This window comes from Schistocerca americana, chromosome 7 (genome assembly GCF_021461395.2).
Source record: "Schistocerca americana isolate TAMUIC-IGC-003095 chromosome 7, iqSchAmer2.1, whole genome shotgun sequence".
NCBI classification, from domain to species: Eukaryota; Metazoa; Arthropoda; class Insecta; order Orthoptera; family Acrididae; genus Schistocerca; species Schistocerca americana.
The window spans coordinates 373426078-373570256 of record NC_060125.1 but is presented as its reverse complement, the minus strand read 5'-3'; the positions used below and the strand labels follow the sequence as shown (position 1 = coordinate 373570256).

The 144179-nt window shown below is 41.5% G+C and overlaps 1 protein-coding gene across 1 annotated transcript; it reads right to left on the bottom strand.

Annotated features, from left to right (window-relative positions):
- Positions 1–33489: 33489 nt before the first annotated feature.
- Positions 33490–111681, bottom strand: LOC124622406 (lipase 3-like). The gene is made up of 8 exons (XM_047148094.1): positions 111551–111681; positions 83564–83759; positions 71943–72057; positions 66682–66928; positions 53170–53328; positions 43773–43857; positions 41131–41273; positions 33490–33769 (listed from the first exon to the last, which is right to left on the bottom strand). Exons 1-8 carry the CDS (start codon positions 111668–111670, stop codon positions 33617–33619), a joined length of 1218 nt encoding a protein of 405 aa, XP_047004050.1. The 5' UTR covers positions 111671–111681; the 3' UTR covers positions 33490–33616.
- Positions 111682–144179: the final 32498 nt, after the last annotated feature.

Below are 144179 nucleotides of genomic sequence, written 5' to 3'. Positions count from 1 at the left end.
ATACAGGATTTGGGCTGGGCATCATTAAAAGAAAGGCGTTTTTCGTTGCGACGGAATCTTCTCATGAAATTCCAATCACCAGCTTTCTTCTCCGAATGCGAAAATATTTTGTTGACACAGACGTACATAGGGAGAAACGATCACCATGATAAAATAAGGGAAATCAGAGCTCTTACGATAAGATATAGGTGTTAGTTATTTCCGCGCGCTATACGGGATTGGAATAATAGAGAATTGTGAAGGTGGTTCGATGAACCCTCCACCAGGCACTTAAATGTGATTTGCAGAGTGTCCATGTAGATGTCAATGTATAACCCTCTTACTAAATTTTGTTTAGTTTCCAAATTAAATACACTATTGCAGGATAGTGCTGTTAATAGGAAACGTTAATCAATAGAGTTACTATTTTTACACGATTGGACCGTGTGTTGTGTCTAATGGATAAGTAAATCAGACTATTCAATTCTTTTGCTAAGATATTACTCAGCGGTTGGAAAGAAACACAGCATGAATAGTATTATATTGAAGCTAAGACAACTCAGTTCCAAGTTCATGTAGTGGTTTAAAATATATACTAACGGTGGCCAGTCTATTCAGGCAACGAAACAGCGAAGTATTGGGAAAGCAGAAGTATGAATTTTGCCTCCTTTCTTGCTACTGTTTAAGTCGCTTTTTCGAATGAATGTTACTCCACGTAAACACTATTGGTGCAGACACTAAATTATTTGACTACAAAAAAAAAAGAAAAAGAAAAAAAGCCAGGCGGGACCTTTAGAAACGCGCTTTCCATAACCAACAAACTTAAATACTAAAATACTTAGCTACTAAAGCACACACGTTTTATACTGAACATTTCACTTCAAGAAAACCTCTTTCTTACTGAAATTTACTTTCAAGAGCTATTACTCTTTGAGCTAACTCTGTACAGTCATTTAACAGATTGTAGTATCTTTGCTTCACTCTGACTGAATTTTACGTAAGCAAACTTTTACTATAACACTTTGAAATAGTTAAGAAAACTTTTAAAACAAGAATAGTCTGACTTTATTTCTCTGTAACGTACTGAAGCATGGACGTGTTATTACTCTTACTAAAATTTTCATTACACCTTTGAGTAAAACGACTAAGACAACGTTTCTTTAACTATTGCTCAAGATGAAATATTTATGAACTCTTTAACTTTATGATGCAAAACTACATTTAAATTCACTCTATTCAATTTACAATCTTCCATTACTGAGACGTAATTTCATTACTACAGGATTTAATCCCTCAAACATATATCTTATTATTTACACAAAAACAATTTAAATGGTGCCTCTTTATATTAACTTAGCTCTTCATAAGTCTGTAAAACAGATACGCGGGTTAATCAAACACCAAGAAGGAACCCTATACAGGTGTCTGATCAGGATGAAATAACACGGTGAACCAAATTCTTTAAAGCTCAAGAATGATTATTCACTAATAAAACACAGTTTAAATTAATGGTCCACGCTATACAAAAGTAAAACATCAAAGCAAAAAATCTTGTCTGGTATCTGTAGGCTTGTGTGTGGCGAACAGTTATAGCGGCTACTCTACCCACAGTACGACCTACAAGTCGTCGTTCAGTTTTACCTACAGTACCCCAACAACTCGCAGCTATGCCGCAAGCCATTTTCAGTCTTCACCCGAGCCATTTTTGTCTAAATTAGCAGGCAAAGCTTCTCCTGTTCCACAAGAGTCTTGCCTCAATCACTGCTGCCTACAGACTATGTGACTTACTTCCCGCGCCTGCTCTAGGTATCGCGCCAATTCGCCCTTGCCACCTTTTCCACTCCCCAGTGCCACTTTCGTTTCAAACAAAAGCACACTGGCTTCTGCATAACACCTATTTATTACATTGCTCCTAAGCGTGATCACTTCTTATAATTGTCAAATTTACATCGACAGTTTATACACAAATATTTTTAAATACAAAATGTCATCAGAAAATTATTTAGCGTGATAAACAATTTACATAGTATGAAACTTCCTGGCAGATTAAAACTGTGTGCCCGACCGAGTTCGAGTCTCGGTCGGGCACACAGTTTTAATCTGCCAGGAAGTTTCATATCAGCGCACACTCCGCTGCAGAGTGAAAATCTCATTCTGGAATTTACATAGTATTTTATGTTCATTACTCACATGAAATACAAAGAACTTCAGCCTGCAGTATAACACACTTTACTTTACATATACAGAAAATATAGTACCAATATGCGAAAATTTTAAAGCAAATGCTATAAAATATTTAGATCAACCATAAAGAAATAGTGTTTAAACAACGTAGTCGGAGGACGTCTTGGAAGGAGAGGATATTCGGTGAATGGACTTAACCTGCAAGTGCTCCCAATTTAAATCCCTCGAGCAAGTGTGGGTTGCGTTGAGGAGACTTCTGCAGCATGTCCGCATGCACCAAACAGAACCTGGTAGTTGTCCATCGTGCTGGTGAACGAATGGAACGCCCTGCTTCAAGATCTTAACAATGTTATGGCCAGCCTGGGAACACGTTGTAGGGCACGCACTGCCGTTTTTAGTGATGACACACCCTAGTAAGTACCATGTCCCGCCTTTTGTAATGTCGAGGGGGCTGCTATGAATCTCAATGACTTTAGCGTAACTACTGTCCTCAAATAAAAGTGTCATTTCTATTCGTCTCATTGTGTATTTATTTCAGTTTCCTTCTACACCGTACTGCAGAAGTTCTCTCTATGTGTGGTCCAAGTTTAACTGAGCCTAGTTACTTGGTAGTGAGACATAATGCGGAAGCTGTTTTCGTTCTTATGATATGCGCTCCAGCGTACGTCAGTGATCTGCCACTTAACTTGTCGGATCAGTCAAAAACTTTGTTTTCGGAGATGACACAAATGTTATTGTGTAAGACGTGGAACGTAGTACAAATGAAGAGCGTAAAATGCGTAACGGAGCAGATTACTCCGAGTCTTTATTCTTCACAGTGACGTAAGAGATCTGAGAGTGGGTGTTGCCGAGTAGCCGAGAGAGAGAGAGAGAGAGTAGTTCTTTTGTCCTACATTCGAGCAGCTGATGTTGAGCGCTGGAGCAGTGGACTGGCTTGATGTGCGATCGGTACGTTACCCTAACTCCCTGTGAAAGAAAATAAATAATATTAAAATTTTATTCGATCTTTTCTAACTCCATATACAGACATGTACTGTTATTACAACAATACCGTTAAAACCTCAGATCAATACCTTCAATACTTTCGAAGATGTAAAATTTTTACCTAAAACACATAATAACTTTTATGTTACTTTAAAACAGAGCTAGAGATTGTAATGCATTCACTTATAATCTCATTTAAAACTATAATCAAAAACATTCAGCTCATATACATTGTCTTTCTAGAATTTTGTTTGCTTGCGTTACAATAATTGGATGATGTAAAAATAATCACTTTAAAATAATTATTCAATTATGTTTTGCTGTGTGAGTGTTGTGAAGAGGCTGAGAGAGTGTATGGGCCTAAAGTGTGGATGTTTTATTTTATTAAAAACTGTGTGAAAGTATTGAAACTTATCTTAATAAAAATAATGATTGTTGTTATTCAAAAAAATGTTGCTTCCTATCAATGTAAGCTGTCTGTTCAGACATTCGTAATGGCAAGAATATTATTTGAAACTCAATGTTCCCTTTTTTATTACTTAATTTTGGCTCGCATGTTGCACAATGGAAACAACATGACCTTGCCTTTGTCTCGAAAGCGCGTCGCATTTGCTGAGCTACAACTAACTATTGAGATGCACCTGGTGCAGTGCTCTCTCTTTGAAAAAAAAAAAAAAAAAAAAAAGGGGGGGGGGGCAGAAGCATACTTAGTTCATAACAAATACGAAAAAGTAAGAACGATAGCACATATTGTGACATGGACTTTGGATGTGGACAGTGACTTGGGATAAATTATAACATCAGATGGAATTAGTTTTCCGATTAGGAAAGTTCTATATCGAAAAAAAAATTATCTCTTTCTTTGCTTCACAAACATTAAAATACGAAAAATTTCCAGCTCTTGAGTGGACAAACGTAAGTAGTCTTTAACATTACATGAGATCTTTCCAAATATGCAACTCGTAAAAAATGACATTAAAAATTCAACCGTTAATCTTACCTCGAATTCAAATTGAAAATTATGCATCACTCTTTATCTTTCCATATACTCAAGTCTCTGGATGTCTGAACCAAGAATGCGTAACTACAAGCTGCCACAATAAAGTACAAAATTTAAAATCGATTACCTTAATCCTCTTCTATTATTCATTAAAATAATCATAATAAAATATTATTTTCAAAATTTTTCATTGTCTTTCCTCATCTCAAATAATAAATCAGTAAATCAACATGTTCCACATCCTCAGAATATAACAGCAACCGCACCATTCGGTCTATTGCCCTGCTACTACCCATGACACACCACTGCAACTACTGATCTCCTCATCTCGCGATTAACGGTGCGCCTCGTCTCCCTCGCATCTTGCAAAGCAGAGAAGATCCAAGCAAGACTCTAGGAAACACAGCATATTCGATTACACTGGTCGCTTATAATTTCAAACAGTACAAAGGTGCTCACGCGTTCATGATATCCAAATACTAGAGAAATTCCCATGAAACTACGTAGTTTGGAACTTAAATAGTGGCAAGACTGCTGTGGAGACACTACGCAATGGAATCTACTATTGTCGCTGATAGCACACGTTGTTGACATACCTACCTTACCTCCGAGCAAATGGACTCGCCCGTCCCACGTCACCGGCGTGCGCACAGTCGAGGGAAATGCAGTCACTTGTGAGCGATCCGCCTAACGTAAGGGTGTCACTATGTTTTCAAAACAGGAACAACGGAGTTGGATCAAGATGGAATGTGCCAGAGGTCGTACAGCGCGACAGTGTCATCAAGGTCTTCAAGAGGCGTGCGGAGAATCAGCATTACCGTACAGAACAGTGGCACGTTGGGTAAAAGCCTTCAACGAAGGTCGGCAAACTGTGGCAGGAACGCCTGGGCATGCGTAAAATTGCATACAAAGGGTTCCGCATGACTTGACGGAAATGCAGAAATGGATGCAGACGCACTTGAGCGCTATGAGCGCGAAGGAGAGACTTTCTTACGCTGTATTGTAACACATGGGCCACATCGTAAGAGCCAAAACTGAAACGCCAATCCAACGAATGGCATCTTTATGGGTCGCCGCGAAAGTCGAAAGTGCGTCAGAGCCCCAGTATGCTCAGGTTATGGTGATTCTCGTGTACGACTGTGATGGTGTTATCCTAACGCATTACGTTCCTCCACGGCAGACCGTCAATGGACAGTGTTACTATTCGTTTTTGGAGCATCACCTGCGACCAGCTTTGCGAAAGGAGCGGCGAAACTTTCTGCGCAACCCACCCATCATTTTGTACGATAATCCGCTGGCGCATACAGCGCAAGCTGTGGCTGCTCTGTTTTGTCGATGGGATTGGAAAATACTGTACCATCACCATACTCCCCGGACTTAAGTCCTTGTGACTTTGAATTGATTCCGAAGACGAAGGAAACACTTCACGGCAATCGCTTCAGAACTGTTCCAAAGATACGACAGGGCGTAGACCGCTCCATTCGTACCATCATCAGAACAAGCTCTGCTGACAGTATGCTACGTCTTCCACATCGCTGGCAAGGGTTCTACACAACGCTGGTGACTACTTTGAAGGACAGAAACAGGTGCAAACATGTAACACTTTTGTATCGGTTGTGAATAAAAAGTTGCCACTGTTTAAGTTCCAACCCTCGTATCTACAGTATATGCGACAATGTCGTTGTGAGATCATGAGTCATGCAACATATGTCCAGTGTGCATGTTTTTGTATAAAAGCAGCCAGAAGAAAATTTAGTTGTAAAAGTAATTAATGTTTCATTTCTAGGGATAGCTTGCAGTTTAGTTTGTTTCATTTAAATTTTGTTTCAAAAATTCAGAAATTCTTACATAATTTGCTTTCTGTAATCCTGTTGGATGATAGAGAAATTACCAGGAGTATTTGAGGCAGGAGCTGTTCTGATTGGCCCCTCGGATCATCAGCCGATAGGAATTAAGCTTTCCGGCACATCGTGTAGCGCTTTGTAATGCGCTTCTGTGACTCGAGCAGCTGCTCGGGAACCGTCTTATTGTGGAAACGCGCCACACAAATTTCAGTTAAAACGAATTCGTTCTACCGGTTCGTTTACGGTAAATATGAAGCGCCTACAGTTTTAAACATTTTCTTGAAAGTTCGGAGAATTGAAGGGAATTCGATTGGAAGTTATTTGCTTGTGAACTTCCTTGTGGTATAACAACTCCGGGTGAGATGTTTCGTGATCATTCTCGGGTCATTATGGCGAGCACTTTTTTTTTAATAAGACCACCGAACGACTTTATGTAGTAACTCGTGAATAGCTGCGGGTCAGTGACTCTGTTGAACGAAGAAATTATTCGTGTCAGACTTATAAAATTCTGGTTGCTTTCGTGTGAAGTAGTAAAAGAGAAACCAATTTGCAATGACAATAGTTTCGTCAGTAAACACGTACTTGATAGCCATTTTAAACTTGCTTCAGAGGCAATAAAACCTAATTAATTAAACTTTAAATCTTTTACGGTGGTTATTGATATCCCGAACCCCTGATATTTTCTTACGATCTTATAGAATATGTCTGCAGGCTTGAGTTATGTGACCTTTGTTTGGTAAGTACTTAGTCGACGTTTCTTCAACGATGTTTCTTCGTTGGTTGAACCAGTTCTTATCAATGCAGAGCATAGCCTGTCGAGGTAGATGGACTGAAACTTCTGCACTGAAATGCCAAATGGGGACTTATAGGTCGAGCTGTGATCTGAAGTGGGTGCAGAAAGGTGTCAGAGCTTAGAATCTGTCGCGCTGCAAGAGAAAGGGTTCTAAGTGCCAAATCTATCATTTATCAGGACAATGAAAAAAATCATGATATTTGCCAGGAATTATTTAACCACCCCCTTACATATATTACATCATGCTATTTGTTGTTGACGGTACTGGCTCATTCAGAAGAATCTCCAACATTCATTCAAGGAAAACGAGACACAAAAAACATTTCCATTTACATTAGATTAGATTTACTTTCATTCCAATTGATCCGTAGTGAGGAGGTCCTCCAGGATGTGGAACATGTCAGAAAAACAACAATACGTGACAAATATTTACAACTAAAACAAATAAGCTAATGTACCATTCCACAGGTCACAAGTGGAATGAACGTCATTTTTTAATGAACACTATATGAAAGTCATTTTACAAGTACTAATGCACTGAATTTAAAATAAAAAGTTTTTTATTTATTTATAAGGTAATAAACATGTAATCCAACTACTATAATACTTATTTACAACGAACACATTACTGCACTGGAATGGTGCAGAAGTTAGATTGTACTTACACACACACACACACACACACACACACACACATTTACAATGAGCACATTACTACACTGAAATTGCGCAGAAGTTATATTGTACTTATATATATATATATACACAAATCAGTTAGTTTTACTGAGAAATTCATCAATGGAGTAGAAGGAGTTGGCCACCAATAAATCCTTTAGGCTTCTCTTAAACTGAATTTCATTAGTTGTTAAGCTTTTTATGGCTGCTGGCAAGTTATTGAAAATGTGTGTTCCTGAATAATGCACACCTTTTTGTACAAGACTAAGTTACTTTAAATCCTTGTGAAGATTATTCTTATTTCTAGTATTGATTCCATGAATTGAGCTGTTGGCTTGAAAAAGTGATATATGTTTAATGACAAATTTCATTACATAACACTTCCTTAAGCATTCTACAGAAAGGTGTACACTACTCAGTGTGTTTAATTTTCGACAGGCTTCCAGAACATCTGAAAAAAATTGAGTGATAAAACCCCAAGTATTCAAACCTATGTTGAGAGATTTCGTTGTGGCACACTCCTAATCTGTACATGAATTCCTCACTGTAGATGAGAAGTTTTTCTGTAATGTGTTATCTGTTCGTAAACTCCGCCGCCATTTCTTCATATTTTATTAAACTGTTTTATAGACTACGTACTCATTCGTTCCTTGAACAAGTAGCTTTTGTTTGCATGGTCGCGGGGAACCTGATAAATAATAAAGTAAAAATACATAAAAATAAGATAACTAAAAGAGCCATTCGTTTTCTGTACTTTTACTTCCAATCCTAATTTTTAGGACCTCTTCCGCAACAGTAATCTGACCGTCACGTCAAAAAGTATTCATCATTGTATATCTAGTGTAAGGAGTACCAGAACAACATATGGGAAGTCATGCGAGTGAGTATTGGAATAGAAAAGCAAAGGGCAGGGTTGTGCCCTCAGTCGGTCTTAGGACGTTTTTCTGCTATTCATGGCTTCTTTCAACTCTGGCATTGCCCTAAATCACAGTCTTATCAAGTCATCTCAAAATTTTCTTGTTTTTCTAGGAGCGCCATTGTAGACAAGAAAATTACCACTTCCTGTGAGCTGGTGAATTCTGTAGTCTGTCTAGGGACGAGATTTTTTAAACTAATCTCGAATCGTGCTGCATGCAGTGTCTGGCGAAGTAAATCTAATAGATCTGTATTCGGTTGTCTAATAGCAGGTGCAGTGTTTTTGGCTGCTTTAAGTAATAACCGGCTTACGTGGGCGATGATTTCAGTACGTTAATATGACTGTTACTGTTATATTCCAGAAAAGACATTTTTCTGTGTGTCTTCTTTCATAACGTTCCTAAAACCATTTACTTTGTTCTTAGAATGTTTTATACTTTGTGCTTAGTGAGTGGATAGTGAAGTGGTTTGTGATATACAATTTATGTGTGTATACAGTAGCTGCTGACACACACAGTCAGTACACAGAATATCTCTTGCAAAATCTGCAGAACTGGCATTCTTGGGAAAAGAACTAATCCGTTTCCACCCTATCATCTCGATCAGAAAATCTAGTCCAAGAAATTCGGGAGAGCCTGTACAGAATGCGTATCAGTAGGTCAGAGGCACAAACCTTCAAAGTGTCTGAAACAAGCAATAAGCACGCTTTGTAAGGTTATGTCTGGCTGACTGGCGAGACGACCCATATATTTATCAACACCACTGAAGTAGAAAAGACAACGGCCCTGCAGCAGTGGATACACAGGTTCCTGTCAGCTCACTGAAGTTAAGCACTGTCGGGTGGTGGGTGGCACTTGGATGGGTGACCGTCCGGGCTGCCATGCACTGTTGCCATTTTTTTGGGTGCATTCAGCCTTGTGATGCCAACTGAGGAGCTACTCGAGCGAATAGTAGTGGCTCCGGTCAAAGAAAACCATCCTAACGACTGGGGGAGCAATGTGCTGACCACACGCCCCTCCCACCTGCATCCTCAGCTGAGGATGACACGGCGGTCGGATAGTCCAGAGGGGCCACTTATGGCCTGAAGATGGAGTGCTCAGTGCTGAAGTAGAAACATTGTTTTCGTAACATATGTGCAGGCACAAGAAGGACACCTCAACTCGAACACTTTTTGTCTTATGTTTGTTTTACAAGTATCACTGTAAAATGGTCGAATGGCCAAACAAAATCGAGGAGTAAAATTATAATAAACTAGCGACTCGACCCGATTTCACAGATGTAGCCCTAAGTATTTACAGCTGGAGTATCAAAATCCCTACAGCAGTTCCTCAGATTAGGCTTTGCTTCTTCTAATTCTTGCTTTTTCCCGGCCTTATCCCACATCTTCACGTGGTCGAATTGTTATCTACCCGATTTAGTAGTATTGGTTGTAGAGGGTGGCCAGATGCCAGTTCTGTAACCATCTCTTATCCACAGAGACTTAATTAGTGCGCCACAGCTGTCTTCAAGCGACACGACATCTGGTGACCAGTCCAGTATGTATCTAGTCAGATGTGCCAAGCTGCCTAAAAACATCATCCAGGCTATCCAGCACATCAGTCCTCATCCTTAATCCATTACACCTCCCCATATCCCGGAAGAGGGGTAGCCAACGAGTGCAGGAATATGGGCGGGTTGAGATTAGCCTTCATTTGCAGATAGAACAACATGATGAGAGACTTTAATTCAACATAGTTCAGCCAATTTACACGAAATACTTATAGATAAGTTATACACACAAACCTTTCTCATGAATCAGTCTATCTACTAGCGTAAACCGTATAAGAGTGCCTACAGCTCTTCCTGAGATTGACCTTCCCATGCAGACAGAAAATCGCGAAGGGAGACTTTGAACAGTTTACACAGGCTGATAAATAACACAGAAAACAAGGTACGATTCACTACGGAAAGGTAAGAAACAATGCACTACCTCGATCTAGACCTCAAAATCAAAATCAGAATCCGGTGTCAGACACAGCTTCAACATTTTCAGAGAGGAGACAGCTACAGGCACATTGAGCACAAGGAATCAACACAGTACAAAACAATGGATGCTCAGACAGTACACAATCTACACAACACAGTTAAAATGAAAACCGAAACAGAAGAGGTTGTGCCGTGCATTCATACAGCACGATCACTGCACATAAGACGCTGCCACCGCCTTCTCGAGCACCGTGTGCCAATGCTCCAGTGCCAGCAGCGGAACATACTCCAAAGTGGTCCCAGTGGGGGCGCCACCAGAGTTGCAGCAGTCAAACTGATGGAGTCGACGTAGCCAATCAGGATGCAGCCCCACATGATTAAGTCATGTCCACAGCCCAGAAGGGATCTGCACCCTGTATATTGCCAGCCGACTCGATCCCCCCCCCCCACCCCCTGGTGTCCCCCTTCCTCTCCACCCCCAGCCTGTTGCCGTGCCTTTACTATTGTGTCCCGCCCTCTCTCCATCTCCACATCCTCCACCTCCTTACCCAATGCAACTTCCAGCACCTACCCCTCCTGGATGATGAACTTCGCCCTCACGTCTACCCCTCCTACCACCTCTAACCCCACCTTCCTCCTGCCTCCTCTTCAGGGCTCCCTCACCTCCCCCTTCCTTCTCCTGAGCGGCTTTCGCCCTCCTACACCCCCTCCCTCTCCTACGCTCCCATGAAGTTGAAACGTCCCCTTTTTGAACAATTATACACGACTGTCCTTAAACTGACACAAAATATTTTTAGCGCAACGCAATCTGACTATCAAAGATCCCTGCAAAAGAATGGCCCTGACTAACATTAAACTATACCTTTCACAAATCACTTACCTCACAAAAATCTTCGCTGCTCAAGCTACTGCAATACAGCGAGCGCCACTACTGCCAGCTAAATAAAAGATTCAAACTATGGAAGGCACTAACTACTGATAGGGATAGTTAGCAAATGAAAGATATTAATAGAGAACAAACAATGTATTTACCTTAATATCATCACAAGTCATAATATATATATATCAGTTCATGACAAATTGCAAACCTCCGCCATCTCTCTCCCCACATCCACCACTGCTGGCGGGTCACCTCCAACTGCGCAACGCTACGCGCTGTTCACAGCCAGCTGCCTCTGCCCAACACTACAATGGCAGACAACAATGCAAACTACCCACAGACTGCACACAGCACAGCCAGTGATTTTCATACAGAGGTGGCGTTACCAATAAAAAACCTAAACAGCATACTTACATAGCCCCCATGCTCCCCACAAAAATTTTTACATATTGGATTGGGCAGTGGCCAATACAGATTTGAAAAAAATTTTTTCATAATTACAATAACAAAGAAATCAAATGCACACACTTATTGATACAATGTTGGTCAAAAGCTAAAATTTTCTCACAGTCCATAAAGATAGTCCTGATTCATCACAGTAAAATAGCAGTGTTTTTCTCAAAGTCTGAGCAGTAAAAGAAAATGCACACAGAAGTAGTGGATTTCCATGCTGTCTTGAAGAAGTAGTGTTGTCCTTCCAACGGAAAGACAGTGCTGACTCTCGACATGCTGACAGGTAGTGGGCCACAACAGAGCAAACCCACTGCAGAGTCAGTCGAAGTTTTGATGAATATTGGTAGGTAGGTCATCACAGAGCAGACCCACCGTAGTCCTGGTAGAGATTACGATATTGGTGGGCCACCAGAGGTGCAGACCCACTGCAGTCCTTGTAGAGATAATGGTATTGGTGGGCCACCAGAGGTGCAGACCCACTGCAGTCCTTGTAGAAATAGCCAGCAGCCATCTGTTGTGACTGTGCAGGTGCACAATCACCATTGAAGAGTCTTGCGGATAATATAGCAAGTCCATAAACCACCACTTGTGCACTCACAAAGTTTCTGGAATTGTCCTTAGAACCAGCAATGCTGTTATCCAGTCCCTTGCTGAATTATAAACACACGTGCAAACACTAACAGTCCCAACTTCTCACATATTGTCCATATACTATGACCAACAGAAACGTGTGCAGTGAAATGTAACTTACAAGTTAATAATAAGATGATCTGGTGTCAATTACAATTTTATAAATTTACAACATGAAAATACAATTACAAAGGTACAAAATACATCATTAAAGAACATAATAATACAGATAACATTTGTAGTACAGGCTTTACAAAAGAATAGAAATAAACATATACATCAGTGGAATTATGACATGAGTACATACATAAAGGATCACAATAACTTTCGAAACATCAACTTCACACATGAGCATTAAACAGAACGGAATTAACAATATCTAACATCTTTACAAAGTAAATAACATATTATTAATGCCAATTATATTCGAGGATAACAGTATTCCTCATCATAGTGAATGTAGCTTAATATTAAAAGAGAAAAAAATTCTATGAAACTGTACACAGAGACAGGAAGAAAACAAATACACAAGGGTACACAAACATATAGTGGGATAACACAAAAGGGAAAGGACAGGGTTCATTTTCAGTGTAACATGTGGTACTGCAGTCCAACCTAAAACTTCATATATCTTTCCTCTTATTTCATCCTTTGTTTCCACCCAAAAAATTCTATCTAAGCATGCTTTCTGTATTTATATGTTCATACATTTCTTACCTCAACATTTATTTCCAAGAAAATCCTACCTAAACCTGTTTTCTCAATGCATTTCTTTACCTATTCTCCATAGTCAGTTTCTTACATAGTCTACCCCCTCTTAAGCTAACTTAAATCTACTGAGCTCAGATGCTAAACTAAGGGACGAGGCAATGCAGCAGCACAAAACAATTAACACAAGCAGCAATGACAAAAAATACAGATTGGCAAAGCTAGCAGCATAAATGAGCAAAAGTCAAATTCAATAACACTAGGCCTGGCAAACAGCAGCAACTTATACCTAAACATGACATAGCGCAAGCAGAAAAAATATTACACTAAAATGGCCATGTCTAATACCTATGTCACATCTTAACATTAGAGTGATGCATCACAATTTATTCTACAAAAGAAATTACCAAGTACTTGAAAAGAAAATTATAGATGCAGTTACTCGTATTAGTCCCTTCATATTGTTCTCTCCATTCCAAGTGCTCCTTTTTTAAAGAATGTGGATCATAAAATAATTATTTAATAGATCTGTTGACAGAAAGTGTTCACATTAGCAAATGCATTTCATTTTACAAAAGCAATGCTGCAACACAGCTGGAAACCAGATATCAAATGAAATAAGCAACTATGAAAAGCAAAGCATAAAAATATCATTCAGTAGTCATGTGACATTTCATAAGTTAGTAGAAATTCTCTCAACTCTCATAGAAAGACGCTTGTCATAATCAGGTGTGCAGATGTACGAATATTTCCCATCAATTCATAAGCATTTCAGTAATTAGCACAAAGTGCGAGTAATCATATGTTTTCAAGTAACGAGGGTGTCGCATTAGCGATGAAAGGCACACCCTAATGGCTTGTTCTCCAGGTGTTTGACACGTCCCACGTCCCCCTTTTTTTTTTCTACCTGTGCCGCTGAAAAGGGCTCGCAATAATGGCTTTTTCTCCAGGCGTCTGACACAGCTGGGTGCCCGCGACGCATTACGTGCAGGTGGTCACTTAACTTTCGTACGGAAATATTTACGACAGGAGATTCTGCTACCGTTGCAGTCTCATTTAAAAATATTTCACAGGTCAAGAATTAGCGTTGCAAATCTGTAGAAACAAAATCCTATAAATATAAGTGTCCAAAAAAAAATATTCGTCAGCATTGTGATACAGTCACACATTTCATAACTCTTAAAGTACGTTTCTTGGTTTCCAACATCCTTTTCATAAATCAGAGTCCCTAAACACTACTCATTATTCCTTACCTCATTATACATATTCGTCAACACTTCTTCAATATTTCATCGTGAGAAATACGTAGCATAATAAACATTCCTCAACAACATAATACACATCGTCGTCGTAATAATAACATCATAACACTTCAGTCAAATCTTAAAATCGTCGTAACTTCCTCCAATAATTTCAAAACGTAAAAAAATTCTCTGCTCATGTCAAAAGTGTCATCTGCCTCAAACGTACTTTAAAAATCATGAATCCATACGAAATACGTCATTCAAAGCTCTCATAGTATCACAATGATTCCGAAAAATATGAGCGTTTCTCAAAGTACAGACAAATAACAGTTTCATAAGTGTGAAGTTACCCAACTGTGTAATTGCGTAAACATGTGTCACAGATGTAGTAAAAAGAATGTTTGTTTCTCTGTCAAATAATCAGATAGCTGTGTAATTCTGTGTTAGAGAAATATGGTACCGATGTGTAAAGTTGTATAAGCAAATACCATATTAGCTAGGGTTCCTTGTGGTTGCCACACACATGGTACACAAAGTAAGCGTGTACCCCCCTGAGGATTAATGTAATTATACCCTCAGGTGTTACAGATTACAGCAATGGAATGAAATGTATCACGCAAAACTTTCTTTGTAATTCAAAAATCTTTAAAAATAAATGTTTTAAGTATAAAATTGATCACTCAAATACGTGTACTGTAGCGCTAAACTGTGCGTCTTGTAACATAATCTCTGTGGAAGTGTCGTAGTTATCGTCCTCCGAAAGCTAAGTTCTGCAGAAGTCAATGTACTTACCTCATGATAAACAAAAGTGAAATGCTTTGCGTATAGATATCATAGCTATTATGGTTATTGGCGTGATGAAGAAAGTACTGTACAGTAACGTATTGTTGTGCCACAAAAAAGGCTGTCTCATTGTTGCTATACCACAAAAGTTACTACTAAAACCTGTTTTACTTTCCAGAAGAATTCAGAAAAAACTGTGCAGATATAAAACAGATACACCGCAAAAGCAACATTGTAAATTGTCACTCATTAGTAGCGTCGTGATAAAAATCGTGTAGCTGTCACATAAACTAACCACTGTGTCATCTGGTATCTCACAGAAAGTACTTTAATTCCGAATGTATTTTCAAGTAAACCAAAATGTTGCATTAAAATCTCATTAGCAGTACCAGTATAATGTTATTTTTCTCGGAGCCAGCCGGCGCACGTGGCTGCCTGCTGTGCGAGTCATTGTCTGTTCCATTGTTGGCGCGCGTCGTTACTGGGATTAGGAGGCCTAACTTCCACAAATTCGCCTTGCCGAGAGGGCCCAGCTCTGTTTAAAGCTCGCCAGTTCTGATGGAATTCAGGTCTGTCGTTTTGTCGGTAGTTTACATAGTTTCTTGTTTGTCGGTCATGTGGTGGAGAATTTCTCCCTGAATCGTAACTCTGCGCCGAACTGTTGCGTCTGAAGTTATTCTGCCTCCCTTGATAATAATTGTTTTGGTTACCATATTGTCTATTTCTATGGTTATCTCTGTCATATTCATTTCTACGGAAATGCGATCTTTCTCTGTAACTATTACACTGCCAATGGTTGTCATATGGGTGGTGTCTGTTTTGGTCACGATTTGCGTTGTAAGAACAGACTTGTCGTGTCCAGTTATTGTTTCTTTCATCGCGGAATTGCGACGGATGTGACCTGTAATTGTTGTGTTCCTGGTTTCGCGTTCCGCGATTGTCAGTGTCAATTTCTAATTCTTGTAAGAGTCCCTGAAATGCTTCAATGTCGTCTTTGCAACGTCCTGCCAAAATAATATGTCGTAAATGTTCAGGCAGTTTGATTAAGCAAATGCGGATGAGTTCTGAGGGGCTGTATGGGTTTGAAAGATACTGATTCTTATGCAACATGTCTTCAAAATATTTCATAAGACTGGAAAATTCAGATTGTTCGAAACGTTTCATCATTATGATGCTATGTTTTACACGGTCTTGTGTGGCTTGAGACCAATATGCTGAGAGGAAGGCATGGTAAAACTCTCCTTCACTGTGGCAATCGTGAATTACCGATCGCATTCTTACAGCTGGTTCATTCTCCAAGTAGCCACACATAAATTCTAATCTGTGTTCCAACGACCAGTTGGGAGGAAAACAATGAGAGAATTGATGGAGCCATGCTTGTGGATGAATGTCGTTGCCAGAATTCTTAAATGTTTTGAATTTACGTGTAGTAATGAACAGCTTATAGTCAAAATCATCATGTCGGCGAGTAGCATATCGGTCATTGTTACGTCGTGTCGGCGGTTCCATATCGAAATTCGGTACACATTGCCAGTTTCTTTCATAACTTACGAAATGCCCTGTGTTATTATTTTGCGTCTTTTCCGTATTTCTAAGTCCCTCTTCCCGTGTTGGAGCGCGAGTGTCCTCTGAAATACGTAATTCTTGTATTACCTGTGTCAGCTGATCTTGTACTTCCCGGATTTCTCTTTGGTGTTGTGTATTAATTTGATTCTGATTTTGTTTGAATTTTCTTATTTGTTCATACTCTTCTGTGTCAGTGAAGGCTACGGGTCTTGTGTCATTCAGATCATCATCTACCTTTGTAGATAAGTTAGTGACCTGATCCGAAAGTTCGGCTACTTTCTCCGATAGTGTACTTATTTCTTCAGTGTGTTTTTCTGAACCAAGTTTCAGAGTATCTACTGTGTCCTTAAAGTTTTCCTGAGTTTTTGCAAGTTGCGTAACCGAATCGGTAGATGCAACTGAGTCAAATTTAGCTTGCAAGGTCTCATGATTTTGATGAACAATAATTTGCAGTTCTTTTATGGCTGCTTCGTGATTCTGTAATGCATTTTCATGCCGCGAAAAAATAGGTTGAAAATGCTCACAAATTTGTGTTTTTACGTCATTACAGACTTTTTGACATTTCGATTCAATGTTATGTAACTCAGTAGTTAAATCTTCACGTGTTTGTTCAAGTGTTTGTTCCAATGAGTCTAACTTTTTAAGATTTTGTTCCACTGTGTCTAACTTTTTGAGATTTTGTTCCACTGTGTCTAACTGTTGCTGTGTTTGTCTCTGATTTTGTTCCATTTGTTGCATTAATTGCAATAATAATGTATTAGTGTCTGGAATCTGTTTCTCTACGCTTTTCGGCAGTGCATTTGCACCGACAACATTCACATTTTGACAAGCAGAAAATGTGTCTTGACTTATTTGAGAAAACGGTGATGACCCAAAACCTGAATCTACAGTATTTGCGAAATTGTGTCCTGTCATTTCGGATTCCTGAGGCGAGCTGTTGCCGACCGATCGATCGATAATGCGTCCCTCTTCACTAATTGTTTCACTGTCCACGCCATTGTTTGCCGCCTGCTCCATTTCCCTATGAACAGTTACCAAATTACTACTTTGAACATCAGTTAATTCATTACTCGGTGGCGCTAACACACTGCTTTCATTTTCACTGTCATTTCTCAGTTTACTTTGGAGCCTAGTATTACGTTTTTCACACGCCATTATTGTCACAGTATTTCACACGACAACACAGAAAAACACAATTTGAAGATCAAAAATAAGAGAACACATTAACATAGCACTGAAAATAATATCTAGTTAATTGCAAGCGCAGCTGCGAAATACTTGGTGCAAATCTACATGCATGCCATAACTGTTTTACTGTACAACAATGAAAAACTACAACTACAAAGGAAATTCTCTCTATGATTACGCGCTACCAATAAACAAAATCTACACTAATTACACAAACTACAACAAAAATCAGAAGATTCCAGTGAGGTATCCTAGGCTAAGGGTCGACATATGAAACGTCCCCTTTTTGAACAATTATACACGACTGTCCTTAAACTGACACAAAATATTTTTAGCGCAACGCAATCTGACTATCAAAGATCCCTGCAAAAGAATGGCCCTGACTAACATTAAACTATACCTTTCACAAATCACTTACCTCACAAAAATCTTCGCTGCTCAAGCTACTGCAATACAGCGAGCGCCGCTACTGCCAGCTAAATAAAAGATTCAAACTATGGAAGGCACTAACTACTGATAGGGATAGTTAGCAAATGAAAGATATTAATAGAGAACAAACAATGTATTTACCTTAATATCATCACAAGTCATAATATATATATATCAGTTCATGACAAATTGCAAACCTCCGCCATCTCTCTCCCCACATCCACCACTGCTGGCGGGTCACCTCCAACTGCGCAACGCTACGCGCTGTTCACAGCCAGCTGCCTCTGCCCAACACTACAATGGCAGACAACAATGCAAACTACCCACAGACTGCACACAGCACAGCCAGTGATTTTCATACAGAGGTGGCGTTACCAATAAAAAACCTAAACAGCATACTTACAAAGTGTCTCTGCACTCTTTCCTGCCTTTTCTTCCCTCTTCATCTCCCACCCCGCCTGTCTCCTGCCTCTTGGGGCGCCCCCTGTCCCCCTTTTCCCTCTTCCTGCCGCCTCCCCATCCCCCCTCTTTTTACCTCCTCTCCAACCTTCAGTTCTTCGGCAAGCCCCTATCAGTGGTTTTTTAAAATTCTTTGTGAGTGTTTTGTCGTTTCCAGTGTGTTTGTTTTTTAAGTGTTTTGCTCTGTGTGAATTATATACTGTGGCCGACTTTTACCTTGTGCCTAACTCCAGTGATTTTAAGAATGCAATGAATTGCCAACTGTGTTCTTTTAACTTTATGTTGACTTTTGCATTGTCCCCCAGTGTCCCCGCATTAGTGTACATTTTAACTCGCAACATCTCCATTTACTGTATTTTTATGTCCGCCTTTTTACCCCTGCTTTTTATGTAAGAGTTCCCCTTGTATTTCTGTTGAAGCCATTTGGCCGAATAGTGGTGGACTGTGCTGCTGCCAGCCCTCCCCTGCCCATATGGGACAGGGAAATGAAATTACAATTAAGGGAAAAAAAAACACCCAGAAGGGGAGTCATCTGGGGGGCCTCCTGGAGTACGGAGCAGGTCTCTCAGTCGCAACGCTGTTACTATGACAGTGTTTATGGGAGATGAACTTTGGCTATGGACCTGGACATGAGTGATTACGCTGAGTTATGTTTCACCTTGTTTACAGAATAAATCTTCTAAGTTGTAATTAATTCCCACTTTCCATTTGGTAGTTTGCTCCTGGGACACAACAGAAGACAACAAAATTAATATAGCTCAGATGTACAAACACATAATGGCTAACACACAATGCACATGCATACCAGAAAACTCATCCCTCAACACAAAATGGCACACAATAACATACCCCAGCCAACTGACTCCCAATATTAGTAACATCGCCACAAAAACATAATATTAATATATCCTTCACGGCATACAGCAAAATGTGAATTAAAATTAATAACTGCGACAGTAGTGAAAGTTAACTACAACAGGTCAGGTGGATATGGATTAACATGTAATGGCTACAGCCCTAAATTTAGAAGGTTGATGAAGAAATTTTAATGATCTCCAAAGAACGTGTGGTGGCACTAAAGAATGAATTGGTCCACTCCACATACACAGAACATGTAATAAAAGAATATCATCCCACACTGGAATAAAAAGAGAAATAGCACTCTTGTACCTTAACAGCAAAGGAAAAAAGTATACTCACTCTACAAGAACTGAAGACATGTGCGGAAAAAAGGGCTAACTCTCAAATATAGAAGCTTAGTGAGATAAGTGATGCCATCTATTGCTGGGAATGGGAACTGTCAAAATTGACATTGGTCTCACCCCTAAGTAATATTCAAGGGTGGGACCAATGTCAATTTTGATAGTTCTCTTTCCAAACAACAGATGGCAACACTTATCTCTAAATATTTACATTTGAGGATTAACCCATTTTCCGTGCATGTTTTCAATTTTTCATACAGAAGGCAATAAATAAAAATAAAAGTACGTTAAATCATAAAAAACAATAACTAAAGACAATAACCTCAGTAATTCACAATCTATCTATACATACATAAATTAAAGCCCCCCTTTGCGTTTTCTGTCTGTTCATTAGGACTTATCTCAGGCACTACTCTGGGGTTTAGATACTATTTTCATTCACAAATACGGTGATCCATGACGAGGGTTTCTGCATAAAAGTTACTAACGCTGCACCAGCCAAGCAGTCTAGAGTTCGATACTTAGTGTTATCTTCGCGAAGCTCAATGAAGAGTACTTGTCAGAAAGGTAGGTGCAAAGGCAGTCTGACAGGCAGCGATCTAAATCGATTTGCAGTAAAAATAAAGATTTCTACTTCAGTTACCAATGCTGACCCTCCTTTTGTTATTAATATTAGTGTGATGGTCGTCGTGGTGCACACAGCTCCTCGTGGAGTCCCCATTCAGTAAGTATTTCGTTTGTTCCTCGGTGATTCTGACTTATTTACAGCCTTTGTTATTTCTACACAACTCTGTAACTCTCCAAAAAATTAATAAATTTGGAAAGATATGATAGCTTGTTGTATATTAGCAGCAGGAAGCGATAGTAATCCCACTTTAGCGTCTGTATCATTTGCCATTTGCCTAATTTAAAGCAATAAGCTTATGACTGAAATTCATCCATTCAGTTATTATGTATTCGGTAGATATTTTTCAGTTTTCTGCAGAAAATTTTATGTGGTCTTGAAAGGAATATACTGGGGCGCACTTGTATGTGGCACCTATAACAATACCAAAACATTACATCATCATACAATTTCACAGCCATTACTGCTCTTAATAAAACTCACAACATTTTTCATTGTCCATAACTCAGACTCATCTTTTCATTTCCAACACAAAGTCAAGACTGTTCATATTCAACACAAAAACTTGACTACTCAACTTGACTCACAAACCAGCATCAAAGATAACAATAAGTACAAAGATATTCACACTAGATATTATATAGATTTCAACATCTCAAAATATCGACGTACATACGTATAAAAATGAAACCAAATTTGAATAGAGTGAAAAATATGTGACATTACGTAGAAAAATATTCATTACTCTACGGTATCAAAAAATAGGGTTAGCAGGTGGTAATGGTTTCGCAAATACAGAACCATTACACACCAGAGCAAGATAAGAATATAAATAAAATGAAACTAATATACTATAAACGATGAATGTCTCTGATAGGCTCGATAATGTGGATCGCTGACTGCGCGCGATCACAGAGCCAAAGATACTGTACTGCTTTTTTGGAGTAAGGGAGCGCTGGGTGCACAGTTGTAGGTAGCTGTCTGTGAGGGAAAGACGATGGAGTAGGCAATTTTTGTGGTGTACTGTGAGAAGCCATCAAGAGTTAGATTAATTTAGGTATGTCAATACTGTTGAACTTGAAAGCAGGAGTCTTCAGGCAAATAAGTTAAAGATTTAAATAATTATGATTTTGCCATCACGTTAGTATAGATGAGTTGGTTGATGTTTTGTAATTGTTGGGTAACCTCAGAATGTACGTAAACGATTTCGAGAAAAAGACTAGTTAGATATTTCACTTTTGTAAGGCCAGTGAAAATAATTCCATAGAGCCCATTACAGACGTTGCCACATTGCAAACCTCACATACGATTAAAAAACCCATCGTCAATACTGAGCAAAATTTTGATGAGGAATTCACTATTACCCATATTAAGCATCATGAAAAAAAATAGAGACCACGGACAAACAAGGTGTGATATCTGCAACAGGTAAGTCCCATGCCGTCATTGAAACCAGCGATACCGTCGCACCGCACAGTGGCACGCCACAGCTTACTTCAAAGCAATGTAGCGCTACGCCGACCAAAACAAAACTCTGCTCCTCATGTATCAAGCCCACTGCCGTCAAACCTACTTCCTTTTACTCACAAAGCCAAGCGGATTTAACAGCAGTGCACAGATCCTACGAAATTACTCGCCAAGTTATCAGCAGCAAATCAGTAGACAATTAAACAACCAGAGCTGAATACCGCGAGCGCCAAATTGTCAAACAGATTTATTTGAATACATCGATTTCCAAAACTAATCATCTCAAAAATATTTTGCCAAGCCAAACACAGAGCTGGATCACTTATATTGCGCTATGTAAATTCGACATAGCAGATTCTGCCATCACATAAACAACTTTTTGTACAATTTTGCTGTGGGCAGCTCGTGGTCTCGTGGTAGCGTTCTCGCGTCCCGAGCACGGGGTCCCGGTTTCGATTCCCAGTGGGGTCAGGGAGTTTCACCTGTTTCGAGATGATTGAGTGTTGTTGTGTCGTCTTCATCATCACCAAGATTCATCCTCGTTACGGTCGAAGGAAGGCAATGGCAAATCACCTCGACTAGGATCTTGCCTAGTACGGTGGTGCGGGTTTCCCACATCGTTCCCCTACGCTCGTTCAAGGAGTATGGGACTTCATCATCAAGATTTTGCTTTCCAGGACTGCGACGTTACACACGATTTTGATACTACTAGACTGGATTTGCTATTTTTTACGTCTTTTGTAGCTATGCAACACCTGAATATATACTGGATATGTACTGAATTTCCATTTCCATCGTATAGCAATAGTCAGAAGTACTGAAATACCAATAAGGTAAGTACTAGCGGCAAGAATATGGATGCGATTATGAACGAAATTATACCCACGCTTATTTCAACACCAAGAATATCAGAAGACACTTTTACGGCATTTATTCTACGAACTTGGTATGTAACCAGCCACGTTATTTACGCTACTGACATGCACCAATTTTGATGACATAAATTATTACTTCAGTTCGACATCTTGTATTCTGAAGACATTGCACTACTGCTATTAACATATCTTTTCGCCTTTCAGTTTAATATAATATTTGTTCCTATTTTTCAGGAACTATGCTAATTGGCAAGTTTGTTTTACAGAACTGTGTGTTTATATTGCCAGCTTTTACATATGCTTTCCATTCGAGTGTACATAATAATATGACACAACACAAATTTTTTACCTGATGCATTTCCCATCCTTATATAATTCTCTTGCTTATACAATTCTATTGGTACCTTATTTTTACTTTTCCTTGATTATTCAGCATTTCATTAGGTGGCGACGTGCCCGGTAGGGAGAATCTCGCAGGTCAGTTCTCTTACTGTTAGCCTAGGCCTTGCACATTTTCTGTTTTCATACGCATGTGCGTGAAAACAACAACTGAAAGAGACACCATTTATTTTGACATGTATCCAGCGGATCGCATCCCTTGGGTGGTCTGACAGCTGCAAGCTGTGACTCAAACATTTTTTTATGTAATAAGTATTTGTGTCCTTTTTGTATGTATCAACTATACATCTTATTTTCATTTATTTCTGATGCTATGTTGTCTTTACTGCTACCATGAAATGTGCCATTTTATGATGCTCTGCTACTTCACTTTTCCATTATTACACACCCTAGACAAGATAGTCTTACTACTGACATTTACGCTATTGTCTAATGTATTATCTTAAATTTTTTGTTAGGTTAGTCACTCTTTGCATTTTATGATGTTGCCATGTATCATTTATCCGCAGTCTTGTACTCTAATTTGCTATGTCTCTTGTACTTGATGATGTCACTAGTTTACCTGCTTTCACCTATGTAGATTTAAGAAATCAATGTGCCCTGTAACTCATGAACATTACACATACTGATCCATTTCATATATTTTGCAGAACCTATGTACCAAAGGCTTATTGTATTCAAACAAGACATTACGCTCATAATTAGAAGCACATGAAAGTGCAGGAAATGCGCTACATAGAAAGCACAACATGAGAAGCTTATAGGCAAACAAACACCACTGACACTTTTCACACTGTTTCCTGGCAGGTCTTTTATAAACATTTTCCTCTTAGTGTACTAGATCAATTAAGCAGATTGCCTATAAAGATTGATTAAGAATATTTTTCTCTGCATTGTGTGTTCGTATATTTAATGAGCTGCAACATTTTTTTAAAATAATGATGGAATATTGATGTTCAATAAGAGTTCATACCATGAGCTGCATTCCAATAATGAGGATTATATTGATATACTGATGTTTTTCTTTATGATATTCTATCATGTTAATATGCATTTTGTATGTGTTGTGTTCATTCTAGGAAAATCTGTCTTACCTTGTGCCAAATAATTGGAGATGTTTGTGGAAGACTTTCACCGAGACGTTACACCTAAAGAGTTTTTTTTTCACCATTCCTTTATCATTGTTTATGATATTGCCTTCTTATATTGGCAAGCATGACTGCCTTTTTTCCAGGTTAATAATCACATTTCCAAGTTCCACTATTTCTGCTGTTCACCCTCATGTTTGTATATTTATCTCTTGACTTCTTGTAATATGTTAAATTTGTCTAGTCATTAAGCTATATTGCACTTAGTACTCCTGTCTTTATGCTTACATATACTAAAATCGCATTTTTTCTTTACTTTGGCCATAGCAGTTTTTGACTCAAGGCAAAGGACGATTGACTTTTAATTATTTTCTTTACAGATAAAGTGCACTGCTCTTGTCAATAATTCTCATATCCTTTCCTGTAGATATGTGCATTGTTAGAGATATAGATAATTTAATAGATAGTTTTATGAAGCCTCAACGGTGCTATACAACCTGTAAATATTGTGTCCTTACCCACATGGTAGCCTACCATACTTTGAATCTATGATTCTATTTATCTAATTGGTATTCATGCAGGCCATACAGAGCCATACTTTTATGTAATACTTCTATTTATGCACTTTGTTCCTGTAAAAAGCCATGTCGATTTAAGTATTCTCATTATTAATTATCCATAGGCCTCTGAGGGCCATATAAAGTTATACATATAGGGTATTTTATGGTACTTTCTAAGCTTTGATATTTATGCTATGTAAAACTAGGCCACCTTGAAGCAGAAACATGTTTTCTCTCACATTTGCTATTAAGATAAGCATTTATCTCGTGTAAAACCAGGCCACTGTGAACCTCAAAGAACATTTTGACACTTTTTAGTTATTAAGGCTGCAATTATGTCTTTGTGAAACTGGGCCACTTTGAGCTACAAATATGATGTCTAGAACATTTTATAGCTACTAAGATCAGCATTTATGTATGTAGAAAGGCCTCATGGCGCCTCTGATTGACTCTTTTTCCATTCTATTTAGTTATTAAGATTTACATGTATTCTAAGTACAAGGTCATCTGGAACCATTCAATTCTTCATTGTCTTGTTACGTTTCTTATGTAATTATAGCACAATATTGCATATACAAGGCCACTGAGAGCCAAAGTATAGTGTTATGAACCACTGATGATCTGCTCATGTTGGGTTATTCTATGTCTAATTCACAGCCTGGTGTCACACTTTTTGATGTTGTATTATTCATAGTTCACTTTCACTTCTGCCTATTCACTCTGATATAAAGTATTGTTGCTTCATCAAGTCTGTAATTTCATTAGAATACTGTTCTTATTCTGATCAGATAGATTACTCGAAGTTGACATAGGTAGAAATGGTCATGTTACACTACATTACCTTTGCTACCTTTTGTACCTTCCATTATCCAGTCTCCTACCTCAGTTCACGGTATTGGAGCAATTTACTACTGGTATTCATACTTCAACATAGAGACTATATATGTTGTTTGATCTCAGAAGAATTTCATGAAGAACAGTGATGATGATGGTCATCACTTTACTGATATTATGGTAGTCGTCAACTACAGTTGTCAGCAATCTGTCGTTGAATACCTCTTGTGCCTCTGCACATGTCTTGAATACAATCCATATGGGTCACTATTAGTTGTTGAACCTGCACAAATAAAATATATGGACTTTATGATACAGTCACTTCAACATGCTCATAGGCTTCAGCCATGACTCTTCCTTTCCCTTGCCCAATCCTGTACCATTATGTTCGTGATTAGGATTGCATTCTGATTCTGCTTTACATGATTTATTTACCAGCAACCTTCTTTATGAGACAATTTACTCAGATTATAACCAGATTATTATTTATACTTGTGCATCTAAGTGTTATCAATTTTTTCGAGTTTAATGATGGTATAGAGTTAAATAAATTTACCACACATTTTTGTACAAGGTACTTCCAAATATGCGCCAAATTTGTTAAACCCCTCTGGAGGGTCGTCAAAGGAGTATGTGGCCCCAGAATAAGATAAGAATAAATTAAATGAAACTTGTATACTATAAACGATGAATTTCTGTGATAGGCTCGATAATGTGGATCGCTGACTGTGCGCGATCATAGAGCCAAAGATACTGTACTGCTTTGCTGGAGTAAGAGAGCACTGGGCGCACAGGTGTAGGCAGCTGTCTGTGAGCGAAAGACAATGGAATAGGCAATTTTTGTGGTGTGCTGTGTGAAGCAGCCAAGAGATTGATTAATTTAGGTATGTCAATATTGTTGAATGTGCAAGCATAAATCTTCAGGCAAATAAGTTAAAGATTTAAATAATTATGACTTCTTGTTTTTGCCAGTGCATTAGTATAGATGGGTTTGCTGATAATTTGTAATTGTTGAGTAACCCAGAATGTATGTAAATGGTTTTGACTAGTTACATATTTCATTTTTGTAATGCTTTTAAGATTTGTTAACAGAGGTTTACATTTATGTTGGATTAATGAAGTTAGATACTACCTGCTGTTTAAATCTCGTTGTTTGTGAATCAGTTGTGAGTAATGCAGCATCAATTGTCAGATGCTTTTGAAAAAACAAATATAACTTGCAATATACTTTTGCTAAAAAACTGAGTGTTAGTAAATCACCATAATCAATACTGCCTCCCAGTCCAGGCCATATAATTTTTAAAGAAATTGAATTTTCTTAAATGTTCTAGTATATCAGCCAAATGAATTTCATGTGCATTTCACGCTTTATGGCCCTATTGCTCACTGCTGAGCCTGTAATTATCATATTCATATTATTTGTATGAGAGATCAAAATATATCGCTTTACTCCGTTGCTATTCCGGAGGTGAGATAGTTTAATTTATTTGTTAGGTGCACAGGGACCAAAGTTATCAGTTTTGAACAGGGCCAGATGATTCACTGCATAAGGGGCTGAATGTATTTTGCACTGACTGTATTTCGTTATTGGTATTGGGAGTTACATTGCCAAATCAATTCGTGTATAGTTTTGATAACAATAACGTTGAGTAAGCACACCACTTGCAGTTGCAAAACGCAACACAACAATTCGAGTCAGACCTCATTCAACGTAATCGTAAAGTTTATTATATTCACCCTTTTTTTTGAAAGAAAGTTACAATTTTTAAAGTCGAAGTGAATTCATCAGTAGCACCGTCATCATTGTATTTATAGTCATTCAGTCAAACTGCAGTATCTGCACATGTCAATGAAGAGTACTTGTCATTAAGGCGGGTACAAAGGCAGACTGACAAGCAGCGATCAAAATCGATTTGCAGTAAAAATAAAGATTTCTACTCCAGTTACCAATGCTGACCCTTCCTTTGTTATTAATATTAGTGTGGTGGTCGTGGTGCACGCAACTCTTGGAGCAATCCCCATTCAGTAAGTATTTCGTTAGCTCCTCTGTGATTCTAACTTATTTACAGGCTTTATTATTTCTACACAACTCTATAACTCTCCAACAAATTAATAAATTTGGAAAGATATGATAGCCTATCATACATTAGCAGAATGAAGCGATAGTAAGCCCACTTTAACATGTCTATCTTTTGCTATTATGTCTAATTTGAAGCAATAAGCTTATGGTTGAAATTCATCCATTCAATTATTATGTATTCGGTAGATTTTTTTCAGTTTTCTGCGGAAAATTTTATGTAATCTTTAAAATGGAAGCGACTTCATCAGCAGCACCGTCATCGTTGTATTCACAGTCATTATTTTATTATATCAAATATTCTGACTGGCAGTGAGCAAATCGAGGACTTTTGAAAAATGTTTCTTCGATGAGAATAGAAGCTAGGATTTTTAGGCAGAGAGTCGGTGTCATCGGAAGGATGCTTGCCTCTAATACCTAATGTTTTCCTAATTAAACATTTTAAGAGATCTTTCGATGCTTGTACAAATTTTCTTCTATGCCATCTGCCATGTTAAAAGACGAAATGTGATGAGTAAGCAGGTGAAGCTTCTTTCATTTATACTTTCAGTGTTTTCAATGGTTTCTGTCTTACAAAATTTTCACTGTGTCCTCGCAAATCCTTTCCAAGACATTATCAAATAGTTTTGTTTAAATAAGCATATTCTGTCATGTTTCTAATTCAGTGTGATTGGAATTCCCATCTTCTCTTTAATAACTGCCATGTACTATTTGATTTTTTAGTTTTACATTCTTCATACCTACATTACGTTTTTCTGTTTGCAATCTTTATGAAATGAGTCCTACTTTTGTCTATGCCGACGTATTTGACAATTACAAGATGCTGTTGTTGTTGCTTAATATAATCATGTATTGCTAGCCTATTCTTAAAAAAAGTTCTCATTTCTAATGAACTTGTTTCTTAGTGCTTTTACCTTCACAGCTCAGCCTCTTACTAGTTTAAAGTCGTCTGAAATTCTGAAGATGGTGAGGATTGTCACGTCCTGTACAATATCTTGACCGTTGATAACTTTCAGTCAATTTCGTTTCGAGTTATATTTCGTCCTTGCCAGTCTCATATATTGTTTGTATTTTCTTTGGTCTCCTGGAAGAATGTGTTAAGAACAAACACGTTACTCTTGTCTCAAAATGACACTAATGCGTGATTTCTGTCTTTTCTGGTACCATACAATTCTTCTCTTTGAAGGATCATTCCTTATTTGTTTCCTACTCACATTAAAATCCACAGTGTCATCATGTAGAAGGAGGGACAGTTATCATATATTAATGTCAATAAACCTTTGTACATACCCTGAGAATGTAAGTAGGTTAGTGTGCAAACCTGAATAATCTCTAGAGAATATTTCTTGTTTATTTATAAAATAAGTCTTTTGCAACCTGTCTAGTATATCCTTGATATCTGTAGTACTGTTTTCAGTTTTCCTGTTTACCACAGAAAGCTACACCTCATTTTTCTTTCATCTTTCTTCTGTAATAAAACGTGTATCCTGATTTTAATTCAGCCTGATTTTTGTTTAGGTATTGCAATTTTGTTGAACATGCTATATCACATCTGGTCTTGCTTACCCATTCTTCCAACTACACTAACATCTGTCTTCAGAACCTAAAGTTCAGTAGTTTATTATCACCAGATAAAATGTGATAGGTTAAAGTAATCAATTCTGATCCCAATAATCATCATCAAATGAGATCAATGGTAATGCTGTATTCCTTCTGATTAGCAGCTATCAATTTTTTTATCTTATATATGGAGATAGATTTCTCCTAGGAAGCATACTACCACTTTTTTTACTTAAGATATTTTATTATAAGAATTAAATATCAGCTAACAGGGTAGTGTTCTTGTACATAGGGTACTTAGTTTATTGTGCACATAATAGATTATATATATAACAATGTGTTATGATCCAGAATGTGGTAGTAAGTTTATGTTCTTAGTAAAACATGGACAGGTGTTGGTTATTTACTTCTCTGTGTTTTTTTAGTTTACCTTAATCTATGATACAACATTACTAAATGTCACACAAGTACACACAGATATTACCTTTTCAGAAGTTCTTTTATGGAACATTAGGCGTTATCAATCGATTATACCTGACTGACTGTTCTTGTAATTCATATGAAAGTTGGTCAAGCATTTGTGTATCCTGATATCTTTATCCTTTCTGTGCAGGGGTAATATTAAGTTGTAAACAGCTGGGGAAATTTTTGAAATTTATGCTACGTTCAAATTGTATCTGTTTTCTTCACATCAAACTGATAAGGAAGTAAACGAACTGTGGGGCTTTTTGTAACCATACCTAATTTTTTAAATTGTTGCTTACATCAGGTTTGTCAATGGGCACCTCTCATTGCCCTTAAAATGTATTTCTGCACAAAGGAGTGTGTGTGACAGTGGAATTACCCCCTAAAATTATGCCAGATTACATTAACATACAGAAGTGTAGAATATATGCCTATTTTTTCATGTGTTTATCATCGAAAGCAGCAACAATACATAAAACCAATTTTTTCCTGAATTTAGGCTTTGGGAAGATCTTTATTAACTGAAACAATTCAAGTTCTGATCAGTATGTATTCCCATGAATTTGGTACATCAGCTTTTCAAATTTCCCTTCCCTGTGTACTGTTGATGTTGATGGTGAAAAGTTCTGCCTTGTTCTGACTTTTCTTCTGTTTTTAATGATAGGACATTTACTGAAAACTAACCTGCAACTTTTCTCAATATTTAATTTATTTGTCAATCTTCTTTGGGCTTGATTGTGACGATTAATTCATTAGAAAATATCACTGTTTCTGATTTTTCAGTGGAAGAGGGAAGGTTATTTATACACACCAAGCACGTAAGTGTTCACATTATCGAACCAATAGTAATTTGGCCCCACTCAGAAGAAGATTATTCATGAAAACTACTTAATATGGCCTTTTTATTTCTAGTATTTAAAACTAAAGTGACCCACTTACTCATTGTACCTTGGAGAACTATAAAATTTACATTTCTCTAAAACAATATTGTGATTTATACAGTCGATTGCTTTAGAAAAATAAAAAAAAGTCAGGTTAAATTTTGTTATTCAGATATTTTAATGACGAAGTATTTGGAGGCATATTTAGCACAGAGACCCTGCTTAATACAAGTTGTTACCAATTATTAGTCTCATATTTGCAGTTGTGCTTATACATTACGTTCACCAAATGTCTCGAAAGGGAATTGGCATATATCCTAATACCTTTCTTAAAGAATGACGTACTTAAGTTGTCTGGAAAGATTACATTTGAAACAGGTACATTATACATATGAGTGACTCCATCTGTTGTGAAAGAGAATAAGCTTTTAATATGTTGCTTCAAATGCAATAAACCTGAAGAGAATTTTTTATTTTAAAAGAGTTAATGCATTTTTCTGTTTTTTTTCTGGAAGAAGTTGTAGTAACGCCAAACCAAATGAAAGCTTGTCTCAGTTATTCTCATATACAGTGACACGCTTTTTCTTTTGAGTTGAACAGGTAACAGGTAAAGTGGTTGCCACAAGTGTTATCCTGTAACAGTTGATTATTGTCTTTATTTACTAAACCAATTTGTTTCCCATTTTCTCTCATAACTGTTATCCACATTTTCCTGATTTTGTTTTAAGAAATATTAATTTCCGAAAATTGCAAAAATTTTGAATTTTTTAACGTTTTGGTACCAAGGAACATTATCTCCTGTAGCGTGAAAGCAGTAGCTCATCTGTGTTTATAGTGACCACTCGTACAATACCTTCTTCCTCATACAAGACACTTTAATGCCTTTTTAAATCCAAAACTGCTGATATAGATAGAAAGAAATTTACTTATTAGAAATTACTAAATTTAGAATGTATATCCACTGCTGTCCGCAGCTCGTGGTCTCGCGGTAGCGTTCTCGTTTCCCGAGCACGGGCTCTCGGGTTTGATTCCCGGCAGGGTCAGGGATTTTCACCAGCCACGAGATGACAAGGTGCTGTTGTGTCGTCTTCATCATCATCACTCATCCCCCATTATGGTCGGAGGAGGGCAACGGCAAACCACCTCGACTAGGATCTTGCCTAGTACGGCGGTGCGGGTCTCCCTCATCGTTCCCCTACGCTCTGTCAAGAAGCATGGGACTTCATTTCATTTCATTCATATCAACTACTGTGTATACTTCACTCCCACTGAAAATTTGCAGTTTCCTTCGAAAAGTGTCTTTCGTGACACCATTAAATATTCTATTTTCCTAACGAACGCTTGTATTTTAAGCTTTTGTGTTGTTTGTTATAGATAACTGTCAACGGTAGTCGTCCAGTAACCCATTTGAAACTAGACAACATTAACTACATATCACTTGCAATAATGTTGTCTATCTGTGTGCTACAACTCTGCACAGTTCTTGTTGGGAATTTTAGAACTGACGTTGAATTGTAACTATTGAGTAATATACCCGCAATTTACTCAGAATACTTCAAAAAGATAATACTGAAAACACCACAAATTATTATTTGCCTCGTTTTTTTTCCCCATTAGGTTAGATAAAGTGTAATAACTAGTAGTGAGGTGTTCAGTAACCCCATATGACATGTGTTGTTCTGTGCAAAAACTACCTGTGTCTATATTTTTTAATATATGATTATTTTTCACATATATGACGACTTCTTCTGCCTCCGTATTGGAAAGGATGGAAGATTACTGTTTGACGTGCTGTCGACATCGAGGTTATTAGAGACAGAACATAAGCCCGAATTGTTTCAACGATGGGAAAGGAAATCAGCCGTGCCCTTTAAAAAGAGCCGGAATTTGTCTGAATAAATTTAGGGAAATCATGAAAAACCTAAATTAGGATGGCCGCACACTGATCTGAACTATCGTCCTCCCAAATGCGAGTCCAGTGTGATAACCACTGCGCCACCTCGCTCGGGTTCTCCATATTGCCCCTGCTAGAGAAAGCTTCTCATTATAATCCTCAGTCTTTAACATTTCTATTCCTGTGTTTAAATACTACTCAGACAGGCACAAAATATCAGCTAGCAATCATTTTCATATTTCATTCCAGCAAGAATTTTTTGATACATATACTCTACTGGCCATTAAAATTGCTACACCAAGAAGAAATGCAGATAATGAACGGGTATTCATTGGACAAATATATTATACTAGAACTGACATGTGAGTACATTTTCACGCAATTTGGGTGAGTAGATCCTGAGAAATCAGTACCCAGAACAAACACCTCTGGCATTGATACGCCTGGACATGAGTCAAACAGAGCTTTGATGGCGTGTACAGGTACAGCTGCCCGTGCAGCTTCAACACGACACCACAGTTCATCAAGAGTAGTGACTGGAGTATTGTGACGAGCCAGTTGCTCGGCCACCATTGACCAGACGTTTTCAGAGATCTGGAGAATGTGCTGTCCACGGCAGCAGTCGAACATTTTCTGTATCCAGAAAGGCCCGTACAGGACCTGCAAAATGCGGTCATGCATTATCCTGCTGAAATGTAGGGTTTCGCTGGAATCGATGGAAGGGTAGAGCCACGGGTCGTAGCACATCTGAAATGTAACGTCCACTGTTCAAAGTGCCGTTAATGCGAACAAGAGGTGACCGAGACGTGTAACCAGTGGCGCCCCATAGCAATTTTAATGGCCAGTAGTGTAGAAGTGAACAAGAATAGGATTACAGAAGAAATTTATTGGCAGAACTTCTTTATTCTTAGTTTTCACATCAATTCATTGATTTACAGTTTTCCAGGAACGTTCTGAGATACTGTTTTTGTTTCTGGAGGCTATGCGTGCCTCACGACGACCGTACGACGTCACAGATACTGGTTCATGAGTGAGACGACCTCGTCGTAGACGAGCTCCTTGGCGTGAATCGCCCACATGAAGTCCAGGTGGCTGAATGAGTCCTCGGCCACGAGGAAGCGGCCTATACAATTGGGCAGCTCCTCGTACAGTCTGTCCACGTCCTGAAAACAGCCACACAGGTCTCATCAGCTGCACACACTTCGTATTTGACCAAAATTTCTCTGTTTTCTTACGTTTCTTTGACTTACATTGTTAACATCTTCTAAGATTATGTGTGCTGTGTACCGTATGTATGATTTTCTTGTCTTATGACAAAGCTGGCAGCAGTTTTTTCATTATTTTATCTCATAAATTTCGTATTTTAAAAAATTAAATAAGTTAGCTTAGAACATAAGGTGCTGGAACTAAAAATTGGTTTCTTTCCTGTAGTGAGCTAACCAACTTATTGTTATGGAGGAATACACTTTAACGTAGAATCAGAAATACTATGCGCGCCACTTTCACATCTACATTGCGTCGTCATAACTCAAAATTACGACATTTGTAAGAGGCAACGGATTCCTGAACCAAACCATGAACATCTGTCCTTTGATGTTATGACATCATTTTAATTTAACTGTTTTCACTTTCATTACTTAAATTACACAGGTAATAAGTCGTTTGTTTTACAAATTTGTTGGTGTGGCCAGTGTCTGCAGCAGCCATCTAAATATTCATTTTATAACTTGAGAAGCATTTTTCATGCTGCCTATTTGTTTACGTTCCAGAATCGTTCGCTTTTCACATTAGGGTATCTTCAGTGGATTTAATCTGGAATAATACAGTCTTGTTTTCATGTGCGATATTTATATGAGCGGCAAATGAAAACCAAACACCCACCACAACAGGATCATGGAATGGATCCATTCAAAATTAATCACAAAACGCGTTAAGAGATTTATCCCACTGGGAACAATCAGTTCCTGTTTCATAGAATATATTTGGCCGCTAACGGATCTACAACCACACTCGCTCTTGCGCTTTCGCGTACGACTAAAACCGACGTCCACACATGTGTTTGTTCAGATCGCCAAAGATGTGAAAACCACACGGTGAAAGATCCAGGCTGTACAGAGGATGCTGCTGTGTTTCCCAACCAAATCGCTCACGCATTGCTTTCCTGTCAGAAGGAACCCTCCTGTTGTACTATAGCTCCCGCCCGCACACTGCCAATCAAATGAATACTACGCTTCAGTGATGTTGTTGGGAAACAATGTAGCGTCCTCCGTACAGCCAGGATCTCTCACCGTGTGATTTTCACATTTTTGGCGACCTGAAGGAAGACATATGTGGACGTAGGTTTCAGTGGTATGATGGGTGTAAGAGGGGTGCAGTTGTCTATCCGCGTTCTACCAAAAGAGGAATTCATCGTCTCGTGTCCCAGTGGGCTGAATCTCTTAAAAAGTGTGGTGATTACGTGGTCCCGTTGTGGTGCGTATTCGGTTTTCATTTTACTGCCCATTATGCAAAAAGTTCATGTCATAATTTTTATGTTAATGTATTACTACGAGGGTAAAATCAAAAGTAAGGTTCAAAAAATGGCTCAGAGCACTATGGGACTTAACTGCTGAGGTCATCAGTCCCGTAGAACTTAGAACTACTTAAACCTAACCAACCTAAGGACATCACACACATCCATGCCCGAGGCAGGAATCGAACCTGCGACCGAAGCGGTCGCGCGGTTCCAGACTGTAGCGCCCAGAACCGCTCGGCCACCCCGGCCGGCCTCAAAAGTAAGCCTCCTATGTTTTTATAAGTAAAGAACTCTGTTTGTGTGGCAGTTGGTCACGCTGTTATGAAGAGTGCTTCACACGCAGTGTGTAAACATGCGCACGCCGCGCTGAGGCGCTCAGTCGTGGCTTGGCAGCCGTTGAGAATGAAGCTCCCTTTGGATATTACCGCCAAGTGCGAATTGCGCTCAGTTATTCGGTTTTTGAACGTAAAGGGCACTGCGCCGATTGAAATCCATCGCCAATTGACGGAAGTGTATGGTGAGTCGTGCATGTTCGTAAGTGGTGTAGAGAGTTTGCAGCTGGTCGGACCGAAATTCACGACGAACAAAGGAGCGGGAGACCGTCAACTTCTGACGAGACAGTATTGAAGGTTGAGCAAAGCATGCGCGAAGATCTGCGGATCACCCTGGATGATCTCGGCACTTTGGTTCCTGAGGTTTCCGGAAACACCGCTCACAGAATTTTAACGGAAACATTGAACTACCGGAAGGTGCGCAAGATGGGTGCCACGCATGCTGACTGAGGACCACATGCGGCAACGAGTTCATGCTTCCCGCACATTTTTTCGCCCCCTTGCAGCCAAACAGGACAGCTTTCTGGACTCAATTGTCACGGGTGACGAAACCTGGGCATACCACTTTACACCTGAGACCAAGCAACAATAACGCCAGTGGCGGCATCCGTCTTCGACAAAGCCGCGGAAATTCAAACGCAGTCTGCCGGTAAAGTCATAACAACCGTTTTTTTTTGGATCGGAAAGGAGTATTGTTGGTCGACTTCATGCCCATTGGGACCACAATTAACGCTGACAGGTACTGTGAGACTCTGAAAAAACTCAAACGAGCGTTTCAGAACCGGAGAAAAGGAATGTTGAACAAGGGCGTACACATTCTCCATGACAACGTTCGCCCACACATCGCTCGGCAAACCGTTGCTCTCCTGCAACAGTTTCACTGGAACATAATCACCCACCCACCCTATAGTCCTGACTTGGCGCCCAGTGACCATTACCTTTTCCCTAGGTTAAAAGAACATTTGGCCGGAAAGCTATTCAGCTCCGACGACGAGGTGAAAGAAGAGGTTCATAATTTTCTGAACAGCATGGCGGCGAGCTGGTATGACATGGGCATACAAAAACTGCCTCAGCGTCTACAAAAATGCATCGACAGAAATGGTGATTATGTCGAAAAATGGCTAAATGTTCAAGCTGTAAACTGATGTAAACCATTGTAGAAATCAACAGGTCTATGTTCTCACAAAAAATAGGAGACCTTACTTGGGATTACCCTCGCGTTTATAGTTATTCGTTTTTACTCTCGAAATCTCAAACAGTAAGAGGTATAGATTGGAGCAAGAAAAACACATTTCAATTTATGAAGGGAATATAATTTATTTTCTTTTCCTGGGTAAAACTCATTAACATTATTATTGATTTCGGTGACTGTAACACTCAAAGCGCTGCGTTAAATAGCAAACTGTCCTCGTCAAGGAGTGAGACAAGTGTTTTTGGCAGAGAAAGCTGCTATCAACTGACATACGTTCCAGCAATAAATTTCAATGAATTAAGTTCCTGGTGGCAGGATTTGTGAAGTTGCGAGTATAACTACGCAGTATATATCCAGAAGAAGGTGACAAACGAAAATTTGTACGTAGCCTGGGGTGAGAATCTGAGTCTCCTGCTAGCTAGGCTTTTGTGACTTCAGTCTGCATATATACAGCAGAGATGTTTGAGACTTGAAAGGTCTCTGGAACAATATAATTTCAATTGATTAATGCACCTTTCTTTGCATGGGTGTCAGGCGGGATCCCCCATTTCGTTCGATGCAGAGACGCTATTCCAAAACCGTTTGAGAGTCTCTGCAATGCTGTTCGAGTTTACGGGGAGTACCTAGTGGGCTGAGGCTCCAAACTGAATTTGGATTGAGCAGGGAAGCTTGCTGTGCAGTTCTGCAAAGCCGCTGTGCCAAGTTGGCGTAGTGGCTAGCGCATCTGCCTATTGAGTTAGCCGGCACGGTAGCTCAGCGTGTTCGATCAGAGAGCTGGTTGGCCTGCGTAATAAAAAAACTGAGTGGAAGGATCAACAAACTAATTTGAACGGATGTCATGTGACTTCCGTAACGACCAAACCCAACGATCAACAACGAAAAAGAAAAAAAAAAAAGAGCGGGAGACCTGAGTTCGAATGCCCACCATGGTACAAATTTTTATTCTTCGCTTTAATATTCATATGTACATAATAGATGTTTGAGACGTCAGTACATCTCAGGAACCATATAGTTTCATTTGATAACTGTGAAATTTATTTCATATTCCACCTGTTGCTGGAAGAAAGTCTTATTGGCTTCTTTGCTGCTCTATGTCACATTAGCACCCTGGCATTTGAACTATGGAGAATAAGCAAAAAGTTGCGTTTTTTCTTTGCTCTCTTAGCACCGTATCTGACGAGGACCAGTATTTTTATATCACTGGCGCATGCTCGTTCAAATAAGGAGACCTATAATTAATTAAACAGTTTCTCAGCTCGTGTAGCCCAAGATTCCTGTATACTGATACCTCAAAGTTCCTAGTTGTGGAAAGGAAAGGAGACAGGTCTAGCACACGACAAACGTAACAAGCCGTCTGTTTAGGAAGGTTATTCAATATTTGACAGAAGTCGTATTTCAATGTCGTAGCAACCACTGAAGTCTCATGGAACTGATCAAAGCGCCGAGGTCGTATGTCGTTATATATCCGTGTTCGTTAAATAGATAAGAAGGAAGAAGATGAATTTAAAATATTTTGTGCTTCAAACTAGCCTCAATTGGTCCAACACACTTCAGACGAACTTATGCTGCCGATAGAAATATAAAAGAGATGTTAATAAAGGGAACATATTTACGGTATGAGCCAGTGATCATTATGAATATTGTACGAATAAAACCGTCTAGATCGCTAAGTAAAATGTCTTTATTTATTACGAAGTGTCGGTAATTTGTCCTAATTACGTTGTGTGTAAATTATTGCTTTACTTTGGTAAAGTAGTGGATGATCTAGTAAGGGAATGCCTAGTTTGTGATGTCGTTTTCTGTTGTCTAGGGGGGTTTTTCTTTCTCTACAATATGTTTTATTGGTTTAAATAACGCCTGGTTGCTGATATTTGTGTGGTGATTTAGCATGTGTTTAATTTGTATTGTTTCTTTTTGAATTTGAAAGTTTTCTTATAGGTTTAGGGAGTCTTTATTGTTGCTGCATCTGACTATTTTCACGTCGTTTTCTGTTGTGGTGGGGTGGTGGTTTTCTTGTCGGATGCGTTCTGTAAATTTAGAGTAGCTGGTGACATATTTCTGTGCTCTTTTGTGATCCTCATATCTCATTTCATAAATTCTGCCTGTCTGTCTTAAGTAGAGAGTATCACAGCTATTACATTGGAGTTGGTAAATTCCAAATTTTTATTACACAACAATGCGATATACTTTTTATAGATATTTCTGTACAGAGTTATTGCTTTGGTAAGCTATTTTTATTCCTTGAGGATATTTCCAATTCTGTGTCAGTTTGTTTCCGTATTTGAGTGTGTACCAGCTTGTCTGTTGAGTTTTTGTGTTGTTCCCTTGCTATGTACGGGTGATGATGTTGGTGTGTGTGTTTGTGGTGTATGTTACGGGTCTCTAGATTCGTGTGGTGTTTGTTATTTTATTTTCATGATTTTATAAATGTTATTATTGAATCTTGTTGCTAGAGATTTTTGTTACCCTTTAGTTTTTGCTATCTGAATAGTTATTTTGTCAAGTGGTACTGTATTTAGTCTGTGGATCATATATCTGATGACAGATTCTTTTTAGGCCTGTGGCTGGTTACGTGATTGACATAATATTGTGTCTGTTGTGTCTGTTTCCTGTAAATGCTGAGTGAGCGTTGGTTATTTTTCTTTGTCACAGATACGTCTAGGAAATTTATTTGGTTCAAAAATGGCTCTGAGCACTATGGGACACATCATCTGAGGTCATCAGTCCCCTAGAACTCAGAACTACTTAAACCTATCTAACCTAACGACATCACACACATCCATGCCCGAGGCAGGATTGCGCGGTTCCAGACTGAAGCGCCTAGAACAGCTCGGCCAAACCGGCCGGCGAAATTTATTTGGCCTTCTTGTTCTGTCTCTAAGATGAACTTTATGTTTTCGTGTAATGTGTTTGTCTTTGCATATAATTGTTCTGTTTTATTTTCTGTTTCGTCTACCAAGCAGAGGATATCATCCATGTATCTCCACTAATGGAGTATATTTATTTTCCTGGTAGTATTTTCTGGAAAATTCTTTTTTCCATTTTGTTAATGAAGAAAGGTAAAATTTTCATGAGGAGATGGTGGAAAATATCGGGTTTACCAAATGATGTAGAAAAGATTAGCATTCAAAAAGTGCAGTGTGACTAGTGAAACTGATTCCTTGACGGTAACGTACGTATTTATAAAGATTACTTCCTATTAAAAAATATAGCTCTGGCATAAAGTTACTCAGTAGAATGGTTAAGAAATGGTGGACTTATAACTCTGACTACAAGTCATGTAAACAGATAAGTTTACTTGATCTCATAAAGACAATCAAATTAACGGACCCAAATTCATAAAGAGAAAATTGCTAATTATTTGTCGTTGCCAAACTCATGATAAATTACATGTGAGCAAGCAATGGAGTGGCAACATTACTTGTAAATCTTCTCACATCTGAAAGCAATCTTTACCAAATGATATTCCTAAAATTCAAAATCCTCTGTGTTTGTAGATCTTTGTTCTGCAAATTGTTTCCAGACCACTCAATACCATGTTCAACATCCGACTTCCTTTCTTACTTCTTACTGAATGCCACTGGCAACGACACTGCTAATGACAACGGAAGATCACATTGCTTGTACTCAGACCGTTTGTGGTGAAGCATATCGACCACTGAAGACTTCTCTTAGAAATACATCCTAAGTAGAGACATGAAATGTGAAATATCGAATAAAAAGAGAGGTCACATCACTTTCATTGAATATCAAAAATAAGCTAGAAATCTTACACAGTAACACAAAATAACTACAGCTGAAGTAGAGAGGGTATAAAATGCATACTAGCAATAGTTAGAATGTTTCTAAAAATATTTTTTTCCAATATAACAAACATTTAAGTGTCAGGAAGTCTGAAGATGAAGTGGAATGTGGAAGATATTTTGTTCAAACAAAATGAGAATAGACGATTTTGAAATAAGGTGCTGCATATGGGTAGATCGCATAATTAATGAGGAAGTACTGATTGGAATTAGAGCAAAAAGAAATTTATAGCGCAGTTTGACCAAAATTATGGTTAGACTGACGAGGCACATCCAGAGGCATCAAGGAATCGTCAATTTGGTAAAGAGTGAAACACAGGAAGGGAGGAGTGTGTGTGAGCGGGAGAAGAGTTAAAATAATAGAGAAACATCAAGGTTTGAATACAGTAAGCAGATTTAGATGGCTGTAGGTTGCAGCAGTGATCCAAAAATGGAGTCATCTGGGCAGGCTGCACTAGCGTGAAGAACTGCATCAAATCAGTATTCGGACTGAAAAGTGCTTCAACAAGTGATTGAGACAGCAGCACATCATCTCCGCTTGAATGTTGCATTAGAAAGCAACATGCGTTGTCACCACTACTTATTAGTGACTCTAAGTAAGACTGGGAAACTTGGCGAGTAGTACCTTTATAGTATTTTTCAGGATAGTGTTATAGATCTAATGCAAACAGGCATCTCTTACCGTGACACCGGCGCACCAATCGTTGTTACTATAGTGCAGCACCACCTTGGCGGTGACCTTGCTCAAATCGTAGTCCGGGGGTGAAATGCTGCCGTACTCTAGCGTATTGCCGATCATGCCATGATCGTACTGCCGGAAGTGTCCTGCAAGGAATACCATCCCCGGTAAGAACAAGATAAGGCGCAACACTATGTGAAAATGGATATGACCATAGTTTATTTTGATAGTATTTGCAAAGGGGGTAAGCTACTTATTAATACAATTCTTGTCGCCTTTTGTTCACTAAAATACAAATAGCGGAAATCTTAGATAGATCGAGAAATCGTGGAAAACAGGCCTGGTTGAATGAGTAGCATTCTCGTCTTTTCGGCATAGGCCAAGAATCTACCTTTTGAAACGACAGCATTTCAAACGACTTACAACAGCCTTACTGCAACGAAGAACATCGTGGAAACTGTATTGTTGTGAAGAGCTGAACATAATTCCAGTCCTGGGAATGGCAATGAGTGGCTGGAGCCGTAAATGAGTAGAAAAAGCATGGCAAAGTTTTGTCTGGGAGAATTATATACGTAACCACATAGCAACTCAAAACATCGAGAACTTCCCACAAGTAATCACATCATTTAATCTGTAATAATCAAAGGACTTTAGTCGTATAATTTAATGTTTGATTTACTAATTAGATTAGATTTATAAAAAATTTAGGACCGTATTTTGTATGTTTAATTACGTTGGATTGAGAAAGGAGAGTCTTAAATAACTTTGCCAGGTATAGGAGTCGCTGTGCCTAAAGTTTCAGCTTGATAACATTAGCCGTTAATTATTTGATTAAAATTCACAAGAAGGCAGCTAATGAGAAGCACTCGTTGCCCAGTTTGAACGCAGCTACTTCGTTAAACACTCCCCTCCACTATGCACTGTGGGTGCCACATGAATGCCTTTACGACGGTCGCTCTCGAGTCAGGGGCTGGCTAGACGCATTGGCGACACTGTCGCCAGAGTTTTTTAGTTAGTTAGTTACATGTTCCATAAATTATTTTGCACGATAGATCATAATGATGTGGAACGAGTCGTTTTACGTTCACATCGCATATTAATTTGTAAATACAGTTACACTCTGAGCATTTTTAAGCTTTTTATTTTATATTTTACTACAAAAACAAAAAAAAGATATACTGATGTGAGTTAGTAACTCCTACCCGACCTTTTACATATTACAGTAATAGAAAATCTTCTGCAGAATAGAAGTTGTCAATGAGAAACTTTCTCAGTTTATTTTCAAATTTCACTTTGCTTTCTGTCAGGCATTTTATGTCACTGTGCCAATGATCAAAAATTTTTGTTGCTGTATTGTGCACCCTTTTTTCTGCTAAAGACAACGTTAATGTGGAATAATGAATATGTTTCCTTCTAGGATTTTGATTATGTATATCATTGTTCCTTTGAACTGTATTGGATTATTTCGAATTGCACTTGTTAAACTTGGAGTGTTCACTGTTTCTATTTTGCTTTTTTTTGAGAGTTAAATATACCTTCTTCCTTGCTTGAACTGTGTTCAGTTTTCGACAGGCTATCCACTGGGCCATCTTACCACTAAACCTGAGGAGGGAGCGCTGGGGAGTTTCCCTTGTGAAGAAGAGATACACATGGCCGACGCCGATCCGTAAGAATACTAGAAAATGTGCAGCTGGTGGGAGCCGCAGTTGAGCAATCTCCGAGACGTTCAGGTCAAAGGCATGTTGTTGCGTTGGGGATTTCAGATTGTAGTTCGAGAAGGATTCTGGATTTAGATATTAATTTGTATCCCTTCAAAACAGCGATCGTTAAAGAATTGATCCCAGCAGACTACGCCACCCGCCGAAATGTGGGGAAATGCTTGCACAGATTCCTCCAGAGGCACTTTTCTTTAATAGTGGCAATGCACATTTCCACGTCAGTGGAATTGTGAATAAACAAAATTTTCACTACTGGCTTGAAAATGACCCCCCAAATTAAACTAACGGCGTGGTGTGCAGTATCACGGCGTGATAGGCCCGTAGTTCTTTCAGGAAGTTGAGTATAGGTGACGATGACCTCGTGTTGAGCGTCCTATACAGAGACAAATAATTCTATGATGTCTGGTCTCTTTGAGGGGTCATGTGGGGTGGCTTATGCGGTCAACAGACTTGAGCATTAGTGACTTCTTTCTCTGGGATCCTCAAGAACATGTGTTTAATCGTCGCTCTCACGCTCTACCAGAGCAGATCGTTGAATAAGTGGACCCCATAGAGTGTGACATGTATTAACGAGCTGTTCGGAACCTTAGAGATCATTTACAAAAGTGTATTGTTGCTAACGACCGCCACCTTGAGGTCATCATTTTGAACACTGAATGAATATAAAACGATATGAACTACTAACTTCGAAAATAAAAACATCTTTTCTCTATATTCTCCAATTTCTTTTTTATAACACCTCAAAACTGCTTAATTGGATCTGCCGTACTCTGCAGTACAGATTATTTTACAGTAAAGGGCAAGCACGATGTCATTTACAAAACCGTGGGTTATTGTTCTTCGTTCTTCTAGGGCTCATCAGGGTAAGTGTTCGTATGAACACGGACAGTGACAAGAAGATCTTTGCTCCTCAAGCACAGTACTCACCACTCCGTATCTCCTGTCCGTAGTGGATGAGCTGCTTGCTTGAAGATCCCGCTGGAGTATGGGCCATGATCACTGGCAGCATGGTCTGCAACAACAATTGATGGTATCAATGTACTGTTCATGAAAACGTGAGAATACCTTCTGACAGTTTTATTTAGAAAGAAATTACAGTGAAATGAATAGCCTTAGCTGCATGTCAACTTGGACGACTGAAAATATGTGCTCCGACCTGGACTCGAGCCCGGGATCTCCTGCTTACATGGCAGACGCTCTATCCATCTGTTTTTTTTTTTTTTTTTTGATCGTTGTGTTTGGTCGTTGCGGACGTGACATGACATGCGGTCTAGTTCGTATGTTGACCCTTCTACTCAGTTTTTTTTATTACAGAGGCCAACCAGCTCTCTGACCGAACACCCTGAGCTACCGTGCCGGCATCCATCTGAGCCACCGAGGACAAATGGGATAGTGCGACTGCAGGGACTTATCTCTAGCACGCTTCCCGTCAGACCCACATTCGCAACTTATTGTCGCGCACTATATTCATAGTGCCCTTGCCCATCATACTCATTACTCGCGGCTTTACTACCGATTCCCATAAGAGTTCTGGCACTGTTTGTGCATCCGCACAGAAGAAGATGGTCAAATGGCTGGTGAGCCCTAACTATATATAGTTTTATTTAGGACAATCTGCTTCTTTTCTTTCCAAATTTTAAACGGTTTCGTCCTGATACATGTTTACGCTCGTCTGAAATAATTCATACAAAATCAAATCCGTTTAATATCTGACACAAAGCGTTACATCGTTGGCGACGCTGTTACATCCGAACTGTACACGTTATTGTATTTAGTTGGCCATTTTTGAACTTGCGGCCAGAACCAATCCATTCACCAACCTCTAACACTGCATTCGTAACGTATTAACATTTTCGTAATACTTCGCAAGCCACTGTACCCTGCACGATGAAGGGTACATCGTACGCCACACCGTACGTCTTACCTGAGTCTATTGGTTCACTTGGAAGATGGCTGAGAAGAATACAGCTGAAGTATCAGTTGAAGGAATGGATATGTAACCGATCAGAAGAAAACGTGACGATGTTCAATAATATTGCTCATTGTCTTTATTTAACACTTTCTACACCCTATCGTAGTGAAACAGTCTCTCAATTTATTCCAGGTAAAGTCCAGCGGGACATACATGTCTCACCTAAAGTAATGATAAAGTTTCAGTTAATAGGGGGAAATAACATTCACTGACTGACTATGGATTTCAGAAACAATCGAAGAACTATTACATCAATACGAGATATATATAGCGATTCTGATTAACGGTTAGCGACTTAGATGATGCTGAGACAACTAATTTAATATAAGTCACATGGGGCCGCAGCTGTCGAGAAATGTTGAACATGTGACGTCACTTGATGTTCTTATTTTGAGTTTGTTTCCTTTCGTCCCTCCTTTCTTTGTTTACAGACTTTATTTAGTAAGGTAAACGCAGATCTTTTAGTGGTAACGGCTCAGTTCGGAAGCCGATACTCATTTAATTGTTGCTCACTACGGTAGGTTTTTGTTGTACTGCGCTTTGCAATAAACCAATGGGGACAGCGAGACCGGTGACTAAAATAATGAATCTTACCTCGATGTGAACACATAATTATTAACGCAATGAAAAAAAAATTGCCTGCCAGTCGCAAGACTCGAACCCTGAGGCCCACGCGGTAAGGTCGCGCACGTAGACCCGGAGCCACACCGACTTGAATGGTTCTCTTGGGTTCGGATGATCACGTGCGACACATGCCGATAGGCTCAACCGCTGCACGTGCGGCGAGGTACGTCATCTGGTGACGTCTCATGATCAACATTTGCCACCCATTTTTAAGGTAATTCCCTACATTTGCTGCCCCGTGTGTCTCATATTAAAGTACTTGTCTCAGCGTCATCCAAGTCGCTTCCGGGGTTTTTAAACGTTAATCAGAATCACCCAGAGCCCTTAATCTACATGTGTGGATGATGATGTTAGCATTTGTAATGCCTTATCACGTTCGCGGTTGTCTGTCACGGCTAACTATCTCATAATATTACACATCCGTATTATTTAAAATTTTTAGGAATTAAAGGATGACACAAATTAGCCTAAATACTTACTGAGCTAGTGATACCTATTTAGTATGATGTGAAACGTGTCAGTATGTTTCCAAATGTAATACATAAGGAGCAATTCAAAAGTTTCTGTTCGAGGGCGTGAAACGTAGCGAGATCCTGATGTGGTTATATAAGCATCGACATGTAGGCAAGTGATTAGTGTGAGATACGTGTCTTTCCGATATGCGTGCGGTAAATGTGGCAACGTGAACTATGTCGACATTATTAACAAATACATCGAAAGAAAACTAACGCGCTGCTATTCTTTTCTTGGCTGCCGAAGGACAAACACCGGTCGACATCCATCAGAGAATGAAAAATGTCTGCCGAAATTCATAAGGGAAATGCTTTGCTTATTTCTCTGCAAGAGAAGGATGAAGTTGTGAGTAGTGAAAATAATTTTTGTTCCTAGTGTTATACAGTGACAGAAAAAAATCAACGTCAGAAAATAATTAACCTAGAGTAATGAACTTTCGCGAATATATTTGTTTACATAACATGTTTAAGTGATTAACGTTTCGAAATCACGGGTTAATGTAAGTGTGAGTCAAGTCATTGGAAATTTGAAATGCTGGCACGTTAATAAGCGGTGTTGAACGTTGAATACAAGCATTCAAACGAGCATGCATTGAGTTGTACGGGTGCCAGATGTCAGTTTGTGGGACGGAGTTACATGTTTGTAGGGCTTGGGAAGTTAATAGAGGGACGGTTTATGTTGTTGGTGAATGACGCTGGAGTTGAGGTCTGATGATGTGCCAGATTAGAGACAGAGCTGATGAACGAGCAGACCAAGGAAATACGCCGACACTTGTAGAGCCTGTTGGGTTAGAGCAGTGGTGTGTAGGCGAGCGACACCCTGTTGAAAGACACACCTGGAGTGCTGTTCATGAGTGGCAGCACTACATATCGAATCACCAGACTGACGTACAAATTTGTAGTAGGGGCGCGTGCGGTAACACGAGAGTGCTCCTGTTGTTATAAGAAACCGCACCCCCGACCATAACTCCAGGTGTATGTCCAGTGAGTCTACCACTAAGACAAGTTGGTTGCAGACCCTCAACTGACTTTCTCCTAACCAACACACGGCCATCACTGGCACCGAGGTAGAACCAGGTCTCATCAGAGAACACAACACACCTCCACCCTGCCCTCCGATGAGCTCTCGCTTGACACCACTGAAGTCGCAAATGGCGGTGGTCTGGGGCGTGGACTGCACGCTGCCTGTATCTCGTGGTCGTGCGGTAGCGTTCTCGCTTCCCACGCCCGGGTTCCCGGGTTCGATTCCCGGCGGGGTCAGGGATTTTCTCTGCCTCGTGATGGCTGGGTGTTGTGTGCTGTTCTTAGGTTAGTTAGGTTTAAGTAGTTCTAAGTTCTAGGGGACTGATGACCATAGATGTTAAGTCCCATAGTGCTCAGAGCCATTTGAACCATTTTTTTCAATGCTCGCTCCAGGGTGTAGGCTCGGAGCTATCTTTCAAGTAACTGATTTCCAACAGTTCGTTTTGTGACTGTGGTACCAACTGCTGCTCAAATTGCTGCCACAGCTATACGCTGATCGCAACGGTCTTCCCTTCGGTAGTGCCACGTGGCCGTCTGGAGCCCGGTCCTCTTGTGACCATATATTCTCGCGAACACCGCTGCCAGCAAACATGCACAGTAGCTACATTCCTGCCAACTCTTTCTGCACTATCACAGAAGGAAGATACAGCTTTTCGTAGCCCTGTAACACGAACTCGTTCAAACTCATCAAGGTGACGGTAATGGTGCCTTGGAGGCATTTTTTTTTGACTAACATCAACGCACCACGTCCAGTATCAAAGGTAACTAACGCTCACGAGCATTACGGCGGGTGAAGAACAACTCGGTGATTTCCTAAGACACTTGAACAGCCTCCATGCCAACATAACATTTACCATGGAAGTAGAAAAGGACAAGAAACTGCCATTTCTAGATGTGCTGGTTACAAGAGACGGCGAAAACCTGGGACACAGCGTGTATCGAAAACCGACACACATGGACCGATACCTACACAAACTATCAAACCACCACCCGAGCGAGAAAACTGGCATGATTAATACGCTCGTAACGAGAGCAGGACGAATATGTGAGCCGCAGCACCTCAGACGAGAAATGCAACACCTGGAAAGTGTTCTGAGGAGCAATGGGTACCCCACAAATTATATTAGAACTGTAACAGAGCCAAACTATCGGCGAAGTAAGGAATCAGAAAAAGAAATATCGGGTCCGGCCTTTCTGCCATACATTCGCAGAGTGACGGACAGAATCGTCCGTATATTGCGCAAACATGGTGTAAAGACGATTTTCAAACCGACAAAGAAGATCAAAGAGTGTCTTAGATCGGCGAAGGAAAAAAGGGACCCATTTGTTATGTCGGGAATATACCGTATACCATGTACATGCGGAAAAGTTTATGTCGGAATGACTGGACGATCAATTAACACCAGGATCATAGAGCATAAGCGACACTGCAGGTTGGGGCAGGTGGAGAAATCGGTCGTGGCGGAGCACGCACTCAATGAGACCGACCAAGTAATAAAATTCGCCGACACGGAAGTTCTGGCTGTAGAGAACCACTATCACACGCGCTTGTTCAGAGAAGCTGTAGAAATACAAAAACACGCGAACAGTTTCAATAAGAAAGAGGAAAGCCTTAAGGTAAACGTACCCTGGCTACCCGTACTGCAGCGAACGACCGTCGCAGGTAGCAAGAGGAGAACAGCACCGAAAATAATCGCGGAGAAGCCCTCGGACGTTGGCGCGCCAGGTACATATAGTCTGCGGCCGCGAGCTCGGCTCCAGTTCACCATCGGCAATGGAGGATAAAGCTTTGACAATGCCAGCCACTCGTGCTGGCGAAACGTCAGTAAAATCATTAGATGAACGTCGGTCGAAGGACCCGAGACAGAAGTCAATAGGCAGTTTGTCAACAAGTGGCCACGAAAGCCTTAACAATTTTTTATTACGGCGGGTGTTTAAATCAGACCTCATTTGCATCCTCACAATGGCGCTACCAGTGCCACTCTCATGCGACTGGCGCAAAACTGGATTAGACATCATCTTTGAGATGTAGGAACACGACTACGAACTTTCGTGTACGCCACGGAACTCCTTCTTGGTGTTGCAATTTTTTTCCATCGGTGTATTTCTGAACTATACTATTATTTTTAAATGGTGACGGTTTCTTTGCAAGAAGGTTCACAAGAGAGTAAATTCATTTTGGGACCATCGATTCTATGCCCAGCTTTTTAAAAGTTCCCTGCCTGTGATATGAGGACGGACAACAGACACTGTCCTTAACAGAACTTCTCTCCGTTAGTGTGTGGAACTAACCCAGACAGTTATCCCGTTTGTCACTAATGAATGGAAGTGCAAACACAGGAATTTTGATCGTTCAGTTTTACGTATTTCCTCTCTCCCATGGTTTGCCATTACAGATATTATAATCCTCCTTAGAATTGAGTTCTTTGAAGTAGGAGGTAATCTGCAATAATGAAACAATATTTTTCAAATATTTCATCGTGGGTAAATTAGTCTAATTTAACGTTCCTTTTTTTGAGAGTTGCAATTTTTTACCCACAATATTTTTGCTTTTCTTAAATCGCGAGTTTATGCTTTGCATGTTTATACTATGATCGGCTTCATAGGTCAAAACAAGCTGTTTGAGCGATGTCTTTGTCTCTCCACTGATGTATATCGTATCTTTGGACACCTATTTGACTCTAACCCAATGGGAAATGTTCGGGAGCGTGGACCACGAGACAATATAGTTTCGAATGAGTTTTTCGGGATTTTGTGTCTGTATTTTGCACTTGGGAGACAGTTTGGTCTATTCTGCTTCTTGCTTTGTCTGGTGTTGACGTGACTTGTTTTGGAGTTTCTACAATGATGATGACTTGAAGGTTATGGGTGACATCTTTTCAGTTACAGTCATGGCATCTAATAGGCGACATATAGGCCGTTTCAGTCGTGCATTCTAAATATTTGCACAAATGTGCTATCATTAAGCGTGCAGAACTTGCGATGGTATCCTTCCGCTTGGTGAAACGAATATTCATAGTTTACTCACTTTTCGTGAAATGGAAGCAGATTATAGTATCGAGCGGTACATTCAAACATAATACCCGCTGCTACGTTACAAATGATTGGTTGTTTTGTTAGAAGTCGTGTACTGATAATATATAATTTTGTATTCTGTGCGAGAAAACTTAACTGTATCAGCTACATTGAGAATGCTTGTGAACTTTGAGAATCATGTACTGTTTGAGACTCTCTGCATTATTTAGTTCAACCCAAGTCATCTAATTCATTATTGTATACAGCATAGTTAGATACTCCTGTGCTTCCATCTTATTCACACACACTCCTCCAGATCTCTTTTCATCTGTAATCAGATATGGCATGAACAGTTAAATGAATTAATGATATGCTACCATTGCATAAGACTTCTATTGTGTGCATGGGTTAAGTTTCTAGAAGGGGAAGATTAAGTTGGTGGCTGCTGTTCTGGAAAACTAGTGGTGTCTGGATACAATACACAGTGTTCTGGTATATTAGTGAGATGTTCTGTCGAACACATGATACGGAGCGGCTCCCTACCTGCAATAGGATGCGGATATATTGTTATTAAACTGTACTGAGCAATGAGCAGGTCACATCGGTAAGGCGCTTAGAGGCAGGCAAGAGCCGTATGAGGGGTGGAAGTTGTGATTCCACGCTGAATGAAGTATGCTGCCTGACGCAGGGACATAACGCTTGGGTCCATGACTATGATCGACATGTTTATTTGGACCATGGCTGAACATAATGGAGTTACAGCAGCTGCGATCAAGGCCAGTGCATGTCATTACAGCATTTGCTCAACCGTTGGAAGGACATCACCTTAGCTAACTGATACTGCTCGAAATAACGATGAGTTGCTTTTTGGTGGTCTGTGTGGACTGTAACTCACCACCAATGTTACCTAGAGGCTAATTGTGGGACAGGGAATGGACTGTTAGCTGTACCGAGTGCCTTGCCTTATTACACGCGTCAATACATGTTATTCATTGTGATGTTCAAGATTAATGGGCAAGTGGCTGAAGACTTAATTGTTTTGGGATTCATCTGTTCGCTCAGGTCACGCGACATGCCTTCTTCTGAGTGAACTTTTGCACTGACTCATTGACGTGTTATTTAATTGCAAATTATCTAATTGCAATCTGTGAATTGCAGGTCGTCACCGAGCTCATTTCTGTTGTGTATAAGAAAGTGTAATGGAATGCAGCCTTTGACTGGCAACACACAATAGACTGTTGTGCATGGCCATGGAAGCTACAAGCTTAAAGATTTACGTCGTCAAGGTTTATTTGTAAGCTTGGTGGCGCATGCATTGCATTTACTGCATTCTAATATTGGTATATCTTACAGGTTAAAACGTAACTGTTCTTACTGTCAGTTAATTGTTATACCTATTACTTGTTTAAATTAAGAGAATCTGTTCTGTTACAGTCTGGAACCGCGCGACCGCTACGGTCGCAGGTTCGAATCCTGCCTCGGGCATGGATGTGTGTGATGTCCTTACGTTAGTTAGGTTTAAGTAGTTCTAAGTTCTAGGGGACTGATGACCTTAGAAGTTAAGTCCCATAGTGCTCAGAGCCACTTGAAGCAATCTGTTCTGTATTCCGCGTGTCTGTTCTCGAGTTTATCAAGTTTCCGTCTAATCGTTAATGAAGTCAATGAGTAAGAGTTATTTTGTCGAATGACTGCTTCGTGGCATTAATCGCGCCCACTGTTCATTCAAATTAAAGCATATGTACTGAACTGTCTTTCATTTATCTGCTCTTGGGAAACATGAGTTAGGCTCATTTCTATATTTAGGCTACGAAGTATTAGTGTTATTCCATCTTCTAACGTTTTCAAGGTATCTGTACATATTGACGTGTGTAGAGTTAATTTTGGGGACATAGTACTAGTTTGTGTATTCCTTGAGGTGAAGGTTAACGGCCACTTACTTTGTCAGTGCCATTGGAAGCGGTTTTCTCATGTAAATGTTCTTGTTAAAGGCCGCGTAATATAGTGGAACTGTTAGGATTAATACCACTTCTTGCTATTCTGGCTGTTTAAGTAAGCTTTTTGGGGTGTGATTAGTTCCACCATTAACCGTACCACAGCTGCAGAAAAAGTAGTGTCGCTGTTTATTTTAAAAGACTAATGTCATCATTTGCTACTTTTTGCCTGTTGTAAAACAATTTGAGCGCAGTTGTTTTGTTTCTGGTCTGCTTTAAAACTTAATGTGGTGAATATTTAAAAAAATCATTTCATTGTCTTCAAAATTTTATGTGGCCAGTTAAAAAATGTCTGTTTTTAATGGACCCCGTCGGCACTATGGTAATCGCTTGTCTGAAGCTATTCACTTGTTCCAGTAATTGCCCGAAATTGCCTGTGTGTTGGGTAGTTCACAGTTGTAACATCTTCTGAATCGATTCAAATAGTTAGGTATGTCTTGTAAAGTCTATATTGTTAAAGTTTTGGATGATTAAATCATATTTTGGGAAAAGCTCCCACAAAATTTTGATATTTATACGTTGCCTAAAATTGCCGTTTGGTTATTTTGTAACAAAGTTTGTTAAACTTTATCAAGATTTTACTGGTCCAGCACATTCAACACTCTCCCTGCACTCCCATCCGCTTTATATATTCTGGTCTATGTGGTTAAATGACGTGTTTGAATAAAAATTCTTTCCAAATTCAGTGATTACAGACAGAAGGGGTCATCTTCATAGCATTACTTTTTGCTATAACCTAAAGGCATACACCTTATACAACTTTTCGACAGGTTCTTGATTGATGATTAGCTGTTGTTTGATTTTTAAATATCTAGGTATGCAAAATTAATTTTTGTTGTGCTGCATTAAGTAAGTGTACATGATATTACTATTTAGTTAAACATTTGTGGTCAGATCGCATTCCCAATTTGTTTTCAGGGGCATAAATATTCTTATAAATTACAGCATAGGTTCGTAGTCAAGGCTTTACCTAACAGTGCAATTGCACTGCAGATAGCTATTGAATTCGATCTGCAATAAACTGATTTAATATTTAGGTCTGATGCTGCCCTTCCTCCTATCTTGCAGTTGGGTATGATGTAGCCATTCCCAAAGTGCATACTGCAAAGTTTTCACGCATTAATATATGACTGACCTCGTTGTGAGAGATAATATTGTTTAGGTCAGGGTCTCACATTAGAACTCACCGTGTTCAACTCAGCCTCATTGTAGCCTCCAAGAAGGAAAATTACGTTACTGCATATGTCCTGCGTGAAGGCTCCATCTTGGCACATTATATCTCCCACCAGCTGCATCAGCTCACTGTTCGGTAGAAACTCGTTCATGCCTATTAAGCCGGCGAGAAACTGCAATCAGAGAAGGTATGGGTAAGTGAGGCTTTTATGGTATTGTCTTTTAAATAGTCACTGTTAATAACTATAAATGAAATATCGCTATAATGCAGTTCTAGAATACTCTATAAAAATGATGTTAACATAATACTGGTACTGGAATATTTGTGCAGATATTGACTCATTGTGCAAGACACAACTGAAATACATGCAGGTGAGGCTTCTATAGTACTGCCTTTTAAATAGTCATTTTTAATAGCCATAAATGAAATATCGTTTAATGAAAGCCTAGAATATTCTAGAAAAAAAATATTTTGGAGTAATATCGGTGCTTGAATATTTGTGCAATTAATGACCCATTGTGCAAGACACAACTGAAGTTTTAGGTGAAATTTTGAGGTGCCATGATAGTATGGTAAACTGAGTTTTGTAATAGCTATCAACCATTTACTTCAGGATATATTTTTCATGAACAGAATTTTTTACAAATATATCCTCAAATTAGTATTTGGTAGATGTCAAAGTACACACAACTGAGGCTGACAGCTCGAGTGCTCATTCCATTTAGATTAATTTGTTGACACTCTCTGTCTATATGCCCTCCTATGTACATATAAAGAAGCATGCAAGCATGTGTGTCCTGGATCCCGTCCCAAACTGTTGGATCGATTTCACCAAAATTTTGCACGCAAACAACAAACCGTATAAGTATCAGTACTGTGGGGCTTTATAGCCTCCTAGCTCCAAAAACGTGATTTGCTATGGGCAAAAATATGGTTTTTCAGCCACTGCTACATAGTCTATCCTACATGACAAAGGTGAATAGACGCAGGCTGTCTTATCGATTTGCTTTCCAGAACAGCCTAAATGTCAGGAACAAGAAACAGTTTTCCATCCATCAGTGTCTGTGGCTGCTCTGAGCAATAGGCATGTTGTGCTGGAGCAGTATTGGCGTGCTTTATCGACCTGCTTCGCAAGGCAGCCTGTACATTAGGGGGAGAAAAGGTTTTCAAGGCTCAGAAATGCAGGTTTCCCTGCTTTATCGACCTGTTTTGCAGGGCTACACATGCAGATGGGCACAGCTGGAATGGTTAAGATGCCTAGAGGAGAGATGAACAGAGAGAGGGGGCAGGTTGGTATGAATAGGACGAAAGGGGGGGGGGCAGAAAGAAAGAGATGAATAGAGAGAGGAGGAGGGAGAGATGCAGGAGGCAGGTGGAACCTGTAGTGGCATAGTAGACAAGTGCGAAAGGAAGAGAGGGAGGAGAAGATAAACAGGGGGAGGAGGAGTTGAGGAAACAGAGAAAGTGCGGAGGAGCAGATAGACATATAGTTGATTAAGTGAACACAGAGGAGGGAGGAAGAGTAGGAGGTGTGTAATATACAAGTCAAATGCATAAGAGGGCAAGCCGTGAGGCAGAGGATCGTCTATACATAAACGTTGAAACCATGGTAAAAGCGTTTTAATAAACCTTCCAATTTGCAACTGAATGGCGGTTTACTGTTTCTACAAGAATATTTAACGTAAGTTAATTGTTACATAGCTGATCTTGGATCATCTGATTTTTACAATAACGTGTCGCTCTGTCTGTTTAAGGGTAATGTACATGAATGTTCATGGTAAGGGTCAACTGTTACTCCACTGCACCAAACGTCGATCTCCTGACTTCCACTACAATTGTATTGTATTGAAATTTCCTGTATCCAACAACAATATCCACAAATAGACTTCTGTAGCTTCTGGCTAATATTTGCTTGATGACACATTTATTTATTCATTCATGCTGACATATATGTTGTTGTTGAAAAGACACTACGTGGAATCTACAGCATCCAATAAATGGCTGCTTTAACTTAAATTTCAGCTGAACTGATGAATGATTTTTTTGTCAAAAGATTTTTGTTTTATCAGATGCCAGTAAAAATACAATAGAAACCTTCATCAGGCAACTTCGAGCGCTGCAAGAAATTGTCACCCATGATACAGGCACTTTTATTTGCTTTGCTCGCTATCAGGGACAGTCGTGGAATTCAGATCCACCTCTCGTTATGGGTACAGAAGACAAGCCCCATAAATGGATCTCTGCTGACCGTTCAGATCTGAAACCCATGGGGTGAGGGGGAGGGCAGTTTGTTGCTGTCCCCCCCCCCCAACTAACTCTCTCTCTCTCTCTCTCTCTCTCTCTCTCTCTAAAACACACACACACACACACACACACACACACACACAAAGTAAAGCTTGCCATCACTCCAACTTATAAAGTACCACGGATGAACTCCAACTAATAAAGTACCACACCTCCCGCCGGAGGTTCGAGTCCACCCTCGAGCGTGGGTATGTGTGTTCTTCTTAGCATAAGTTAGTTTAAATTAGTTTAAGTAGTGTGTAAGTCTAGGGACAGATGACCTCAGCAGTTTGGTCTCTTAGGAATTCACATCCATTTGAACACCTGAAAGTACCACAGATGACTAGATTTTAATACCAATAACAATAAAATATAATAATAATAATAACTTGTTTACATAAACGATAAGTACATTCCTTACGCTAACTTCCAAGAAACTGCAATTCAAAGAAATGACACATTTGAAAAAAGCAACTATCCAAAAATTTGAGAAGTAAATGTGGTACGTAATTGATTTAAAAATTATATTAACAACGTCATAATTCACGCAATTTCAAATTGAAGTATGCACTCAACGTTATGAGTATTTCACTTTGCTCTACGATTGTGAACAAAAATTTGCAAACTGTGGCTGTGCAAGCGCGTAAATGAGGGAAATTATGTATTTTCCAATAGTTTACACTCCTGCTAGGAAATAGTTCTTCTTCTTCTTTGAATAAATCTGTGCTCAGATAGATAACAACTGGATGTTCTCCATATTTCTCAGTCTTGAGCATCCTCCATCATTTGCTTGAAACTCCTTCCTCTCTTCACATTTGTTAGCACTCCAATCCTTCTTCTTGCTCTCCCTCGTTTTCCTTCTATTTTTCCCTCCTTAATTCTCTGTAGTAAACAGTTCCTACATAATATGTGCCTCATCAAAGATGTTTTCCTCTTCTTTATCATCCCTACGAAGTTCTTCTCCTATCTTACCCCACTCAGCTCCTCCTTATTTCTGCACTCTGTTGATCCATTTTTCCTTTTCCATTCTCCTCTATAACGACATTAAAAACTTCCTAAATATTTTTGTTCTTTCTTTCTTTCTGACTGTCCATGGTTCAGAAAAATGAGACACCAAACTCCACACAAAGCATTTGGTTAATTTCTTCCTTAGAGTAATAGTATGCTTCTGGCCATCATCAAATCTTTCAGTTCTGTGTCTCACTTCCTCTTTACAGCTCCTCCTGGAAGTTACTAGGCTTCCCAAATACTGAAACGACTGTAACTGTGGTAATACCATTTCATTTAGTAACATATTAATCGTGTCGTCTTCTTTTGCAGTTCTCATCACTTTGATCTTGCCAATGTTCAGTTTCATTCCTAACTCTTTATCGAAACTTACAATATACTCCATCATTACCTGGAGCTCTTCCTCCTTTTCTGCTAGCACAGTCATATCACCAGTGTACTTGATGGTTTTTATTCTTTCTCCTCCCACTACAGATGATTTTGATTTTTCCAAGGCCTTTATTAATTAGCTTCTCAGCATATATACAATCCAGGCACACAAATGTGAACAACGCCTATGTTCGATGTCAACGTGCAATAACCGCTCACAGACGACAGGTGCCAATGCTAGCAAGTCTAGGGATGTGGGAAACAGTGCAATCGTTTTCGTAAAACGAAAATGGAGCGATTTATCCGACGTCCAAAGGGGCATGATCGTTGGCTTTCGGGACAAGGGTGGAAGCATTTCCGAAACGGCTAAGTTTGTAAGCTGTTCGCGTGACGCCGTGGTTAAAGTATACCGTGCATCGCAAGACAGTGCTATCTAATGCCGACGCCTGGGCTACTATGGTGCATTAAGATCCATAGCTGACAGGGGTGAATGATGGATACAGAGATGTGTATGGAAGAATAGATGTGCAACTGTTGAGCAACTGACCGCCCAGATGAAACAAGGGGCTACCAACAGTGACACCTCAACGACTAACCAGTGAACACTGATGTGTATGGGCCTCTGCAGCAGGTACGTAGTTCATGCACCCATGCAAACTGATGCTAATTGGCGACGGAGGCTGTGCGGCTGGTCCCGTCGGAGGTTCGAGTCGTCCCTCAGGCATGGGTGTGTGTGTTTGTCATTAGGATAATTTAGGTTCAGTAGTGTGTAAGCTTAGGGACTGATGACCTTAGCAGTTATGTCCCATAAGATTTCACACACATTTGAACATTTTGGCGACGGAGGTTGGAATTTGCACGCAACTGGACGTCTACTGAGTGGCGACAGGTAGTCTTTCGAGATGAATCACATCTTATACTCCCTCAGACAGATGTCTGTTGGCGTGTACAGCCCTATAACAGTCGCCTGTGGGGCTCACGCCAGAGAAGGAAGCTTTATGGTCTGGGGAATGTTTTCGTGGGGATCAATGGGTGATCTCGTCATTCTGGAAGCCACAATAAATCAACAAAAGTATGCATCTATCCTTGGGGATAATGTTCACCCCTACACGCATTTTGTCTTTCCCTTGGCACAATGACATTTAAACAGCAGAACAATGCATCATGCCACACAGCTCGCAGTGTCGGGCTATTCTTGCAGTGGATCCTCAACCAAGAAACCTAGTGCAGCTGGATACGGTAGTCGATTTGGCATGGCTCCACATGCTTATTGGTACCTCCCAGAACTTCGTTGACTCTCTTCCTGCACGTCTTGCACGTCTCGAACTACCACTTTCTGTCTCATGTAGAGTTCCTTTATCAACCTTCCATCCTTTCAGTCTATACCAGTATCTTTCAGAATATTTATCAGCATATACCACTCGATTCTGTCAGATGTTTTTTCTCAATCGACAAAATAAACATACATTTCTCTGTTGCTTTCCAAAACTCTTTACGCTATCATCCACAGACACTCTATTGCATCTCTGGGCCCTCTTCCTTTTCTAAATCCTAAGAAATCTTCTTCTATGTTCTCCTCTATTTTCCTTTCTGTTCTTCTCAGCACTATTCTGGTCACAGCTTTGGTAACATGACATATAAAATTAATTGTCTATAATTTGTACATTGATTTGGATTGTGTTTCTTTGGTAAGGTAACCATTATGCCTGCGTTATATATTCTATTGATCAGATTTGTAATTATAGTTATAGCATTCTTTCCTAAGGCCTCCAGTGCCTCAGACGTTATTTGATCCGAGCCCATCGTTTTCATTAGCTTTAGGATCACTTTCTTTACCTCCCATTTATCTATTACAAGGTGAGTACCTGCTATTGCCTGGGTATGTACATTACTGCTGTCAGTACATCTCCTCCTTCCCCCTCTGACCCTCTCCTCCTTCACCTCCTATCTGTCCATCTCCTTCACCCCCTCCCCCTCTGTCCACCTCCTCCACCCCCTACTCTCAATCCATTTCCTCCTCTTGTCTTTCTCTGTCCATCTCCCCCTCTCCCTCTTCATCTTGTCCCCTTCCCTTTCTGTGTCGATTTCCTCCTCTTCTCTGTCCATTTCCTCCTCAGCTCTGTCTGTTCATCTCCTTCTCCTCCCCCTCTCTCTGCATATCTCTTGCTCCCTTGTCTCCGTCCTTTCTCAGTCCATCTCCTTCTCTCCACTCTCTCTGACTCTTTCCCTCCCTTATCTCTGTCCTTATATTCCTCCTCCTATCTGTTCCTATCTCCTTCCCTCTTTCTGTCTGTCCATCTCCTCCTCCTCCTCCCTTCTCTCTCCACATTATGACGTTCACTTCAGGGCGTTGGTTCTTACCCCCATAGTACCTCTTTCTCAGATTGTAGCTAACATGTGTACCAAATTTGATTGAAAAGGTTCCATTTTTTTACCTGTGGCTTTGCCCGCATGCGCACATGTAAGATATACAGGGTGACACAGAATAATGGGAATGTTTGATATGAGTAGAGGCAGCCATGGGAAGGTGGCAGCACTGCAGGTTCGTGACAGCGAGTAAACCGTCCGCCATTTCAGTAACCAAGGATCAGTGGAACGGACAACAGCTTGCGTTAGCCATAAAAATGTTTTATAAAAACAAAGATAGGTTGGTAGCGGCGCAGAGGGAGTTTCAACGTTTTTATAATTTAGGACGTAATGATGCCGTTCCGTCGAAACAGGAGATAAGACGTTGGATTAGTGTCTTTGAAGAGACTGGATGTGCCCTCAAGAAGAAACCAACAGTACGACCAAGAAGTGTGCGTTCTCCAGCGAACATTGATGTTGTACGCCAGTCTGTCTTACGGAGCCCACGGAGTTCAATTCGTAAGCAAGCAGCAGTGGTTGGAATGTCCCGGGAGAGTGTTCACAGAATTCTTCATCCTAATTTAAAATTTCATCCGTACAAACTACAGATGTGCAACAATTAAAGGACAACGATTATCGGTTACGATTAGGATTCTGTCAACAAATGATAATAAAAATAGACAATGATGATGAGTTTCTAAACAAGTTGTGGATGTGGATAAGGCACATTTTCATCTCACAACTTATGTGAATAAACAGAACTATCAAAAATTCAAAATGGCTCTGAGCCAGGTCTGAGGTCATCAGTCCCCTAGAACTTAGAACTACTTAAACCTAACTAACCTAAGGACATCACACATACCCATGCCCGAGGCAGGATTCGAACATGCGACCGTAGCGGTCGCGCGGTCCCAGACCGTAGCGCCTAGAACCGCTCGGCCGCCCCGGCCGGCGAACAGAACTACCGTTACTGGGCAAATACAAATCCTAATGACATTCATGACCATCCTTTACACGCTGGTAAAGTGATAGTATGGTGTGGTTTTTCATCACATGGGATTATCGGACAGTAGTTTTTCACAAATTAACGGGGAAACACAATAACTGTCAATGCCGATCGTTACGTGGAGATGTCACGAACTTTCGTTACACCTGCATTGAATAACTTTCCAAAAGTCAAGAAGCCTGGTTTCAGCAGGACGAAGCGGCATGACACACTGCACGGCAATCAGTGGCATATGTGCGAGAATTGTTTGCAACCGTGTGATCTCACCATTCGGTAACATTCCCTGGCCCCCTAGATCGCCAGATTTATCCGTTTGTGGTTTTTTCTTGTGGAGCTACCTCAAGAGCAAAGTCTGCACGACTCGACCAAGAACCCTGGAGGAGTTAGAACAGAGAATTCGGGACGCAACTCACAGTACCCCAGCTGAGATGTTGCAGTGGTCAATGAGGAATCTCAACAACAGATTTCACGAATGTATTCGTACAGGAGGACGCCATCTAAAGGACGTAATTGCTTAAAAGTGACAAATGCCATCAATGTTTCGTAAATGGCAAAGTTGTAATGTTTCAATTACTATGAATGCAATTTCTTTCCTTCATCACTTCTAGTTTTATTGGATTGTGGAAATGTTCCCTTTTTCTGTGGCACCCTGTGTTTCAAGTACTTGTAACACATTTTACACCTGTTTGTACACCTATTTCCCCTGTATGTCTAGCGAATTTCGCCCTGCAGTTTCATTTTCACGCAGCTCAGTTTTTTATGATGTTCTGTCTCCTGAACTATATGCTGTACAATGACATAATTTTGTGGGTGCACCCAGTGTTATATCTGACTACTGTCTGCGAAAAGTATTGTGAATAGAGTTAGTAGTAAAGACGTAATCAAGAATTAATACATTAAAACCTCATGCATGATGCGGCAGTGTTTCACGCTCTAAGTGTTTATGAAGTCATGCAGAAATATGTGATGTAAAATTATATATATTTCTTGTTCATCCTCTAACACTAATCCTTCATGATCAGCCATAGAATCACTTATTATTCTTTTTTGTTATATTTTTCTTACTGGGGGGTCTTTCGCTTCCTGCCTTGCCTTCCTCAACTTCCCGCGGTATGGCGGTTCCATCTGTGGACTAACGACCTTTTTCGGATTTGTTGTACCGTCAGCACGTGAATGTATGTCATTTCCTAGTTGGAATGTTACCCGCAGGAGGTCATGCCGTAAGACAATCCATGTGGGCATGGGCTGAGGCAAGCAGCAGGAGAATATCCTGTGTTATAGCTAGTAGTTTTTACTTCTTCCCGTTCTCGAGGCCCTCAGATTCCGTGCCACTCTATAGGCTGAAAGTTAACTGAGAAATTTGGGAGCTGATCTGCTTATAAATATAAATATTACTAAAACGCTTTTTGGTGTGTGTATGTGTGTGTATGTTTTATGCCCTCCTGTCGTCCATATCATCTGTGTTTGACAGACGGTACAGAGTTTAGTAAGGACGTAGGACTACCAGCATTAGAGCACTCAACAATTTCGCTACCATTGAGAATATGTGTTCCACGATCAGAGAACCAGTAGGAATTTGCTGCGTGTTGTTACTATGTATCGGTGTACCAGTAGTAAAGTGAAGGCTGGTAATGGTTTTCAGAATTCTTATAACAATTTCATGCGCCTGTAGGTTATGCTGTCTTCAGATTTTATTGTTTATTCTCTTCTCTGCGCCGTATTGTCGCATCAAATCAGTTTAAAACTGTAAATAGGCAATTCATTGAACAAATTTGTAAAGCAAGATGCTGTCGTACCTTACCAGACAATTTGTGTCAATGAATTGCACGTGCGTATTGACATTTGCCATGTCACAAATGGTGCTCGAACTGAGCACCTGCAATATGAGTTACAAAATTGTAGAAATGCTATGTCCATTAATGTGTATCTGTTTTCTGTACGTCTAGTAGTTTTTATACAGCCATCTTCTGAAACCCAGAGGTATTTACGAATAATACTATATTTCCCACCCCTCCCTGTGTTGTAAAACGAAACGGCGGGAATTATTTTTTTCATATTCTTACTTCTGACTAGAGACTTAATTAAAATAACCACACATTAAGGTCTTTTACTCCAAAGACGTTCTATTCTATCACGCTATACAAATGACCTAGTGGATAATGTCGGAATCTCTATGAGCATGTTTGTAGATGATGCTGCTATTGGCAGAGAGGTAACAGCACTAGAGAGTTATAGCGAATGCAAGAAGAGCTACAGAGAACCGATGTTTGGTGTAGGGACTGGCAGCTGACTTTCAGCGTAAACGAATGTAATATATCGCCATAAATAGGCTGAACGACCCGTTATTGTTTGATTAGACAATAGCTGAACAACTGGAGGAAGTCAGATCCACTAAACACAGTGTGCATATGGATCATTTTAAAGTGGAGCAACTCATGAAAAATAATCGTAAGGAAGGTTTTATTGGACAGTTTTTCCAAAACTACTCCGTAACCTCATTAAGAAACCATAATTCATATGAGGATACTCAATACATTTAAACTATTAACGCTGCATGACAGTACGCACACAATTAAATCTAACACCAATGATTGCAGATCTATGTAGCACTATTTTCCTTTAATTTTGTAAGTGATAGGTCGTTATAGTGCTTTTCTGCCACTTGGGATGGCTTGTTGGTTGTGAGAGCCTGGCACGCAGAAATAAAAATGTTTCTGCTGAAAGGCAGGATTCAGTTAGGTACATGGGAGGAACCAGGTGCTGTTTCTTCGACAGATACGAGGACCCTGGACGATCACCGTGTGAGTGGCAGACCAAGGTTATCCAGCACGTTGTAAACTTTCATTGTGGCAGGAGTTTAAGGAAAGTCTTTTAGAAAAGATATGATATGTGAAGGGAAGAGAAAAACACGAGGCACTCAGCTTGGGACATAGCTGTTGGGGACCGGAGGAAGCTGCAAGTGTAGATGTTTAAATTTTGGAAGGAGACCCATGGCTACCTCATGACAATTAATTTCGTAGTGGCGTTCGAGACTCGCAAGTGCGGACTTGCAGAGAAAACACACATGTAGTGGCAGAGAAATTCTGTCTACTGCCCCACTCTAAGAGCGAACTAAGCAGTATTGGGTAACCACTGCAGTTTCGTTAGGGGAACGGAAATTGTTGTACTTATTATGAACTTTTCATTGGTCAGAACTCGGAAAGTATATTGCTTTTGGCTACTAAGATTCCGGTGCTGGCAGAAGCAGCTACGATTTGTGGAGGAGAGGAGAAAAGTACTTCGTTTTAGGGCACGATACGGTACGTCTCTTCGTCCTAGATCTGCTGATGACAGATGTTGCAGCTGAATACTGAGTTCTCAGCCACAATTTTAACAATCGTCTGCACCTGAGTGTCAGCAGAGTGGTAAGCATGAGCCACATCTCTTTACGTCTTGATGAGGGAAGCTATTTGTTTCATGTCAGAGTTTCGTTTTTCTGAATTATTGCATACTGCCAGCTACCGTCACTCAATTTGCACTTAGGCAAGAGAACTGATGCTTCTAAGCACTTTCTTCCTATAAAGCTATCAACTTATTTAGCAATCATTGGCGATTCCCGTGGACACAGGTTTTGTATAATTTTTAATCTCAAATCTACCCATCTGTGCTATGGTCTTTCGTACATGTTTCTGCATCGTTGTTCCCTTTTGTAATTATTTGTATTCTTTACTTATTGGCTAGAACCACAGTAATGCATCTAGCAATAAATACTATTGTTATAGTGACCTTTAATTTCATTTAGTAGTTTGATCAAAACATTTATCAGTTTAACTACGTAAGTTGGGGCACTCGGCTTTGATGTTTAATTCAGATGTTTAATTAGTTACCCGTTGTGCGACTTCGCTTTTTCATTTCATATGATCTCATGGAGAGTGACCTGTTCACTGTGTGCTTCTCCGGGTTCATATCTCGTACCATTTCAGGCGTATGACAAATGTTCAACCGACACCTCACAAATGCAGAAGGATTCGTTGTAGGCTTTGCGACAAAAGGGGGCCGGCTGCTGTGGCCGAGCGGTTCTAGGCACTTTAGTCCGGAACCGGACGGCTGCTACGGTCATAGGTTCGAATTCTGCCTCGGGCATGGATATGTGTGATGTCCTTAGGTTAGTTAGGTTTAAGAAGTTCTAAGTCTAGGGGACTGATGACCTCAGATGTTAAGTCCCATATTGCTTAGAGCCATTTTAACCATTTTTTGACAAAAGGGGTAACTTACAGAACCCTCGTTGGAGTGATAGTGGTGTACTGGTCCTCGGTCTGTAACCATTACCAGATTCGATTAGTGAAGGAAACAGGAAAGATACACAGAAGAGCAGCGTGTTTCGTCACAGGTTTGTTTAGCAAGCTCGAAAGCGTCAGGATATACTCATCTAGCTCCAGTGAGAGACACTGCAGGAGAAGCATTATGCATCACAATGTGATGAAAAGGTCACGAAGGCAAAATCAGAAGGATTAAAGCTTACACGGCGGCTTACCAATAATATTTTTTTCCGCGCACCATTCGTGAATGGAACGGAAAAAGGGTGAGAGGGAGTGACAGTGATGCATAAAGTACCCTCTGCCTCACACCATAAGGTGGCATGCAGTGTATAATTATGGACGTAGATATAGATGTGGGGTGAAACGAGGCGATGTACGCCGCTGAGTAAGTGTCTAACTCAGCTGACCATGATTGTAGTATTCATGCACAAAACAATAAACTGTACGAACGGATGTGAAATTTAACGATTTGATCGAATGTGGCCCTGCTGGCGTCAGTGCATGTAGCACAACTGTTGTGCACTGGCTGTCGCTCAGTTTTTAAGAATTCTAGTTTAACGCTTATGATACGAATAATGGCGTTTATTCTTACAACACAGTGCTATCTTCATTCAGTGTCATTTCCTGTTTTCTTTACCTTTCTACTTGGTCCTAGTGATCATGGCAGATTATGAGATCCCTGCCAATCGTAAAGATCGGATATTCCCAGCAATACGCAAGGAAACGGAGATTGGAACACGGGATCCCAAAATGGAAATATTTGGTAAGGTATTTCCAGTTGCGGGATTTGTCTTCAGGAAAACATCTCAAAAACCTCAGTTTGGATTGAAGGGTTGGAGATGTTTTTCATTCTTCTTTGGAGCAATGTATCGAAGACAAAAATATTTAACTTGTGGAAGTCCATCTTTCTCACGGACTCGGGAAGCGGCTATGATATAAGTAAGGAAAACGCGTCACCACAGCCGCATCATTAAAGAAGTTTATTTCAAACGACTAGTTTTGGGCACACCAAAAGAGTATTTTCATTCTTCGGCCCATGCGTAGTAGAAACCATAAAACTGTGCAAGGAATGAATATGTTCCGGCGTTTGAAATAAATTTCTTTGATGATACGACAAAAAATGGTTCAAATGGCTCTGAGCACTATGGGACTTAAATTCTGACGTCATCAGTCCCCTAGAACCCAGAACTACTTAAACCTAACTAACCTAAGGACATCACACACATCCATGTCCGAGGCAGGATTCGAACCTGCGACCGTAGCCGTCGCGCGGTTCCAGACTGTAGCGCCTAGAACCGCTCGGCCACCCCGGCCGGCGATGATACGACAACTGTGGTGTGAGTTTTCTCTAAAATTGTTTAAGGCTAGTGTATGCAAGCGTATCTGCCAATGTGTTCTGCATAGCACAGCTGCTTGATACACTCAGAGAGCAATAAATGCACGCGTGAGACAGCATGTAGTCTCAGTGATCGGTCAATTACTCATACTTTACTGTGGTATGACGCTACACAGCGACAGTGAAACGGAATGTTTTCTTATTTTTGTGTTGGCATTGTAACTTCTCCCATCACTTGTGTTATGTTATGTTATGTTAACAAGGAACTTAGAAACGACTGAGAGGCTCCGTCCCCGCCGCAGCCTCAGTGGCCCACAACCCCACGACGACTACCACAGTCCACTTCACCCCTCCGCCGCCCCACACCGAACCCAGGGCTAATGTGCGGTTCGGTCCCCGGTGGACCCCACAGGGAACGTCTCACACCAGACGAGTGCAACCCCTATGTTTGCGTGGTAGAGGAATGCTGGTGTACGCGTACGTGGAGAACTTGTTTGCGCAGCAATCGCCGGCATAGTGTAGCTGAGGCGGAATAAGGGGAACCAGCCCGCATTCGCCGAGGCAGATGGAAAACCGCCTAAAAACCATTCACAGACTGGCCGGCTCACCGGACCTCGACATAAATCCGCCGGGCGGATTCGTGCCGGGGACCAGGCGCTCCTTCCCGCCCGGAAAGCTGTGCGTTAGAGCGCACGGCCAACCGGGCGGGCTCCCATCACTTAAGTTTCTTTGATTTTCATTTAGATAGATGTCGGCTTTTCGTCTGTTAGTGCTTGTCCTTAGGGAACTTAAGAATAATAGCTAATAACAACAACTTGAAGGAAAATATCTACCAATAATCAGTAGCATTCTGTTCAGACTGACAGAAGGATGACTCACCTCCAGTTGGTCGACAAACAGCGATATGAACTGCAGCAACGGACTCGTCATGTGGTTCATGTAGGCGACTGGCGCCAGGCTGAACATGACGCGGATCTTGTCGTTGTACTCTGGGTGCAGGGAGGCCATCACGTAGAAGGAGGTGGTGCCTTGCGAGTGGCCGGCGTAGAATATGTCTGACTGGCCCGTCTCAGCGAGGACGTAGTCGATCATCGCTGGCAGATCGTAGTCGCCCATCTCGTGCCAGCTGCGACACAAAGGAGCCAGTGCAAAGTATGTACACGACTGTATATGAGCGTAACACGTAGCAAGCATTACTTGCCAGTGTGACAGCGCCACCACGGAGACGACGTGTAAGGGGTGCATGAAACGTTTTCATTCTCTCACAGAGTTGACACCAAAGCCAAAAAACTTTTGTTGTTGTTGTACCGGCATATGTTGCGCAACAATGCAGTTTAGGTGCCAATTTCATCTAGAGAATAAGTCTACTTCTCACTTCTTCATCTCTGAGTGTTTGTTAACGCGAAAACTGCGTAGTTCCATTGTGGTTCGGTGCTCACATTAGTCGGGTTGGGCTAAAATAAGAAGATACCAAAACACATTACCATGTCCAATACGATATTGGAAAACCGTTGGATTTCAAAACAACTTCCAGTCTTATCGGAGTGGTAAACACAGGACCTGTATGGTTTTCAAGGAGATCTTGTATCATTCTTCCTGCAAAGTAGTGGCCAGTTCAGGTAACGAAGATGTAGGTGGATAGCGATTACGCTATAGGACTAGTATGGAATGCCGAATTATTGATAAATAGTTGGAAAGAACAAGAAGGCGTATAAAGAATGAGAACTGTGGAGAACTGAAGTCCGGGCGTACAGGGGGTGTTCAAAAATCTGAGGACTTAAAACCACAACATATTATCAAGCGTAATACGGTGCGGGGAAACCAACGGTATTCAAAACTGCTTATAGTCCTCTCGGAATGGATACACTACTGGTCATTAAAATTGCTACACCACGAAGATGACGTGCTACAGAAGCGAAATTTAACCGACAGGAGGAAGATGCTGTGAAATGCAAATGATTAGCTTTTCAGAGCATTCACACAAGGTTGGCGCCGGTGGTGACACCTACAACGTGCTGACATGAGGAAAGGTTCCAACCGATTTCTCATACACAAACAGCAGTTGACCGGCGTTGCCTGGTGAAACGTTGTTATGATGCCTCGTGTAAGGAGGAGAAATGCGTACCATCACGTTTCCGACTATGATAAAGGTCGGATTGTAGCCTATCGCGATTGCGTTTTATCGTATCGCGACATTGCTGCTCCCGTTGGTCGAGATCCAATGACTGTTAGCGGAGCATCGAATCGGTGGGTTGAGGAGGGTAATACGGAACGCCGTGCTGGATCCCAACGGCCTCGTATCACTAGCAGTCGAGATGAGAGGCATCTTATCCGCATGGCTGTAACGGATCGTGCAGCCACGTCTCGATCCCTGAGTCAACAGATGGGGACGTTTGCAAGACAACAACCATCTGCACGAACAGTTCGACGACGTTTGCAGCAGCATGGACTATCAGCTCGGAGACCATGGCTGCGGTTACCCTTGACGCTGCATCACAGACAGGAGGGCCTGCGATGGTGTACTCAACGACGAATCTTGGTGCACGAATGGCAAAATGTCATTTTTCGGATGAATCCAGGTTCTGTTTACAGCATCGTGATGGTCGCATCTGTGTTTAGCGACATCGCGGTGAACGCACATTGGAAGCGTGTATGCGTCATCGCCATACTGGCGTATCACCCGGCGTGATGGTATGGGGTGCCATTGGTTACACGTCTCAGTCACCTCTTGTTCGAATTGATGGCACTTTGAACAGCGGACGTTACACTTAAGATGTGTTACGATCCGTGGCTGTACCCGTCATTCGATCCCTGCGAAACCCTACATTTCAGCAGGATAATGCACGACCGCATGTTGCAGGGCCTGTACGGGCCTTTCTGGATACAGAAAATGTTCGACTCCTGCCCTGGCAGCACATTCTCCAGATCTGTCACCAACTGAAAACGTCTGGTCAATGGTGGCCAAGCAGCCGGCTCGTCACAATACGCCAGTCACTACTCTTGATGAACTGTGGTATCGTGTTGAAGCAGCATGGGCAGCTGTACCTGTACACGCCATCCAAGCTCTGTTTTACTCAATGCCCAGGCATATCAAGGCCATTATTACGGCCAGAGGTGGTTGTTCTGGGTACTGATTTCTCAGGATCTATGCACCCAAATTGCGTGAAAATGTAATCGCATGTCAGTTCTAGTATAATACAGGGTGATTCAAAAAGAATACCAGAACTTTAGGAATTTAAAGCTCTGCAACGACAAAAGGCAGAGCTAAGCACTATCTGTCGGCGAGTTAAGCGAGCTATAAAGTTTCATTTAGTTGTACATTTGTTCGCTTGAGGCGCTGTTGACTAGGCGTCAGCGTCAGTTGATGCTAGGATGGCGACCGCTCAACAGAAAGCTTTTTGTGTTATTGAGTACGGCAGAAGTGAATCGACGACAGTTGTTCAGCATGCATTTCGAACGAAGTATGGTGTTAAACCTCCTGATAGGTGGTGTATTAAACGTTGGTATAAACAGTTTACAGAGAATGGGTGTTTGTGCAAAGGGAAAAGTTCTGGAAGGCCGAGAACGAGTGATGAAAATGTAGCACGCATCCAGCAAGCATTTATTCGCAGCCCAGGAATTGGTTGTTCCCTCAGCTCGAACAAGAAGCACAACAATTCATATTTCAGCAGGATGGAGCGCGACCACATTGACACTTATCTGTCTGTAACTACCTGAACGTCAACTACCCGAGGCGATGGATCGGCCGCCAGGCAGCCCGTGACAGAGCACTTCATCACTGGCCTCCAAGAAGCCCTGATCTTACCCCCTGCGATTTTTTCTTATGGTGTTTCGGCTACCTCTCCCAGCCACCATTGATGATTTGAAACGAGAAATAACAGCAGCTATCCAAACTGTTACGCCTGATATGCTACAGAGAGTGTGGAACGAGTTGGAGTATCGGATTGATATTGCTCGAGTGTCTGGAGGGGGCCATATTGAACATCTCTGAACTTGTTTTTGAGTGAAAAAAACCTTTTTAAATACTCTTTGTAATTATGTATAACAGAAGGTTATATTATGTTTCTTTCATTAAATACACATTTTTAAAGTTGTGGTATTCTTTTTGAATCACCCTGTATATTTGTCCAACGAATACCCGTTTATCATCTGCATTTCTTCTTGGTGTTGCAGTTTTAATGGCCAGTAGTGCAAATACAGGTCCTGCACAGTTTTTAAAGGGATCTTATATCATTCTTCGTCAAGATAGTGGCCAGTTCAAGTAACGATGATGTAGATGGATAGCGATCACGGACCCTTCTCACAGAAGTAGGCCACAAAGGCTCAATAATTTTGGGATCTGGTGGATGTGTTGGCTAGGGCAGATGCGACAGTTCATCATGGTGCTCACAAAACCAATTCTGGACGACGGGAGGGGTGTGAACAGGGGCTCTGTCGAGTTGGAACACAGCATCATCTTCGCAGAGCGAACACTGTACTATGGGATGGACCTGATCAGCCAAAACGATCGCATAATCCTTGGCAGTGATCACAAGGCTGTTTACGTTTATTTTTGTGATTGAATCACGCTGAGCTGAAAAACTGAGCTGTTACTGGTTGTGGTGAAAGTTTTTTTAAAGTGATTCCGGCCTACAGAAATAGCCGATATTAGAAAAGCGACAATTTTACTTGTTATCGGAATCGGACCTGATGATGAGCTAAAACAATAAAAAAACCTTTATAAGATAACTACAGAGCACGTTTTCTGTTATTTACGCCAGTTTATGATACTGTTGACTGACTTTGAGAACCTAGATATTCTGTGCAGTAATATGCAAAACTGAACATTTTCATGAAATTCGAGGCTCAAACATTGCAGGGCATTATACATAAGCATCAATAAGTCGGTCACGTGCCTAATTGTATACAAAATAAAACTACGGCGAGTAACTAACACAAAATAATTCTGATCAGTCATGGTACACTGTGAGTATAAATATTACGACAGAAAAGCTTTAATATTTCAATACATGAAATATATTTGGGGTAACTATTAATTGTAACTAAAATAAACAAACGATGAAAAACTGATAGTCATGGTAGTAGCCACATGGCATCTGTTTTGTGGAAAACCTGGACGATATTATATTGTATGAGATTCCCTGTAGTAGCCAGTTTTTCGTAATCACGAACTCTATAATGTTCAGAACCAAGACGTAAGAGAGCTTGTGCAAAACCGACAGTAATGCTGATTTACGAGGGCTGTTCGGAAGATAAGGTTCGATCGGTTGCGAAATGAAAACCACAGTGAAAATAAAAAACTTCTCGCAACAGTTAGGCACACCTTCCAGCTACCTTTTTAAATGGTCGCCGCTCCGGCTTAGACATTTGTCGTGGCGTTGTACAAACTTTACAGTACCCTCTTTACATAAAGCAGCCGCCTGTGCTTTCCATCAAACCTCTAAGTTGGTCTGCCTTTCGTTGTTTGTGCCATAATGTTGTCTTCGCAGCCAGTGATTCTCGTGTGCAGAGATGAACAACGGAGGGAACCAATTAAGAGCCGTATTGTGGATGAACAAAGAGTTCCCATCGAAAACGCTACGTGAGCGTCTTCATTGCTCTTGCAGAATGCCGCTGAAAATTGTCTTGAAGAAAGAAACGCATGACATTTATGTTATGTGGGCTGCATAGCTCCAAGCAAAATCTCTCACCAGATCCACGTACTTGGCGGGAGACACTGTTATTTTAGGTATTTCTACGTGATCACTTTGCGCTCTGACCTGAAGAGAGTGACGTAATGCGATCGACAGTCACAGTGGCTACCATTTCGCTCCCAATCGGACCTTACTTTCCGAATACGCTTCGTACAAACAGAAAATCAGTAGAGTTAGACTGCTAACTGCAATGCATTGGTCATCTGTTTCAATGGCACTATGCTTCGATTAATGTGATACATAATTCAAATTAATAGCTATTTTTTTCCTCAAGAGCTAAACTTTCGTGGCAAGATAAAATGTGAAACCCTCCAGTGAATTCAGTCAGTTTTTGTATGGATTACCTACTGATTATGTTGACGAGCTATAGCCAGACGTTGCCACGCTTACTGTCGGTGCTGCTGTTTGTAACGCATAGAAAATGGAGTGAATCCTGCTGCAACTCACCTGAACTGCCAGAAGCTGTCGTCGTCGGGGTTAATGGTCGTGTGGTTCCTGGAGTAGACGTTTCCTCGTGAATTTCCCATCCACACGTCGAAGCCAGCATCAGCCAGCACGTACGCTGCGGGAGTAAATAAATGTGTTTTACACAATCAGCTTTCTACTACTATATGTCTGTAAGACTATAATCTGAGAGATTCACATCTGCTTTTGCTCGTAGTGCTCCGACAGCAAGATTCTAAAGCATTTATGAGACAGTCTGCAACATTTTACTAGTGGTGATGTAAACCGCAATGTAATGTTAGAGTAGATTGCACACTGATGAAATCACTATAACTGAATGAGCCTAGTACACAACATAACGTCCACGACACAGCCAGGTAAATCCAGAAGGGTGAATATCTCACGAAGTGGCTGCCCTAAACCAGTGAAATATCGAGAGTAATTAATATTTTATTGGTGATGGTTATGGTAGTGATTTTGTATCTGGTTTTATTATTGGAGTTTATGTTGGAGTTATGTTAGTGTTGGTGCTAATATGGATATGGTAGTGGAGTTATTAGAGGGAATGTTGGTGCTGGTGATGGGGTCGGTGCTGGTTGTGATGTTATGGTGGGAATGTTGGTATTCATTGTGGTAGTGGTGGTGGTGATTTTGATGTTGGAGGTGGAAGTTTGTCAATAGTGACGAGGGGTTGACGGTGAAGGTGATGTTGTAGACGACGATTATGGTAATATAGTTAGTATTAGTGGAGTTGATGATGGTTGTGGTGGTGGTGGTGGTGTTTCGCGTATGAATGTGTACAGAACAAGTTTCTAGTACAGTTGTTGACCTTCCTGTTCTACACAAACAAGATAGAACTCATCATTCCATTTTTTTACATGTTATTTGTAGCATAGTTTTTTTTATGACCAGATGCAGTGTTAATTACAGCTTTTTATGACATTGAATAACTGCTTGATGATTCACCAGATGCCTGGGTTTCTGATTTTCAGAGCTCGTAACTGAGGCTTAATGGTTTGTGTTGATGCTTATGGAACTAAAGTTGTCGTTATCTGCCTCAAAAAAACTGTGTCTAAATCATCTGTTGCAGTTTGCTTAGAACACGGCTGTGCGAATGTAAACTTGTGCACAGATGCCAGTATGTTCCACTCTTCGAATAGTGTAGCATTTCTCCAGAAGAGCCGTCAACTTCTCGCTGGTGTTATGGATTCTAGTCGCTCACATTTTTTACCACATGGACCACTGTAACAGTTCTGAGGCTTTGACACACTTTGTGTTGATCTGTTATGGAGATATTGTAATACCCATGGAATACGTGGCCAGAATGGTTCTTACGTGACTAAGTTGAGAGTGCTGCTGCAACGCCATCAGTATTAAGTAAAGATCTGGCTAGGTTGTAAACGCTGAGCAAATGTTCTCAGATTCACAGAAACGCAGAAATAGTAAGACAGTATACCGAAGGTGAATGAAACCTTCGTAAGCAGCGAAATGCCTGTGGCGTGCTACCTTCCATATCTCAACAACTTCATCTATATATTCCGCAAGTCATCTTACGATGTGTAGCACAGGGTGGGCTTACTACGTGTGCCACTGTCACTTGGGCATGGTGGATGAGTGTTCAGCTCATCGCTTCCAGCACGAGGAACGTTAGCCGAGCGTTTCGTCTCGTTAACAGAATTATAGAGCGGAAACGTGAAAACGAAGTACGACATGTCAAAATGTAAGATAACAGGGGAAAACAACGAGAGACTTACATTACAAATAATTTTATTCGAAGGAATACAAATTATTACAGTTTCTCGTCATTTTTAACTTCTGATAGAAATAGTGTTATACATACAAATATAAAAATAAATATAAAACGAAAGTTTAGTTGAAAATGTAGGTGAATGTTTCGTCCATGGAGGATTGCATCATGAGGACTACACTGTTGATAAATGCAAACAAAACTGTTTTCTGCGTCAATCATTTACTTTTATCACCATGCGTTTCCGTTGTTCACACGATCATATTCAACAGAAGAACTGTTTAGTTACATCTACATCTACATCTACATCTATACTCCGCGAGCCACCTTACGGTGTGTGGCGGAGGGTACTTATTGTACCACTATCTGATCCCCCCTTCCCTGTTCCATTCACGAATTGTGCGTGGGAAGAACGACTGCTTGTAAGTCTCCGTATTTGCTCTAATTTCTTGGATCTTTTCGTTGTGATCATTACGCGAGATATATGTGGGCGGTAGTAATATGTTGCCCATCTCTTCCCGGAATGTGCTCTCTCGTAATTTCGATAATAAACCTCTCCGTATTGCGTAACGCCTTTCTTGAAGTGTCCGTCACTGGAGCTTGTTCAGCATCTCCGTAACGCTCTCGCGCTGACTAAATGTCCCCATGACGAATCGCGCTGCTTTTCGCTGGATCATGTCTATCTCTTCTATTAATCCAACCTGGTAAGGGTCCCATACTGATGAGCAATACTCAAGAATCGGACGAACAAGCGTTTTGTAAGCTACTTCTTTCGTCGATGAGTCACATTTTCTTAGAATTCTTCCTATGAATCTCAACCTGGCGCCTGCGTTTCCCACTATTTGTTTTATGTGATCATTCCACTTCAGGTCGCTCCGGATAGTAACTCCTAAGTATTTTACGGTCGTTACCGCTTCCAATGATTTACCACCTATGGCATAATCGTACTGGAATGGATTTCTGCCCCTATGTATGCGCATTATATTACATTTATCTACGTTTAGGGAAAGCTGCCAGCTGTCGCACCATGCATTAATCCTCTGCAGGTCCTCCTGGAGTACGTACGAGTCTTCTGATGTTGCTACTTTCTTGTAGACAACCGTGTCATCTGCAAATAGCCTCACGGAGCTACCGATGTTGTCAACTAAGTCATTTATGTATATTGTAAACAATAAAGGTCCTATCACGCTTCCCTGCGGTACTCCCGAAATTACCTCTACATCTGCAGATTTTGAACCGTTAAGAATGACATGTTGTGTTCTTTCTTCTAGGAAATCCTGAATCCAATCACAAACCTGGTCCGATATTCCGTAAGCTCGTATTTTTTTCACTAAACGTAAGTGCGGAACCGTATCAAATGCCTTCCTGAAGTCCAGGAATACGGCATCAACCTGCTCGCCAGTGTCTACGGCACTGTGAATTTCTTGGGCAAATAGGGCGAGCTGAGTTTCACATGATCTCTGTTTGCGGAATCCATGTTGGTTATGATGAAGGAGATTTGTATTATCTAAGAACGTCATAATACGAGAACACAAAACATGTTCCATTATTCTACAACAGATTGACGTAAGCGAAATAGGCCTATAATTATTCGCATCTGATTTATGACCCTTCTTGAAAATGGGAACGACCTGCGCTTTCTTCCAGTCGCTAGGTACTTTACGTTCTTCCAGCGATCTACGATAAATTGCTGATAGAAAGGGGGCAAGTTCTTTAGCATAATCACTGTAGAATCTTAAGGGTATCTCGCCTGGTCCGGATGCTTTTCCGCTACTAAGTGATAGCAGTTGTTTTTCAATTCCGATATCGTTTATTTCAATATTTTCCATTTTGGCGTCCGTGCGACGGCTGAAGTCAGGGACCGTGTTACGATTTTCCGCAGTGAAACAGTTTCGGAACACTGAATTCAGTATTTCTGCCTTTCTTCGGTCGTCCTCTGTTTCGGTGCCATCGTGGTCAACGAGTGACTGAATAGGGGATTTAGATCCGCTTACCGATTTTACATATGACCAAAACTTTTTAGGGTTCTTGTTTCGATTGTTTGCCAATGTTTTATGTTCTAATTCGTTGAATGCTTCTCTCATTGCTCTCTTTACGCTCTTTTTCGCTTCGTTCAGCTTTTCCTTATCAGCTATGATTCGACTACTCTTAAACCTATGATGAAGCTTTCTTTGTTTCCGTAGTACCTTTCGTACATGATTGTTATACCACGGTGGATCTTTCCCCTCGCTTTGGACCTTAGTCGGTACGAACTTATCTAAGGCGTACTGGACGATGTTTCTGAATTTTTTCCATTTTTGTTCCACATCCTCTTCCTCAGAAGTGAACGTTTGGTGGTGGTCACTCAGATATTCTGCGATTTGTGCCCTATCACTCTTGTTAAGCAAATATATTTTCCTTCCTTTCTTGGCATTTCTTATTACACTTGTAGTCATTGATGCAACCACTGACTTATGATCACTGATACCCTCTTCTACATTCACGGAGTCGAAAAGTTCCGGTCTATTTGTTGCTATGAGGTCTAAAACGTTAGCTTCACGAGTTGGTTCTCTAATGATCTGCTCGAAGTAATTCTCGGACAAGGCAGTCAGGATAATGTCACAAGAGTCTCTGTCCCTGGCTCCAGTTCTGATTGTGTGACTATCCCATTCTATACCTGGTAGATTGAAGTCTCCCCCTATTACAATAGTATGATCACGAAACTTCTTCACGACGTTCTGCAGGTTCTCTCTGAGGCGCTCAACTACTACGGTTGCTGATGCAGGTGGTCTATAGAAGCATCCGACTATCATATCTGACCCACCTTTGATACTTAACTTAACCCAGATTATTTCACATTCGCATTCGCTAATAACTTCACTGGATATTATTGAATTCTTTACTGCTATAAATACTCCTCCACCATTGGCGTTTATCCTATCCTTGCGGTATATATTCCATTCTGTGTCTAGGATTTCGTTACTGTTCACTTCCGGTTTTAACCAACTTTCCGTTCCTAATACTATATGCGCACTATTTCCTTCAATAAGAGATACTAATTCAGGAACCTTGCCCTGGATACTCCTGCAGTTTACCAATATTACGTTAACTTTTCCTGTTTTTGGTCTCTGAGGACGGACGTTCTTTATCAACGATGATAATGTCCTCTCTGGTAAGCCGTCAGGTATTTTATCGTTTCGCCTAAAAAACCCCCGTGTGCACGCCACACGTACTCTGCTACCCTAGTAGCTGCTTCCGGTGTGTAGTGCACGCCTGACCTGTCTAGGGGGGCCCTACAGTTCTCCACCCAATAACGGAGGTCGATGAATTTGCAACCATTATAGTCGCAGAGTCGTCTGAGCCTCTGGTTTAGACCCTCCACACGGCTCCAAACCAGAGGACCGCGATCGACTCTGGGCACTATGCTGCAGATATTAAGCTCAGCTTGCACTCCGCGTGCGATGCTGGTTGTCTTCACCAAATCAGCCAGCCGCCGGAAGGAACCAAGGATGGCCTCAGAACCCAAGCGGCAGGCGTCATTCGTTCCGACATGTGCTACTATCTGCAGCCGGTCACAACCAGTGCGTTCAATAGCTGCCGGAAGGGCCTCCTCCACATTACGGACGAGACCCCCCCGGCAAGCACACCGAGTGCACACTGGCATTCTTCCCCGACCTACCCGCTATTTTCCTGAGGGGCTCCATAACCCGCCTAACGTTGGAGCTCCCTATAACTAATAGGCCCGCCCTCTGTGACTGTCGGGACCTTGCCGGAGAATCGGCCACTGGCCCAACAGGCGAGGCATCCTGTGGTGGCTCGGAAACGATGTCATCACCACTAGGAAGCACCCCGTACCTGTTGGAAAGGGGTAAGGCAGCTGCCACGCGGCCAGATCCCACCTTCGCCTTTCGGCCAGGCACGAGCGAGCCCACCACTGTCCGCCATTCACCCTGGAGTGATGGCTGACCGGTAAGATGCTCACTGCCGGAAGACGCAGCGACATCAGGGGTTCCATGTGATTCCAAGGCCACCGAAGTAGGCATAGGTCTCACCACAGTTGCCCCAACGCCACTACGAGCCGACGCCTGCGGCTCGAGCTCGATGAGCCTAACAGACAAAGCCTCCACCTGTCCCCGAAGAGTGGCCAATTCTCCTTGCGTCCGCTCACAACAACCACAGTCCCTACACATGACTATGTTTACCCTACTCTATACGGTGACAAATTCCCAAGATAATCTTCTGATGAGCTACTCTGATAATCAAGAAACACTCACTGAAATACGAGACGCGAAAACTACGCTAGGTTTTCCCAGAAAAACTATTTAAAAGCTAAGCGCAGCAAATAAGTACAAAAACGCTTTATACAAACAGTACTCGCTGCTGCTGGTGCTCTCGCTCTGGCTGTCACAAGACAACTGCTGATTCAAGTGACTAGTGGCTAACGGCCGCGAAACAAACAAAAGACGGTTTTAGGGCGCTTTCTGTTCTAAACGATCAAGAAAACACTAAGAAATCTAACACGAAAACTACGTAAAGTTTTATCAAGAACTGTTAGTTACTATGCAGAGCAGATAAACACAAATAGAATCCCTTCCTTAGTGGAAGGTCGTAAACAAAATGCAAAATAAACGCTTTATACAAACAGTACTCGCTGCTGCTGGTGCTCTCGCTCTGGCTGTCACAAGACAACACATAGCTGGTGTTGGTGGAGAGCACGCACACCTTTCCACAGCAGCAGACGGAGGGCAATACAGGTTATGTTGCGTCTATTGCTAACGATAAAAGAAGGTTATTAGAAAAGCTAACTTCGAACTTGAAACAAACATGAATCTGTGACGAAATTATAGTTACAGGGGCATTACGGTCGTAGAAAGTCTGCGTACTGGTACTCATTGTATGTCCTCTCCACTCTACATTATGTTTACACTGTCACTTTAAAGATATCGTACGTTTGCAGATATGCTTGTTTACGTTGGATACAAAGATAAGCAAGCAGATGAGTAACATGTACAACATCTCTTAAGTGACAGTGTAAACATAACGTACAGCGGAGAGGACTTACAAAAAGTATCAGTACGCAGTCTTTTTTATAACTCTACTGCCCCTGTAACCGCAATTTGCTATCACAAATTCATGTTTTCAACTTAAAAAATTCCTTCCTAAAAAAATATCTACAGCAAAAGACGCAAAATTACTTGCATTATCCGTGGTCTTGTGCTGTGGACAGGCGCTTGTGCTATTTACTAACACCAGCTATGCAACTAAGCAATTCTCTACTTGAAAGGTAATGGTGTGAATCATCGAAAAGAGTAATGGTAAATAAAAAAGTGATCGACGCAGAAAAATGTAAGTATCATGCTTTACTTCCAAGGAGAATGTGCACAGCATTAGGTCACTTACAAAGAGTACATATTGACATCATTTACGCAATGGTAAATAAAATTTCCTCTACTTCACTTCAAGAAAATCTATTATCCTCTCTTTCTTCAGTAGTTAACATGTTGGGCGACGAATATTTTGTACGATCGGCTGATCATGCAGTTATATCCCAAAATTACACCATATTTTGTTTTCTTAGTTTATTTATTTATGTTGCACAATACACAGTTACATTGTATTGGTCGGAACTTACATCACGTCGTGGCGATTACTTCTGAGCATCAATCGTCCATTTGTTTGTTACAAACGGCTTTCCTTGAATTGAAGCTCAGTATTCTTCTTGATGTTTTAATCATGCCTTTCCTTTTTCGACGTAAAGCACTGGATACAAAAGATTCACGTCGAAAATCACCGAAATGCAGTAGAAAGTACTACTGCTTGCTGGTTGTAGGAAAGGAACAGGTTGTAACCTGTTTACCACCGATATCAGACGTGTTTGGCGTATTCAGCTTTCCTATGTCATGAGCAAAGGTACTAACACACTGGTAAAACCAAGTTTCCCTAGGAGCAGGACAGGGCGTTTTACGTCAGCAGGGACGCAAAACTCAACTACGCAGCGCATTTAAGCGCGTCAGCTATTCAGTCCACACATGACGTCTGAGATGAGTATTCATCGTGTTGTTACTGTAACAGAACTGCCAATGTACTGTACAGTATTGATGGATCGCGTCGGGAAAAAGAAATGTCTGGGTTTACTGACAGCATAACTGAGACGTGGCTGGCTCGCGTCATGCCTTGTTTTTTATCGTTGGTTTCAGTGTCTTATTTCTTCTTCGGTTACCGCTATAACTTTACTGTCTTCTCTCCGTGAGTGACAGCAGCAGCATGTATCGATACTAGTACAGCTATACTATCTTTGGTGTGGCAGATATAATGTCCAGGTGTGCTGTGTGTGGCAGTCGGTCGGTTGGGGCAGAGCAGGGAGGAAGTCTCTGTGGCGCGTAGTCAGGCCGGAGCCGCTGGCGGCGTGCATGCGGGGTTGGAGTTGTGAGGCGCTTCTTGCGAAGGTTCAAATGGCTCTGAGCACTATGGGACTTAACATCTATGGTCATCAGTCCCCTAGAACTTAGAGCTACTTAAACCTAACTAACCTAAGGACAGCACACAACACCCAGCCATCACGAGGCAGAGAAAATCCCTGACCCCGCCGGGAATCGAACCCTTGCGAAGGTTACAAAGCTCGTAGCCCACCCAGCATGGACACTAAACTTGAGTGCTCACTTTACCTACTATCAAGCCTCAACTGCCATCACATCTCTTCGTTTGATCCTGGTTGTCGCTTTCTGGGAGATTCCCGTGAGTGACAATGTGTGTGCATTGAAGTCGGCTAGAATTGCAGTCGTCTTCCTGTGTGGTGTTTAGCTTTATTTACTTCATTCCTTCATTAGTGAAGTGTGCCAGCGGTATCTTCTGCCTTGTGGCCGTTGACGTAATTTTTGGCAGTGTATTTTCCTCGTCGTGTTGATGCTGTCCAGCATGGCGTGTAATTCGACAGCTGAGGTGTGTTGGTAGTTTTGGGCGTTTATTCTGACTTGGCTGGATTGGGCACCAGCATCCACATTGTTGTGCTACTGGCATCTTGTTGTCGTTTTGCTGGTCGGGTGGAGCAGAACTGATGTTGTTGGTTGGTTCATCGGCTGGCCGTCGGTTGGGTTGTCTTCCGATTAAGAGGTTGTTGATCTGCCTGCCTGTCTCACCTAAACGTGCGTTAGTGTTACCTTCCTAGGCCGACCCTTGGAACCTTCTGAGCGCCGCTCCTCGTGTTTTACATAGTGATTTCCTTTTTTGTCTTAAGTACTCTGTGTTGCCTTCTGTCGAGTTTTAGCTTATTAAAATTACAAAGCTTTTCTTCTTAGGCCTTAAGTCATAAATTTGTTTCAAGCTGGTAAGTGGTCTTCAGCCGAGTTTTCAGCCTTTTCAAATTAAAAGTTGAAAAATTTTGTTTAGGCCTTAAGCCGTAAGAAATATTTTCTAGTTGGTATGTGGCCTTCAGCCGAGTTTTGAAGCTTAGATTAACCACTGGAAATTTCTTTCTCTGGGCTTTAAGCCGTGAGATTGTTTGGGTTTCATATGTGGTCTTCAGATGAGTTTTATGTGATGTATTTTAGGATAAAGCCTTTAGCCTATTTTAGTTGAAGTGTAGAAGCTTTTCCCTTTAGGCCTTAAGCTGTAAAATTGTTTTCTGCATGGTGTGTGGTCTTTAGCCGAGTTTTAGTCTCTCTTAAATTAAAAATTCAAAATCCTTGTCTTGCCCTTAAGCCATAAGATTGCTATTCTTTAGTACGAGGCCTTCAGCCGAGTTTTACACGAAATATTTTAAGGTTGAGGTCTTCCGCCTTTTCAAATTGAAAGCTCTTCTTCCTAGGCCGTAAGCTATTAAATTGCTTTGTTGATATGCGGCCTTCAGCCGATTTTTCAGCCTATTTAGATTAAACATTGAAAATCTATGTCTCGGCCTTAACCCGTAACACTGTCCTTGATTAGTGTGTGGCCTTCAGCCGAGTTCTATGGGAAAAATTTAAGATAAGGCTTTCAGCCGATTTATATTGAAGATAATTTTTTTTTTCTAAAGAAGCGATACCTCCAGAAGAACTCCTGTACCTCAATTGCTCGCTTAGTCCTTGTGCCTTGGATTTTCGATGTGGCCTTCAGCCGATCTAAATGAAATCAAAGGAGGTCTTTCGTTAAAAACTTGAGAGTTTGTGGTTCTTGCTTGTGTGATTGTGTGTTTTAACAAATAAAGTTTATATGTTGAGTGCAACTGACAGTAACTTATTCTGGCCCCTTTCCACAAATATAACCTCATCCGTTCTGTCCTGCTAGCCCAGGGATTTCAACAACAAATAACTGGCTATAAAGAAGGAGAATTATTCGCTTCCGACTTTTGCGAAACGCATTTAAACAGTCAGCAATATGTTTTTGATCCGAGAGGATGAGGGTGTGTCGGATATACTGATTAACAATCACTTTTCCGACGATGAAGAGAGGCTGAAAGCATATTTCATATTTATTTGTCATCAGTTCACGTCACTTTTGAACTACGTGGAAGAGCAGGCTACTAACAAGTAATTTAAGTAAAATGAAATTCTGTTAGCATAGGCAACCGTTTACGCTTAAAAAATCGTATTTTGTCCTTCATTTGTTTATTCATTATTGTTTTTATTAGCATCATTTATCACTTCTGCTGGTAATATTTTCAAGTATACATTTTTATAACCCGTTTTTCTAATATATTATAAGACAGCATTGCCATCAAATTATAAATGTAGTATTATTGGCAATATCTAGGAAAGTTATTACATTTTTATTACTAGCATTACTACAAATGACGACGTCTCAATTGACCAAGTCCCATGTACAGGTATGTGCAGACACAGCGTCAGTTAACGGTTCAGTTTCCTCCGCAATGAAATGTACTTTTAGCTTTTTAGCACACCTGGTAACTGTTTTGCATACGAACTTTACCTGAATTACAGCAATTACCTTAGCAGAACGCAGCGACTACCTATTAGACTCGACCAGAGCCAGTTGGCCTGCCACGCTGACGTAAAACGTTGGCCTGCTACGCACTGTGCTCTGATGGAAAACACCTTCACTGTCTTGTCACAAACGAAGGTACAACGCACTGCAGCACAAAATTCCCGCTGCTGGCAAAATCTGGCTTAAATCTAGTGGAAGTGTTCTGAAGTACAAGGAGTTTAGCCCACCCGGCTGGCCGTGCGGTCTAACGCACAGCTTTCCGGGCGGGAAGGGGCGCCTGGTCCCCGGCACGAATCCACCCGGCGGATTTATGTCGAGGTCCGGTGTACCGGCCAGTCTGTGGATGGTTTTTAGGCGGTTTTCCATCTGCCTCGGCGAATGTGGGCTGGTTCCCCTTATTCCGTCTCAGCTACACTACGTCGGCGATTGCTGTGCAAACAAGTTCTCCACGTACGCGTACATCGCCATTATTCTACCACGTAAACATAGGGGTTACACTCGTCTGGGTTGAGACGTTCCCTGGGGGATCCACCGCGGGCCGAACCGCACAATAAACCTGGGTTCGGTGTGGGGCGGCGGAGGGATGAAGTGGACTGCCATAGTCCTCGTGGGGTTGTGGACCACTGCGGCTGTGGTGGGGACGGAGCCTCTCCGTCGTTTCTAGGTCCCTGATTAACATACAACATACAAGGAGTTTTATCTAGTACTTCGAACCAATCTCAAGTTATTAGCCATGGCACACTCAGAATTTACAGGGCAACTACGAAAGTATCGAATTTTGTCGCTCTTAGCGTTTCACATTTCGTCTTCAATTTCTGAAATACGTACCGATCATGGGAAGTTTAACGATTTCAGTTCCCATCGCTATCCAATGAGGATACCAAATGTACATGCTGTAACTAGGCCAACGTTATCATTGTTTCTTCAACATTCTACACATACGCCAGACCGAGGTGAGCTGATAGTCACCGCCACTTACCGAAGCCCTTGCCAGGACCCATGATGACCCAGTCTGCGGAGCTGGCGAGCAGTCCGTGCATCACGAGGATGGGGAAGCCGGAGCCCCCACTCGCCTTGGGGCTGGACGGCACGCGGAACATGCGCAGGATGTAGCCATCCCCCGTCGTCACGAAGTGCTCTTCCACCGGGTAGCCGTACTTCCTCAGGAGCTGCGCCTGCACACAGGCAAGTTCCAGGTAGTTCATACTCATATGGCTTTCTGTGCTATGCCGCTATGCGCCGTTGAGCGTTCTCTGCAACGTTGCAGTCGGGCCTATCAGTGAACTGGAACAGTAAGTTTCATTCTAAAATTTCTGATTGCAGACAACACAATGACTTTAAACATATGCGGAATAATTAAAAACGCCACAGTGAACAAGAAAAAGCTGTAGTTCTTTGAGTAAGTGGACATTAGATAGTCAGGAGTTTTCTAGGCAAAGTGGTCAGCTACCATATCTGCATCAATGTGCGTCACAGCACAACAGCCCAGTGGTTCCAAGCCTGGAGGTAATTACCCCCTGAGGGGTAAAATGAAATTTTCTGAGGGGTTAAAACTAAACGATTCGAGTCCGCTTCAGTCGCGAAACTAAATCATTTACAAAAAATCGTTACTGTTATTACAATTTTGTAGGACCCTGATACTGATTCTATAATAATTCTTCCAATCCATCTGTGGCATGAATCAGCAAACCAGTGTTTAGTAGTATTAGTTGAAAACACTCTTCGTTGTAATTTTAGTTTTTTTATTTAGATATCTTCAGGCTGATCTTAATTTTGTATTTCTTAGGACGATCCCTTAGACAGTGTAGCTAAGGGGCATCGTCTAGTACATCAGGTCAACATCGGCATAATATTATTTGCTCCTGTGAACGTGAACGCGTTATGCAGCTCTTGGAGTCACTCATGTCCTTCTAGAAAGTATTTACTGAGGTTAACGAAGGCGATGTTGGCCTGATGTAGTCGACGATGCCCCTTAGCTACACTGTCTAGAGGATCCTCCTAAGGAATACCAAATTAAGATCAGCCTGAAGATGCCTAAATAAGGAGAAACACATAGTTGATAATTAATAATAACAAAAACTAAAATTGCAGCCAAGACTGTTTTCGACTAATACTGATTCTAAAGTTATTAATACTTTTTCTCAGTTAGTAGCATTAATGCGATGGAGGTTACAGGTTCCTCACATAGTCCACCCGCTACACAGATATGTTGTGCATTGCCCCTACATCGCTGACGATAGAGTGAGACATATACATAACAAAGTCTAAGTATCTCAAGAAAATATCTTCTCCAAGTTGTAAGCAGTACACAGCAGTGACTATGTAAGGGCTAACTCAGTGCTGTACACAGTATTGTTATTATTATTACTATTACTATCAGCGGCTGTGGTCAGACGAAAAGCATTAGCATCCTGAAGTATTCCAATTTCTACCAGTTCAGAAGTAAGCAGTGCAGCAATCAAGTGATTCATGAACAGTAATCGTAGAGCACATTTTAACTTGGTTGGTTTTAAATAGGGGTTGCAATGCGCAGGTGAAGCAAGTGCCGCAATGGAGAAGAGTTATGCAGGGAAAGTATGTTTTGTGACAACTGTCTACCATCGCTGTCGATAGTTAGCTTTCTTATCTGAGAAGGAGTTGTGAGTAGCATTAGCGATGCACTACGAATTCCTTCGTCATTAGTTCTAACACACACACACACACACACACGCACACAATCTAAATGTCATTAATCTTTCATCATTTTAAAAATAAATGTGTTCCAAGAAAAGTCTTTCGTTCTACAGTTTAAGTTAGGTGCTTAAGTTGGTGATAATGTATCTATGTGTGTGTGTGCGCGTGTGTGTGTGTGTGTGTGTGTGTGTGTGTGTGGGTGGGTGTGGGAGGGTGGGCAGACGAAGGGGGGGGGGGGGGGGGGAAGGAGGAAGAGTGAGGGTACTACAAAGGTCTAAGTAAGGTTGGGAGCCACTGCTATCGTCCTATTAAAGGTATTTGTTATTGGACGTCCGTCAATTGCCGCTACAGCGTTGCCACATCGGCTGCTGGCAACCGCTTGGTTATTCTTGTTTTTGGGAGGTACGGGCGCTCGACGGCGAGGTTTTCAGCACCTTACAAATATTAAAAGAAACATATATGGGTAAAGGGCTAGAAACGTTGGCAAACTCACTCACTCACTCGCGCACTCCTGCTTCACTCGCGTTGATCCGGACAATCACTCCATATCACAAGCCGCAGGACAAAGGAGATATACTGAAAGGTGCTACAGATGAAAACAGAAGTAACACAACAGAGTAGCTAAAACAACGGCAGAGGGACGTAGGGATATGGATTGTCGGACTAGAAAAACATGGGTGAGCCAATTTTCGGAAGCAAGTTGGACGGATCCCAAAACATTAAAACTCTGACCACATTCGTTTCAGTATCAGAATAGAGGGCAGATCTGCCGGCAAATCTGCAGCTACGCTCTGACACTAACACAGTCTAGTAAAATGTGGCGCACAGTGATCGGTACGCCACAAGCACCACACATTGGAGGGTCCTCTCGCGGGTCAGGAAGCTATGCGCTCAGACGACTGTGGCGTATGCGAGGACGAGTTGGGACCTCATCCTGTCTTTGCGGCTGAAAGGAGCTACGCCACGGCGGCGTAGTGCGCTTTAATAGACGTAGCTTATTATCTGTCACTTCTAGCCATCCACGCATAACTCTGTACCTCAACAGCAAAGTGACAGCATGCGGGGGATGGCACACTGAAATAACTGAGGATCACGACACGCCTCATTGCTTGCTACGTCCGTCGGTTCATTCCCCGCAACAACCGCTTGGTTATGAGGGACACATAAAAGGGTGATAATTATTGAACGCCGAGCGGTCTAGGGCGTCTTGTCAAGGTTCGCGCGACTCCCCCTGTTGGAGGTTCGAGTCTTCCCTCCGGCATGTGTGTGTGTTGTCCTTAGCGTAAGTTAAATTAAGTTAGATTAAGTAGTGTGTAAGCTTAGGGACCGATGACCTCAGTAGTTTGGTCCCATAAGCCCTTACCACAAATTTCCAATTATTGAACTATATGAAATAAAATCGTCATAACTTCTGAACGGTACTCGCAGGGACATTCAAACTGCACTGTTGGCCGCGGGGAGTGGTGGGATTTAGTATGGTTTGGTTTGGCAATGAAGCCCACTTTTATTTGGATGGGTTTGCAGTAGGCAAAACTGGAGCATTTGGGGGACTGAGAATCAGCATTTCGCGATCGACAAGTCTCTTCACCCTCGGCGGATGACAGTGTGGTGTGCAATGTCCAGTCACGGAAAAATAGGTGCGATACTCCCTGATGGCGTTGTGACTACCGAACGGTACATGACGGTTTTGGAAGACGATTTCATCACCATTATCCAAAGTGACCCTTATTTCGATAATATGTGGTTCATGTAAGACGGAGCTCGATCCCATCGAACGAGGAGAGTGTTTGATGTCTTGAAGGAGCACTTTGGGGAACGCATTCTGACTCTGGAGTACCCTGAGGCTACTGGCTTGGGCCTCGACTGGTCGCCATATTCTGCTTATTTGAACACATGCGACTGCTTTTTGTGGGGCCATATTAAAGACCAGGTGTACAGCAATAACCCCAAAACCACTGCTGAGCTGAAAACAGCCATTCAGGAGTTCATCGACAGCATCGATGTTCCGACACTTGAGCGCACCGTGCAGAATTCTACATCTACATCTACATCTACATTGATACTCCGCAAGCCACCCAACGGTGTGTGGCGGAGGGCACTTTACGTGCCACTGTCATTACCTCCCTTTCCTGTTCCAGTCGCGTATGGTTCGCGGGAAGAACGACTGTCTGAAAGCCTCCGTGCGCGCTCTAATCTCTCTAATTTTACATTCGTGATCTCCTCGGGAAGTATAAGTAGGGGGAAGCAATATATTCCTCATCCAGAAACGCACCCTCTCGAAACCTGGACAGCAAGCTACACCGCGATGCAGAGTGCCTCTCTTGCAGAGTCTGCCACTTGAGTTTATTAAACATCTCCGTAACGCTATCACGGTTACCAAATAACCCAGTGACGAAACGCGCCGCTCTTCTTTGGATCTTTTCTATCTCCTCCGTCAACCCGACCTGGTACGGATCCCACACTGATGAGCAATACTCAAGTATAGGTCGAACGAGTGTTTTGTAAGCCACCTCCTTTGTTGATGGACTACATTTTCTAAGCACTCTCCCAATGAATCTCAACCTGGTACCCGCCTTACCAACAATTAATTTTATATGATCATTCCACTTCAAATCGTTCCGTACGCATACTCCCAGATATTTTACAGAAGTAACTGCTACCAGTGTTTGTTCCGCTATCATATAATCATACAATAAAGGATCCTTCTTTCGTTATTCGTCTGCGCCACATCATCGCCAATGATGGCGGGCATATCGGACACGACATAACCTAAATCCGAATATCTGTAGTGACGTTTACATGTTGAATAAAGTATGTGCACGCCGTAATTAAATAATTTACGTTTTTTTTCACGTAAGTCAGTAACTGTCACAGTGTAAACATGGTAGGTCACTTGAATAATGCTGATACTTAACATGTAATGCGGAGCAATGTTGGAAGCGGCTTCCGAGACTTATGATGGGAACGCGAGATGCTCTGTCGGTGCTGATTTTACGTGACCAATGAGTGAGCTGCGGCAGGCGACGCGTTTTGTGGCTCTGATTTTAAACTCGTGTCCTAACCTACCCATAGACTCGTTATGTGCATTGTGTCCGCGAAAACTGAGGCCAACAACCTGCGGCAGAACTATTAATCACACTCGTTTTGTTCACGGTGATTAAAGCTATCCTTCACGAGGGAACTCAAGGCGGAAAATTTCAATTTGTCTACTAAAAGTAAACTGTAATTTTCGGCTTCCACTGGTTATCTGAAACTATCCTCAACTGGCTACACGAGCTGCCACTTTACCAACCGATATGCTTTCCTGCTGACAGGTTATAGGCGATACATGCATATTACGAACGAATAAATAATGATAGGAATAAAAAGTAAGAACAAATAAAAAAGTCAATATGATTATGAAAATGACACGGCGAACTATGAGAAATAAAAAAATGCATTTAAACTATTTTGTTAAAAAATACAAGTCATTTTGATACGATCTAGAAATATAATATTTCAAAGCATATAACGAGATCTGCAACCAGGGTCTCTTACACGTCAGGAATGCATCTTAACCTCTACACTACGTCTCCATCATACGTTATATGCTTATATTTACGATTTTTCAGGACCAATCGCAACGATGACTTCCTGTATTAAAAAATGTCAGCCTCATGTACGACGCTTATCTAACGTTGTGTAAAAGGTATGCATTTCATTAGTACCTTTGTGTGTGTGTGTGTGTGTGTGTGTGTGTGTGTGTGTGTGTGTGTTATCATGTCTGATGAAATGAGAAATAAAAGGGGCAATCCCAGGAATCGGGATTCACAATTCCAAATACTTCAAGAAGCAAAGCCGGACAAGAAACTGACAGTGAACTGCGGCAGTTTGATAATGGCGAACGGTTCCATCGTGGGATTGAACACTCTGACTGAAGGAAATCAACTCAAAAAGCATTTTTTTAGGTCAACAGAGAAGCAATTTTAATCAGACTATAGATATGAAAAGTGTTCCTCTTGCTGTGTGTCAGTAAAGAGTCTGGACTACTTGTTACAGTTCTGTAGAAAGTCGTGGAGAACTGTCCAACGACCAGTAGTTCTATCAACTAGCCAATTTACTCAGACGAAACATTAGAGTGTCTGGTAAGGTAACAATGATATTTCAATCGGAAACGTAATTTTAAAAGAAACACAAGGATGAGTTCCTGGAATGCGATTGTTGACCCAAAAGTAATGGGAACTATTGAGTTGCAACTTTCACATTTTATAATATCTTTACAAAATTGCATCAACTTTATCCTCGTTTTTGAAGTTCTTCGCTTAACTATTGAGCTCCAGAATTATATAATTTTTTCGCTAGTAATGTTTAGTGACAGCTCTAGTAGAAAGACCTTTATTTTAAGAGTAACATTGACCATCACAGGTCTTTTTAGCATTCCATGAAGTCTGAAAGTATGTGATGTTCCAAGAGATATTTACTAAACTCAATAAATAATCAGACTTCCAAGGAATGTAGAGCAACTTACTTTGTACAACGCGAGAAGCTCTTATTGTAATAAATCAGCTTAAAGGACTTCGGCAGTTAGATCGAGAAAAAACGACGCAGAGCGTGGCTACACATAGTTTGTATGTGAAACACCATACTCGCTAGCCTAAAACGTAGGATAGAAATACCGAATGTATACGAGCGCTAACCACACAAGTCCATTCAGAAGGCCTCACAGAAATTGCATATCGCTCGTAGGTCAGTACACAGGGAGCTTCAAAAGCATCTTCAACTATTTTACGTTTAGCTTCAGTCACTGCAAGTCATTAAACCAGATAAATAAATAATGTTCGCATCTGTTCATCGAATCCACATGATGTACGTGACCATGCAGAACGTGCTGTAGACATCGTGTGCAATGTGCCTGGTGAGTGATGGACCCACCTCTACTTTACTTTTCGTGTCCGGAAACCAGGCCACAATTTTTCAGCCCAGTATAGGACCACGCCCAAGGCTTCTTTCTTGTCCAGCCATAAATCGTCGGGGTTGTACCTGTGAGGGCAGTTTGGGCAGGCAAGCAGGAGCTCCATATCCCGCACAGCGCAACAGTCACACTTATCATCCGTGATTCCAACACCCCACCTAATCGTATTTGTCTTCACTTGGGCCGTTCCTGTCCTTATTCGGTTCAGTGTCCTCCATGTCTTCCAGTTTGTGCTGAATCCGCTGGGCACTTCCTGTGCAGGTGGGTAATCAGCTGGTGCTTCCTCTATTATGATGGACCCATCAGAAACTTACGTTTCGCAGAGAAGACAGTTATTGCTACAAAACACATTGGCATTCTGAGGGCTGATCTGGTACCAAAATTAGGTGACGGTCAACATGATTTTGTTGATTAATTTCTTTTTTTACATTTTGCGCTCGGCAAACTACTTTTCCGGTCACTATCGCAGGACAATTGCATCTGATAATATTTCATTAGAGCGGAATGTAGAAATTAGTTGGCAGTCAGGTACAATGTCTGCAGTGAGACCCAGATAACCAGCAAATTTGCAAAGTAATACAAATTCTTAACTTCCGATGCCTTTGATCTTAAAATATTAGGCTTCCCCATCTGAGGGTGTGCTAATGAGAGGGTTTCCTAAGATCCTGGTAAAGTTATCGACAACCTGGTCGCTGAAATCAGCAGTACAACTATCTCTGGCAAAGAAAACGTCTCATATGAAAGGAGTTAGAATACAGAGTACATGACACAAGTTCCACATGAGGTACACATATTGATGTGAACTGAACTGGCGCGCTAGATCACGAATTAGAATTCATTCGTAAAAAAAAAGTCACCTAACGCATTTACAGTCTGTAGTTAACTTACGATTCTTTTTATCCCTTTTACGACCCTGAGACGTTGAGTCACAGAATATACTTGTTATTAGGCTTGCTGAAATATGCATCGATAATTGTTGTTAATCGCTCGTCCGTTGTTTAGAAACTGTTTGCATTAATAATCTGGAGCAACTTAATCTATTGTTTACTCTACCGTTATGCACCCCTTGCACAGAACTACTACTCTTCACAAAATGGGTACAAATGATTTACGTTGTTTGAAAGTTGATATGTTTTACTCACATTTCTCCCTAAACAAATTCAAGGAGAGCTTTTCAGATGTCGGTAATAATGAACTGCACTGTTTACAACAGCACTCGTTGATACAAACTTAGCTTCGCGACGCATACGAGATGCCCACTCACACGTCCGAGCATAGAGACTCTCAGTACTGATTCTGCGCCTACGTCTGCATGATTGCTCTGAAATTCACCCTTAAGTGCTTGGCAAAGGGTTCCTAAAACCACTTTCATACTATTTCTGTACCGTTTCAATCTCGAACATGCAAATGGGATAAGTGGACCCCTACATCTTATGGTACGCGTTCTGATTTCCCTATTTTATCACGATGGTCATTTCTCGCTATGTAGATGGGCATCAACACAATATTTTGGCTTTCGGAGGAGAAAGTTCGTAACTGAAATTTAATGAAAATCTCTCGCCGCAACAAGAAAAAGCATTGTTTTAATGATTGAACCCCTCCCCTCATCATATCTACAGCTCTCTCGCACTGATTTCAAGACAATAGAAAGCGAGCCGTCTTTCTGTGAAGTTTTTTGATACCCTCCGTCAACAACATCTGGTAAGGACTTCATATAGCGTAACAGTACTCCAAAAGAGAACGAATGAGAGTAATGTAGGTTACATCTTCTACACATTCTGTCAACAAACCACAGTTTTTGGTTAGCCTTCTCTCAACATTTTCTATAGGATGGTTCAGATTTAAACTGTTCTGTATGGTAATTCTTAGATATTTAGTTGAATCGACAGCCTTTAAAATTCAGTCATTAATTGTACAACCGAAAGTTAATGGAATTGTTTTAATACTGGTATGGACGACCTCACGCTTTCTTTTGTTCAGGGTCAATCGATTATTTTGAATCATACACATATCTTGTCTAAATTATTTTGTAGTTCGTTTTGGTCTTCTGATGACCTAACGAGACCATAAAATACGAGGTTATCTGCAAATTTGAGGCCTGCTCAGATGGCTTCATTGTTTATAGAGATTAAGAACGGCAGAGAGCTTATAAGAATTCCTTTGGGAACTCGGTTTTGGTTCGGTTTTACTAGATGACTTCCCTACTTTATTACAGGAAATCGAAAATCTAATCGCACTACCGGCCAATAATAATAATAATAATAATAGTTTCATTTGGCACATCGGGTGTGAGTAAAGACCCAATCATAGAATGAGATTTTCACTCTGCAAGCGGAGTGTGCGCTGATATGAAACTTCCTGGCAGATTAAATTGTGTGCCGGACTGAGACTCGAACTCGGGACCTTTACCTCTCGCTGGCAAGTGCTCTAACCATCTGAGCTACCCAAGCACGACTCACGCCCTGTCCTCACAGCTGTACTTCTGCCAGTATCTCGTCTCCTACCTTCCAAACTTTACAGAAGCTCTCCTACGAACCTTGCAGAAGTAGCACTCCTGAAAGAAAGGATATTGTGAAGACATGGCTTAGCAACAGCTTGTGGGATGTTTCAGAATGAGATTTTTACTCTGCAGCGGAGTGTTCGATTATATGAAACTTCCTGGCATATTAAATTCTGTGCCGGACTGAAAAGGCAAAGGCAAAGGTCCCGAGTTCGAGTCTCGGTCCGGCACACAGTTTTAATCTGACAGGAAGTTTCAAGAGCCAATCATGCTTCGCAAGAACGTTGTTTTCTGGACCCGCGCTGGTTATGTTTCAATAGATCGTTTCCTTCGAAGTATTTCATAATATTGGAACTCAATATAAGTTCTAAAATCCCGATACACATTGATGCCCATGATATGAGTCTACAATTCACCAGGTTTCTCCTATTTTCTTTCTTGTGTGCTGATGTGTCCTCTACAACTTTGTAGCTATTAGGTACTAGCACGGATCTTTTGTAGAGCGAGCAGTTTTGCGTATGATTGCTAAAATGGAGCTGTTTGATGCGCGCACTCTGAAAGGAACCCAACTGATAGACTATCTGGATCGGTAAGTTTGTCTTTATTAAGTGATTTAACCTTATTTGCTGCACTAAGGACATCTACTTCCAAATTACTTACGTTGCAGGCTGTTCTTGATTCTAAGTGTGGATATATACTGAATATTCCTTGGTAACAGGATTTCCAAAAACCATTTTTGGTAACTCCACTTTAGTGGGGCTGTGTTCGATAACATTACCTTTGCTATATAACGTATCATTTACGATTTTATACTTCCTTTCTGTACTACTCTGTTGCTTTATCTCTGTTTTGTAGTCGTGCCCTCCATGGCAGTTATCTAATAAACAATATTATTGTACTTTTTGTACTACTCTGTTGCTTTATCTCTGTTTTGTAGTCGTGCCCTCCATGGCAGTTATATTAAGAGATGAATAGGACGTTTTGCTATAATTCTTAGCCACTTTCTGGTTTCATGAATTGATAAAATAGACTGCAGATGCTGAAAAAGCTCACTTTTCCCTCATTTGTCATTGCTCTTTGCGATTTTGATCGCTGGTACGATTATGACCCTGATTCCCACTTCTTACGCCATCAGAAACAACTGCTTTCCAGTTGAAGTACTGTAATTATCTTGTGCATATATAAACAGAGTAAAAGAAATTTCAGTATCCGCATTAGTGATTTAACAAACTACCATTGAGATATTTAAACTGAAAAGCCACAAATATTTCGGCAAGTCTCTTTCAATTTATGTATTTTTAATAATGTGACTGGAGAGGCGTTGAGTTAGTGTAATGAGATTTATACGATTACAGTGGTTACACGAGCTGATTTAATTTCCTCTTTTTAACGTTCTCTAATCTAACATGGTACTGGGTACATCAGTTTGCTTTTATAGGCGAGTTTCGGAAGTGAGAAGTGCTGTTAATGAGACGGGTGACTTGTTGCAAGGCTCAGCGAATCGATCCGCGGGGAGCCGAGTGAGTGCACCCTTTGACAGCACTGTAGGGGTGGACAGCGACAGGTAAAACGACCTTACCTAGTCAGGGAGAAAGCTCCTTTGCAAGGGCAGTGAGCTGGCTATTGTGCAGTTATAGTATGGGCCTGCTCTGGATGGCTTAGACGAAAAAGATTCTTTCTGATGGATGGGAATCTGTCAATGTGTGGTAGGCACAAGGATCATGTTAAGAGAAATATTTCAGCTGATAAACATCTCCTAGCTTTCCAGAAAACATGGCAAAACAGTTCTGATCTACTAAAGATTCATTTGTTGCTGCGAAGTCAGCGACTAGCCTCGTGGACAGTTTTTTAGCATTTCTCAGGGCCTCACGAGGCTAGGCTATGGTTGTGAGAGCAGCAATCGGTGTGATAGAAGTGGCATCAGGAGACTATAACTGCGGGAAGCTGTTTAGAGAAGAGAGGAGGAAATTCAGTTCATTGACATGTTGATGTTACGCATTTTCTGGCGGGTTGCAGTAACTTTTGATAGCACTGGTGGTCGCTTTTTTGACGGGAGGTGAAAAAGAGCAAGTAACTTTTTACGGACTTGAAAAGTAAGGACATCGCAGAGATTGGAGGTGAACAGGCCGGCCGCTGTGATCGAGCGGTTCCAGGTGCTTCAGTCCGGAACCACGCTGCTGCTGCGGTCGCAGGTTCGGATCCTGCCTCGGGCATGAATGTGTGTGATGTCCTTAGCTTAGTTAGGTTTAAGTGGTTCTACGTTCTAGGGGACTGATGACCTCAGCAGTTAAGTCCCATAGTGCTCAGAGCCATTTGAACCATTTTTGAAGAATTCATGGTAGTGACGTGTGGTGCCTGCACTCTGTTCGTATCCAGTCAGGCTGCGATACATTTCACAGAGTCAGACGCGACATTAATAAACAACTCCACTACAATGAATAAATTTGCCAACTGGTAGTCTCAGTTTTGCAATTCTCATCAGAAAACACGTCAATGAGTCTCAAGTGTGTGCCTGTTTCACAATTAATTCTGAATCAGTTAAATCCGTTTACACACACAGGGTTTTGCAAAATCAGAGCACTGAATGCTTTTTACCTTGATTAAATTTGAGAGAATTAAAATAATTAAGTTTATAACATGTGATGCATTTAGTTTCTGTCTGGTGTGGATCAGTCTTCTTTCGAAATTTACTGATCTTTTCTGTAAGCGACAGGACCTACACTTCGGAGGAGAATTTTTGCCAAAGACTAACTTTAATTTTATTTGTACTAATTACAAAAATTATATTCATTAAAAAATATTTCCACTAGACAGGACAAACATTACCACGTTATACAGTGAAGGCATTGACTGTATCTTCCCGCTGTTATACTAGACTAGAACCTTTTTCGATATTGTACCGGACTTCGAGATTTGAAACTACATGCAACTTTGCCTGGCTAATATTTGTGTTACACATTTTGTTCTCAGGAAAACATTTCATGAAGATGCTTTAGTGATGCAGAATGTTTCCTGACACTTGGTTGGCACTTACTCTGAAAAAACTGATAACAATTAGAAAAATGTCCATTGTTTTAGTTTATAACTTGATATTAATGTGTGATTGTGTTCTCTGTATTTGAGTTCTGAAAAGTAGCTGACTTTCCAGTGTTATAGGTTCCAACTTAATACGATTCAATTTTTCGAATTTGTTCGAAGGAGTGGAAATGATGCAGTGGTAAACCTATGTTAGTCTCATCTTTGGATTTCTTCACAAAGAAATATGCTATGAAATTTTCACTTCGTAGTTCAACAAGTTTCTTCAAATATCTGGTTTCAATTACTCGCCACCATCAATTACATGCCTGCTTTGCAAATGAGATCACTAAGAATTATTTTAAAATGAGGTACGTGTTACCTTGCACTGAGGTATGAGCACAGTCAACTAAAAACGCATAATATTTTGATAAAACAATAAATAAAATAAAACAATTTTCAAGTTCCGATTGTTGCACATATCTTTCATCTACAGAACTGAAAATCTGATTATGCCTTTCGCGGGCAAGTGCTCTACCAACTTTTTTTTCCTGTTCGTTATGGTTCGTTGTATTCCGTCGTAGCGGATGTCACATGACATCTGTTGAAGTTCGTTGTTGATCTTATCACTCAGTTTTTTTATTGCAGAGGCCAGGCAGGTCTCTGACCGAACACGCTAAGCTACCGTGCCGGCACCAACTGAGCTACCTAAGCACGACTCACGCCCTGTCCTCACAGCTTTACTTCTGCCAGTCCCTCGTCTCCTACCTTCCAACCTTTACAGAAGCTCTCCTGCGTACCTAGCAGAAGCAGCACTCCTGAAAGAAAGGATATTGCGGAGACACGGCTTGGCCATAGCCTGGGGGATGTTTCCAGAATGAGATTTTCACTCTGCAGAGGAATGTGCGCTGATATGTAACTTCCTGGCAGATTAAAACTGTCTGCCGGACCGAGACTCGAACTCGGGACCTAGTTCGATTCTCGGTCCGGCACACAGTTTTAATCTGCCAGGAAGTTTCATATCAGTTTATATATTGTTAATTGTTAAACCGTGAAGTCTTATAAATGTCCATAAAATAATTTATTTTGTCTGACACTATATATATATATATATATATATATATATATATATATATAGTGTGTGTGTGTGTGTGTGTGTGTGTGAAATCTTAGGTTACAGTCCCTAAGCTTACTCACTGCTTAGCCTAAATTATCCCAAGGACAAACACACACCCATACCCGAGGGAGGACTCGAACCTCTGCCGGGACCAGCAATTAATATAAATACTCACAACAATTTTTTCGAAATATTAACCACCAGATTCAGGTATGACAATAATCGACAAATAATCTATAAACACTAGTTACATACATACCGAAGATTATGAAAAAATGGTGTAAAATGTGACAATAAGTCATGCCGTCAATAAGGTCTTGTCGACATATGCTAAAAGAGACTCTAATGCGGTATTTGGGGCCTACATTCTACAATATCTGAAGCTAAACACAGGTTGTAATCTTGGAAGCGTTGAGCATTCTACACAGTGCAATTTAAAAACTGTGCCACGTTCCTAGATATGAGTAGTCGTCGTAGGTCAGTAGAAGGTCGACCATGTGTAATCACTCGATGATAAGAGCCATATCTGGCCTTATCCGAACCATATCCGCACGGTAAACAACTGAGCGCCTACAACGGTCTCAGCAGTTGCAGCGTCCCGTTAAAGTGTGTATCGAGGGCTCATAGCAGATGGCCTGTATAGCAGATCTTCAGTAGTATGGGTTCTGTTTGCGGCTGTATGTAGATAGATTCGTTCATCGTGGAGTCAACATAGTTCCAAAATGATACTCTTTGACTTTTGGCTAGAGGGAAGGTGGCAGCCAGTGCAGTCGTAGAAACATCTTTGAAAGAGATTAACTTGATCGTGGTGATGGGGTGCTGATCTGGTGAAACATCACGATGATTATAGGGGTAGTGTAAATGACGCGACGTATAAAGATCAGTTATTTTCACAAAATCTGACGCTGCAGTTGGCCCAGCCCTGCTCTACATGTACGATAATTGTCTAGTAGATGAACTTTACGCCTGTGAAACTATTCTTCACTTGGATTGCCCGGCGAATCCTCCGGACGTTAATGCTATCACGTATGTCTGAAATGCAATTGTGAGGCGCAACGCAGTTTCGCAGACGCCACTAAAGACCCTTCAGACTTCCATTAATTTCGTACTAAGGAATGTAATAGGCATTCAGTAATCTTGCTGAACCATGTCATCAATCGAGAACATGCCACATCACTGCCACATGCCACTGCAACCACATCACTGCAACCACATCACTGCAACCAGCACACAGCGATGGACAAATACTTTGCGGGTCCCGCGCCACATGCTCTGACTGTTCCCTACCCTTGTAATTGGCAACGCTGGTGTGAACGCCAGAATTACCTACTACTACTTTTTCTGACTCTCTACAGAAAAATTTATGTGCTGTGGAGAACTATCATTGTCCTTTGTTAACGCAACATGTATATTTTAAACAACTTTTTCTTCGGTCGCTTTCTTGTCTTTCTGTCGGTATTTTCGGTACAAATTTTGGAGTTGATTTGAAACTAATTTCCCGATGAGATAGAGACTTGAAATTTTAAACATAGCCCAGAACTGGCTGAAAATGCAATTTTGACTCGGTTTATTGACTGTTTTATCGGTAGGGATGGTGGTGGTGAAAAGGGTTGGTAACACCTGAGCCGGCCGGAGTGGCCGAGCGGTTCTAGGCGCTGCAGTCTGGAACCGCGTGACCGCTACGGTCGCAGGTTCGAATCCTGCCTCGGGCATGGATGTGTGTGATGTCCTTAGGTTAGTTAGGTTTAAGTAGTTCTAAGTTCTAGGAGACTGATGACCTCAGAAGTTAAGTCCCATAGTGCTCAGAGCCATTTGAACCATTTTTTAACACCTGAAATCTCGGCTGTCCTGTGTGGCTTGCATTTTGTGATGACACTATCGAAATGCGTTCCGAGCGGTATTTGAGCAGTTGGGCATCGGTGTGAGCAGGGGGAAGAGGAGATGGACAGAGAGAGGGGGAGGAGGAGATGTGTGCTCCAGTAGTGACGTACAAACATTCAGGCGAAGCCATGGATAAAATACTAGTGTATATATAAATAATTATTTCCGTAAAAGTATTATCCTCTCCTTCTGCACAGGTCTGGTAAGACCCAACGGCATCGACCGACTGTCGTGTCATCCTCAGCCGATAGACGTCTCTGGATGCGTATATGGAGGGGCATGTGGTCAGCACACTACCTTCCCAGCTGTTGTCAGTTTTCGTGACTGGAACCGCTACGTCTCCTTAAAGTAGGTCCTCAATTGGCCTCGCAAGGGCTGAGTGCCAACAGCCCTCAGCAGACCCATACGATCACCCATCCACGTGCTAGACAAGAACAACAGCACTGAACTTCGGTGATCTGACGGGAACTGGTGTTAGCACTGCAGCAAGGCAGTTGAGAAATAAAAAAAAAATATAATCTCATCAAAATGTTTAAAAACCACTGAGAAATTTCACACATTTAAGACTAAAGAGCGGAAAATAATTATTTAAATAAAAATAAATTTGATTGGACTTAAAAGTGTAAAATAATTACTCCTAGTCCCATACAGACAATTCTGAAAATTTGTGATTGTGAAATTTTAATAGCTATAGAAATATTTGTAAAATTTAGAACGAAAAATATGGGGTGCAAGCAGTAGATAAGAGGTGAACTGTTCAAGCTTCAGTTGTGTATTACATGTGCCCCACGTTTTTCACTATAATTCTTGCAAGCAATTTCATAACTATTAAAAATTCACAGTCACTAATTTTCAGAAGTATCTGTATGGTGTTAGAAATCTGTATGGGACTACCAGAAATGATTTTGTACATTTTAATCCGATTTAAAAACGTATTATATTAAAACAGATTTTTATTTAAATAATGATTTTACTTTATACCCCTCGAAATGAACACTGCAGCGATTAAAATCCTTCACTATACCTAAACTAACACTAAAATCAACGCTAAGTCTTCTACGCACACTCCAAAACACGTGCTACAGACAAACGCATCAGAATGACGCTTCTGGCCGGGGCGTCACGCGGTATGCTGCCCTTTTCCGCTGCATATCGCCGACCACCAACACTTACTTGCACACCACTATAACAGCTGCTATCCTTGTTACTTTCTTTAATGAGGTGCAACGACTCACGTCAGCTGACGCTGGTAGTTGCAACTGTCTTTTACTTTACTGTTCAATCTGGAAAATGAACTAAATTGATCTAAACTAGTCGTCACTTTTGTTCGTTAAATAATGAAACAAGGTCAGTGGTTACTTCCGAGACAAATACTGTCATTTGTCCTGTTACTTTGTTTTAAAAATATGTCTTTAGTTTCAAAAATGTCGTACTTAAATCTTTCAGCCATTATTTATTGATTGCGCTTTAGCCTGTTCTGTCACCCTTTCGGCGTCCTTTTAATCTTGCTTTAAATTTTGGGTACTAGTGTATTTCAGCGGCTACACTAGCTACGATAGTTAAGCTCGAAATTTCGTTTGCGTCTGACCACCCTAAGATTTGATTTTAATTACGTGCAGCATAGAATCCAATAACTAAAACACGTCGGGAACGTTACCACAGACTGTATTTCGTGTAATGTAGGAGGTACTCTGTAATGTTATGTGAGCCTCACTGCCCTTTTTTTTTAACTTATTTGTGCTTGAGTTTATTCCGAGAAGCTCAGTAAGTATGTAAATACCGTAAATGTAAATGTGATTCAAAAAGTACATGAAGTGAAGTGAAGAGCAGCTGGACAGCAAGAAACTCTTTAGCGCACAATCCCCGCAACGATAGTAGTTGTGAATCTTTGAGTATGGACTCTAAATAAAACAATTGATTTATTAGAAAACAGAGGACTGTTAATCTGTATCTCGTGGAAAGAGGACGTGTTGCTAGGCCGTCGCTCAGAACGTATTCTTACATTTAATGAAAATTGGTATTTCAGTGATAAAACCGAGTAAAGTATGTGTAATAGTTGCCAGACATTTATGTACACAAATTTTCTGTAAGTGAAGAATTGAAATACCTTGTTTTTTGGAAAAGGAGGTGAACTTCATTGTCGTCGCCGGCTATCAATCGACAGTGTACAAAGTTCACTAAAATACAGGAAAGGAAATGCCTTCTCTATGGTTTTCATTCAATAAGTAACAACCTCTCATAATTTCTTAATTGCAGTAATTGAATTATGTTCTTGTATAACAGTATGGATCTGAACTCCACTGACCAATTTTGATGCAGCAGGACGTGTAGTTTGAAGGAAGTTTGTGTGCTAAGCAATCTCCTTTTCTCACGAAAAGCAGATTGCTGTTTATCTTATTTACTTACAACAGTGGTCCCTTGGGTATGAAAAGCTACGAAACCTTGGGCTCAAAGCTATGCGCAATACGACCAAGTAAATAACAGCTGCGCATTTTAAATCTGAAAGAACAATAACTTCCTCCAAATTATAATACGCCACCAACTGGTGCAGAAGCAGATCATTCAAGGAGGCGGCAACCAAAATTCAGGTACCAGTTACGACTTAAAGTAAAAATCTTAATCAAAAATCAATCTCGCTCTCTCCAAACACATATATAAATATTTATATTATTAAGATAAAAGTCATTTTATAATTCTTGATACTGGACTTGGAAAGAACTACATTTTGTTGGAAAACTAAAAGAGTGTATAGTGCTGTGTCTCTAGAAGATCTCAACAGTTTAACTTTAATGGCCATAGTGTTTGAGAAAGTCTTGTTTGCTGACAACGGTGACCATGGTATAAAAAATAAACAACAAAAAGGCACCACCTCATTTCACCCGCATTATTCGGCAGCCAAATCTGCCAACCAGTGTGCTGCATTTTTACAAAATAAGTTATACGGAAGTTATACATATGTTACATTTTTTATATAGAAGAATACCTGCTGTTAACTACTGGCAATGCCGAAATGTTACAGAGTTTGTGCGATATAGTGTGAAATTAGATCTTACGCAAACACTTTATTGTGGCTCTTAATTGAAGGAAACTAATATAGCTGAAAACTTTATGTTTAAGAATAATCAGTTCGATCTAACAAGGGCCCATCAGACCCGCTAACCTCAGATTTTGATGAGTCTTACGTATGCTGTAAAGTGACGTGTCGGACGAGTACGGCTAGCGGATTTTCATGTGACAGCCCCCAGCTTCCGAGATAAACGATATTGAAGTTTTATGCCCACCTTCTATACTTGTAACGTTACAGGCGCTAACGTTTCTAGGCACCACGCTGACGGTGGATTCAAACGTTTCCCGTGTTCCTCCACATTTTCTGAATTTCATTGTTCAGAATGTCATTAAACAGTAAATGTCACGCAAAATTATTCAAAACCAGTTATATTTGCCGTAATAATTTTATTAATAAATCAATTATTAAAGACATTTTTCCTGACATGTGTATTCCGTTTATGGTTGGTAGCTAAAATTCCGAATATTTGGATAAGTTCAAAGGTTTCTCAACGGTGGATGAGGTCTTAGCAGTTGCGCAAGCATTTCAGACACAATCGAAAGTATTCATCCATAATTTTAATCTCGATTACGTAATTAATATCGATCAAACCGGCTGGCAGTAGAAATCGACATACATCACAGTAGTGAAAATCAGTATAAAGGAAAGAATTTTACGAAAGTAATTTACAATGTCTGAAACAATGTGTATCGGATTTGCTATGAAAGTAGTAGATACGTATAAGACATAAACAGTCATGACGGAATTATATAGTTTCTTTCATAACTCGACTAACAAAATAATAGATTTGGATTTGCTGTATGGAAATTGGTATAGAGGCACTTAGTGAACTGTTGTACAGGGTGGGGCAAATGAAAATCGTCCAGACGAGTGCACACAATTGGTTGTGAATGTATTTGCATATAACTACATACCGTGACGCGCACACAACGTGTAGGCCTACACCCACCACGTGATGCTCACCGGTTAAGGACGCAGGTGGGCTGTGTGTGTCAGTGGAGCAGTGCAAAGGGTACGATGGCACTCAAAATGCAGCAGTGAGCGTTCGTTGTGGAAAGTTACGTGACAACAACGTCGCGGAAACGGTATGGTCAGTTGTTTGCTGAGAAATTTAAAGGTGCCAAAATGCCAGCAAAGAATGCCACGCAGAGCTTAGTCCGACAATGGTGTCCGGCATGATCTGTTTTGAACCAGTCAAAAAAAAAAAAAAAAAAAAAAAATACCGAAACGTGCCCGTACACCAGAAAATTTGGCTGCAGTTCACTAGTAAATGCTTCAGCGTCATACCAAATCAACACGACGCCTGTCGCAAGAGACCGGCATATCACGTCGATCATGCAGAAGTGTACTCCTTTTGGACCTGCATAAGATTCCCCATCGAGTGTCTGTTGTTCATGCACTAAAACAAGTAGATGCTTCTCAGCTCCTCCAGTTTTGTGAGTAGCTGTTTACTGAGATAACAATGAATGGCTTAGACATGGATCCGTTCTTTATGTCTGATGAAACCTGGTTTCAGCTCAGTAGTTATGTCAACTCATAGAATCACAGTTCTGCGCAGTTGAGAATCCGCATAACTTCCACGGAACGCCATTGCATGATCAAAAAGTTGGGGTTTGATGTGCAGCGTCTGCACGCCGTTTTGCTGGTCCCATCTGTCCTCACCATAAGCTGACTTCAGCGCGTTACATTGCCAACATTTTGAAACTATATTTGCCAGCATTGACTGAAGAGTAAGACACCACAGTTACTTCCAAGAGGATGGACAACTGCCCATACATCCGGCCGAACCTTGGAGCAGATTTACACAATCTTTACGCCTGACAAAGTAGTTAGCAGCGGTAAGACTTTTACTGGTCGCTGCCCTAGCCGACCACACAGGTCACCTGATCTGTCAGCGTGCAAATACTTTGTGTGGAGAGCCCTCAACACTAAGGTGCATCGCAACAAACCTCATAGTCTTGAAGAAGTGCAGCTGAACATTTCGAATAAGACTGCAGTAATTTCAGCAGTCCAACTTCGATCCGCCTTCAGTAACTTGCTGTCCACTACCGAAAAATGCCAAGAGATCAATGCTGGTCCCTTTCAACATCTGCTATAATCAGGTTAGCACTGTATTTCTTTCCTCTGCTGTGTTTCTTTGTATGCTGGAACTCTGTTCTCCGGGTCACTTTTATCTGCTCCAGCCTGTTTGTACTATTTGCATTGTTTGTACTTTTTACAACCTCCGTTCTTCCTTATCACCTCAAAAATTCTCTTTGGCATTGATTTCGGTGGGGGTTGTCGTTCTTGCAGTGAAATTGTCGCCCACTATTCTCCCATCGCTTTTTTCATCTCAAACACAGCCTCAAATTGCCTTCTATTGTAATAAACGCGCCTTGGCAGTATTCCCCGAAGGCTTATCACGGGATTCAAATCCGGGCTACGTGCAAGCCAAGGCAATACACCGATATTTTTATCTTAAAACTAATTTTTTAGTTGTTGCAGAAACATCCACAGATGCATTATCTTCTTCAAACATCAGGCTTTCATCCCCTAGGTCCTCACGTATTGTAATCAGTTCTGCCTCTAGCTTCTCAGTACACATCTGAGAGTTCATTCTGGTGTTCAGTCAGGCAATGCGTGCTTTACCTTTAACGTAGAAGGCTGCCTAAATCGTAACTATTCCGCCACCAAAATTTCTGCTCATTCTTATCTGCTGCTCCGTTCCCATATCAAACCAATAATATTGAAATCCATGCAGCCCATCTAAAGTAAGCTTCTTCTCGTCACTGAAGATCACTTTATCCCATTTGAAGTCCATGACATATGTTTTTCAGCAAACTCCAATCCTCCCTGTTTATCTTTGATTGTTAGAGCAGGTTTCTGTAGTCGCTTCTTGACTGCGTCTCGATGGTGTAGAACTATATCATTAAAGGTGACATATAGCTTTGCGTTGGCCATTCAATCGTTAAGATGAAAGCAGTCAACTTTGGTCTTAATCTTCTCTTCTTGGAGTATTCGTGTATTGTACTTAGATCTGCAGAGAGCATCGCTTCACCAGCTTCAGGATTTTCTGCTGAGTGGCGAAATCAAGATCGTACGCATAAATGAACTTCCTCTGTTTCAGGGAGATTAGGGAACAGGTTTCTGCTGTCGTGTCTTGAATGCTAGATATCTGACATGTGAAAAAATTTGTCGTACCTGTCTGGAAATCACTGGTAACTGTAAAACAGCAACAAGTTGAAAGGAGTAACGGGTTGTGTTCCTTACTTTGCCCAAAAGTAACCATTTCCATGCGTCAGATAACTTTCTACTTTGCCCATATTTTCCGTTCTACCCACATCAAGCGCCCAATATAACGATATTATCAGTCACTGTACTTGAATTGTTCAAGATTTTGGCGATTTCGTTCTACCCACATCAAGCGCCCAATATAACGATATTATCAGTCACTGTACTTGAATTGTTCAAGATTTTGGCGATTTGACGATTAAAGAATCTCATTTCGTTGTACGCACCGATTTTTACTTTTTCGTCACATGATAACAGTTTTCCGCGTAGCATTGTCAAAATCGTGGTTTAAGTACACAACACGCCCTGTCACTAACGATGTCTACTTCCTATCTGTAGTACAGGCACGTATGCACACACTAACACCGCAGAGCCGTCTGCCTTTATAGCTAGTTCCACCCTCTACCACTTGATTCGTTGATGTATTGTTATAGACTGTACTACGACATCAAATGCGATACCGTTTGATGGAATTTTTCTGTATACTGGATCTCATACTATTGCATGCACACTGTGCCTAAGTGTTCCAACAGACAACGTAATTTTCCTACAAATATCTCTGCCTTTACACTGATTTCCACTACTGTAGATCTCTTGTGGAACAATGGACAAAATCTAATTTTAACACAATTAGTCATTTCTTCACAGCACAGTATACTATAACTGCGTCAGGAAAGGTGCAAGAACTATCCGGGAAATTTGGTCGTATTATAACAGAAAAGGATTGTCGGCTTGACTCATAAATTAAAGAAATGTATTTCTGACTTTCACGAAATCTGGGAAATATACGAAAGTGCTATATGCGAAACTTTTAATCTGTCATTCTTCCATAAAAGGGGCAAAAAAAGATAATTTACATTACTGATTCATGGGGAGGGCAGACTGATTAGACGTTTTACGATCAAATCTTTGTAAATGAAAGGCAAGCGCGCAAGTTGGATCGTAAAAATTATCTCACCCAAATGTACTCTACTCTGCCCATCCTGCGAAGTTAGCATTACAGTCAGATTAAAATGTTCACGAAAAAAATTCAAAATGCTGCCGACTTTCTGAAGATAAGTAGAGAAGAGAGAAGATTCCATAAAAATTTATTCTGCATCAATTTAGTACACCACCTTTCACAGGAATGTTCAGATACACGTCGTTCGCATTGAAGTTTTTAAATTTAAACAAACTGTGTTTTCTGACATCGCTTCTGAAAAATCTGAGTGCCTGCAAGGCAATAGATTTCCCTGAACGTGCATGGTCCTCTACGAATTTATGTTTCCGTTGCTTTTGCGACAAATAACATCAGGAGTTCTGCTCTAGTACAGCAAGTGATAGCGAGTAAACCTATTATGAAATTTAGTCTGTAACAAACTGAATAGACATCCATACACTATGTGATCAAAAGTAACCGGAAACGCCCAAAAACATACATTTTTCATATTAGGTGTATTGTGTTGTCACCTACTGCCAGGTACTCCATATCAGCGACCTCAGTAATCATTAGACATCGTGACAGAGCAGAATATGACTGGATGTCACTTGCGTCATTCATCTGTACGCCAGATTTCCACATTCCTAAACATCCCTAGGTCCACTGTTTCTGATGTGATAGTCAGGTGGAAACGTGAAGGGACACGTACAGCACAGAAGCGTACAGGCCGACCTCGTCTGTTGACTGATAGAGACTGCCGACAGTTGAAGAGCGTCATAATGTGTAATAGGCAGACATCTATCCAGACCATCACACAGGAGTTCCAAACTGCATCAGGATCCACTGTAAGTACTGCGACAGTCAGGCAGGAGGTGAGAAAACTTACATTTCATGGTCGAACGGCTGCTCATAAGCCACACATCACGCCGATAAATGCCAAACGACGCCTCGCTTCGGGTAAGGTGCGTAAACACTGGACGATTGAACAGTGGAAAAAAGTTGTGTGAAGTGACGAATCACGGTACACAACGTGGCGATCCGATGGCAGGGTGTAGGTACGGCGAATGCCCGGTGAACGTCATCTGCCAGCGTGTGTAGTGCCAACAGTAAAATTCGGAGGCGGTGGTGTTATGGTGTGGTGGTGTTCTTCATGGAGGGGGCTTGCACTCCTTGTTGTTTTGCGTGGCTTTATCACAGCATAGGTATACATTGATGTTTTAAGCACCTTCTTGCTTCCCACTGTTGTAGAGCAATTCGGGGATGGCAATTGCATCTTTCAACACGATCGAGCACCTGTTCATAATGCACGGATTGTGGCGGAGTGGTTACAAGACAATAAAATCCCCATAATGGACTGACCTGCATAGAGTCCTGACCTGAATCCCATAGAACACCTTTGGAATGTTTTGGAACGTCGACTTAGTGCCAGGCCTCACCGACCGACATCGATACCTCTCCTCAGTGGAGCGCTCCGTGAAGAATGGGCTGCCGTTCCCCTAGAAACCTTCCAGCACCTGATTGAACGTACACCTACGAGAGTGGAAGCTGTCATCAACGCTAAGGGTGGGCCAACATCATACTGAATTCCAGCATTATCTATGGAGGGCGCCACGAACTGGTAAGTCATTTTCAGCCAGGTGTCCGGATGCTTTTGATCAGATAATGTAGAATGTTAGCTGTAATAATTTATTTATTAATGGAATTACTAGGGTGAAAATGACTATTTTTGAATAATTTTGCATGACATATATTATTTGATAATACTCTTTCCGGGAAATTGAAAAAAAAGTACAATGGCTTGGTTTGAACCCATTCCACCAACGTGGCAGGCAGGCATGGATCTTAGCCCAGACTCTACACTCGGTGGGTCGAAACGTATTTAATACTACTGGTATAGGAGGAACGCATAGACCTTCGGTTTTCTCGGAAACTAGGGGCCATCGCATGAAAAGCAGCTACGCAGGTACTCTGTAGAGGTTCCTCTAAAACATTCTTTAAACTCACCAAAATCTGTGATAAACAGGTCTGATAGTCACTTTGTAAGAGACGGGAAGATATCATTGTTTAGATTTCAAGAAGTAAGTAGTTCGTAATGCGAGAAATGATGACGCAGATTATCACTATTTCATCATCATCTATGTAATCAGTCACACTTTTCACAACCGTTAGTCCTTGACGCTTTGCTCCGATAAACTACAGCATATCGCATAATTACGTCATCTTTGGAAATCCATATCTTATTTATGATGTGCAACAGCTTCAGTGCAGCGTTTAAAACGTCACTTGGTAGTATACTAACATAGCATAGTGCAAATCAAAAGTTTTCTGAACCACCCGCTTATTTTCCCTTACGGTGACAAGCATCAGTTTGTAATTAACAACATCAACAGCTCATGTCTCACTGCCGTAAGTAAAATCTGGAAGTACACACTAATTGCAAGCTTTATTTTTCCAGACACAGTGAAAGCGTAGTTTTGGAAATTCTATTTAGTTTATCAAAACAATCCAGGCCGTTGTCTCTTTTTAGTTTGTCCTTTATAAGGATTCGAAAGATGACTTCAGAACTGCTGAGAATCGTTTTGGCGACGTATACCTTTGAGGTTCGCCGATGACATTGTAATTTTGTCAGAGACAGCAAAGGACTTGGAAGAGCAGTTGAACGGAATTGACAGTGTCTTGAAATGTGGATATAAGATGAACATCAACAAAAGCAAAACGAGGATAATGGAATGTAGTCGAATTAAGTCTGGTGATGCTGAGGGAATTAGATTAGGAAGTGAGACACTTAAAGTAGTAAAGGAGTTTTTCTATTTGGGGAGCAAAACAACTGATGATGCTCGAAGTAGAGAGGATATAAAATGTAGACTGGCAATGGCAAGGAAAGCGTTTCTGAAGAAGAGGAATTTGTTAACATCAAGTACAGATTTAAGTGTCAGGAAGTCGTTTGTGAAAGTATTTGTATGGAGTGTAGCCATGTATGGAAGTGAAACGTGGATGATAAATAGTTTGGACAAGAAGAGAATAGAAGCTTTCGAAATGTGGTGCTACAGAAGAATGCTGAAGATTAGATGGGTAGATCACATAACTAATGAGGAGGTATTGAATAGGTTTGGGGAGAAGAGGAGTTTGTGGCACAACTTGACAAGAAGAAGGGATCGGTTGGTAGGACATGTTCTGAGGCATCAAGGTATCACCAATTTAGTACTGGAGGGCAGCGTAGAGACCAAGAGATGAATACACTAAGCAGATTCAGAAGGATGTAGGTTGCAGTAGGTACTGGGGGATGAAGAAGCTTGCACAGGATTGAGTAGCATGGAGAGCTGCATCAAACCAGTCTCGGGACTGAAGACCAGAACAACAACAACGTCCGTTCCTGATTCCACTTTCAGTTCTGTTTTTCTCACTATGCTGAGAATCAAATGGAAACAGTAGCAATGGCGTGTCAATTATTCAGCATAGTGCACTGTTACTCTAGAGCTATTAATAAAGATTTTATTGAAATACACTGTCCAGTCATATTAATGTGATAACCTGTCAGAAGGCTGTATATCACGCATTGCAGCGTGGACTTCTGCGAGAGGCAGTGAGGTTCTGGAAGGTACCGACAGTGATTTGGAGCAATGCCGACTCCAGTGCTGTCGCAAGCTGCATTGGGTTTATCGGTTGAGGATCAATCGCACGAACAACCCGATCGCGGTGGTCACACAGATACTCAATTGGATTTAAATTCGGGGGGTTTTGTGGCTGGAGGATTACAATAAGCTCGTCTTGGTCCTCTCCGAACCACCCTGTGGTAGATGTTATAGTGAACATGGTTCCCAACGACAGAGACATTTTTGTGTTGATCCATTGTGTCTTCCAGATTAACGAGACTACCCAGGGAATGCTATGAAAACATTCCCCAGACCATAACACTCTCTCTTCGGGCCTGGACCCTTTGCTTTCAGACGTTTCACACCGTTCACGCCAACATCTGTCTGCTGGAGCACAAAACGTCACCGCGCTATTCGTTCACGAGACTCAGAGGGCCATAGACACGGGTTTCCAGGTAGATGCCGTATTTCTTGACTTCCGCAAGGCTTTCGATACAGCTCCCCACAGTCGTTTAATGAACAAAGTAAGAGCATGTGGATTATAAGACCAATTGTGTGATTGGATTGAAGAGTTCCTAGATAACAGAACGCAGCATGTCATTCTCAATGGAGAGAAGTCTTGCGAAGTAAGTGTGATTTCAGGTGTGTCGCAGAGGAGTGTCGTAGGACCGTTGCTATTCACAATATACGTAAATGACCTTGTGGATAACATCTGAAGTTCACTGAGGCTTTTTGCGGATGATGCTGTAGTATATCGAGAGGTTGTAACAATGGAAAATTGTACTGAAATGCAGGAGGATCTCCAACGAATTGACGCATGGTGCAGGGAATGGCAATTGAATCTCAATGTAGACAAGTGTAATGTGCTGCGAATACATAGAAAGAAAGATCCTTTATCATTTAGCTACAATATAGCAGGTCATCAACTGGAAGCAGTTAATTCCATAAATTCTCTGGGAGTAGGCATTAGCAGTGATTTAAAATGGAATGATTAAATAAAGTTGATCGTCGGTAAAGCAGATGCCAAACTGAGTCATTGGAAGAATCCTAAGGAAATGCAATCCGATAACAAAGGAAGTAGGTTACAGACACTTGTTCGCTCACTGCTTGAATATTGCTCACCAGTGTGGGATCTGTACCAGATAGGGTTGATAGAAGAGATAGAGAAGATCCAACAGAGAGCAGCGCGCTTCGTTACAGGATCATTTAGTAATCGCGAAAGCGTTACGAAGATGATCGATAAACTCCAGTGGAACATTCCGCAGGAGAGACGCTCAGTAGCTCGGTACGGGCTTTTGTTGAAGTTTCGAGAAAATACCTTCACCGAGGAGTCAAGCAGTATATTGCTCTCTCCTACGTATATCTCGCGAAGAGACCATGAGGATAAAATCAGAGAGATTAGAGCCCACACAGTGGCATACCGAAAATCTTTCTTTCCACCAACAATAAGAGACTGGAATAGAAGGGAGAACCGATAGAGGTACTCAAAGTACCCTCCGCCACGCACCGTCAGGTGGCTTGCGGAGTATGGATGTAGATGTAGATGCAGATGTCGCCACTCAAGTTGCGGTAGTGGTATGCGAAATTTCCACTGCTAGTGCTCCCACCAGCTATCTGTGGGAGGTTATAGCACATTGGCTTCGAACATATACGGCGGTCTCATTAGTGTGACTGGACTATGTAACACATTGTGCGAAAGTAGTGGGCTCCTTAATGGTCATGTGAAAGAGACATTCAACAAAATATGAATGAACAGCAACACGTTGTTAACATTATTCAATGTAACACGTTTTGATGGCTAGCGAAACTTGTTCTTTTTTTTTTTGTTGCTGTATTCCTTACGATAAAAAACAATCATGAGGACGACCGAATAAAAGAGGATCAGTAACGTTAGGAAAGAGATAGGAAATCTGTACTTGCGTGAAGCCAAATATCTGTATCCAACAGAAGTCGAGAAATGGTTGCGAATCGTGGACTTACTGTGTCCAAGTCTTCGTCCTCGTTGTGGGCGACAGGTACACCCGCAGCGGGTGCCGCCGTGGTTGCGCCGATCACCACCAGCAGCAGCACCAGCGCCTGAGGAAGAGCTCCGCCGGCCATAATCGCTATCTAGTGAGTGCCTGCACCAGTTCAAGGCGTTCCCCCATTAAATACCCATCGTCTTATCTCACGCTGCATCACGAGTCTATACTATTTAGATTTACATTTATCTCGTCACATATGCACAGTGAATGATTCACATCACAGTTTCGAAACATCGTGGGGAAAAACAATCTTTCATGGACTGCTCCGATACAAGGAGATAAACGTGAAAGGAGATACTTTTACACGGTTAATGGTTTGATAAGGAAGAAAGAGCTGTATCTAAATGTAAACACTTCATATTATTGCAAAGTTCGACGTGAAAATCTTTATGCTTCTTAAACTAGCACTTTCATTTTTTCGTTTTAACTGATATGTCTGCTCTTTAGCAGAATGTGCACGTGCAGTGATCGCCGTGAGAGATTTGAATTACGTGGGATACCGGTAGCAGAGTCGACATATACGAAGGAGGTAGTTTAGAAAACTCTCTTTCAGCCGAATCGTGAGCATTGCTAGAAGGTCTTGGACCGCAGGAGAGACGTCTACAGACGTTAAAGTAACCTCTGGCGTGCCACAGTTGCTTTTCACAATTATATAAATGACCTAGTAGATAGTGTCGGAAGTTCCATGCGGCTTTTCGCGGATGATGCTGTAGTATACAGAGAAGTTGCAGCATTAGAAAATTGCAGCGAAATGCAGGAAGATCTGCAGCGGATAGGCACCTCGTGCAGTGAGTGGCAACTGACCCTTAACATAGACAAATGTAATGTATTGCGAATACATAGAAAGAAGGATCCTTTATTATACGATTATATGATGGCGGAACAAACACTGGTAGCAGTTACTTCTGTAAAATATCTGAGAGTATGCGTACGGAACGATCTGAAGTGGAATTAATTGTTGGTAAGGCGGGTGCCAGGTTGAGATTCATTGGGAGAGTCCTTAGAAAATGTAGTCCATCAACAAAGGAGGTGGCTTACAAAACACTCGTTCGACCTATACTTGAGTATTGCTCATCAGTGTGGGATCCCTACCAGGTCGGGTTGACAGAGGAGATAGAGAAGATCCAAAGAAGAGTGGCGCGTTTCGTCACAGGGTTATTTGGTAACCGTGATAGCGTTACGGAGATGTTTAGCAAACTCAAGTGGCAGACTCTGCAAGAGAGGCGCTCTGCATCGCGGTGTAGCTTGCTGTCTAGGTTTCGAGAGGGTGCGTTTCTAGATGAGGTATCGAATATATTGCTTCCCCCTACTTGTACCTCCCGAGGAGATCACGAATGTAAAATTAGAGAGATTCGAGTGCGCACGGAGGCTTTCCGGCAGTCGTTCTTCCCGCGAACCATGGAACAGGAAAGGGAGGTAATGACAGTGGCACGTAAAGTGCCCTCCGCCACACACCGTTGGGTGGCTTGCGGAGTATATATGTAGATGTAGATTTAAAGGCCTTATACAGGAAATATTGGAAATCAGACGTGAAAAACTGCGCAAAAGGTACCTTCCTTTCTTCATTCTCTCTCTACCTCCGCCCCCCCCCCCCGTTTTCATTTCACCTCTTGGTCCTCACCCCTTTACGTCCAGTTCACTATTAATTCCACTAATTCGCAGCCACTGTTCAATCATATTTGCCCCCCCCCCCACTCCACTCCCGCCCCCCTCTCCCGCTACTCACCGTTTAGATCTTCAACTCCATTACTACTCCTTCATTTCTCTTACACATAAAATAAATACATAGTAACACAATTAAACAGCTTAACAGACATATGACGAATCGCGGAGGAAGAGAACAACTTTGGATCAAGCGGAAAACTAGCAGTTGGTATTGGTACTTCAGTATGCTATGTCCCACATCAAGAAATTGATAGTTCTTCAAAGCAATGTGGCTTTAATCCAGAATCAACAGTGCGAAACGATGGAATACCTCTAAAGCGTGCAAGGAGATGACGTCTCTCATGAGCGAAAACATGACATAACACACCGTAAGTATAATCAAAATATTTTGTAAGAAACTCTTTCCCGGATTAGAAACTAAGGCAAAAAAATAAAGACTCGGACTTCGGTCGCCATCGTTAAACGACAATCCACTACCCAACCAATGCTGGTACAACGGCCTCATCCACCAAGTAACACGTCCGCCAGAAGAACAGACATTTAGAGGATATGGAGGACAACACTCCAGTTTGTTCTCATCGTGGCCACCCTGGACACTTTGTTCATTACTGCACAGAAAGAAGTCGACTATTACGCTGCAAAGTGTCAACCATCAGAACAGTCCTATTCACGCCAGTCAACTGCAGACGATTATAGTAAACTTGTGGTCAGAAGCTCATCACCGTACTCTGGACTCAACGATCGCATGGCCGAAACGACAATGGATGCACCGGTTCCCATTTCAGCTGGACGATGCACAGGATGACTATGCAAAACTTCTCATCACCAGGACTGAAGAAATAGGACAGCTGGTTCACTTGCTGACCGTGGACGCTCAGAAGAAGGAACAACAGCGTTGCAGTACCAAGAACCAATCAGTGACATACAGACCAGGAAGTCAGGCCTGGATTTTTACACCTGTGCAGGAAATAGGGCTAATGGAAAAGTTGATGAAGCGCTACTTTGGGTCGTACCATATCTTTTTATCTCTACATCTACATACATACTCAGCAAGTCACCTTATGGCGTAAGGTTTCGGTCACCACGTACCACTACTAATCGTTCCATTTACTATTCCACTCGCAAATGTAGCGAGGGAAAATCGACTGTCTGTAGGTCTCCGCAAGAGTCCTAGTTTCTCGTATGTTATGTTCGTCGTCTTTACTTTGGTGGCAGTACGACATTTCTGTTTCAAATGCCGGTTCGTTAAATTTTCTCAGTTGTGTTCCTCTAAAAGAACGTCGCTTTCCTTCCAGGGATTCCCATTTCAGTTCCCGAAACATCTTCGTAATACTTGCGCGTTGTTCGATTGTATCGGTAACAAGTATAGGAGCCCATCTCTGAATTGCTTTACGTCTTCCTTTCATCCGACTTGGTGCCAATCTCAAACACTCGAGCAGTATTCACGAATGGGTCGCACTAGCGTCCTATATGCGAACTCCTTCACAGATGAACCTCACCTTCCCAAAATTCTCCCAATAAACCGAAGTCGACCATTCGCCTTCCCTACCACAATCATCACATGATCGTTTCATTTCATAATACTTTGAAATGTTACGCCGAGATATTTAAACAACGAGACTGTGCCAGGGAGGCCACTACTATTGCTGTGTCCGAACATCGCGGGTTTGTTTTTCCTACTCGTCTGCGTTAACTTACTTTTTTTTGCATTTAGAGCTAACTGCCATTCATCACACGAACTAGGAATTTTGTCTAAGTCATCTGGCACCCCCCTACAATCACCCAACTTCGACAACTTTCCGTCCGGTGGTCTAGCGGTTCAGGCGCTCAGTCCGGAACCGCGCGACTGCTACGGTCGCAGGTTCGAATCCTGCCTCGGGCATGGATGTGTGTGATGTCCTTAGATTAGTTAGGTTTAAGTAGTTCTAAGTTCTGGGGGACTGATGACCACAGATGTTAAGTCCCATAGTGCTCAGAATCATTTGAACCATTTTTTTTTTGAACTTTCCGTCCTCCACAGTAGCACCAGCAAATAACCGCAGATAACTGCCCACCCTGTCCGCCAGATCATTTATGTGTATAGGAAATAATAACAGTCCTATCATAAAATTCCTAGATCACTCCTGATGATAGCCGGCTGGAGTGGCCGTGAGGATCTAGGCGCTACAGTCTGGAGCCGAACGACCGCTGCGGTCGTAGGTTCGAATCCTGATGACCTCAGAAGTTAAGTCGCATAGTGCTCAGAGCAATTGAACCATTGAACTCCTGATGATATCCCTGTCTCTGATGAACACTCACCGTCGAGAACAACGTAGAGAGTTTTATTACTTATGAAGACTTCGAGCACTCAGTATCTGTGAACCTATTTCATCTGGTCGTACCTTCTTTAACAGCCTGCAATGAGCACCGTGTCAAACGCTTTCCGAAAATCTATAAATATACAGAGTGATTTTTTACTGACATTTAGAAAGCACCGAAATGACGTAGATGACGCTGAATCAAGTAATTTAATGTAAGACACGCGGGGCCGCGCACGACGGCAAATGCCCCAAAATTGGAGATAAACGTAAATCGGTGCATAGTAGTCTTGTATTACTACTACTGCGAGCGCTATTGTATCACACCAAATAATACAAGAACGAAAACGCAGTAGTATAGCGAGCGATGTGTGGTTCTGCCCCCTACCGTCGAGGGTCAGATCGTCAAGTCTAAGTGCTGAATGTGCACCGAGGTATGTCAACTAGTGACATCACATGTTCAAGATTTGTCATCCACTTTTCGGGAATTTCCCGACATTTGCGGCCCCTTTTGCCTTGTACTAAATTACTTGTCTCAGAGTTATTTACATTTATTCAGCGGTTTTTAAACTTTAATAAGAATCATTCTGTATGATATGAACATAGATCTCCATCGGTGGTTGGTTGGTTGGTTTGGGGTATAAAGAGAGCAAACTAGAGGGTCATAGGTCCCTTTCTCCATATGCAAACAAGGCTCAGATTAAAATAATTCCCAAAAGGAGTCGGGAAGAGGAAGAGAGCGGAAAACTAACGGGGAACCACACGGTTAGAGAAAATGAAAAAAGTTAACCAAAAGGGGAAAACGTACACTAAAAGGAAAAGTAGTGGAAGGTATTAAAATAATATAGCAGATTACCAAGGCTCTCTGATCACAAGAATAAAAAAGGATGAGCCAGCTACTCTGCAACACACTAAAATCTACAGCTTAAAAGAGAAGGCGAGATGAACACACGTAGGGACAAGAAGAACACCAAGGGGAAATAAAACAGCAAAGAAAGAGTGAGGTAGAGTTAAAATGGAGGGAGGCTGGGGGCCTGGAAGATTAGGCCAGACGCACACCCTTAGACTGTGCGATAAAAACTCCCTTCACGAATTAAACGTAAAAAAAAAGAAATATATATATCAGCCATTGAGGAATTCTTATCCAACACCAGAGGCAGGGTGCTGCGAAGGTTATAAGTCCTCCGCAGAGCGCCTAAAATTGGGCAGTCCAAGAAGATGCGGACGACAGTCATGTGGGAGCCACAGCAATACCTAGGAGGGACCTCGCGATTGAGGAGGTGGGCAGGTGTTAGCCAATTATGGCCGATGTGGAGCTGGAAAAGGACAACGGAGTCCGTGCGAGTGGCTTGTATGGCTGACCGCCATACATTCGTTGTCTCCTTGATAACACGTAGTTTATTTGGTGTACTGAGGGTGCGCCATTCAGTTTCCCAGATCACGAAAATCTTGCAGCGGAAGACCGATCGAAATCAGTCTCCGGAAGGATGGCGAGGGAAGCAATGGTCGAGAGCTTGTAGGCTGCTTAAGGAGTCAGTTCGCAGGGTATCGTGCAAGAAAAGGGCAAGCTGAGTTTCGCATGAGCGATGCTTTCTAAATCCACGTTGATTTGTGGGACAGAAAACTGCCCCCAGAAAATTTATTATATAAGAACCCAGAATATGTTCAAGAAATCTACAGCATACCATCCACTATTTTACCTTCCTTGTACACAGGAGTCACTTACGCTTTTTTTCTATTCGCTTGAGACTTTTAGCTGGACAAAAGATTCGCCACAAATGCGAGCTTAGTAAGGGGCCATTGCTGTAGAGTATCCTCTGTAAAACCGAGTCTGGCATTCCGTACAATCCTGGTGCCGTAATTGTTTTCAACTCTTTCAGTTGCTTCTCAGCGCCAGGGATTCTATTTCTATGTCCTCCAAACGAAGTCAGTATGACGGACAACCAATCGTATCTGTATGTTTCTCCCGCGTGAATGATTTTTAAAATGCTTTCCTTTTGCTGTCTTTTACGTCCTAACGAGAACGATCAACAACTGACTGGATAGAAGCTTTTGACACACTTAGCGAGTTTGTGTAGGACCAGAATTTTCTCAGGTTCTCAACAAGATCGTTGGCTAAGGTATGACGGTGGTAGATGTGTGCTTCACGCAGCTATATGTATACACACGCGCAAATTTCTACTAACTTTTTCCTGTCGACATTTCCACCTCCTTTTTTCACCCAACAGTGTAACGATCTCTGCTTCCTCCATATTTTCCGAATTTTCTTAAAACCACGGTGTGTCTTTTCATTCCCCATTCCACATAGTCGCCGTGATTTACGGTCAGTTTAAACTGTGCCAATTCATCTACGTCCATCCCACTGCAACTAAATTACTCTACTGGCCATTAAAATTGCTACACCAAGAATAAATGCAAATGATAAACGGGTATTCATTGGACAAATATATTATACTAGAACTGACATGTGATTACATTTTCACGCATTTTGGGTGCATAGATCCTGAGAAATCAGTACTCAGAAAACTACCTCTGGCCATAGAAACGGCCTTGATACGCCTGGGCATTGAGACAAACAGAGCTTGGATAGTGTGTACAGGTACAGCTGCCCATGCAGCTTCAACACGATACCACAGTTCATCAAGTGTTGTGACGAGCCAGTTGCTCGGCCACCATTGACCAGACGTTTCCAGTTGGTGAGAGATCTGGAGAATGTGCTGGCCGGGGCAGCAGTCGAACATTTTCTGTATCCAGAATGGCGCGTACAGGACCTGCAACATGCGGTCGTGTATTATCCTGCTGAAATGCAGGATTTCGCAGGGATCGAATGAAGAGTAGAGCCACGGGTCGTAACACATCTGAAATGCAACGTCCACTGTTCAAAGTGCCGTCATTGCGAACAAGAGGTGACTGAGATGTGTAACCAATGGCACCCCATACCATCACGCCAGGTGATATGCCAGTATGGCGATGACGAATACACGCTTCCAATGTGCGTTCACCGCGATGTCGCCAACCACGGATGCGACCATCGTGATGCTGTAATCAGAGCCTGGATTCAACCGAAAAAATGATGTTTTGCCATTCGTGCACCTAGGTTCGTCGTTGAGTACACCATCGCAGGCACTCCTGTCTACGATGCAGCGTCAAGGGTAGAGGCAGCCATGGTCTCCGAGCTGATAGTCCATGCTGCTGCAAACGTCGTCGAACTGTTCGTGCAGATGGTTGTTGTCTTGCAAAAGTCCCCATTTGTAGACTCAGTGATCGAGACGTGGCTGCACGATCGGTTACAGCCATGCAGATAAGATGCCTGTCATCTCGACTGCTAGTGATACGAGGCCGTTGGGATCCAGCACGGCGTTCCATATTACCCTCCTGAACCCACCGGTTACATATTATGCTAACAGTCATTGGATCTCGACCAACGCGAGCAGCAATGTCGCGATACGATAAACCGCAATCGCGATAGGCTACAATCCAAACTTTATCAAAGTCGGAAACATGATGGTAGGCATTTCTCCTCCTTTCACGAGGCATCATAACAACGTTTCACCAGGCAACGACTGTCAACTGCTGTTTGTGTATGAGAAATCGGTTGGGAACTTTGCTCATATCAGCACGTTGCAGGTGTCGCCACCACCGTCAACCTTGTGTGAATGCTCTGAAAAGCTAATCATTTGCATATCACAGCATCTTTTTCCTGTCGGCTAAATTTCGCGTCTGTATCACATCTTCGTGGTGTAGCAATTTTAATGACCAATAGTGTACTTCCTATCATTGTCTAAGTAGGATGCTAAGAACTGCTTGTCAGCTGTTTCTACCATTAATACTATCGTAGGCTTTATGATGGATTAATTGTCTTTAGTATCCATCATCGCTGTGATTCTCTCTACTGACACTGTCGATGACGTTAGGTCTGTTTGTTGTTGTAAAGCCTGAAACAATTCCACTGCGTGTGGGTTGTCGAACTAGGTGCTCAAGAAAGCTTTCGGAAAACGTATTCATATCTACTTCACAAGATTGTGTGTCCGTATCACCTGCAATGATCTATACTCGGTAGGGTGCTGTGCATGAATTACATCACATGAATTCCATGATCTTTTGGAGTTCTCTGACACCGACCTTCTCACAGGAGGTCACACATGAGTATAAACTCCACCACCTTCCTTTCTTCGTCTGATGTGACGTCACGTATTTTGTAATTTTAATTCTAGAAGTCAATAAATTAAAATAGCACTTCCAAAATTATTTACATATTTATATCCAAAATCTTTATTTCATAAAAACAACAATAAATCAAACATGTTAGAAAATTTACAAAACATAACAAATCAAGTGAACGATACAATACTTAACCATCTTGTCTCCATGGATTTTGAACCTATTTCTCTAGATTATTTAAAAGTGGCGTAGCAGTCACTATGTTTTCGATTTGTATAATGTGAGAAACATTCGTTTTGTCCACGTCTTCTTCATCTAGCGACATAGCATCGTGATCGTTTATCAGACAAAGTATTTGACCTGGAATGTCTAGCTGCTATTCTTTGAGGACGTATCTTCGTGCTAAGCAACTTTGAGGACGTATCTTTATGTTGAGCAAAACCTCTTTTTGGCTCTTATACGATTACATGTATTGGTTGGTAAATGGATATAAGCGTCTGTCGTCATTGGCCGGGAGGCCCCTCGCGGGGCAGGTCCGGCCGCCTTGGTGCAGATCTTATTACATTCCACGCCACACTGGGCGACCTGCGCGCCAGATGCGGATGAAATGATGAAGACAACACAACACCCAGTCGCTGAGCGGAGAAAATTCCCGACCCAGCCGGAAATCGAACCCGGACCCGTAGGACGGCAATCCGTCACGCTGACCACTCAGCTATCGGGGCGGACGAAATGAGCGTTTGGCGTCATTGACCGGGAAGCCCCTTACGGGGCAGTTCCGGCCGCCTTGGTGGAGGACGCAACATTGGGCGACCTGCGCGCCGGATGGGGATGAAATGATGATGAAAACAACATCCAGTCCCTGAGCGGATAAAATCCCCGGCCCAGCTGGGAATCGCTGGCCGAAATGGCCGTGCGGTTAAAGGCGCTGCAGTCTGGAACCGCAAGACCGCTACGCTCGCAGGTTCGAATCCTGCCTCGGGCGTGGATGTTTGTGATGTCCTTAGGTTAGTTAGGTTTAACTAGTTCTAAGTTCTAGGGGACTAATGACCTCAGCAGTTGAGTCCCATAGTGCTCAGAGCCATTTGAACCATTTGAACCAGCTGGGAATCGAACCAGGGCCCGTGGCCGAGCGGTTCTAGGCGCTTCAGTCTGGAACCGCGCGACCGCTAGGTCGCTAGTTCTAGGGGGGGGTGATGAACTCAGCTGTTAAGTCCCATAGTGCTCAAAGCCATTTTTTGAACCCGGGCCCCTTAGGACGGCAGTCCGTCACGCTGACCACTTTTTTTTAAATCGCATTTTGTTCGCTTTCGTTCGTTGCATCTGCTCAGGGCGGACATCTTAAGACACCCGTTTAAGTTCGTTGTTGATCGATTAACTCAGTTTTTTTTTATTGCTCAGGGCAGCTAACCCTCTGACCGAACATGCTGAGCTATCGGGGCGGACTATTGGTTGGTGGCTTTGTATGATGAAAAATATAGACCACAGATTCCACACGATCGCTTAAGTAAGTATGCTTCGACACTGCGACAATAGCCACCGAACTGAACTTGCCTCAAATGTGATTGAGCTCCGATATCCACAGATAGATGTAGTGAGACCGGAGCAAGTTTACCTTCGGAGTTACCATTTCCTACGGGTATATACCCGTCTGAAGTCTGTTTAATAAAAACAGCCCCACTCATATTGGTCGCCACAGGCTAGATCGTCGCACAGCGCAACATACGACAACGTCGCATTTTACAATTTGTAAAAAAAGATTGTGATTCATGTACGTGATTTGTGTACCACGTAACATAATTTTTTAGTGTCCTCACCTCTGCGATATCCACACTGGTATCTGTTGGCACATGTATTCATCAATCACAGGAAAATCGTCAATAAACAATTCGCTCCATATATTAGCCAACACGATGTCGGCACCCATGGAGTTCCGTTTTTCTAGCTCCGAGTCAGTAATTCGATCACTAGAATGAAGGTATGAACTGAAATCGTCATGTTTTAATACAACACCAGAAGTTCGCAACTAAGAGACGCCATTCACTGCTCCATTTTTTTAAACGCACTGTTTTTTGGGGCATTTGTGGCAATGTAAATAGCATCCAAGACAAAATCTTTGAAATGTTGTACAGATGAAACAATAACTCGCTCCTATCCTGGATTTTCGTCCGGATCACCATCGCAAGTAAAAATAAAGACTGATTTTATGAAAGCGTCTTGAGTTCTCATTAACTTTTCTAAAGCAGGTAATTCAGAAAGTCCTTGTACGTCTGTGGCATTAGTCTCCACGTAAGAGAAAGAATGTTTTCAACGACGAATCGCTACGAATGTGCACCCAGAGTGTCTCACGGTTTCGGGTTTCCCTTCAACATCTTTCTTTATTACAATACCTGCATAAACAGAGGGAAAAAGCTTACGTTTTTCAGCGAGCACACAATCACGATCTGGTAATTTTACGCTAGTGGAGGTGCATTAATATTGGTGCTTGAGCATTTGCTGGTGTAATATCTAATGGAACACGTGCTTTGTCATCTACTGATAAAAAGAATTTGTTATTATCGTAGCTATAATGAATTTGAAATCTTTATGCTTTACATGTGGCGTAGAGTTTGGTTTACATAATTTAACAGAAACAGTTACCAAGTGTTTTTTTTTTCCTTCCTCTGTTGTGATTCATCTGAGAAGGAGTCTTAAGCATAACCCTCAACCTCTGTTAGTTTAGCGTTGTTTGCAAAGGTCGGCTTGTAAGTCGTCCACAGTTTTGCAGCAACTTGTAATTTCAGTGCGACGTCGAACATCACAGTGCCGCCAGAAAATGCAGCCTCCTTTACGATATGAAATAAACCTCACTGATTTGCTTCTACTCTAGGCTGACCAACAGTATTTAGAATTTTAAGAGCTGGTGCTAAGCCGGAATTACTTTCAGAAATTTCTACAATTTTTCGTTTTTAAAATCACAGGTTTTTTATATTTCCGCTGCTTTGATTTTTCTCGTCAACATGTTTTTTCCAGTTTAATGTTTTCCTTATTTTTTTATCTGTTGCCATGCCAGCATCACGTGGTAGCAGCAAGCTACTGAGTTCAGATTTTGGGAATCCAATTTTATTCCTAGAAGTTTTCTGAATAGGCGTTGATTTAGGCATCGTTTGAAGTAACTGACTTCCACTTGACTGCATATTAACATCTTTAGAGTCTCCTGGAAAGTATTGTTTGTTTTCTTCCTTCAATTAAAAGAAAACACGTGAAATATTGAATACGGGCATTTCACACAAAATGTGTGCTAAATCGCCCTGAAGAAACTAGCTACACGGTAGCGAAAACAGCACTGAAATCGACCCTGTACTTTTCTGGACTACCTAGGACAGACGGACGAAAAGATGCGGTTGCCGACTGCTGTGTAATAAGTAATGAATAACAACTGAATACAACTGACTGGGTTGTTCCGAGTATCAGTTTGCCACGAAACACTACAAATATTTTTGGCGGGGAGAATGAAATTTTAAAATAATTTAAAAATCGAACTTACTTTCACGCCCATGGGCTCTAGCTGTTTTGGTGATTTTGACGACGAAGGAACGTTTGAAAACAAAATCTACAAGTGTTGCTCTCTTTTTCGTCAGTTTTATTTGCGGCTTTTTAATTTACCGAAAGATGTAAACAATTAAACATAGTCGAATTCGGGCCAGCGGCGGCTTTTCTCAGATCCTCAAAGGCGGCATTGGCCTTTCTGCGTATTTCAGAGGCGTCCGAGGTGCGACACCGTAGGTACAGCGAACGTGATCTTGCCTCGCCGCCCCGTTTCCCCAAAAAGTGACACAAACAAATTTAAACCTTATTTAACAATATTGATAAAGTTGATAATATTTTAAAGTTTTTCGTTAGAGTTGAAGTTTAGAGTTGTAATAGATTTACACGCGTTACGTCGTGAAACTTGTGACTCGTCACCCCGCCCTTCTCCCCCTTGTCATACGATGTCACTCTTGTTGACCCTCTGTCAATCCCTCAACGTGTGATGTAATTTGCGGATGACCCCTAGGTTAATGTCGCCTCCACATAATATGCATAATCGGCATATGTCCGTGCTAGTGAGAGTAGAGTTTCTTTGAATGAACTCTTACGCCAGAATCAGATTTTAGTTTATTAAGGACTATTGCTAGTGTCCAGATAATTTCACAGTTAGGCTCGATTTCAATCCCAAGGGGGACAGTATTTTTATGGACTGCTATGAATTCATATTAGGTTGAAGCATAAGTCCGTAGCGTTTTAGATTTGCTTGTTGGTATTCCGGAAGCTATGACTTTGTTAATCGATTGTAATTTTTTGTTTGTACTTCATTGTTGCTATTTGAGTACAGATATTGCCATTTTGTCATTTAGAGATAGTGAATGGAGCTGTGGGCGCTAGATAATGGAGAGGCAAGTGGAGAAATCAGAACATTTCATTCTTCTGTTGTAGTTCAACACAGGGTTGACAGCAGCGGAGGAATCCAGAAACGTTTGTACTATATACGTGGATAATGCTACTGGACAGAGCACGGCAAGTTTTAAAGAGGATCGTTTTGATATTAGAGACTCTCCACGTTCAGGAAGAACTTCGGGCTTTGATGAAGATCACGTCAGTGTACTCGAGAACTACAGGATGTGATGAATTATGATCATTCCATCATCGTGTGAAATTTGTAGCAGTTGGGAAGGTTCAAAAATCGGGTGTTTGGGTACCGCATGCTATAAGCCAAAATTACTAAAATCTGCGGCTAGCTGTATGCGCATCTCTGTTTGCTCGTCATCAAATGGCTTCTCAACAACATCGACCGTTACCATCTTGTACCGTTACTGGTGAGAGGAATGGTGTTTTTATGCTAAGATGAGGAAAAGAAAGTAATGATTGAGGCCAAACAAAACAGCATGTCCCCATGCAAAGACGTGCGCGCATTCACTAAAGAGAATGTTATGCATCTAGTGCTACAGCGACGGTGTGGTGCACTACGAATCCAAGGTTTAAGCATCACTACTGCCGGCCGGGTGGCCGAGCTGCTCTACGTGCTTCAGTCTGGAACTGCGCGACCGCTACGTCGCAGGTTCGAATCCTGCCTCGGGAATGGATGAGTGTGGTGTCCTTAGGTTAGGTTTAAGTAGTTCTAAGTTCTAGAGGACTGATGACCTCAGACGTTAAGTCCCATAGTGCTCAGAGCCATTTGAACCATCACTGCTTATATTTACTGTCAAAAACTGAGACTTCTTACAGACGGAATCCAAGAACAACGACCAGGAAGACTGCGTGAAGTGATGCTACCCCACGATAATCCCGCCCGCATTCTGCTAGACTGACAGAAAACACTATACTGGAGTTGGGTTGGGAAATCATTCCGTACCCGCCTTAGTCATCTGATAGTGTGTCCTCAGATTTTCATATTTTTCGCTGTGTATCGAAATACCATCAAGCAACTTACTTTCTGGGTAAAATGTGCTCCGAACTTGGTTCGACGAGCTGTACGCCTCAAAAAGGCGTAATTTGTACAGTTGCTGAATCGAAAAGTTACCCCAGCGCTGGCAGACTATTGTAAATATTGAAGGAGAGTAGTTCATCAAAATGAAATATTTGTTGGTGCAGGTAAATCAACTAAAGAGTTGTTAATAATTTTAATAAAAGGATGTCTTAATCGTAAGGGTTTATTCATTAGTAAATTATCTTATTTTACGAATAGGCCTAAGTATCTGTTATGTGTATCTGTTGTGTTTATTAAACTTATCGAATAGCACTAAGAACCTATGTACCAACCCAATACAAATTCACAGCCACGTGATATTTCCAATCCCAGATTTAAAAATCTATACTTTTTTACTTATTATTAGCATGCATACAACAGAGGACAGATCAAAGCACACAAAATAAAAGAAGAGTGTATTCTATTTAAACGGAATGTTTATTTTAAGTACTGAGCACATAAAACTTAGAAAAAAATGATCAGCTACACTGCACAGAATTAGCCGTCACATCAGTAATGCTTTGCTTTGCTTTGTGACGTGAGAAGACGCCTAGAAGTTACACAAATGTGTAGAGGCAGTTGCATCTGCATATGTTTTCGCTTTGTTAAAACCGCAGTCAAGTGACTGCGTGCTCCATACAGTCATTACTAACCGACTCGCAACTTCCCCGAAGCATCACAGAGCATCACGGTCTGTCATCACACATAGCGACAATACGAGGGAGCTGCCAGGCTCCATAAGAACAGTCGCCCACAATTTAAAGAACAACGATCATATACATGCTCTACAGATTATACACTACTACAACACAAGCGCAAGACTAGGAAAACTACTGAGTGTTTGTGAAGAATAAAATCTGGCACCTCGAGCTGTTTTTGTACGGTACTTTAAAACGTCCACATTCATCCCCTGAACTAGCACTGTAGGACAGTTTCAGTCATAATAAATGTGACATGATCCATGGACCATGGACCTCGCCGTTGGTGGGGAGGCTTGCGTGCCTCAACGATACAGATAGCCGTACCGTAGGCACAACCACAACAGAGGGGTATCTGTTGAGAGGCCAGACAAACGTGTGGTTCCTGAAGAGGGGCAGCAGCCTTTTCAGTAGTTGCAGGGGCAACAGTCTGGATGATTGAATGATCTGGCCTTGTAACACTAACCAAAACGGCCTTGCTGTTCTGCTACTGCGAACGGCTGAAAGCAAGGGGAAACTACAGCCGTAACTTTCCCGAGGGCATGCAGCTTTTCTGTATGATTAAATGATGATGGCGTCCTCTTGGGTAAAATATTCCGGAGGTAAAATAGTCCCCCATTCGGATCTCCGGGCGGGGACTACTCAAGAGGATGTCGTTATCAGAAGAAAGAAAACTGGCGTTCTACGGATCGGAGCGTGGAATGTCAGATCCCTTAATCGGGCAGGTAGGTTAGAAAATTTAAAAAGGGAAATGGATAGGTTAAAGTTAGATATAGTGGGAATCAGTGAAGATTGGTGGCAGGAGGAACAAGACTTTTGGTCAGGTGAATACAGGGTTATAAATACAAAATCAAATAGGGGTAATGCAGGAGTAGGTTTAATAATGAATAAAATAATAGGAGTACGGGTAAGCTACTACAAACAGCATAGTGAACGCATTATTGTAGCCAAGATAGACACGAAACCCACGCCTACTACAGTAGTACAAGTTTATATGCCAACTAGCTCTGCAGATGACGAAGAAATTGATGAAATGTATGGTGAGATAAAAGATATTTTTCAGGTAGTGAAGGGAGACGAAAATTTAATAGTCATGGGTGACTGGAATTCGAGAGTAGGAAAACGGAGAGAAGGAAACATAGTAGGTGAATATGGATTGGGGCTAAGAAAGGAAAGAGGAAGCCGCCTGGTAGAATTTTGTGCAGAGCATAACTTAATCATAGCTAACACTTGGTTGAAGAATCATGAAAGAAGGTTGTATACATGGAAGAGGCCTGGAGACACTGGGAGATTTCAGATAGATTATATAATGATAAGACAGAGATTTAGGGACCAGGTTTTAAATTGTAAGACATTTCCAGGGGCAGATGTGGAGTCTGACCGCAATCTATTGGTTATGAACTGTAGATTAAAACTGAAGAAACTGCAAAAAGGTGGGAATTTAAGGAGATGGGACCTGGATAAACTGAAAGAACCAGTGGTTGTATAGAGTTTCAGAGAGAGCGTAAGGGAACAATTCACAGGAATGGGGGAAGGAAACGCAGTAGAAGAAGAATGGGCAGCTTTGAGGTATGAAATAGTGAAGGCAGCAGAGGATCAAATAGGTAAAAAGACGAGGGCTAGTAGAAACGCTTGGGTAACAGAAGAAATATTGAATTTAACTGATAAAAGGAGAAAATATAAAAACGCAGTAAATGAAGCAGGCAAAAAGGAATACAAACGTCTCAAAAGTATCTACAGGAAGTGCAAAATGGCTAAGCAGGGATGGCTAGAGGACAAATGTAAGGATTTAGAGGCTTATCTCACTAGGGGTAAGATAGATACTGCATACAGGAAAATTAAAGAGACCTTTGGAGAAAGGAGAATCACTTGCAAGAATATCAAGAGCTTTGAAGGAAACCCAGTTTAAGCAAAGAAGGGAAAGCAGGAAGGTGGAAGGAGTATATAGAGGGTCTATACAAGGGCAATGTACTTGAGGACAATATTATGGAAATGGAAGAGGATGTAGATGAAGATGAAATGGGAGATATGATACTGTGTGAAGAGTTTGACAGAGCACTGAAAGACCTGAGTCGAAACAAGGCCCCGGGAGTAGACAACATTCCATTAGAACTACTGATGGCCTTGGGAGAGCCAGTCATGACAAAACTCTACCATCTGGTGAGCAAGATGTATGAGACAGCCGAAATACCCTCAGACTTCAAGAAGAATATAATAATTCCAGTCCCAAAGAAAGCAGGTGTTGACATTTGTGAAAATTACCGAACTATCAGTTTAATAAGTCACAGCTGCTAAGTACTAACGCGAATTCTTTACAGACGAATGGAAAAACTGAAAGAAGCCGACCTCGGGGAAGATCAGTATGGATTCCGTAGAAATGTTGGAACACGTGAGGCAATACTGATTCTACGACTTATCTTAGAAGAAAGATTAAGGAAAGGCAAACCTACGTTTCTAGCACTTGTAGACTTAGAAAAAGATTTTGACAATGTTGATTGAAATACTCTCTTTCAAATTCTGAAGGTGGCAGCGGTAAAATACAGGGAGCGAAAGGCTATTTACAATTTTTACAGAAACCAGATGGCAGTTATTAAAGTCGAGGGACATGAAAGGGAAGCAGTGGTTGGGAAGGGAGTGAGACAGGGTTGTAGCCTCTCCCCGATGTTATTCAATCTGTATATTGAGCAAGCAGTACAGGAAACAAAAGAAAAATTTGGAATAGGAATTAAAATCCATGGAGAAGAAATAAAAACTTTGAGGTTCGCTAATTACATTGTAATTCTGTCAGAGACAGCAAAGGACTTGGAAGAGCAGTTGAACGGAATGGACAGTGTCTTGAAAGGAGGGTATAAGATGAACATCAACAAAAGCAAAACGAGGATAATGGAATGTAGTCGAATTAAGTCGGGTGATGCTGATGGAATTAGATTAGGGAATGAGACACTTAAAGTAGTAAAGGAGTTTTGCTGTTTGGGGAGCAAAATAACTGATGATGGTCGAAGTAGAGAGAATATAAAATGTAGACTGGCAATGGCAAGGAAAGCGTTTCTGAAGAAGAAAAATTTGTTAACATCGAGTATAGATTTAAATATCAGGAAGTCGTTTCTGAAAGTATTTGTATGGAGTGTAGCCATGTATGGAAGTGAAACGTGAACGATAAATAGTTTAGACAAGAACAGAGTAGAAGCTTTCGAAATGTGGTGCTACAGAAGAATGCTGAAGATTAGATGGGTAGATCACGTAACCAATGAGGAAGTATTGAATAGAATTGGGGAGAAGAGGAGCTTGTGGCACAACTTGACGAGAAGTGATCGGTTGGTAGGACATGTTCTGAGACATCGAGGGATTACCAATTTAGTTTTGGAGGTTAGCGTGGAGGGTAAAAATCGTAGAGGGAGACCAAGAGATGAATACACTAAGCAGATTCAGAAGGATGTAGGCTGCAGTAGGTACTGGGAGATGAAGAAGCTTGCACAGGGTAGAGTAGCATGGAGAGCTGCATCAAACCAGTCTCAGGACTGAAGACCACACCAACAACACATATGAGACGAGGCTATAATCCTTCGATCCTTGTTCGAGAGCCTGTTATATGGGCAATGGAGATCAAACGGTATGCTTACATGTTGGTGGAGGCTTCGAAGTTAGAAAAGGAATGCGTGATACATGGGCTGAAAATGCTCTGTGTTTTTCCAAGCTTTTGTTTGTGATTCTTGTGAAGATAAGGAATCTTTATATACTGTATGTCAGAACGAAGATGCAATAATTACAGCAATGGATGCAACTAATATTAAAAATACCCCAAATCTTAACCCAGAGGCAGTGCCATCTGAATATCATCTGCCTGCCATAAATAATGGGTGGGGGCTGGACGACACTTGCCTGTGTAAATTTCATTTCCTTGAATAGATGGGACTGTTGCATGCAGACACATTGCTGTTTGCGTTAAATGTACATCTTCTTTTCCTCATGTGCTGTGTGTCGGAAGCCTATTTCAGCTACGGTAAGAGCAATTTTGTCGTAATAAAAATATTATAATCGTATAGTTTTGACAAATAAAACGTTTAACTGATTTATTTCATTCGTAACGAAGATTTTGCAGATCACATGTTATAGTTAAATAGATGTTAATGTGAGACACAGCTGCTCCAAATGCACAACAACATTCAGTTTTGAATTCTGCATTGAAACGTAGATAACCTATATACACCCCTGGAAATTGAAATAAGAACACCGTGAATTCATTGTCCCAGGAAGGGGAAACTTTATTGACACATTCCTGGGGTCAGATACATCACATGATCACACTGACAGAACCACAGGCACATAGACACAGGCAACAGAGCATGCACAATGTCGGCACTAGTACAGTGTATATCCACCTTTCGCAGCAATGCAGGCTGCTATTCTCCCATGGAGACGATCGTAGAGATGCTGGATGTAGTCCTGTGGAACGGCTTGCCATGCCATTTCCACCTGGCGCCTCAGTTGGACCAGCGTTCGTGCTGGACGTGCAGACCGCGTGAGACGACGCTTCATCCAGTCCCAAACATGCTCAATGGGGGACAGATCCGGAGATCTTGCTGGCCAGGGTAGTTGACGTACACCTTCTAGAGCACGTTGGGTGGCACGGGATACATGCGGACGTGCATTGTCCTGTTGGAACAGCAAGTTCCCTTGCCGGTCTAGGAATGGTAGAACGATGGGTTCGATGACGGTTTGGATGTACCGTGCACTATTCAGTGTCCCCTCGACGATAACCAGTGGTGTACGGCCAGTGTAGGAGATCGCTCCCCACACCATGATGCCGGGTGTTGGCCCTGTGTGCCTCGGTCGTATGCAGTCCTGATTGTGGCGCTCACCTGCACGGCGCCAAACACGCATACGACCATCATTGGCACCAAGGCAGAAGCGACTCTCATCGCTGAAGACGACACGTCTCCATTCGTCCCTCCATTCACGCCTGTCGCGACACCACTGGAGGCGGGCTGCACGATGTTGAGGCGTGAGCGGAAGACGGCCTAACGGTGTGTGGGACCGTAGCCCAGCTTCATGGAGACGGTTGCGAATGGTCCTCGCCGATACCCCAGGAGCAACAGTGTCCCTAATTTGCTGGGAAGTGGCGGTGCGGTCCCCTACGGCACTGCGTAGGATCCTACGGTCTTGGCGTGCATCCGTGCTTCGCTGCGGTCCGGTCCCAGGTCGACGGGCACGTGCACCTTCCGCCGACCACTGGCGACAACATCGATGTACTGTGGAGACCTCACGCCCCACGTGTTGAGCAATTCGGTGGTACGTCCACCCGGCCTCCCGCATGCCCACTATACGCCCTCGCTCAAAGTCCGTCAACTGCACATACGGTTCACGTCCACGCTGTCGCGGCATGCTACCAGTGTTAAAGACTGCGATGGAGCTCCGTATGCCACGGCAAACTGGCTGACACTGACGGCGGCGGTGCACAAATGCTGCGCAGCTAGCGCCATTCGACGGCCAACACCGCGGTTCCTGGTGTGTCCGCTGTGCCGTGCGTGTGATCATTGCTTGTACAGCCCTCTCACAGTGTCCGGAGCAAGTATGGTGGGTCTGACACACCGGTGTCAATGTGTTCTTTTTTCTATTTCCAGGAGTGTAGATCAAATCTTAATATGACAGACATGATTATAGTGCAGTCTTAAAGTTTCAGCCACTTCCTTCAGAAACACTGTTTAACAATGAAGAACCAATATACTGTTTGTCGACATTCAGTACATGTAGACAGTTTTCCACAGGAGTACTATGGCCAGCAGATGCCGTGAGACGGCATCCAAAAGGCCGCAGGTGAAAGCAAAAACAGCGTTACGAATATCTGGTAACCTGTAACAGCCAACGTGACATCCATAAGTTTTAATCATTTACAATTCGTACGAGACTATTACCGCAAAACTCCTTCAGTATCTAGTGTTACAGCAGCACACATACCTCACTGGAAACTTTATCTGTTAAATATAATATCGGAAGAGTAATTAAATTTATTTATATACATAGGACTGTATTAAAGAAAATTATGACTGCTCTATGCCAGAAGATGTTGGCTGGACTTAATGTGAGCCTAGGGAACGCATTAGCACGCAACTGAATGTTACAGACGCCTTCTATAGGAAATTTGATGCACTTTCATATGGTGTCGGTTTTTTTTTGATAACTTGTATATTTTTCTAGTTGTAGGGGGTGAGAGTTTTGGACATTTTGGTAGAAAGGCCAAAAAATCACTGTTTATCAGCGCTCTCTAGCGTTGATACCAATTTCAGATAATCAGACCTGACTAGCGCATTATGTAGACAATTTTATCTGCTTTAATTTAGTGCACAAGGCTCATATTCTGGAAATTCATAGTTTTCCATATATAAGCGAAAAAATGAAAAAAGTGAGAAAATTTGAAGTTTTTCGTTATGAAGACGGCTTCCCACAAATCAGCAAACACGGAACTCGGAATCAGCACCCCAAAAAAGTTACAGAACCGTTGAGGAAAAATTTCTGCAATTTTGTTATGATGACGGCTGTTTTAAACACAATTGACTGGTCTGTAATAGGTGACAATGGGTTTCCCATCGCAAATCCATCTGACTGCTCATAATACTGGTCACTGAATAAAAGTTAAGTGGAAGTCAACATAGGTCGTTAATTCAATTAACTATAACGAAGCAGACAGAGAAACACGAATGAAGAGAGAGACCACATAAAAATTTAGTAGCACATTAGAACCATTTAAACGCATTGGCTCTAATCGACGTAAGAAATCCGTCGAGTACTTAATGTGGTGCTGAGTTAGTGGGCTCAACAGAATAGCAAGATTTTCCGCTACATTATATGTCGGAGCATCAATGTTACACACAGTTGGACTTTGTCCATATGTGTATGTTTACTAATCCGATTCAGCGTATCACAGGATTGTTGCAGACCCCACAAAAAGTGTTGAGAGAAAGATTAACAGCCTCCTGAAGAAAAGTTTGTTGTTACAGGACACTATCATTAATTTTAATATTTGCTGTACTCTTCTCCGTAGGTTATATGGCCTTCTGAAGTTCCACAGAGAAGGGGTTCCTCTTTGTCAGGTTGTAATCAAAAGGATAAAAAGTAACTCATTAATTAAATAGACAACGTTTTCTCGAACTTTTCCAATGTTTCAATACGTAATCATAACAAATTTTCTATAACACAATGATTTACGGAGGAATTTGCGAAGATTAGGCTCTCCGAAAATGTGACATCCTGATAAAACAGACATGTAAATGTAACCTCACCAGAATGTATAGCCTGGTCCCAATGTGACAGCTTTATTACTATAGGATCGTGCTTTATCACAGAGTAATTTGTCACAATTTTGTTGTAACATGGGACAATTTGTTACAATGTCACTGTAATCTGGGGTAAATTGTTATAATTTTTGCTATGACATGGGCGAATTAGTCTCAAATTTTACTGTAGCTTGGGAAATTCGTTACAAGTTTTGCTGTTGTTACAATTTTGCTGTTGTTACAATTTTGCTGTAACTCTGGGTATTCTGTTACATCTTTTGGCATAGGATATGGCAATTTGTTAGAGTTTCACTGTAATGTGGGGTTATTTCTTACAATATCACTTTAACCTCAGGTAATTTGTTACCGTTTTCGCTTTAACATTGGGAAAATTGTTTTATTTCACTGTAACCTGAGGCAATATGTTACAATTTTTGCTGTAAGATGGGGCAGTTTGTTACAACTTCGTTTGATGGTGATCTGTAATCAGATAAGAATGATGACGTATGGAGCAAATTTTTACATTATGTTACAAGTTGTTGCAGCATAACAACTACTCAGTACCAAGTGTAGTTTCTTATTATGTATTTTCCATTGTGAAGACGGCATGAAAAATTACAAAAGAAGACAAAAGAATGCATAATACAAAAAGAAACATACAATGACGCATCAAAAACGGTAACAGCTTGTTCTTCGCTAAGGAAGTCACCAACAAATGTGAAATAGATTTTATGATGCTATAGGAGTTCTGTCGAAAAATGAAAACTGTTTCTTTCGGTGACCATAATCCAGCTGTGTCTAGTGTTGCATGCCAAACATCTCGGCAGGTTTTGTGAGAAGACACATTCAGAAAGAAGACAGACTGGGATGATGAAGTAAAAGAAAACAATGCATGTACGAAAGCAGCATGTGTTGATATATCTACACTCATGTTAAATCTACCCATCACCTTCCTGGCATAGATAAGTCAAATGTCCTTTAACAGTCTTAAGTCTAAAATTAAATTTAGTTAATCTTCCACTATTACATTCAACAGATGGAAGTCCCTCATGAGCCACATATGGTGCTGCAACTCCAGATACTGTGTGTCTATGTGCATGGAGTAGATTTATGGTGATTGTCTCCTATTTAATCTCGATTTGCTCTCATTCAAAGTCTGTTAGGTCCTATTTAACGGTTTATTAGCGTCATAAGAAGAGCATGATTATGACGATGATAATATCACTGGTGTGCATGAGAGAACCAATAGAGGAATAAAAAGTCCAAGTGGTTAGATCCAGTATTATGGCTTATTACCATCAGAATAAGAGGGTGATTATGATGCTGATGATGTCAAAGAAGTATATAAGAGAGCCAATAAAGGAATGAAAAGCCTGTCAACGATAACGTTTGTAAGTTTGATGTGCGCCAGATGTATGTCCTATATTTGTTGTGGTGTAGGAGTGATTCTTGTATAAGCCAACACATTCGTCGTAACTCAAATTCCACTAGAGTGTGAGGAAAGATTTAGTAGAAAACGTAGACAGTCTTGTTGCTGAATGAATGTAAACTTCCTGTAGGTCCGGTACCACTGATCTTAGTTGACAGCGATCTTTGGACTCTATTAAAACTAACCGGCATATTTATGGAGTAGGCCAGTCTTATTCTTCTTTAACATAGTCCTAAGTCTATAAATAACATTAATTACCCTTCCGATGTATATTTAACATATAAAGTTTCCCATGAGCCATGTATGTAATACTAGATACTGCAGCTCTATATACGTCTAGTAGATCTGAAGTAATAGTCTTGTATTTACTGCGAATTTGCCCTCATTCAAACTCTGTTAGATAATAAATTGTGGCTTATTAACATTATTGTAGTGGTAGCAGACACATTGACGGATATAAACTGTCACAGAAACAAGTCTGCGCCTAACAGTAACCAGAAATTACTTTCTTGAGAAGAGGTATTGTTCATAGCGCTTATTACTCTACCGAATCCACACCATTCACGTATTGAACGAGAAAAAATGACAATGCCATTAACACTCTGAACTTATGATTCCGCTGATCTAATAGTCCTGACGTTTGTGTGGATGATCATGGGTGGTTATGTCAGCTTGTATTTCTATGCAGATTAGAGAAGAGTTGCTAGATGTTTTACTCTTGTAAATAACGTTGGTCATCTAGGTTTGATAGTTTACTCTCTGTGATCCACTTTCGGAATTTTTATCCATGTGTACTTTATGTTTTTGAGTACGTGAACTATTTTCGCTTATGATTCATCATCCACAAGTGCATTTATGGTCTGTATCAGTCAGCGCAATTGTAACATGGAAATGTCTTGCCGGCCGGAGTGGCCAAGCGGTTCTAGGCGCTACAGTCTGGAGCCGCGAGGCCGCTACGGTCGCAGGTTCGAATCCTGCCTCGGGCATGGATGTTTGTGATGTCCTTAGGTTAGTTACGATTAAGTAGTTCTAAGCTTTAGGGGACTGATGACCAAAGAAGTTAAGTCCCATAGTGCTAAGAGCTATTTGAAATGTCTTGACAGCTATCATACGTTAGCTGATGTTCGTAAACACTGTTTTCTCTTTGACCCGACACCTCATAAATGTTGCCTCACGACGTCTGCCGGCCATATTAATACTATGGAAGAATGTCTACGTGTACTAAATGTTGACAAACAGTGATATTGTGTTATAATATCACTGCTGAAGATCGCCATCACCTGTCTGAAAGGGCTATAAGTTTTCTACGTTTTGGTACTAAAATAATGACTCTTTAATGTTCATCAAGTGTTGGTCAGTTTTTTTTTTTAACTGATCGTCTGAAGCTTTAAAATTGCAAGTAAACATATTTGTCATTTTAGGGATGTATCTATATGGGTATTATCGCTGTTATCTGTGTTTTGATATATAATTCAAAAGTGAATATCATGTGGTTTGGGGCAGCTCTGTCTCTCTTGAAGATCTATTTAACTAAAACGTGTTAACTGAAAATTCCTCGCTACGAATGAAATAAAGCAGTGAAACATTTTTATGTGAAAACTGTTCGCTGGTACTGAACTTATTATGACAGATGTGCTCTTACTGTGGCTGGAACAGGTTTCTGATGCACAGTACACCAACAATGGAAATATCCACATTTAAAGAAAACAGCAATTTGTACACAAGCACCCAAGGTAAAGCGGTTTCATATCTCAAAAAAAAATCACTGATACTGAATTTATTACTATAAAAATGCTCTTACTGTAGCTGAAACATGTTTCCAACACACAGAGCATCTGAGGAACAGGAAGATGTTCTTTTAACGCCAGGGATGCTGCCAGTCGGTTGGTAATGACTGAATGGAGGGCGCAGTCAAACGACTGTGTTTTCAATAAAGTGAAAACCTACGCAGATGCTGCTCCCTCTCCACATTTGTTTCGATCCTAGTTGTTTCCTCGCTTCACAAAGTATAGCAATACTGGCGTGACGGTTAATTTTGTGCGGAGCAGATGGTCATATTTTCTGTGTTTAGTGCTTAAAAGAAACACTCCGTTTAAATTGCATACACTCTTCTTTTGTTCTGTTGATGTACGTGTTAATAGTACTTGAAGTATAGCTTTAAGGATCTATGGTAGGAAATCTCGCATGGCTGTGAGTTTGTAGTATAACGGTCCATTTTTTCGTTGAGACAACGCTCGTCACAGACAGTTTTCTATCTAATGGGACAGTACTGTCGCTTCGTGATAGGAAAGTACGTGTGATTATTGTACTTCCTATGTGCGTTATCTGCTGTAGTCATTTCAAAAATTATTGCGCCTTTAGTCTTGGAGCAGACGCAGGTTGGTTGTGGTTGGGACTTCTTTTACAATCCTCTCGGTCTGTGACCCTATAACCGCCCCCTTTTTTTCCAGTTATGCCTTTACTGTGTGTGTTTAAAGTTAATTTATAATTTGACTTTCCTGACTGGATCCGGCTACTTTTAGCAGACTCTCTTTCTTTTGAAAATCACTTCGAAATCGCGGGACTGATGACCGCGCCATTTGGTCCCATAACCCCTCCCAATTAATCAATCATCAATCATCGTTTTTTTTCAGTTTCTCCTGGCGTACTTCATGGCGAAACAGTTCACGGATGAACGAGCGTATATCAGTCTCCAACAGGCACAATACTTCGGCAAACTACCGCGTTGTGATCGTAAGGTGCTCTGATTAATGACTGCCAGTCCCTAAGCTGTCAGTTCGTCAGAGCATCTGATGATGACAATGTGGTCGCTTGCCGAAATATTTTACCCGTTGCACACTGACGTCCAGCGGTTCACCTGTGAACTATTTCGTTATGTTTTGCACTTATTGTGTAGAATAATTGTTTATTGTTTGGATGCGTCTGCATGGTAAATTGTCATCTTTCAGTTCGTGGGTCTACTATTATTTACGCCTATGTTTAAAAGGTTATGGTGATTATACAGAAAAACAGATGAGCGCCGTCATCTCCCACTTACAGTATAACTTGTGTCTATGTGCTAAAATGTTATCCATCATGTCACGAAGTATGTGAAACTGGCATTATTGCTATTTTGGGTAAAATAATTTTGGGTATTGGGATGTGTCACTGTAAACTAAATTGCCGACGTTTCGACCGACTTGCTGCGGTTCTCTTCAGGGCGGTCCACTTCCCTTTGGAGATGAATGTTTTCCTTTACATACATGTTATTGCTTTTGTTTACAAAACTATATTGTATCCTTACGCAGTCAAACCTGCAGATTTGCGATGAGTTTGATTCGCCTTTTCACGTGAAATCGTCATGTGTCACTTCCAAATGTATCGAACGCAGGTCAGGTGTGTGTATAGTGTACAGGATCAGTCATCTGACACAAGAAGTGCACTCATTTTGTTGTACACAGTATGAGACAGGAAAAAAGGTACTTTCTTTTAGGGATGAAAGTATTAGTGGTTGTGAACGAAAACTTCGTGTGGATATATTCCCGATTTCGAACGGTTTCCTAGAGAGAACACATTTAATATCACTTTTGTACGTTTTTCTTGAATAAATTGTAAACCGCACGCCCCAGTGAAAATGTGTCGTAGTTAAAAATGAAACTGCATGAAGTTTCCTACAAAAAGATCCTGTATCGTAGTTTGCGCGAAGAGATCGCAAGAACATTGAAAATCTCGCGTGATGCGCCTACGCTGTAGCTTAGATAGCTTTTGTAGGCAAGTTTGAGATAGTTTCCCGATTTGATGAATCAAATTTTTCGTCTCAACTTCCTCTGCACTACTGTGGTACATTGCAAACAATGACAATGTTTGAATAATACAGAAAAAAACAGTGTACATTAAATGTGGCTCATATGTGCGTATGAAGTTTTCTGTTCAGAATCACTAATACTATCATCCCTGAAAGTACACTCCTGGAAATGGAAAAAAGAACACATTGACACCGGTGTGTCAGACCCACCATACTTGCTCCGGACACTGCGAGGGGGCTGTACAAGCAATGATCACACGCACGGCGCAGCGGACACACCAGGAACCGCGGTGTTGGCCGTCGAATGGCGCTAGCTGCGCAGCATTTGTGCACCGCCGCCGTCAGTGTCAGCCAGTTTGCCGTGGCATACGGAGCTCCATCGCAGTCTTTAACACTGGTAGCATGCCGCGACAGCGTGGACGTGAACCGTATGTGCAGTTGACGGACTTTGAGCGAGGGCGTATAGTGGGCATGCGGGAGGCCGGGTGGACGTACCGCCGAATTGCTCAACACGTGGGGCGTGAGGTATCCACAGTACATCGATGTTGTCGCCAGTGGTCGGCGGAAGGTGCACGTGCCCGTCGACCTGGGACCGGACCGCAGCGACGCACGGATGCACGCCAAGACCGTAGGATCCTACGCAGTGCCGTAGGGGACCGCACCGCCACTTCCCAGCAAATTAGGGACACTGTTGCTCCTGGGGTATCGGCGAGGACCATTCGCAACCGTCTCCATGAAGCTGGGCTACGGTCCCGCACACCGTTAGGCCGTCTTCCGCTCGCGCCCCAACATCGTGCAGCCCGCCTCCAGTGGTGTCGCGACAGGCGTGAATGGAGGGACGAATGGAGACGTGTCGTCTTCAGCGATGAGAGTCGCTTCTGCCTTGGTGCCAATGATGGTCGTATGCGTGTTTGGCACCGTGCAGGTGAGCGCCACAATCAGGACTGCATACGACCAAGGCACACAGGGCCAACACCCGGCATCATGGTGTGGGGAGCGATCTCCTACACTGGCCGTACACCACTGGTGATCGTCGAGGGGACACTGAATAGTGCACGGTACATCCAAACCGTCATCGAAACCATCGTTCTACCATTCCTAGACCGGCAAGGGAACTTGCTGTTCCAACAGGACAATGCACGTCCGCATGTATCCCGTGCCACCCAACGTGCTCTAGAAGGTGTACGTCAACTACCCTGGCCAGCAAGATCTCCGGATCTGTCCCCCATTGAGCATGTTTGGGACTGGATGAAGCGTCGTCTCACGCGGTCTGCACGTCCAGCACGAACGCTGGTCCAACTGAGGCGCCAGGTGGAAATGGCATGGCAAGCCGTTCCACAGGACTACATCCAGCATCTCTACGATCGTCTCCATGGGAGAATAGCAGCCTGCATTGCTGCGAAAGGTGGATATACACTGTACTAGTGCCGACATTGTGCATGCTCTGTTGCCTGTGTCTATGTGCCTGTGGTTCTGTCAGTGTGATCATGTGATGTATCTGACCCCAGGAATGTGTCAATAAAGTTTCCCCTTCCTGGGACAATGAATTCACGGTGTTCTTATTTCAATTTCCAGGAGTGTATGTACCTTTCCTGCTGACTCGCTCTGTATAAGAAGACTTACACCATGACTACTCATTTTGCTTCGTGTAATAAGAACGTGCAATTCGCAGAAAGAAATATTGGAGTCAGTTCACAAAACAGCGCGGGATTTTGCCTATTGTGCTGCACGCACTGCTCCATGCGAATAGCAGACGTCATATGTGGACGAAATTTCGTGAAAGAAGTAAGAGTTTGTAGAAACTTATCGATTTCTCATACGCTTACCTATTATAATGTGATGGGTAGCAATATAAATGAACCCTATAGTCCATAATGTCTGTGTTTAATTATCGTGAGGAATAAAAACTCAATATCTGCGCTGCGGCTGAGCGAGGAGGGCAACGAGGTCCTGAGGATTTGCAGGTGTATGTGGGTAGTGCGAAATTTCACTTAAATCGGTTGGAATGAAAGAAATTTGAACATGATGCAACTTGAATTAAAAGCGTTACAAGTCGGGTCTGTTAGGGCAACTGGCTGGACACGAAACTATGTAGGTATTTGCATTCCGAAATTTCACTTAAACCGGATGAAATTTAAGAAATTTTTGACATGATGGGACTCAAACCCAGAACCGCTCTTATATGTGTGAAGGTATTTTCATTGTAAAATTTCACTTAAATCTGATGGAATTTAAGAAATTCGAACTTAGCGGTCTTCGAAACGAGCTTTTTCCGAGTGAAAAGACGTTGGCGATTGGGTAATCTTGTGACGTCACATATCATTGGACTGTCTTGCGCTACTTGCGCTGTTTGTGAACTTGGACTGGATCATAGGTGTTACTTTATGGTCTAGAAGAATTCCCTAAAAGTAGGTTAGCGTAATTAAGGTATGGTCTTCAACTGTTCCAATACTTAGAAATGACCCTACTAAGATCCAGATTGAGGTTGCTGTAGTTGAGTCCAGTGACAACGACCAACTTATGAAACGGCAGATCGCTGTTCCTCAAGGATAAGAAGAAAATGGGCTCCCTGCGGTGTGTGCAGCGTGGTGTAGCTTTGTTGGACGGTGTGCTGTACAGCAAGAGGTCGCACCTGTCGAGGAGCAAGTTTTTGTTGTGTACTAATTCTAATTTCTGGAAAGTTCTTGAAATAGCTTGTGTTTGTAATTTTTAGTACATTCTGGAATAGTCGATGTTTGTATAAATAGCTGTACTGTCCGTCCAGGAGATCAGTTCTGTTCTGGGTGCACGTAGAATGTTAGTAATAAACGTTTCTTCGTTTCGAAATGTACGAGTACTTCATTGACGTCCCTGCCTTTTCATCTGGACGTGATTGTAGTTTCGACGTGACAATAGTTTGAAGGTGAGAAGTCGACCTGTTACTTAGTGATCATAAGCAATATAAAAACGTTGTCCTCTTGACTACAGAATCCATTTCAGTGTGAGAATACGTTGATTAGTAACCGGTTCGATAGAAAAAAGTGTATTCAGAGTCGAGTTATCTCTGTGGGAAATATAATTAACTGACCTAGGTCTCTTGTTTCTCACTTATCAGATATTGGGTAAGATAATAACTTACACCTGTGCGTTGCGGTGATAAAATAACCTCATGCTGGTAATTTTCATGATCACTGGATTATAAGGTCAAAAACAAAGGAAGGGCTTAACAAAGGAAGGGCTTCTGTGTTTCTTTTTGTGGCATATCTTTCATATCTTAGTCATCCGTGTGTAGTGTGAAATCAATTTAAAGGACAAGTTACCTGTGTGGGTTCACAGAAGTTTCTTTTGAAACAGTTCCCAAAATTTCCTAAAATACTGGATCGAAATTTCATATTTTCGGCTGTACTTCTAACTGCGAGCTGTTTTCGTTGTGATGAAACATTGCAAGCTCTATATCAGTTTATAGTGTGATACGACTAGGGCAAAAATCGTACCGACGAAAGACGCTGGTAAGCCGAATATTTTGAGTTTAGAAACGAAAGGTCGGAGATGAGTATTTCACGCGGTACAAGACCTTGAATGAGCAATGTGTTTGTAAACTGGTCTTCTTCCGGATCGCATTACACAATAATCTGTGGTGTACCTATGGTGGAATTACTCCAGTGAGGTAACATGAAGTCCTTGGTGTACGATACCCCCTAGAAACTGAAAAGTAACTGGTTGACAAGTTAAAAGCTGCGTGACTCGCGGTATAACAGAAAATATGGATTTTGGTGAGAACTTCTCAGAATTTTAAGATTTGTGATGTAAGCATTAAGTTTAGCATTGGTCACGCTGAACGGTTGATGTGAGCGTAAGTTATTGCTATAAGGTGTAACTTGTTTACGACAAAAAACAGCAAAACTATCATTTCCGAACATTAGTTCACTACCTCTCAATACTCAATACAGGATCCTCTGCCGTCAGTCTTGTCCGGGTTGTTCAGTGTCTGGGGATCGCAGAGAGAATGGTAGGAACGTAACAGTGGTATGGAGAACAGGTTGCAGCCATGAAACAGTATGAGAACTTCCAGGTGATTGGGTAACTGCAGCTCATGACGCTCATTTCTAATGCTGTGTTTGGAGGTGGTCTTGCAATGCCATTGCAAGCGTGGTGCTATAACGGTGGATTGCATCTAAAGTTGGGGTCGGGTTTCACGCTGATGTAACCATGGTGCGCACACTACGCAGACAATTGCTTGTCTTTTACCTCGTTCTCCACCTTATTCACACTGTTTTATTGTCCAGAGATCGCAGTGCCACACAAAAGTAGCAACGCTTATTGATACTACAGGTGTTAGCGAGAGCTCGCTGCGATCCGCAACGACGTATGGGAGATGCTACTGAAGACTACGTCTATTCCCCACCACTGAGGCACTTCACACTGAGGGCAATATACGGTCTGGCCGAAAGTCCTGCGCCCACCTCTTTCTTGGTCTTGATGTGTATTTATTTATTTAGTTCGAAAATGCCATAGCAGATGTGTGACAAAGTTGATATTGGCGTTCCAGCTTTTTTAGTGATCCATAATGTCAGTCTGGACACTATCGTTGTTGCGGCACAAAATGATGCACTTCCAGATCGTGTGTGAAATTTTCCGAAGCGTGGGCACTGTATTTCTTTAAACGCCTCCGTTATAGCGTGTTTCAATTCGTCAGTTGTCTGGCATCATCGTTTTGCAACATGCTGCTTAATCATTCCCCATAAGGAATTGTCGCATGACATGAGATCTGGACTCCTCGGAGGTCACTCAACCGGCGCTGGCAGATGCACTGATCCTCTCGATGTCCACATCTGGGGTAACACTTCATTTGAGAATTTTCAAACGCGGAGAACGTAGTGGGCAGGTGCTCCATCTTGTTGAAGTGAACTGTCACCAAGAATGATCAGTCTCTGAAGTTCTGGAAGAAACCATTCACGCAACATTTGCAAGTAAGAGTGTTGACTCACTGCACCATCAAAGAAATACGGCCCTCTGAGGTGCCTACTGAACATCGTGGTCTAGAACGTAGCATGTGAGGGATTATTCTGTTAATTTTCATAGTAATATGGGTTTTCCTTGCTCCAGAAAAGAATACCAGTATTCCGACAAGATTGATAAATTCCACTTTCGGCCGAGAAGAAAACTTTGGCCCGATATGGGAGCGTCACAAACACATCGAGTAATCTTACGCAAGCTTCATGTCTTCGCTGCTTGCCCTCATCAGTTAACTCATTTACGAACGCTGTCCTAAAAGATTTTAATTCCAGATCTTTTTCATATATGTCAGCGTAGTCGCTTATGGAATTCCAAGTTCAGCAGAACTTGTTCGCAATGATTTTATGGAAATCAGGTGACAGAATCCGCTACTGCGGCACATGTTTTTTGTGCTGTTGATGATCGACTTGTTCTCTTTCCATCCAAAATGGATCCGGTTCTGAAGAGTTTCTGTTGCCATCTCAGTATGCTTTGATGGAGCTTTATGGAATCGTGCCGCAAAATCCCGTTGCTCGTCTCTTATGGTTTCCCGGTGTGTGCACGTTCATGAGCCCATGTACTTGTCAGAACACATCTTTCCACACTATAGATACTTGTGCCTGATATCTGAAAAGAAGGAAAAGACATATGGATTATAAATATACTTCATTACCAGAAAAGAGGGAGGAGACAGGGCTTTCGGACCTTAGTGTAGTGGCGAGCATACAAGAGCTCAGCCCAATTTGTGACCTCAGTTTCAGCAGTCAACAAAGTCGTGAAGGAACAGCGATCCTGAAGTTTCAGATGTAGACGTACAATAG

Bases quoted from the DNA above. Each gene is read 5' to 3' on its own strand.
- LOC124622406 (XM_047148094.1), bottom strand. From the start codon at position 111,670: ATGGCCGGCGGAGCTCTTCCTCAGGCGCTGGTGCTGCTGCTGGTGGTG. The intron at 72,058-83,563 runs GTAAGTGGCGGT...TTACTCCCGCAG, and splicing joins GGGTCCTGGCAAGGGCTTCG to CGTACGTGCTGGCTGATGCT. The intron at 66,929-71,942 runs GTGAGTTGCAGC...TTTGTGTCGCAG, and splicing joins GACAGCTTCTGGCAGTTCAG to CTGGCACGAGATGGGCGACT.